The sequence below is a fragment of the Indicator indicator genome, chromosome 13, assembly GCF_027791375.1.
Source record: "Indicator indicator isolate 239-I01 chromosome 13, UM_Iind_1.1, whole genome shotgun sequence".
Lineage (NCBI taxonomy): Eukaryota > Metazoa > Chordata > Aves > Piciformes > Indicatoridae > Indicator > Indicator indicator.
The window spans coordinates 27590901-27732127 of NC_072022.1; the positions used below are offsets into that span (position 1 = coordinate 27590901).

Consider the following 141227-nt stretch of genomic DNA (forward strand, 5'->3'; position numbering starts at 1 on the left):
ACTGATTCTATGATTCTATGAAATGGTCTTTCTCTCCCATTTGCCACATGAGAGTTTACCTCCTGGAAGCTTTTATCTGATATTTAACATCTCTGAGCTAGGTCTTAAAAATAGTTGCTCTTATCAAAGAGTCTGTAACTCAGTGGGGTGACTAACACCATGGATTTGGGTTACTTTTGCTACTTGAAGAACTAATTAGTTATGGTATTGAGCCAAGTAGGTATCAGGCTGGGTAAACTGGCTGGGAACATGTGTTCAGGAAGGACAGGGAACTGCTTGAAAGAATCCTGCACAGAGCCACAAAAATGATGAAGGGAGTGGAACATCTTCCTTATGAGGAGAGACTGAGCTGGGGCTCCTCAGCTTGGAGAAGAGGACCCTGAGAGGTGACCTCATTCATGCTGATAAAGATGTGCAGGGTGAGTGCCAAGAGGATGGAGCCAGGCTCTGCTGTGTGATGCCCAATGCCAGCACAAGGGGCAGTGGTGGAAGTTCTATGAAAACAGGAGGAAGAATTTTTTCCCTATAAGGGTGACAGAAGACTGGAATAGGCTGCCAGGGGGGGTTGTGGAGTCTCCTTCCCTGGGGATATTCCAAACCCACCTGGATGTGTTCCTGTGTGATGTGCTCTAGGTGCTCCTGCTCTGGCAAGGGGTTGGACTGGATGAGCTTTTGAGGTCCCTTCCAGTCCCTAACATTCTGTGATTCTTCTCTTGGCTTAGACACAAGAACATGTTCTCTCCTTCCTTCTCTTTTCTGGCTTTTGTCACTGAATAAACCAAGAACATCATCCACTGCATCTGCTTCATCCACATGCAGTGGGGTAGCTCTCAGTGCTGGCCTGACAAGTGCCAGCTCAGCTCAGTGCTCAGCACAGAGGATGCCAGCAGTTTACTATCTCTCTCCTGATTTGCCCAGTTTTAGAAGAGAGAAAGAACACACAGAAACAAGAAGAGGAAGCACTTCACAGTATCACAGACACACCGTGACATTCACTTTTTGATGCTTGCATTCACTTTTCTGATGACACAAAGATTATTTTGTTTTTCCTCTTGCTTGCAGACTGCATTTTTAAATATTTTCAGCCACTTTATTTGTCTTTCATCTCCTGAGGAACTTCAAATAAGAGAATACAACAAAGCCCTTTGATACCACAGGAACCCAGAGATGTGCATTTCACAGCACAGAGCTCACTAGGATGGATCACAGGCTCCAAGGATGTTAGGGGTTGGAAAGGACCTCTGCAAATCATCCAGTCCAACCCCCCTGCCAGAGCAGGAGCACAGAATCTAGCACAGGTCACACAGGAACACATCCAGATGGGTCCTGAAAGTCTCCAAAGAAGGAAACTCCACAACCTCTGTGGAGCCAGGCAAAATATTCTGAGAGCTGCAGAGAAACATTCTTGCTTTATGTGTGTACCTTGAGCCACTCTTACCTTTTTTTTTTCCCTCTATACCCCACAGGAGCATAATTCAATGTCTAAAAACCCCTCCACACAAAAGCCACACCAGCCTGCAAAACTAAAACCCCAAAGCACATTGAGACCAGTCAGATGTGAACAGTGCTGTAACCACAACCCACAGAGCTCCTTCTAATCACGCAGAAGCCCACGGAGCACTGTCACTGACACTGTAAAATCAGACCCCTGAGAAGTCCCAGCCTGTGTGTGAGCTCAGATGGCTCTTTCCAGCTCCTCCAAGCCTGGCTGTAACCCAGCACTGCTGACAGCTGCTGCTCAGCTTGATGGATGATGAAAATGTCCAAGGGGCTGCCCCAGCACACTCAGGGCAGCTCAGGTTTTGTTTCCACAACCATCAAGTGAGCGCCGTGCTCACTTCCAGCTTCACGTACTTGTAAGGCCTTTACAAAGCCACTGGAACTCAGCTGAGTAAGTCCTCCTCCTCCTCCTCCTCCTTCTCCTCCTCCTCCTCTTCCTCCTCCTCCTCTAAGGAAGGTTCTGGCTTGTAAAAGCTCTTCCCAAGTAGGTAAGGTATGTGGGCTTGCAGCTGTAGACCCAGGCGTGTGAATGTGTTCACATCACCCTCACGCAGAGCCTTTGCAGAGCCACTTGAAAAGCCTTTGAACTCTGGGTTCAGGTTTCTGAAGCTGCCTGCTCCCCACAGCAGCTGTGCAGGGCAAGGTTTCTGCTTACTTTGGGTCCAGCACTGCCTTCTCTGGAAGAATGCTTTTTCCAAGGGCTTGATCACCTTCAGTTTGATTTTGGGGATAAAATTAGCCTGTGATTAATTTTTGGAAGCGAGTGAGAAGCGCTAATGGTTGTTTTGTCTAAAGGGACTTTGTTCCACAGATAAAAGCAGCACTCCCAGCCAAGTGTTCTGCTTCTGCAGAGCCCATGAGCTGCTCTGCTCCAGACACCAGGCCCTTGGCAAAGCCACACTTGGTCCAGCCACTTCTTTTTTTTTTCTCTCTTTTTTTCCCCCCCTTCTTTTTGATTCCAGTGCTCTCTTTTGGGATTCTGTTCTTGGCTCAGTGTCTCTACCCCCATCTTCCCTCCCCCCTCTCTTTTCAGTTTCATTAGAAATGTTGTATGAGTTCCCAGACTTCCCACTTCTTGCTCATTGTGGTATCCAGCTCAGTCTTTCTTTTCTCCCCTCCCATGCTCTGCTTTACATCCCCCCTCTCCTTTTTTTGTCTTCCTCATGTCAGCACCCATCAGTTCTAGAAGTTCAGCTGCCAGAACTACCATTTACAAACCGTGCAAGACATGGGCTTCACCAGTTGTGCTTCTGCAAAGCTTTGTTTTACTGAGACCTCTGCAAGCACCTTGTTCTCTCTGCCTGTTCTCCCATGCTTTGCTTCTGCAGCAGGAGGCACCTCCTGGTATCTGCTGCAGTGGGAGATGTAACAAAACATGAAAATAAACCCAGCTGCTCTGCTGTGGCTTTCACTGAGCACAGGCTGTCAGACACGAGATCTGTAAAGGACAGAGGGAGATCTCCTTTGTGTAGGAGAGGAGACAGCATTAGATTCGAGTTTAGGGAAGCCCTATAGCTGCATTTTGGCACAGACAACAAGAGAGCAAATCCCACTAATTAAAATGTATTTGAGCTAATTAGTGGGCTCAGAGGCAAATTAGGAACACTTGTAATAGCTTTGAAGAGGAAAGATAGTAAAAGAAGTGCCAGGTTTTGGAAATGTTTAGGACAGGAGCAGTCTTACACAAACAGCTATTGATTATTTGGATGATACACTCTGCACAGCACACTGCCCTGTGGAGGGGGCTGGGGAAATGGGAGCCTCTCTCCAAGAAGATTGGGGAATTCTATCAAACTCCCCCTTATTCAGGTCCAATCAGTCCTCCTGCAGCCAAATCATGGTCTGCTTGTAGTCAGGAACAGCCCCACAGCCTGTCAGGGAGCCAGGAGCTCACTGTTACACACACGTTGGGGCACAGTTTCCACTGGAGGAACCTCAGCCAAGAAGCCAAGCGAAGCGTGGGATCTGGATGTGTGGAGACTACAAATGGGAAACCTGAATTCAAGGAGGAAAGGCACACTTCAGAGTTTCAGCTCTTTAGAGAAAAAGAGATACAAGCTTCCATTTGCTGATTCTGTTGCCATGGCTTTCATAAAATCCCAGCATTTTAATGCAGCAAAGGGGAAATGTGTGGCAAAACTCTGGGTTCATCAGTTCTCTGCGTGTGTGAAACCAACCCAGGTTCAGCGTTTCTGAAAAGCAGCCCAGTTTAGGTAGGGCATTGAATAGAGCTGAGGGACAGCTAACCTGGGAGATGCAGCTCTGCAAATCTCCATTTCCACCTCCTCTGGGGAGCCTGCGAGTTCAGAATGAGCCTTTGGTGGTAGGTGGTGTGGCTGTTCAGCAGTGGGGACGTGGAGCTCATTTCACTGGGAGCTGCAGGGTAGACTGCCCAAGTCCAGGGACTCAGAGAGGCTGGAGAGCCCCAGCCTGAAAGGAGCTACAGAGCAGGTGACTCCTGCTCCAACTGCAGAGAATGGCAGCAGGACTCAGGAGCTCCCACCCAGGAGCTGTCATTAAGGAAGCAGAGCAGGAACACAGTGGTTCTCCAGTTATTTTTGCCTAATTTCTGTACGAGCATAATATTCATTCCTTAAAAAAAAAAAAAAAAAAAAAAAAAAAAAAAAAAAAAAGAAACCCCCAAACTTCCCAGAAGCAGCTTTTTGTAGACATGCCCACAGTCATGCTCCTCTTTTCCTCTTGTCACTTGTTCAGGCATTTTCCCTGCCACATGCAGACAAAGGAGAAGAATGAAGAGCAAGCACAGAGAAAATAGCATCCTTTAACTGCAGAGACATGTTTTTGCAGGCTCCCAAAGCTTTCTTTAGTTTCTAATAGCAACCACCAAATGTCCTCAGCTATGGCAAGCAAGGCTTCAATCCTTTTGTTAGCAAGTGTTTGAAGTACCTTGTCTTCCTGCTGAACTGTTTAAATAGCAACATCTTAAGAACTATAGGAAGCAGTTTAAAAGAGTTTGTCCTCATTTTTCACAGCCTTTTTCTTAACTGTTCTCCTATAGAAAGGATCTTTTTAGAAGTACTGAGATGAAATCCACTGTAGAATCCTAAAACTAGGAAAACAAGGTGTGTAAGTAAACTGGAGATGAGGGCAATGAGTTCACAGTTCCACAGTTCTCCTTCAAAATTCAGATTGGTCACACACTCACTGAACAAATATTGGAAGGCCTGATAACCTTCTCCAGAAATTACCTCCTTTAACAGCAGCTTGTGATGACCTCTGTCACTCCTGCTGTGGCAGGGGTTAAGTGAGACAGTAAGAGTCTCATTCCTTCTTGCATAGAATCATAGAATCACAGAATTGTCAGGGTTGGAAGGGACCTCAAGGCTCATCCAGTCCCATCCCCCCTGCCATGGGCAGGGACACCTCACACTACAGCAGGTTGCTCACAGCCACATCCAGCCTGGCTGCAAAAACCTCCAGGGATGAGGCTTCCACCACCTCCCTGGGCAACCTCTGCCAGTCTCTCACCACCCCATGGGGAAGAATTTCTTCCTAACATCTAATCTAAATCCCCCCTCCTCTAGCTTGGATCCCCTAGTCCCATCACTCTCTGACACCCTCAAAAGTCCCTCCCCAGCTTTCTTGTAGCTCCTTCAGATACTGGAAGGCCACAATCAGGTCTCCTTGGAGCCTTCTCCTCTCCAGACTGAACAAACCCAACTCTCTTTCTTCATAGGAGAGCTTCTCCAGCCCTCTGCTCATCCTCGTGGCTCTTCTCTGGACACCTTCCAGCACCTCCAGATGCTGCTTGTAATAGAGGCTCCAGAACTGGACACAATACTCCTGGTGGGGTCTCACCAGAGTGGAGTAGAGAGGGAGAATCACCTCCCTCACCCTGCTGGCTACTAGGAAAGCACCTCAGTGATTTTATACCGAGAGTTTGCTTTGCATGAGGTGTTAATAACTACACTTAAATTTATTCCTTCTCTTACATGATTATAGAGTCAGTTTTACTTTTCTTCTGATGGCAATTTTATTGTAAGGCTTTTATTTCTTTTTTTTTTTCACTGTGTATGAAACTGAACACAGAGGTGGCTGTTCAGAAACCAAAATTACTCTCATAATTGCATCCCAGTTACTAAGTGTGTGTAAGAAAATAATCTTGTAAAAGCTGATTAGCTCAGTTATTAATAATTAGGATTTATGAGTTAAGTAATACTCTGCAACTCTATCCAGTTCCTCAGCAGTTTCATAGGGAAAGCTGAGCAATAAATGGTAGAAATAAATCCTCTTTCTAGTTAATGTATGAGGCTGTGAAATCCCAAGTGACAACTGAGCTGGCATTCAGGTGATGCCTGTGGCTTCTCCGTGAGTGCTTTGGTTGGCTGCAGTTTCTTGGCTCATTTGTGAGATGTACAAATTTGTCAGTTTTAAGTTCATGAATTTCATTCTTAGTAAGATTTGATTTTTTTTTTTTTCTGGAATTCTTCTGGCAGAAGAATTAATCCATCTGAAGTTTATGTGCATGTATAACTGGTTGGCTCTTAGATCTTCTCCTGTTTCTGATTGTTTACTTCCTACTGATTGTTTACTTCTTACTAATCAGGCTTAGCATGAATAATACTTTTTTTTTTACATCAAAAAAAATACTAAAGCACTTTTTTTTCTTTCTTTCTTATTTATTTATTTTTTAATTCAGTGATAGATGAACTCTTGCAAGTCTGGAGAGAACAATTACAATTTTTTTTTTCCATGGACCTTCAGGTTCAGCCAGGAGCTTAAGTGGGTGCCTGGTTTTAACCAAGCAAGTTATTGTGTTGAGCCTGAGCTGGAAAATGTGCACAACAGGCATGTGTTGGTGCACCAGAGAGGATTACATCCCCTGCAAGGCTACCCTGGCTCTCTCTCCTCTGATTCCATACTCACGTTGGGGGGGTGATTGGTTAGAAGCCCTGCAGTACAATGTGCCACCAAGTCTGATGACAGCCCTTCTCTTTGGGACACTTCTCTAATGAAATTCCTTTCTTGTGGCAAACAGGATCATCACCTCAGCTTTCAAACTGCCTAAGTATCAGTTCAGGAAGATTTGGCATCTGCCAAGCAGAAACCCAGTCGGGTTTTTCCTTTGGCTGGACACTCTTGGGGAACTGAGCCTCCCCTGCTCCTACCATCCATAGTGACAGGAGCACTTCTCTGCATCCCTGGGCTTTTTCCACCCTGAGGACAGGGGCTCTCATTGCTCTCAGGACCAGCTTTGCAACCCCACAAAATCCTCTCCTACAACTTCCCAGTTGGACTCCAGCCCAAATTCACCCCCCAGAACCTCCTCCTACAACCCCCAAGCTGGTCTCCAGCCCCAGAGCAAACCCTCTAAGGCCTCCTAAAACGGAGGCAGGGCTCCACTAGTGAGGCCTCAGCCACCCTGTACTGCTTGGTGTGCTGCAGGCTCATTCTCCACAACAAAGCTTTTTGTGTTTCTCTCTTTCAGCTGAAGCCTGTGGAGAAATCATCTCTGCATCTTGCCGGGAAAGAAATCAAAGTTCCCTCCCAGAGCCAGGTGTGAGGAAACATCTGGAGCCTACTAAAGCTTTCCCTCTCCTCAGCTGCTCAGCTATTTCCTGAAGGTCACTGATATGTAAACGACCTCAAACGCTTCACTACCGTTTTGGGTGGCAGAGAAGTCGAGGGTGAAGGGCAGGATTAGCAGGAACAGTTCTGTGCTGCGTGGCTGCTTTCAAGTGCATTGCTGTCCCACCTCCAAACCTCCCAGGAGCATCTTCAGGTATTCCAGGTACTTCTGTTCTGCCAATCCAGATCAGATGCGTGTCACAGGGGCAGAAATCACACCCGGATTTGATCTTTGATGCATTTCAGGGGAGCCTGGCAAGTAATTGTGGTCTGTTTCAACACCACCAAAGCATTCTAAATGGTATTTTACATTCACAGCCAACGTGGCATTTAATAGTGGAGCTAAATAACTACCCAGGCTAAATGTTCTCTGCTCTGATTCAAATACAGGCATATTTTTTTTTTCCCCCCAACATAAGTGGAGACAATTTTTAACTGTGGAGAAGCAGGTAGTGAAGTAAGGGCGTGTTGTAATTACTACTGGGTGTAGTAGTTAGCAATTGTGTCTGTGTTAACTTCGGGGACTCTGCTCTGAGCCTCTCCCCTCCCGGCAGTGCCAGGGACTGTGGTGGGGGCATTTTTTTGAGGCACAAGATTTGCAGGGTGATGTAATTTGTCAGAATTGACGGTTTATGTCCTATTTTCCTAGCAAAAACCTGCTCCTTTCCCCCTAGCTCTTGGTAAGCAGGCAGCAAAGCAGCCCCAGCTGCCGCGTCCCCGGCTCTCGCTGAGCAGCAGGTGTTGGGACACAGCCTCAGGGGCGGCACAGGGCGAGGGCAGGGTCCTTGCCACGGACATCAACTCAAAGGTTTTTTTTCCCCTGTGTGGAAGGTTTCGTCCGTTCCTCCAGCGAAATCCCCAGGGTTGCCGTGGTTAGGAATCGCATGGACAGGAAAACTGCGCAGAGCGCCTGGAGGCTGGACCCGAGCTGGCCTGGATGTGACTCCTGCCCGCACTGCGCAAGAATTTTTGTCAGCACTGAGGTAAACAGATTCGAATTTTGCCGAGGTGTGACTTCAGTTGCTCTCGCCGAGCCCCCGGCTCCTCGCAGATAGCGCAGCTACCGCCAGCCGCGCCCGACCGGCTTCGCCTGGTTCCCGTTTCCCCGAAGCCGGGCGGACCGGGCGGGAACCGGGCCGCCCCTCCCCGACCAGCTCCCGCCTCTCCTTGCCCTGCCTTTCCCTTCCCGCCGCCCGCTACCTGGGGGCGGAGGGCAGGGGCGTGGCCCAGCGGCGGGGCCGGGCCGTGGCGGGGCAGCCCGGCGCAGCACCGCCGTGGCCGGTGGCGGAGCGCTGCGGAGAGGTTGCTCCTCCGCCTCAGCTGAGCCGCAGGTGGTGCGGGCAGGCGGCGGCCGTGCCCCACGGCCCTGGGGGCGCTGCCATGAGGTGAGGCCCGGGACGCTGCGGGCGGGACCGGTACGAACCGGGAACGGGCCCTCCCCTCGCCAGGCGGCCCAGCGCGGGCTCCTCGCAGGTAGCGGAGCCCCAGGCCGCGGGCGGGAAGCGCGGGCTGGGGGCGGGTGCGAGCCGTGAGTGTTTCTGCCGCCCCTCCTCTCCTTTTCCCTCCGCCGCCCGGCCCGCGCTCGCCCGGCGCCGGTGGGGCTGCCGCGGCCTGACGAACGTTTTGCTGATTGCTTCTCCCCTTTGGCGAACTGCAGGGAGCGGGCGGCGGCGGGGAGCGGCGTTGGGCCGGAGGCGCTGCCGGGACCCGAGGAGCGGGCGATGGATGGCGAGGCCTTGTTCTCCGACGAGAAGGCGGCGGCGCCGCGTTTGAAGAGGAGATCGACCCCCCGGCCCCAACCCCTCGCCTGGAGCAAAGCCCGGCCTCAGTCGTACCAGAGCCCCAACGGGGTGCTTTTCACCGACTTCCCCGTGGAGGACAGGTGCACCTTCACCGTGACTCAACCCGCCGGTACCGTCAGCACCTGCCCGCGCAGCGCAGCGCTGCGGAGGGGCCCTTCGTGTTTGAGCGCCGGCAAGGGATCCGTGTCCAACGGCGAGATGCGGCCTCCAACCCGTAACGCGATCTCTCCGGAGCGGCCCTCCCAGGTGCTCGCTGTGGTCTCGGACAGTTCTGTCGGGCTTACTGCCAACGGCACCGTTCCGTCAGCGGGAAGCCGACCGGGTCACCCCCTGAGGATCTGCAGCCAGTCCGCGCTCACCCCGCAGCAGGAGCAGATCGCTTTTGCAGCCAGCCCACAGCCTTCGCCTTACCCCGGGAACGGCGACGCGGCCGCGCTGCCCTCGCAATGCAGCAGGGTGGCCAAAACAGCGGAGAAAATGCCTCCGGCGACCCCCGCGAGGTCCCGGGCTGTGTCCCCAGAGGAAGGAGTAACCCCTTCGAGCCCGGGGTCCCCTCAGGAGGAGCCCCCGGAGCAGCAGCCCGTGGTGCTGAGCACTCACAGCCTCGCCGCTCTCAAAGTGGGCACGCAGCAGATCATTCCCAAGGGCTTGGCTTCTGAAATCAAGGTGACGAGCAAAGCCAGCGGCCGGAACGCGGAGACCAGCAAGAGGGTGCTGAAGGTTCGCAGCATGGTGGAGAGCCTCAGCCTGCCTTTAGTGGCCGATGCTGAGGAGGAGGTCGAGGGTGAACTGGACAGCCCAGGGACCCTGCGGCGTGGCCTGAGGTCGACATCTTACCGCAGAGCTGTGGTGAGCGGTGTGGACTTCGACAGCTCTTTGAACTTTAAGAAAAAAAACAGAATGTCCCAGCCCATCCTTAAAGCGGTTGTTGAAGACAAAGAGAAATTTTCCAGCCTGGGGAGGATAAAGGTAAGTTGTGCTGCTCGGTGACACTGTTTTGAATGGTGTAGCCTCGCAGGAGTGTGATTTGCACTTTCCCCTTTTTCTATAAATGCAGGTTTGGGGTATTTTTCTTTTTTCAGTTTGGTTTTTGCTCCCACAAAACTTTTCGTAGTTGAGTCTCGTAGCTCACCTATTAGTGGTGTTTTCAAAATACAGTGGTGGAGGCTTCAGGGACATGGTTCTATTGAAATCAGTGTTGATGGCAGTCCCACACTTGCATTTCCTGCTGGATTCCTCAGCACACCGAGGTTTGCTTTCACAATCGAATTAGTGTTTTAAAACCTGTTTCCCAGAAAGTAGTAAACAGAGAAAAAAAAAGCATCGACTTAAAGTCTGCCTGCTAGACAGACAGGGAGGAAGTTCACTTTTTCTGTCTTGCTCCTGAGATACTTTATACTGGTTTTAAAATCAAGATTTTTAAATTGATAGAGGCTACTTGGGGTATCTCTTTATAGCTTCATTCCGTTGCCTGCAAATGAGAGCAGAATGCCTGGTTTTAATTCTTGGCTGTAATGCCTTAGGAGCAGTAGATTTATATTGACTGTTAATGTATTTAAACTATAAAGACATACTGAAAATAATCTTCAACATCCCACGTTGTCATCCTGTATTTCTTTCTTTTTAAAGATGTTACTTAAAAGTATTGGTAGATTCCAGGGCGGAGGGGGAGTTGTCTAGCGTTATGTAATTAAGTACTCCAGGCTAAGGGCCAGTGCTGTAGTTATTAAATATTTATCAACTTCGTGACGCTTTTCAGCCAGAGTAAAAATCATGGGTTTGGAGGAGGCTTTTGTGGAAATGCTACAAGTGGTGAATTTGTGGAAGTACTACAAGTGGTGAAATAGGAATGGATCAAATAGCGACTTAGTGCTGAGTAGGAAGGTGGTTTGTTTCAGTTTGGTTTTGGTAAAGGACTTTTCAGTAGTTTGAAACAGGAGGACACGGCGAGGTCCTATCCTCAACACACAACTCTTCTTGCTAGTAGCACTTTTTTAAAACAGACTTCTCAGACCGTAAGACCTGCAGTGAAACAGCTGTTTGACTTCAAAGGTTTGTTATGGTCTCCAAACGCCAGTTTACGAAGTGCTTCATGTGGCTGTGCATTGCAGAGTGTGTGGAAAGAGGCAGCTGCTGGGTCGTGCATCTGGTAAAGCCCAGTGACAGTGGGGTGAGCTGAAAAATTCACTGAACTCTTGTAAAGCTGGCATGCTGGTCTTCTGAAAGATAGGGAAAATTAAGCATATTTTGGGCAAATACATATAAAGAGTGTGTGTGAGAGAGCAGCTTTCCCCTTTCTATGCTGAAACAGTTGTTTGCATGAGTACTTGCCCAGTGTCAGGAGTTTGTAGGTGAAGGCCTGTTAATTTGGTGCCTAAGCATCAAATAAAACAAATTCCTGCTACAGTTGGTTATTTTGTGTTCTGCTTTTAATGTGTGTTTATTTCTTTCTGTCAAAATTACCAGAAGAAAATGCTGAAGGGACAAGGGACATTTGATGGGGAAGGTAAGCCTTTTTCTGTGCAGACTTGATAATATGCTCAGTCATAAGAGAAATAATGTGCAGGTTCACTTTGTGTGCTTCCTCTGTCTGTAGGCAAAGACTAAATACCTTGGTTTTCACTAAAATGTGGAACAGGAGCTTTGGCGTTAGACATTCTGTTTTAAAGAATATATAATGGCAGGTTAAAAATGGGCTTGGTTTGAAGGGCTTCTTCGCAGCTCCAACTCCTGCGCCTCCTAAAAGATGAACTGGGTGATGTGTTTATCTCAGCCTAAACAGGTGAGGTGTGTTCCTCCAGCTGGGACTTGTTCCCTGTGACTCCTTCCAGGGGCAAGATGAGCTGTTGTGGACCAGCTCATGGGTTTGGGGTCATCACTTGCAGCAGACTCTGAGTTTTTGGGTCATGCAGTGATTCCTCTTTCCCTCATAAGGCAAGAACGCTGGGGTGAGTTCTTTGACTTTGTAATCCTTTGTTTTCTTGCTGCCTAGGCTTCAAGTTAAAGTGTCAGAAAAACACTGTCCTTGTATTTACTTTTTTGTGTGTTGCTCACTGATTCTGGGCTTGGCCAAGTTTGCTTCTTTTCCCAATATTTCAACAAGAAAAATTCTTCCCTGGCTATAAGTTCATAGAAGTTTCATTCTAATAACTGCTACTCTCCTGGCTTTTCTCTTAATGCCTCCTTATGGTCATCTCTGCTGCTGTTACCTTCCTTTAACTCTTGTTTCTATTTTCAGAACTTCCCACTGTTCTATTTTTATTGCCCCCAATCTCACTCTTATTTTTTTGTCTTTTCTCACACTGTCTCCTGGTGATGTTTTCTGGATTCTCTTCCAATGGCTTCCTTCTATCTTGGCTATCTTGGACTGATCCCAGCTAATGATTTTCTCTGTAATGCCTCTTGGAATTCAATTGCTGTACACAGTTTCCTGGCTTAGAAGTGTCTAAACTCTATGGACACATCCCAAGGATCAGATAGAAAGGGCCAGACCTGTTTGTGCTCTGTGGGAGTGGGACAGATGCACCCAGCCCAGGGAGGAACCTCAGGAACTGCAGCTGTATGAAGCAGCCAAACCCTTCACTACTTTCCCCTTTCTCGTGGAAGGGAAGACTGGATATAGAGCAAAGCCTGGCTCATCTCTAAAATACCTTTTAGGGTTTGCTTTCTTAACAGCTTTATCCCCCTGTAGGTTATTCTGCACTTGGATTTCTCTGTCCTGCCTGCTTCTGAAAGGGCTGTGTGGTCAGGGAAGCTGGGAGGTGGTGAGCACGCCTCAGTTCCTTTGCTGCTGGTGGTGCTGAATTCCTGCTGGCAGCACTGGAGCCTCTGAGGGGTGTTTTGTCTGAGGGTTCATAGGCCTCATGCTTGTTAAAACAAGCTTTGAAGATTCTGTCTGGAGGTTTTTAAGGCCCGGTTGGTGAGCAACCTGATCTAGTGTGAGGTGTCTCTGCCCATGGCAGGGGGGTTGGAACTGGACGATCCTTGAGGTCCCTTCCACCCCTGACAATTCTGTGATTCTAATTCTGTTCTCACATTTCTGAAATCTGGATAATTTCCTGAAGTGTGAAGATGATATTTAAAGCTGATGGAACCAAAGTTGGCATGGGTAGTGGGTTTCTGATGGGCTTGGAGGTGAAAAGAGCCAGAGCTTCACATCAGTGCCTGCTCTGCCGCCATGCGTGTCCTGTTTTGAAATCTTTGGCTTAATTACGAAGCACTGCACAGCAAACCAAGGGAGAAAAGATTGTTTTCTGTTTTTCCTTGACAAAGGCCACATCTGTTCTTTAATTCAGTCAGTGTGGATCTTCTGTGGTGGTACAGGGATCCATTGTTGCTGCACTGCACCATTGTCCACCCTAAGTAAGATGCTGTCTTTGTCTCTTGGCGTTCGTGAGCAGCACATGCACACTTGGGCTTCTCACATTGTTTAAATGCTAAGCAAACTTTGCAGCCATTAATGCCATACTGTTGTTGTTCATAGAAAATGCTGTGTTGTATCAGAACTATAAAGAAAAAGCACTGGACATAGATTCTGATGAAGAGTCTGAGCCCCGAGAGCAGAAGTCAGATGAAAAGGTTGTTTTCCACTATAAGCCTCTGAGATCAACATGGAGTCAGCTGTCAGTGGTGAGTGTCTGATTATTGTGCAGCCAAAGGCACAGCATCTAAGCAAGTCCTTGGCTAAAGGAGTTCTTGGCTAAAGGTTTGACTGTGTACAGCTAGAAGCTGGATATTGGGTAGATAGAAGTAGACATGGATATTAGAAAGGAAGTCTTGACAGTGAGAGTGGGGAGACACTGGAACAGGTTGCCCAGGGAGGTTGTGGATGCCCCCTGCCCTGTTCAAGGCCAGGTTGGATGGGACCTTGAGCAACCTGGGCTACTGAAAATCATCCCTGCCCAAGGCAGGGGGTTGGAACTAGATGATCTTGAAGGTCTCTTCTATCTCAAACCATTTTGTGAATCTTTTCCCTCCCAAAATGTAAGGTGTCTTAATATTTTTTTTTGATTGACAAGTTTGCAGCTATTCAGATAGTACTGCCCCAAATTAAGAAGTCTCAATTTAACTTCTGTTCAGGTTTTATGTAAGGCAGTTCCAACAGTGTGGAAAATGAGGCTTTGACTGGAGCTCATGATGGTTGTATTTGGAGAGCTGGGGCAAACTCATCTGGGCTTATTTAGCTGTGGGGTGCAGAGTTGGAGACACCTCATCATGGGCTTGAGGATGGCAATAACAAGGATATTGACTTGGCACTTTGCCATGTCTGCTTTCTGGAGGAGCTCAAGCTTTACCCTGTAGTTTTTTTGGCCAACAGACTACCTGTCTGGGCAGTTTCTCTGTGCCTTTAGCACAAATGACAGCACTAAGATTTTTCAGGATCACTTGGAAAATGAACCTTGTGATGTCCACATGTTGGAAATCTAAGGAGGGAGCAGTTTGCGTGCTTCTGTGTGTGTGTAAAATCCATGGGGGTTGTGCAGGAGGATTCAGCTGTGCCTGCTTTTGCAGCAGTAGTTGTGTGTATCTTGACAAGTGAAATGACAGGCATTATTGACTTCTGGGTTTGTTGCTGTCTTTAAGAACTGGACAGATTCTTCTGCTGATTAAGTGTGATGTTTTGATAGTCCTGGTTTTTAAATTGCATTCTTCTACAGGAGCTGTGAACAATTTTCTTTATTTTTTTTTTTAGGTCAAGAAGAATGGATTATCAGAAGCCATCAGCCAGGAGGAAAGAAAAAGACAGGAGGTACTTTTGAAGTAAAACACTCTTTCTTGCTGATGGTTCAGGGATGCACTGCATGCCTAATGGAGTGCTCTGTTTGTTGTAAGGACACAAGTTCATCACACTGCTTCCTGTCCTAGAGTGAAGTGTCTTCTCTCCCCAGGGAGAATAAATAAACAAAACCTGTCTGTGGCTGGTGTGCACGTGTCCCTGCCACAGTTCCTCTGCCAGCCTCCTTGCTGGAGGAGTGCTTCCTGCCATGCTGGCTCCAACAGATGCAGCAGTGAACCAGGGGAGGTGTAAAATTAACCTGGAGCTTGCACAGGGCAGGAGGTGTCACATGAATTTTTAAAGGCAACTAGGAACAAAGAAAGCTCTTTACAGAGCCCTTAGTTGTAACTAATGCTGTGAACAGTGGTGAACACTGCAGCACTGTGGTGTAGCTAACCTTTGCCTTTCACACTGAAGTAGGTTACAACACAGACAACAGCAGCAGTTACTCATGTAGTTATCTCTCCTCTCTGTCTTTTTTCCCCTTTGCTCCTTCTCTCCTCTCTGCTTTCCACTTTCTCTCTGCTCCTTTTGTCCACTGTATCTGCTTTACCCTCCTTCCTTACTTACAGGGGCTATATCAAAATGAATGAGAGGTGTTGAACAGAATAGCCTGACCTAGCCAGCTACATACCTGCACTTCTGGAGATATGTCCTTCCCTAGAAAAATCCAAGTGTTTGTCCATAGAAACACTGCAGCATTACCTGCCCTGTGGTACTTCCACTGCCTTCATTTCACTTCAGGACACACCTCAGTGACTACAGCCCAGTCAGACCTGTGAAGGTCACAGATGTGGGTGGCAGGCATCAAGTACAAATTCAGCTGTGACCTGCAGGAATATCTTTAGATATGAAATTGGAACATCTTGTATTGCATGCATGAGGTCTAGACAACAGTTTGGGGTTGTTTTTTTTTCATTTAATGTTCCATTTCTACACCCTCTTCTTCAACTTTTTGGGGGGAGGAGGCTGTGCAGCAGCTCTGCTCTCCTGTCTCCTGCTGGGAAGCTCAGACACAAGGCATTTACTTCAGTCATATCCTTTAGGAGCCTTTAGTCTGTGTTTCCTGGAGTCATATTTACATCCTTTCAAAGAGAACAAGTTCTTTGGATGCCTTTTAAATGTAAAACCTTGAATGCCACCAAAAAATGTTTTCAAGCCTGAGGGTTTTTTAATTTGAATATTAGAGGCTCATTCTTTCAGAAGGAACCTAAATAAATATTCTTAAGATGGAGTTGTACTACCAAGCCTTGCTTTTGCTCTATTTCTTTTAAATTACCTGCTATCAGTTGCTCCTTATACTTCAAATAGCTTTTCAGAAGCTGTTAGATTATTTTTGCCATCACAATACATTGTCTCTGCAGAAAAATAGATTTGTTTGTGTTCTCCCCTGATTAAATGTCAGTGTCATGCATTCCTGTGCATCCATCCTCCAGAACACATTGCTGAGGTGAATCTTGTCTAGAGCAAATGTGGGAGGTGGTTCAATCCCCATCCCTGGAGGTGTTTACAAGAGGCAGAGCTGTGGTGCTGAGGGCCATGGTTTAGCAGTGGACTCAGAGAATGGTTGGACTGCAGTGATCTTAAAGGTCCAACCAAAACTACTCAGTGATTCTATGTGTACCTGGTGCTGGCAGAGCAGGGTTCCTCTAGAGCACATACATCAGAGCAGCTGAGTGAACTCTTCCCAAGGCCTGACAGCTGTGAGACCCTCTGTCTTCTCTCCTCCTGTTTGTAGAGCCTCAGGCACTGGCCCTTCTAAATACACAGATCTGCACTGTTGCTTTTCAAGTACAGATTTCTCCCTTGAGAATGCTTGGAGAAGTTAGTGGTAGATTAACTAAGGCAATTAGAAATGCAAGCATTTACAGGAGTTGTATTGAGAACAAAGTTGTTTTACCTCTGCTGATGGTGTTAGTCTGTCTCAGCAGCAGATGACAAAGGAGGCTTGGTGGAGCTCCTGACAAAAGGGTTCATGAAGATATGTTTGTATGTCTATACATGGAGAAAACCCCATTAGATTAACAGCAAATAAAGCCTGGAGAGCTTTTGGAAGGGTGTCTAAAAGCTGACTAGGTTTCTACATGAGATGAAAACCCAGTGGACAAGTATCTAGATTTCAAAGTCCAGGTTTGCTTTGTACCTCAGCCAGCTGGTGTAAATAGTGCCTGCTCTTAAAATGGGAGGCTGATAAGACACAGAAGTTATTCATGGGAAGTGAGGGATGCACTGGATCCTGGTCACTCATCACTGAAGGAGACAGTGACTGCCACACCTCCTGTCTGCAGGCTTTGTTCCTGCTGCAGAGAGTTCAGCTTCTCTGTGCCTGCCCCTGGCTTGAGATTGTAGAAGTATCAGAGGGATCACTGCTGAGCTCTGGCCAAACCCTCAGTTTTTCAAAGGGTTTTGCTTTTCTGCAGGTGCTTGGGCAAGCAGAGTTCTGTTAGCCAAGAAAGTAATTGCTTTAAAAAGCAAAAGCAAACACTGGCTGTCACAGCAGTGTGGCAGATGAGAAGCTTCTATCAGGACCACAGAAACACGTGTTGGGCTTGGAGTTTAAATAAACCACAACCCCAAACCCACCTCTCAGGAGTATGAATGGGGTGTGATCACACTTGGTGTTTTGCCTTCAAACTCTGATTGCAATAGAGAAGTCTGAATATAGAGGGGTTTTAAAGTATTTTTATTTTCCTGGTGTCGAATCACTTAGAAATAAGTAAATGATGCAGCTCCCATGGAAATGAACATTTCATAATCTCCAGCTTACACCCAGTATGTTTGCACCTCTCCTCCCCATTTTCATGGCAAACTTAACAGCAGATTGGCCAATAGTAACTGTGTTTTCTTTTTCTCCTCTTCCACTTTGCAGGCCATATTTGAAGTGATTTCTTCTGAGCATTCTTATTTGCTGAGTTTGGAGATTCTGATCCGGATGTTTAAAAATTCCAGGGAGTTGAGCCTCACAATGACCAAAACAGAAAGCCACCACCTCTTCTCCAACATCACTGATGTCTATGAAGCCAGCAAGAAGTAAGTGTGGCACAGTGCATGTGTGCACTGAAGAAACACATCCATGTTGATACATCCAGCATTCATACCTCCTCTTACCATCCAGCAAGCTAAGTTTAGTCTGCCCTTATTAAACTGTTAAATTGAGCAAGAGTTTTGTACTTGCCCTGCAGGGCTGACTCTTGCCAGTGCTCACCTCAGTCAGGGAATTGGTGTTTACTTTCTGCAGTACTTGGTGTGCTGCCTGAGCCTGGTGTGGTCAATGTCAACAGCAGAGGGTTCCACTGCTTGAGACAGTGCTGTGCAACCACAGACTGGGATTTTTGGTACAGACACAGCTGCTGAGTTGGGCTTTTGGTGAGTTTCTTCAGTGCAAACAAGAAGATTGGACACAGTAAACCAGTGCCTAATGAAAGGGAAACCTTGGCAGATGTTTACAAATGCTGAAAAGCTCATGGTGATAGTTGCTGCCAGCATAGTTTGATGCCAACATGCATAGGTGTGTGCTTGCTGTGCTTTCAGGGCCACCAGTGCTGCAGGATGGTTGTTGAATTAGGCTTGGCTTTCTGACTCCTTCCTTTTCCTGCCCTGGCTAATAGCAGTATCAGCAGGTGAATCACTGTGACCTACAGAACTGAAAAATAACAATCTGCTGCTTTTCTTATACCTTGTTTGCAGTTGGACTCAAGCACCATGGCTAAAAGATGCAGCTGGCCTTGTTAGGATATTGATTGATCTAAACCATAGCACTGCACAGCTTTACACATACCTCATCTGAATTGTGAGCAGAATAATGATAGCTCATGTCCGAAATGGGGCTTGGTGGCTTGAGAAAGCATCTTGTCAAACTGGGAATATTTCTGGAGTCAGCCCTTTCCACCTGGACAGCTTTTTTTTTTTTTTTTTTGTTTGTTTGTTTGTTTGTTTGTTTGTTTGGTTCTTTCTCTCCTTTGTTTTCTTCTTGCAGAAATCAATGCTCTGAATTCTTTAGTGTTAAAGCCACGTTTACCATTGTGGAACTTCTCAAGTTTCATGTTCCCAGTTATGGTCATGGCCTTTCTTGGCTTCTGCTTCTCTGCATCCCCACACAGTCTGTGGAATTTTACATCTGCTGTGCAGCAGTTAGACTTTGTCTTCTGAAGTGGATGGAGTAACAAGACTTTGTTTTGTGGAACACACATGTGAAGGCCTAATGCATTGGGTCAAGTGCAGCCTGAATTTAGGAGCTGTGTAGGAGGTGTACATTTGGACTTGGTCAGTACACCTCTCTCCTCCATCCTCTTGTTCCTTTTGTTTTCTCTCCTTGTATGGTTGAGGTCTTTTGCCAGCAGTTGGATGTTGTCTGAATCCTTTTCTTTCTCCAAGGAATAGTGCTTGGCAAGGGTTTCTCCTCACAGGAAATGTGAACTCTAACAGTGAAGTATCAGGAGCCCAATTTTGCTAGATACATGCTGGTGTCCCAGAACCATCACATGTTAGAAGGCAATGCTATGTTTTTAGCTAGCTTGATAGAAGTGAAAGGTTTAATTAGGCTGCAGCCCTTGGCTTGTTACTGTAAGACACAGCTGACCACACAGGACAGCTGTGTGAGTAGGGTGGACTTGGCTTTCCCCTGTGTTCAGCAAACCTCCCAAAGCATTACAACCTCTTCTACATTTCTCACTTCAAATGCTGAAAGCAGAGATGGGGGTGGGGAGAGCAATGTTTTTAGGGGAATTCTTACAACCCTTTTGATTTAATAGTCCTCAGAGGAAGTGGGAGGGGAAAAAAACAGGCCAAGAAGAAGATGGAAAACTACCACACTAGCCTAAAATTATCATATTCTTTCTTGTCTGGAAAGTCTAATGGTTTAAGAGCTTGTGTTTTTTATAACTTGGAGTAAAAACAGCATTCAGAACTCCTTTTTAAGCTTAAATGAAAACATATTTTATTTCTTCAGTTATGCAATACTGTTGAGCTATAACAAAACTTGGTGCTGGCTTTCTGCAGCCTCATTTGTGTAAGCAGTGAAAGTGATTTTCAAAGGAAGGCTTCTTTCTGTCACTTCCCCTTTTCAAGGTCTTTCCAGGCAGCAAAATCCATCTTTTTGTTCTAAAACTCTACTAAAAATAGGCATCTGTCTGTGATGATGGATTTTAAGCAGCCTTTCCTTTTGAAAATACAAAATCTGAGTATCAGTGGGTTTGGGTGCTCAGACAAAAGCTTGGTGACCATGAACTGATAAAAATGCTATCTTCAGTCCAAACTGCTTAAAGCTCCTATCTAGGAACTTCGACTTAGAACATATTCAGTAGAAACTCTCCAGCTCACCAAGATAGGATCCTAAAGCATGACAAGGCCATTTCTGCTGGAACAAAGCTGCCTTTGTTAGCAGCAGAATGCAGACAGCAAAGCCATCTCTGCTTTTGGGAGCTCATTGGAATGCCTCTAACAAAGAGGAGTTGATGTGAATGATGTGTGTGTTTGTGCATGGAAACATCCTGTAAGGTGGCTCAGAAAGCTCAGCAGCCTTGTGTGGAGAGCTGGAGTTACTGAATGCCAGAGCACAAAATCACACACAGGCTGCAACCCGAGGCAGTGCTGCGTTGAGCTGTGAGCTGAGGGATGTCCTGGGGGCAGCTTGCTCAGAAACAAAAGCCTGTGTGGTCTGAGAATGCTGTGCAATCAATCTCACCAGGAAGAAAACCTCTCTCCAGTCTCCCCCATGCTGCAGAAGAGGTCACTTTCCCAAGAGCCTGGCTTGGGAAAGGGGAGTTACTGGAGGGAATGAGTGAAGTGTCTTGAAGAGTAATTGGTCTGACAGGTCAGATCACCAAATTTATAGGGGAGAGGAAAGCCTGAGTGTTTTGTTTCTCTCTGCCATTAAGGCCAGCAGAAGACAGAAAGCTTATAGAGTATCTCTCAGGTTAGCATTAGCAGGAAAAAAAAAAAACCCACAATGCAAAAATGTTTTGACAGGTTCTGACTGTGTTTTTAAAACTCTGTCTTGGTTTTGGTAGAGAGGCCAATGGGTTTGTGAGGTTGGTTAATATCTTCCCTGAGTATCCTCCTCTGTGTCTGTCTGAAGATGTGTGGAGAACCAGGTGAGCTTTCTCACAGCACTTTGTCAGCAGGGTTAATGTTCCACCTCTTCCCAGCATACTTTGAATGATGAAGCTTCATCTTTTTCCATGGGAAAAATACAGCCCTAGCCTTCTTTTAAGGAGTGTGTGCTGAATCAGTTACCTAGACTCTGGGGAATGCAGACCTCTGCTCAGTTTTGTTGAAAGATTAAAAAAGGGAAAAAAGCCACCCCAAAAGCTGCATACAACAAAGCAGCAATTAAAAGGTCAGTCCTGTGAGCAGCCCTTGGTGGTTCAAGTGAGCTGCAGTGCAGGAGAATTATTCAGGAGTTCTGGATCACTGTGGGCTTGGTCTGTACTCTCTATTTTTACCACAGTTATTCTCACTGACAGCTTTGGAGGAAAGCTGACTCCTGTGTTGAGGGCACCCAGCTCAGTGTGGCTCTGCTGATGGAGAGGTGGCACTGAGCTGTGATCTGGGTGACAACCTCTGAGCTCTTTCAGGGAAAATTGTCCAGTATGAACCTTTTGAAGCAGATAAGTAGATGAGTAAGGCTGAGGGATTATGTTGGATATGATGGACAGAGTAATGGGAAAAAACCCTCCCAAGTGATGTGGTGGAAGCAGGATGTGAGGCAGCTGCAGCTCTGCAGAAGCTGTTGTGCTGCCCTGACCCACAGCAGGTGCTGGGGGGCTCTCAGATAGAGAGTTCTGGAGGTGCTGCAGAGCACTGCTAAATTTACCACTTGGGGCTTTGCCTTTCTCCTAGCCTTGCTGCATGATCTGCCCTTACTGCCTACGGGACCTTTTCTGATTGTCAGGAGCTTCCAGGGATTATGGAGGACTTTTTCTCTTTGTTTTTCTTTAAATGGTAGTTGTCCACAGAACATGTTTATGGATGTACATCACCCTGCTGAGCTGGAACAGTGCATTTACCCTTGGGTTTCCTCATTGCTTCCTTGCAAACTCTTCCATAGCTTGTTCAGACATTACTGAACCAACCCTCTGTCTTTTAATATCTAGGATCTGCTTGTTTAGAGGCTTCTGGCAGCTGAAATAACTCTGCACTGTTTCTCTGCAAAGGCCCAGCAGCCTTGGTAAACATAGCTGGAGAATAATGGGCAGTTGGCACTGGCATCCCAGTGATTGTTCCTTTAGCATTCAGCTTCCTTATTGGAGACAAGATTAGATATGACTTCAATACCCAGGAACAGCAAATCTAAACAGAATCCTACCTCCCTCAGCCCGTGTTCTTGGGGGAGCAGGATTCAAGAGAAAGAATGCTTGATTCCAAGGAGTTTGAAAATGCTTATCCATGTATCTGAGCACTGTTACAACACAGAATGCAGTAAATACCTGCAGTTTCCTCTGCAGAAAGTGTTACTGAAGAAAACAGCTAGTTTTTCAGGAAACATAATAAGCCTTTGGCCATGAAGTATTCACTGAACCATACTGAAACCTTTCCCTCAAGAGATTTCCACCTTTAGGGTGTGCTTCCAGACTGGGTAAATAACTGAGTTGCTAAAGTTGGGAGAAGGATGTCACAGGAAGCTTAGTTGGGCAGTGGCTCTGCCATGGTGACTGGAGGATGGTGTGAGCCTCTTCTTCCCAGCGCTGCTGCCCTGCCCTCCAGGTTCCCAGAGCTTTCCTTTCCTGCAGCTCTGATGGGCCAGCTGCACTCATGGTGGTGACCAGAGCAGGGAAGCACTTTTCTGGCCAGTGCCTGTGGAGACGTTTCTCAGCCCCAAGTGAGATGGAGCTGTGGGGAGGTTACCAGTGGGGTGGGTTTAATGCTTACAAGATTTTCTGAGAACAGTCAGAGTTCTAATACAGCACTGGTTTGGAGTAGTGTGGAGAGATGAAGTGGGCTTCAGTACCTTCAGTCCATCCTGTGTGTAGTCCTCTTGAGTCTGTGCCTCAGTCCTCAGTTTCTGCTGTCCCTCTGAAGGAATGCCAGCTAATCATAAAGAAAGCTGAATCTCTTCACAGTTTGCTTGTCTCTGACTTGTGTGATCCCTGAGAAATTAAATATAGCTCCTGCTAGATTTCACAGCCCCTGCCTTCTCTTTGCCTTCACACCTGCTCAGGGGAGATCAACACCTCTTGGAGAGGCTGCCTGATAGGCTTCCATAAGGCTGCCTGCAGCAGGGTGTGAGTGGAGGGCATTTTTGCAGTTGAGGATCTGTTAGCAACGAATCCAGCCTGAGCCTGAAGCTCGGCAGTAAAACCAGATGGGACTGCAAGCTGGGCTAACCTTGCTTTACTTTGTCACTGACAGACTGTGCAGTGTCTTCAGGGAACACCAAGAGAATATCAGACTTGCAGTGTCTTTATGGATCTTTTTTTTTCCTCCAGCACAGAGTTCATGAAGCAAACAGTGAGTTGCATAAAACTTCAACAGTGCTGGTGTGTCCCAGGGCCATTTGCTGTGTCATTTAAATGCTGACCACACAGCCATGTGTCTGATTCTCTGCCTCCATGGTGTTCTGCCCAGCAGAGCATGAAATGTTGGTCACTGCAGTTGTGGTAGCTTACCTGCAAGGCCATGGTAGGAATTACTGAGTTGGAGAAGGAAACTGGCATCACCAGAACAATGGCATGAAGCTGCCATCTGCTATATTTCCTTGTACTGAAACCCATCTGCATGTTATGTAAACATCCTCTGTTTAAAACAACCAAACAACAAAGCAACAGAATAATGCCCCAGCAGCACTGGTAGCTGCCTTCCTGGAGCCTCTGGCTCTCCTGTGACCTAGCTCCTGCATTGGGAGTTGCTTAGGTGCATGGTTGTGTTTTAAGGACAGAAGTACTTAAATTGTAAAGCCTTCCAGCCATCACCCCAAAACTATTTATCCAGTAGGTGTTTGTGTGCTTCCCTGCAGAGCATCACTGATACCATCATCTGAAACTTGGTGCCCACACAGATCCTCTCAAGCAGTCCTGCTTTGGGCCTTGAAGGGTTTGTTCTAGGAGCAGCTTAGGAATCTTCCACCAATATCCAGGTGCATGGTTGCTGCAGGAGGTGCTGCCTCTTTCTTTGGTGGCAAAGGGGTGGTTGAGCAGCTCTTGGAACTTGCAGCTTTGCTGTCCTTGGGCAGAGGCTGCTGAGGAAGGGAGAAGCAGCCTGTCTTAGCTGAGGCTGTGACGTGTCTCCAAGAGAACTGCCTTTGCCTGGCAGAAAAAAGAAAAATGTGTAGCTTTGAAAAGGCCCCAGGTTGTTAGTGAGTGCAGAAGTCTCTGTTTAGCAGGGCTGTCAGGGTGGGAGGATGTATGTCTGTTCCCTGGCTCCTCTCAGGCATCACTGGGTCAGGCTGCTTTGTTTAAGTGAAGCTTTATACCTCGAGTTCATGAGCTGAGAGCTTTCCCTGCAGCTGGGTGAGTCAGGCTGCCTTGTTCCACGTTCCCTGGCTAGCAGTGGGGTTGGTCTGGGCAGTGTCACACCTGGGGATCTGCCTGCTGAGAGTGGGCTTGGGTGGCCTACGTGGTCCTGCTGTGACTTGTGCTGGGCATGTGGTTGTCCCAGCCTGAAGATCTTGAATGCTGTTGTTTATGGGTTATATGAAAAGCAGCTTCATGTGCAGCAGCATCAAACCCTGCAGCTTTCTCCCTGCCTGTAGCTTCATGTTGCTGCCCTGGATAACTTCTTCTGCAGGTGTGTAGGGATGAGGCTGAGGTGGCCATGCTGGCACAAAGCAGCCCACCAGCACTTGGAGCTGTGCTGTCACCTCCCATCACTGCATCCTGCCCCTTGGCTTTCTGTGCCAGGTAGCTGCTGCTCTGCTCCTGGGCTGTAAAGCAGTGTGATGGGGATCAGTCAGCTTGCACTTTGGACTTGCTTTCCTTTCCTCTGGTGGTTGCCACCTTGGCACGGGTGCCCTTCTGGGAAGGGTTCATGGGGAGTGTTTGTGCTGCCTCTGGGAGGTGTGTGCTGTGCTGGTACCTGCTGGGCTGTGAGGGGCAGCAGGGCAGGAGCCTGTGGAGGAGTTTTACCATTCAAAAGGAAATGACAAATGCCAGGCTCCCTCTGGAGAGGACCCTGGACACTCAGTCACTGTTTGTGGATGGTGCTGGAAAATTCCCTGGCTGATCCACTGCCCTCAAGACTAAGCAATGCTTAACGCATGTTGTTGTGTGGTTTGTGTTTTTGTAGTAACACAAATTTCTTCTCAAAGGTCAGGATTGATCCGTTCCCCTGTGTCCAGGGACAGCAGCAGTGTCTGGCAGTGCTGAGGCCTGGGGGTTTTGGAGCTGGGGGCTGCAGATGCTATGCCAGGCTTGCAGAGAGCAGCAATGTTCCATGCCTGGCTGTTCTGTCCTCCACTGTCTGTCCTGGGCCTGTGCCTGAGTTTGGCTGCTCCAGCAAGTGTGTTCCATGGGAATGGCCTCAGACCTGTTGCCAGAAAGCTGCATGCAATGCTTTACAAATGCATTGTTTGTGACACCAGAGACCACTTTGTCTGTGCCAAATGAGTGTGTAGGTAACTTGTCAGACTCAGGCAGAGGCACTCTGCTGCTTCTCACTGCTATAAAAAGCATTCAGCATGGGAAAGGGTTGAAAGTGAAGGCTCCCTTTGTGATGTCTTCATAATTTAGCAAAGGGATTTACATCCCTGGTGCCCCAGAGTGCTCTTGTCAGTGGCATTGGCTGGGGGAGCTGAGAGGTGGTGTTGTGAGCTGGGCAGCATTGAGCTGGGTGCTACGAGCAGTTGCTCGCTGTCTCAGGAATCTCTCTGTACAGAGCAGGCTGGCAGGGCTGCCCTGGCCTTGCTGCAGGGCTGGATCTCTGCCAGAGGCTGTAAAGAGAGGAAAAGGCAAGTGGCTTCCCAACAGCCCAGTTAATTGTGAGTAGGCCTGCTGAGAGGCCTTCCAGTTTGCTGCAGTGAAGGAACAGGCTGGTAGCTCTGTCTCTTGTGGTGTTTGGTTGTGGAATGTGGAAATGGTTTTTCCATCTTTTACTATTTTAAGTTACTCTTTACCCTCAAAAAAAGTAGTAATTGTGTTGCAGATGATAAGCTTCCCTTCCTGATGAGAAGGTTCATACTTGGAGAGGCTAATCACAAACTTTATTATGTTAACCTGAAATAAATTGATGCCTGTTTCCCCCTTGCCTTATCTATAAGAGGAGGAAGTTAGTGTGGATTTTCTGCTGTCACTGGATAGTGATACCACCAGCAATATCACCAGGAGGCTTAATCTGCATCATAATCTTCTTCCTGCAAGGTATGTAGGTCAGTATCACATCAAAAAAACATGAAGCGGGACTAAAAATGAGCTTTGAAAGAAGGAATCTCTAAGCCAGGCTGCAGTTCACTGCCACCCAGAGAATGGCTTTGCTGGTGACAAGACTGGTGTTCACAGTGGCAAGAGGAACAGTAGCACTGTCCTGAGTGGCTAGCAGTGGAGAGGTGCCTGAACCTGCAAGGAGATACAAAATGAGTAGGCAAAAAGTCAGCTAAATATTTGAGAGCCTTGACAAGAGCCTTGACTGCAAGCAGCAGTGGCACCACCCCAGCTGGCCCTGTCGCCAGCCCTGTCATGCTGGGTTGTGTGCTCTGTCATTCTGCACACAATAAAATGACCTCAGAGTAACTTTATCAGGGGTTCTTTCCCTCTTTAGCTCTCTTGGGTGCTGATCACCTGGTTTTGGTGGCTTCAGGTGTTCCACACTTAGTGCAGTGTCAGACCTTCCACCCAGTCTGCTCTTTGCTGACCTCACTCTCTGCAGTGAGCTGTCACTTGGCTTCCATAGTGATGCTTGATGTCATTCACCTACTTGGACTTTCTGACCTCTCTGTTTACTCCTGCTACGTGCTGTTTGCTCCAGGATCATAAGCAGTTATCTTACAGAAGCAATTTTCTAACTCTAATTTGGCCTGAATAATTAGAATCTCTTACTTGCCAAATTAGACTTTTTTTAAATCCAGTGCAATCTAATTTTGGAATATGCAGGTAATGAGATAAGTCCTGCTTGGTTAATCTTTATCTAGGGCTGAAGGGAAGGGAAATGCTCACCAAAATGAGTCCTGGCCTCTGTTTAAGTAGCACTCAGAGAATCACAGAATGCATCAGGTTGGGAAGGACCCTCAAAGATCATCTTGTCCAGCCCCCTTGCTGTGAGCAGGGACATCACCAACTAGATCAGGCTGTGGATGAGAGTTTTGAGTTGTCAGTGAGACATGGCCCAGGCCCTGTAAGGTGAATTGTGTGGAAGAGTTCAGTACCATTCTGCAGGTACCACTGAGCAGCTGTGTTTGTGCAGCTGAATTAACTGGAGGTTGTGAGAAGGTTGTGGGTGTCAGTCACTGGTTAAAGCAGGGCCACTGAGAAGGGAAAAGGGGCTTAAGAAAACTGCCCCAGCTAGTGTTAGGAGGTTGTTGGTAATGGGGAAGATCATCCTGTTCCTGAGCTGCCTAAAGACATGGGAAGACCCTTAGCAAAGCCTCACAACCTTAAGGAGGAAACATGGAGCCAGGACAGACTGCTGGAGGGATCTCTGGTGTTTGTAGCTCTTGTGCCATGAAAAGGAACAAGCAGGAAATGAGTGAAACCTGCATTTCTGTCACACAGCCTGTGGGGAGGGTGTGAGGGCATTGCAGACTGGACCTCTCTGAAACAAGATAAGGAGAATCAAGTGCTGTCATGGATCTAACCTTAACCAGCAAGGCCTGGACTTGGCAGAAACAAGTGCCTCACATAAATCCTTCTGGTGCTAAGCAAGAAAGGCAGCCACACAGTGCAATCAGTGCATCCACTCAGTGCTGATATTCTGACAGAATCTGGCCTAAACCTGGCAGTTAGAGGTTTGTGTGATGCCTGGCTCAGTGCTTGTGTGTAGTAATTAGCAGATGGGATGCAAAAGGAGCGATAACCTCTGAGTCCAGCTTGGGTGCCTGCTTTGCTTACAAGTCTGTGTTGTGGGGCTGGGAGCTGGATGTGCTGCTTCTCTCAGCACCTCTTTTTCCTGTTTAAATAGCCAAGGTTTTTCCTGTTCTTACAATGGCTCTGGCTGATGATGTCATTGATGAAGCCCCCAGATAAGTTCTGGAAGTGGAAGTTGCAGCCCAGTGTGTCCCAAGTCCTTGTCAGGGAGCCATAAGCTACAGCAGGAAGAGTTGCTGCATTTCCTGCTTCCCTCAGCACAGCAAATTGGCAGTGTGCTGAAGAGCTCTCCCAGCTGTAAACATGGCTCAGTGGGCTGGGGTGGTTCATGAGAAACTGTAGCTGGGGCCTTGGAGACTCTTTTTATTCATTTTCTTTCCTTCTTAGACTCCAATGAAATTTCAGGGCACTGTAACTCGAGTGCTTGTCTGTGAGTTGTGTGAGATCTCCAAGCATGCTCCTGTGCTCCACCAGGCAATGCTGCTCTGGAGACTGAAAACCCAAACAAGGAGAGCATGATGCAGTCAGGGACAACTTGAACTACTTTGTACTCTGGAAAGGGGTGGCTGGAGGACAGGAAAATGGTGCAAGACTTTGCTATCTGAAGGGGCAAGGCTGTTGGATACTGCAGGGCCACTGACAGGGAAGGAAAAGTGATCACTGGAGGAGACAGTGGTGTCCTGTTTGTTGTTACCTGATAATCCTGACCAGCAGCACCTACTTCAGTCTGCAGTGAATGTCTCAACTCTAAGTAACAAAACCCAAACCCTTCAACCCTTGATTCTTCTGCCTGTGCAACTGACTGAGAGCCAGGCCACCACTCCATTCAGGCAGCTGCTTCTAAGCACCCCTCAAATATGTCTTCACTTCAGTGAGTCCATGTTGTTAAACACTTGTATGATCAACTCCTGCTCATCCTGGCCTCTTCTGACCTCTCTGAGGTTTGCAAAACAAGCTGTTGAGAGTGGTGGTGTGGAGGGTTGCAGGTTCTGAAGAGCCAGTGTTAGCAGTGACCAAGAAGCTCTTCCCCATGAGGGTGGTGAGACACTGGCACAGGTTGCCCAGGGAGGTGGTGGAAGCCTCATCCCTGGAGGTTTTTGCAGCCAGGCTGGAGGTGGCTGTGAGCAACCTGCTGTAGTGTGAGGTGTCCCTGCCCATGGCAGGGGGGTTGGAACTGGCTGAGCCTTGAGGTCCCTTCCAATCCTGACAGTTCTGTGATCCTGTGAAATAAAGGGCTGAAAGAAAGTGAAACTTTTCAAGCTGTTTGAGCTTGATGAGAGCTCATGTTCCAGGCATTGCCCTGCTTTGTGCTCTAGGAGGGTTCTTTTTTTAGCTGGGTTGCTCAGGGGAGCTGAGGATTGTTGCAGTGAATCAGGTTGCATACAGGCTGCAGACCAGGCTGGAAGGTGAAAGGTTTGCAGCAGCCTCTGAATGTTTCAAAGAATCCCTGCTACCAGTGTAGGTGATTCTGATGCCCTGTGATAGCTGAGCTGTGTCAGCTCCTGCACCCAGCAGTCAGAGGCTTGTAATGAGCCTTGCAGAAACAAAGGCTTCTGTTTGCTGGTGGTTAGCAGTGCCAGAAGCAGCAGAAATCTCTGAGACTGAAGGGAGCTGCATGTGGAGCCAGAGGATGGGCAGTGGGGAAGCTCTCAGAAGAGGCATGTAGGGGAAGGATTCAGCTGAGGATTTGGGGTTCTGTTGGCCTGTTCACCACTCCCAGTCTGTGCTTGGTGTTGGGGGTGGGCTGAAGCTCTGTGAGCACCTCCTCAGCTCATTCTGCTTTGCTCTCAGCAGAGCAGCTTGGCACAGCTATTTCAGTGTTCATTTCTGGCACTCTGCACCTTTGTTACAAGAGGAAATGAGTTAATGTGTGCTTGAAATTGGTCTGTTTCTCTTCCACCCTGTTTCTGGGCATTCCAGCCGAACCAGATCAGCAATGCTGCTTTGGCTGCTGACAGCTGGAGAATGGGAAGCGGCTTTGCCAGGGCTGCCTGTGCAGAGCTCTGCCAGGTGACACCAGCACCCTTTGGCTTGTGTCTGTGAAGATTCCCCTGGCTGCTCTGCCAGAGGAAAGATGAGCTCACCCTGTCACAAACCATCCCAGCTGGCACTGGTTTAGAAAGGCAGGGGTGTGTCAGGTGAAGGCAGAATCATAGAATTGTTAGGGCTGGAAGGGACCTTAAGGCTCATCCTCGTGGCCTTTCTCTGGACACTTTCCAGTACCTCCAGATCCTTCTTGTAATGGAGGCTCCAGACCTGGGTGTGGTGTGGTCTCAGCAGAGCGGAGTAGAGAGGGAGAATCCCCTCCCTGGCCCTGCTGGCTGCGCTTCTCTTGCTGCAGCCCAGGATGTGCTTGGCTTTCCGGGCTGCAAGTGCACAGAACCCTGCCCTTGGTTTGCAAATTGAGTAACTCAGTTGTCTTTTCACAGGTTCTTCACAGAGCTGGAGGCCCGGCATCAGAACAGCATCTTCATCGACGACATCAGTGACATTGTGGAGAAGCATTCCTCCTCCACCTTCGACCCCTACGTCAAGTACTGCACCAACGAAGTCTACCAGCAGCGAACGCTGCAGAAGTTGCTGTAAGAGCTCACCTGGGAACAGGTGGTTGCAAAACCACCTCCTTGTAGTGGGAGTCAGTAGGAGGCTGTGGGGTTTGCTGCAGGGCCTCCTGTGGCTTCCACCCAAGCATGTAGCTACATGCTTGGGCTTCTTTAGTGCACAGGATCACAGAATCACAGAAGGAAAAGGCCTTCAAGATCAGCTAGTCCAACACATCACCCAAACCCATCTAATCAAACCATAGCACTGAGCTCCTCAGCCAGTCTGATTTTAAACACTGCCAGGGACAATGACTGCACCACCTCCCTGGGCAGCACATTCCAATGGCCAACCTCTCTTTCTGTGAAGAATTTCTTCCTGACATCCAGGCTGAACCTCCCCTGGTGCAGCTTGAGACTGTGTCCTCTCCTTCTGTCACTGGCTGCCTGGGAGAAGAGACCAACCCCCACCTGGCTACAACCTCCCTTCAGGCAGTTGTAGACTGCAATAAGGTCTCCTCTGAGCCTCCTCTTCTCCAGGCTAAACAACTTCCTTCTGAAGTAACCCAGAGTGAAGGTGTGCCTGGCTGCACAGTCCTTGTGGCCACATTGCAGGCACCTTCCCAGGGCAGTGCAGTTCAGTCCACCTCAGACCTTCTCTCCTCCTGTCAGAGGAGCCTGTGCTCTGCTGGGGAGAAGAAGAGGTTTCTGCATGGCAGCACTGCTCTTGCATAGCTAAGTAACTGAAGCTGGAGGCTTAGCTGATGGGACTCCTTCAGGTCACAGGTTCCTGGCAATAAAATCATGGTGATTTGAAATGTAGCAGCTTTAGTGAAAGGTGCCATGGAAGCCTCTCCTCTTGTGCCCCCCAGAGCCACAAACCCTGCGTTCAAGGAGGCGCTGTCGCGGATCGAGGCCCACGAGGACTGCCGGAGCTTGCCGATGATCTCCTTCCTCATCCTGCCCATGCAGAGGGTGACTCGCCTGCCCCTGCTGATGGATGTGAGCACAGCTGGCCTGCTGCCTTCCCTTCCTGCTCTTCACTCAGTCTTCACCTTCTTGCACACTCAACTCCTAGTTCATTCCTGTCTGTTCATCTCTCACTCGTAGCAGGTTGAGGGCTGCAGATCCTGGTCTCTGGATTATAAAGGACTGTAGCATTTGTTCCCTGGCTGTGACAGGGGCTTCCTGCTCCCTCCTTCAGCAGTCAGATACTGAGACACTGGAAGAAAAATTGGGCAGGAAAGGGTCAAAATGGTTGTGACATCAGGGGGGCAGCCCTTACTGTGACACAGTGCTCTGAAGAGGTGATTTTGTGTTCCCTCATTTGGCCCAGTTCACAGCTGTGACTGCATCTCTTTGGTTTCAATGAACAGACCTGTAAAATTCTATTTTTTTTATTTTTTTTTTAAGCCTGGGGTTCTCAGGTAACTGACATTTGCTTTGTTCCAGACTATTTGCCAGAAGACTCCTAAGGATTCATCAAAATACGAGAACTGCAAGCGAGCTCTGAAAGAAGTGAGCAAGGTGTGGGCCTCAAAGCTCAGCTGCTGCACAGCTTCCTCTGCTTTTGGTTTCTTTCCCACTGGGTGCTTCTGACACTTCCATGTCCACACTGGGAAGTGGCTGCTTTTGGGTTTTGTTTAGTCACTTGGGAATCGATTCTCCTGTTTCTCACTCACAGTGTTCGCTGTGGACTTGGGCACATTCACTGTGCTTGCTGCCAGCTGTTCCACATGCCACATGGCCACAAGCCCAACACTGCCCAGCAGCAGAGACTAAGCCTTGAATCTTCTAAGCACACCTAGAGGTCTAGGGATGGGCTGGGGTTTGCCTCCAGGATCTCAGTTTCAGGACCTGTAGTGTCAGGCTGCTGTAAAATGTGAGGTGTTTAAAACCCTTTTTCTGCATGTTGAGTCTAGACACTGCCTTAGGCCTTGCACATGCTTGGCTGCTTTAAGGCAAAACCAGAGGGTTTTGTGCATAAAAAGTGCAGAGGGGGAGAGCACAGAAGGATTAAAACCTCTTGGTGGTTTTATTGAAGAGAGGCCACTAGAAGATGTTTTTATCTTAAATTACTGTTTGTTAGATCCCTAAACTCAGGTTCTGCTGCCAGCACAGGTCGGGGTCCCTGGCATTAGGTGCTGTGGGTCAAGAGGACAAAAGGCCTGGTGGAAGCTGGCAGATCCAGCAGGATGCTGTGAGGTTCAGGGGGATGCATTTTCAGGCCTTCTCCTCTTTGCTCATGGCAGCTTTGGGTTGGGTATTGGGAAAAATTTCTTTCCTGCAAGAGTGGTCAGGGATTGGCACAGGCTGTCCAGGGAGGTGGTAGAGTCCCCATCCCTGGAGGTGTTCAAGAAACCTGTGGCCATGGCACTTGGGGTAGATGGTTTAGTGGCCATGGTGGTGTTGGTTGCTGATTGTATTTGCTGATTTCAGAGGTCTCTTCCAACCAAAACAATTCTGTGATTCTCTGATGTGCTCCCATCCACACCTCGGTGAAGCTGTCAAAGGCTTTGGCATAGCCTCCCAAAGGGCAGCCCAGTGAGAGTGCTCCTGGGATGCTGCTTCCTTAACTGCCCAGGCTGCTGGGAGGGAGCTGGGTGTGCAGGGTGGGCACAGCACACATGGCACCACTGGATCAGTCTGAGGGTGGTTTGTGCAGAACTGCATTTTACAAAGGACCAGCAGCTGGTCTTGTGAGGCTAGAGTGCATCCAGCCTGCTCCATCAACCTCTCCTCTCCAGCTGGTGCGGCTCTGCAACGAAGGTGCCCGGAAGATGGAAAGGACAGAGATGATGTACACCATCAACTCCCAGCTGGAGTTCAAGATCAAGGTATGACCCTTGGTGCCCTCACTTAGCCACTGCTCCTTGGTGAGAAGAGGGGTTTAGTACCACAGGTAGTAAGGAGAGGTTCATGCAGTTAAAGGCAGACTGAGGCAATGAAGTGGGAACAATTTGCTGTCTGCTTTCCCTTGCTGCTTCAGTCAATCTTCAGCTGCTTTCACACTCAATTCCTAGTTGGTTCCAGTCACTTCATACCTTACTTTGCCAGGTAGAGGGCTGTAGGTCCTGGTCTGTGGCTTATGAAGGACCACAGGATGTTTTTCAGCTTGTTTAAGTATTTGTCTTTTCCAACTGTGAACCAAACCTGCCAACAAGGACACAGTGTGCTTACAACAATAACAGAGCACTTAGCAAGTGACCTCCTTGTGTTTGCTAACTGTGGTGATGAGTCTCTAGCCTTGGGGTAGTCTGAGGCCCTTGGGGAGCTTCATTCACAACATTCACACCTCCAGAAGCAGCCAGCAGTGTTCGGTCTCTCCCTTTCCCTGTGGGAAGGGGATGCCCACTCCTGATGCCACAGCAGGAGGCCCTGTGTAGTTGTTCCCTGTGCATGCTGTTGACCAGCAGCTCTCGGTGGTTCCACATCAACTTTGGTTTTCTTTTTTTTTTTTTTTTTTTTAATGCAAGTTTTTCCCTTTCTGCAACTTAACTCTGCTCCTTGAGTGGTGTTGACCTGCTGTGTGGTTTGAGAGCCTGCCAGCTGGCCTGTGAAGTGCTGCTCTGGCCCTGTGTCAGTGCATTCTGAAGCCCTGACAGGCTGCTCAGTGTACACGAGCTGGAGTAGCCAGTGAGGAGAATGGGATGGACTCCCTCCCTGGGAGTACAGAGCAGGGAGGAGGAATTTGTAGTTCATCCTCAAACAGAAATTCTCCAAGTGGTTTTTGTCTGTGAACCAGTCACCGTGGTGCTGTAATTCTGGGGTATAACAGCATGAAATTAGGTAAAGTATTTCTGTTCTTGCTCAGCCTTAGTGTTTGGGGTTTTTGTTAGGTGACTTTGTTAGGTGGAGCTGTGCAGTGTTTCATGGCAGCACAGGAGATGCTCAGTTCTGAACCCTTTTGTACATGACTGAGCTGTAGAATTGCATTTTTAATATTCAGGAGGGTTTGTTCTTACATTTGTAATCTCTAGCACCAGAAAAATGGTGGTTTGGTTTTTTTTCCTGCAAATGTGCTTTTGTGTTTGGGGAACAGATCTGTGACTCGTGTGCTGGAGCATCCAGCCCAAAGTCTTCTGGTTTGTCAGGTCAGGAAGAGTGCAATGATGCAGCTGTCAGGGCAATGTGGGGCAGCCTTCCCCTGCCCTGGACAGGAGGCACAGGGCTCTGTGGTGCTGCTGGGGGCAGGAACAGCACCTTTGGAAGATCTGTTCTGTGGTGCTGCTGTGTCAGAGGCTCTGTGAAACCCCACTTGGGGCTCAGACAAGGGGGTGGCAGCAGGGAAAATGAGGAGTCCATGTTTTGTTCTGCCAACAGCAGATCCCAGAGCTCAGGATGTGGTTTTGGTGTGGGACTGAGGCAGGCATGGGCAGGCTGGAGCTGGCTATGGCAGGGGCAGCTGGGGCTGGAAGGAAGGAAGGAGACAGCCCATGCAGAATGGAGGTGACAGCTGCCAAACTGCATGAGGAACTCCTGCTTACAGGCATGTGAGAGGTGCTGTGAACGAGGGCAAAAGGCAGTTTTCTTCATTAGCCAATCCTGCAAGACCCAGAATGAATCTGGACAGCAGCAAAGAATTCAGGGAACTTTGAGAAGTGTCTGCAGGCTGCTGCTTGTGTGACTTGAACTTGATACGCTCTGTTCTGAGCTCGTGCTCCTGGTCTCCAAGTTCCTCAAGTGTTTCTAGCACACTCTTACCTGATGTTTAAAACCCTCTCCTTCGGAGGCTCAAGATGCTGCCTGCTTGCTTTATAGCCTTTTCCCCTGGTTTCCTCTTCCCGGTGGCTGGTGAAAAGGGGTGAGCTGACAGCGTATGTGGAGGAGCCTGGCCTCTTCTCCAAAAGAACTTCCAAGCAGCAGCTCTACTTCTTCCTCTTCAATGATGTCCTCATCATCACCAAGAAGAAGAGGTAAGAGCTTCACCAACACAAAATTGCCTTGACCAGCTGGCTTGTCACTGCCTTTTCACATTATGCCTCACCCAAAAGCTCTGGCTGTGGAACAGCAAACCTGGTCCCATCCACAGCACTTGATCAGTGTTTTGTAGCCACTTGCTTGTTGGGAAGAGGAGATAGAGAAGCAAGTGTCCCTGGTACACCTACAGCACAAAGGAGGAGGAACTAGGGAATAAATATGAAGTCCAGGAAACATTTTTGAAGCCATTGATAGCTTTATTAAGCTGTGCTAGAGCAAGTGGAGAAGTGAAGTGAGTTTGCAGTGCTGCTCTCTCAGTGACAAGGATTTTGTTACACAGGATTTGGTTCTGGCAAACAGGATTGAAATTCCAAACTGTCAAACAAATTAAAGTCCATCCTTAATGCCTGAGCAAAGGGAGAAGCTTTGGGGAGGGTAAAGCAGCAGTGACTGTCATTGCCCTCCATGCTTCCCACAGGGAGGCTGTTCTGAGGATGCTGCATGGGAGATGACTTCCAGCAGTCTCCACTGTGGTTTACCTCCCCAGCACTGGAATGGAAGTTCCATGCCCTGCTGTTACTAAGGGAGAACACTTGACAGATAAGCCTTATTCCTGAGGCTAAAAGCTGTTAGGAAGAACAATTATTTTGCCTCTAGATGGGCCAGTTAAACCAAACACCAGCTGTTTTTAAAGACACCCTGCTGGGAAACCTCCAATCCACAGTTTAAATTTGAAGGAGTGATGTCTGATATCAAACCTGGGAAGAAAGTGCTGATATTTAAGCAGAGGGAAAGCCAAATTAAAATGGAGGGGGGAAAAAATACTGAAGCAAAGGGGTTTCAGCGAAGAGGAGAAGAAATAACAGGCTCCTCCCCAGCTACCTGGCTGAGGTGAAGATGTTCCTGAGATGCCATGTTAGCTGAAGTGCCTCTCTGAGGATCCCTGGCTCCACCCTGGCAGCACAGAGTACCACACCCCATTTAACCCTTCCTCTCCTCCTGGGACTGCTGCCACATCTCTGCCTTGGTGGCTGAGCAAAGGCTGCTGGGCCACCAGTGAAGAGTCTGTTCTCTGTGTGGTTGTGCTGTGATGGGCTTCTGTGTGATGGCTGCTTGTCCAGCTCATCAATCAGATTTGGAGATGATTTGCTGTGAAAGCTTAGAGGCTTTTCAACTCTAACAGCTTGCAGCTGTTGGGATGGGAATGTCCTAACTGGGCCCAGCAGCCAGAACTCAGGAGTCAGTCACTGTTCCAAGACCTCCTGAACAAACATCTAACTGGCAAAGAACCTGAATGGCCACCAGCCTCCCAGACACTGGATGTGAAGCAGGGACTCTGCCCAAGTGTTCATCATGCTTGAGCTCTTGCTCTTTCTCCCAGCCAGTGTTCCCATGGCCACCACAGCAGTGGACAGAAATACTGGTTGCTAGTTGAAACTCAGTGTTTGTGTTTGTTTTCACTTAGCAGTTGTTTCAGAAGATTCTTAATGTGACACAAACCACCCCTCCTCCTGCATGTCTTTGTCAGGTTCCTCTTAGCATCCTGGGGTTGTGTGTGTGGGAATCAAGATCCAGCTTTCTGAAACACTAGAGATTGTCTCAGCTTCTCAGTGTGCTCATGCACAATTCCTTTAATTAGCCCCAAACCTCTATTAAGCCATGTTCTCTCTGCTTCAGGACCCATGAAGCCATTGGTGTCATTGGTCTGGAGCTCTAGAAGAGTCTGCTGTGGCCAGCTCACTTCTTATGTGATTTTTGGTTTTATTTTTTAAATTCTATACTGTAAGGATCATGGACACCACAGCCTCATCAAATCATAGAGTCCTAGAATGGCTTAGGTTGGGAGGGACCTCAGAGGTCATCTACTCCATAGAATCACAGAATTGTTAGGATTGGAAGGGACCTCAAGGCTCATCCAGTCCCAACCCCCCTGCCATGGGCAGGGACACCTCACACTACAGCAGGTTGCTCACAGCCACCTCCAGCCTGGCTGCAAAAACCTCCAGGGATGAGGCTTCCACCACCTCCCTGGGCAACCTGTGCCAGTCTCTCACCACCCTCATGGGGAGGAATTTCTTCCTCGCATCCAATCTGAATCTCCCCATTTCTAGTTTTGCTCCATTCCCCCTAGTCCTATCACTCCCTGACACCCTCAAAAGTCCCTCCCCAGCTTTCTTGGAGCCCCCTTCAGATACTGGAAGGTCACAAGAAGGTCTCCTGGGAGCCTTCTCTTCTTGACTGAACAACCCCAACTCTCTGTTCTCATAGGAGAGGTGTTCCAGCCCTCTGCTCATCCTCCCTGCCATGGGCAGGGACACCTCTCAACTGCTCAAGGCCTCATCCAGCTTGGCCCTGAACACTGCCAGGGAGGAGATATCCACAGCCTCCCTGGGTAGCCTGTTTCAGAGTCTCACCACCCTCATGCTGTGAGACCTTCTTCCTAAGATCCAGTCTAAACCTACTCTCCTTCAGCTTCAAACCATTTCTCCTTGTCCTGTTTTTAGACACCCTCTTGAGAAGTCCCTCTGCAGCCTTCTTGTAGGATCGCTTCAGGTACTGGAAGGCAGCTCTGAGGTCCCCTAGGAGTTTTCCCTTCTCTAGGCTGAACAACCCCAGCTCCCTCAGCCTGTCCTCAAAGCAGAGATGCTGCAGCCTGAGTTAATCAGAACTGTGTGCAGGGGCTTTAAAGATCCCTGAAGCAGCTGGAGCTGTGCTGCTGGAAGGTTTGATGTGTTTGTGCCTGTGTCAGTGGTACCTGAGCAGGGAGCTGTGGTTCCAGCCCTGAGACTGGACAACACCAGGAAGGTGTTGGGAGGAATTTTGGTACTGGTTGGGGACCTTGAGAAAAACAAACAAGGAAGAAAAATGTTTAAGTACTTAAAATTGACAGGCAAAAAAGCAAAGGCATAGCCCACACAGCTGGAGTAAAAGCTTTGTTTTTACAATGTGCTCTGCAAAGCCCTTGGCACTTAACTTCAACAGAGAAATTCTTGCACTGCTGTGAGTCACAGAAAGCAGCAAGAGCTGGGAGTTGAGTCACTGTGGCTTAGCCTTTCCTTCTGAAGGATTAAACATGAGAGTTTGGAGCATTCTCTTAGCTCCTGAGGTGTCTGCAGGTGTATTTGACAGCCCAGGGAATGAGTAGAACATATCCCCACAGACAGGCAGTTCTGAGCTCTCTGCTTTCCTCTCATACCTGAGCAGTCAGCAAGGAGGAGCATGATTCACCCTGCAGGTGTCTGGGGTCGCAGCAGCAGCTCAGTGCTTGGCTTGCTGTGGATCTCTGGCAGCAAAATTAATCCTCTGAAGTATTTTTTGTCAATTATTTTAATGAGCCACAGTAAGCTGAGGCTGTAGTGCTGCTGTTCAGTGCTGGAGACTGAGATCTGCACTGCTTTTAGTTTCAGGTAGAGTCTGTGTAGGTGGACCTTGAGCTTGAAGGACCCCAAAATGTGACAAAGGCAGGGATGTGTGGGCTGGGAGGCAGAACTGGCTTTATGCCTATTTAAGTGGCTCTTGCCTACCTCTCCTTGTTGTACCAGTGTAGGACAAAACAGCTGAAGAAGTTTGCAAGCTTGCAGGCCGTGCTGAGGTCTCCTGGTGACCTGGCAGATGCAGCTAAGGCAGTCTGGGAAGCACACTTGCAAGCTGCCATGGAAACAGCTTCTTGAGCTGCTTCTCTTGTGATCAATTGCTGATAAGTACTTAAGTGATTTTTTTAGCTGGATTTCATGACTTGAAGCATTTGGAATTGCAGTTATTTGCCCCTTGAGCCTTGGTACAAGTAGGTAGCAAAATCAAGAGCGAGGCTAAGGGGTTGGGCTCAGGCTCAGGGCAGAGCTCTGGGTAGGATGCATGGCATGTCTGAAGCTGAAGCCTGTGCTATAAGTACATGGCAGGGATGGAAGAGGGGCTGAGGTGCCAGCTCCCTGCTGTGGCAGTGGCACAGGCCTTCTCCAGACCTGCTGCTTCTGCTCTGCCTGTCTCACCTGGCAGGAGATGCTGATGAGCTGAGGTGGTTCTGCATTCGGAAATGCAAGGCTGCTGCTGAGGGAAGTGTGTTTGTGTCTTCAAGCCCTGCTGCTCTTAAATCTAACAGCTCTGTGTTCTGATTGGTGATGGTGATATTATGACCACCCCTCCACTTAACACTTCAACCATAAGCAAAGCTTCTGATTTGAATCCTTTCCTAGAACTCTTTTGAGTCACTTAGAGTTCAGTACATGTAGCAGTATTTACTCCTAGAGCTGTTGTATTTATTTACAGAGGACTTTTTAAGAGGTAAGTGGCACAGTGGATTCTGCAAGAGTCCTGATCTAGCTGGGGATGTCCCTGCTTACTGCAGGGGGATTGCACAAGATAACCTCTAAAGGTCCTTTCCAACATGATGCATTTTATGATTCTGTTATTCTAGAAAAGCCTTTGCCTAGAGTTCACAGGTGACTGAGGTTGTTTTGGGCACAAGAAAAGGGGACTGTTAGTTTTTTTTTTTTTCTCCTGTAGCAGTCTAAAATTAAGAGTCTGTTGTTCACTTGAAGCTCCAGAAGAAGACAGTGCAGTTCTGTACCACTGCTGTGCCTGGTCTCTAGTGTAGGGGGTTAAGTTGAGCTCACACTATCTCAAGACCACCAAAGTCATTTAACTGTGCCACTAAACAAAGTTGTACAGCGTTTAAAACCTCTGTCTTGGCAAATGGATGGTTTCAAACCCAAATGAACAGAAAAGCTCAGAATCTGAGGTGCTGGAAGAATCGTGGTGTAGTCTTTAGTTAACAGTGGATTGTGTGTCTGAGTTTGCTCGCTGCTGTACCTCCTGAACCACTAACTGCTGGGTTTTTTCCTCTCCTCTTTGCTCTGGAGTGAAGAGAGTTACAACGTGACGGACTACTCCCTGAGGGAGCAGTTGGTGGTGCAGCAGTGTGACAGTGAGGACCTGACCTCCTCTCCTGTGAAGAACACCTCAACCATGCTGTACTTGCGGCAGAGCTCCACTGCTCACCTCTTCCGACTGGCGGTGCTCAGCAACCACGCCGGGGAGCGCGTGGAGCTGCTGCTGGGGACAGAGACTCAGTGAGTACAGGGTGACTGCTGCTGCCACCTTTCACCCTAGCCCTGCCCAGGGCAGTGCAGAGAGCCCAGCCTCTGTCTGGCACGGTTAAGTCTCAGTGAAGCAACCCTCTGCCTGCAGTGGGTCCTGCTCAGTCACAGCCAAGTGCTGACAATGCCACCTGTGAGCTGCTGGTTCTGCACTGTCTCCAGCTTTGATCAGTGTTGCTGATCTCTAACAAGTGGCACAGGAGGGGAGTATGCAGCTGTTTAATGCCCTCTAGACAGCAGAGTAACTCACTGGAATGCAGTAGTGTCTCTAAACCCAGTGCAGTTTATCTAATGGAATGTCCTCAAGAGAGGACTCAGCAGTGGCAGTGTCCTATTGGTGTCATTCCCTGAGGTCACACTTGTAGGAGTGGTGGAGGAGTAGATGTGCTGCAACCCTGTCAGCTGCAGAACCCATTGTTAGGTGCTGTAGTTTTCAGGACAAGAATTCGCCACTCCTCTGCCTTGGAGACTGTGGCAGATCCTCAGCCAGGGTCTTCTGAATTTCTTCTGGTTGTTACTGGGGAGGCAAACAAGAGCAGCAGGGCAGAATTCAGTCGTTTGGATTTCATGGGGTTTAGGGGAGTTGTGAAAGGAAATGCCATTTAATTTATTTTCAGTTTAAATGGCTTTGTAGTTTAAAAAAAAGGAAAAATCACAGTTGTGCTGCATAACACAACTGTTAGTAAACTACACATCCTAAGGATTGCACATTGCACTGTGTAAGGGTCCTGCTGTTTAATGTCAACTGCAAATATCACCGAAGTCCCACAGTCATCTCTGGGCTTGGTTTAAATGCTTGTCTAGCAAGCCCCAGAGCCAGAAGCCAAACACAGATTTTCTGCCCTGCTGAGCTCTTCAGGTAGTTTATAATCATGGTATTATCTTTCATGTTCTATTGTAATAGTACAGCTGTAAGAGATATGTAATGATGTTCATAATTATTTAATAACCCCAAACACAGTTATGAGCTGGAGGAGACAGGCCCAGGGGTGTCCTGGGGCACGATGGTGTCAGTGCAGGGTGGCCTGGTGCAGCCATGTGGTAGTGACTGTTGTGGTTGGGTGGTGCAGCAATGGGACCAGTGCTGGGTTAAGTGAGTTCAGCAGTGCCCAGGGAGGAGGTGCTGGGGTAGAGTTGGGCCTTGTTGGCCTGGCACAGCTCTGGAGTGTTCTCCTTTAGGAAGCAGCAACAAGCAGTGTCTTGTTCTTGGGGGGCACATACCCAAGAGTCATGCCTGCTCTGTGCTGCTATTGGTACCCCCCAGCCTCAAGAGTGGATGCTGGCATCTGCATGAGTGGAGCTGGCGGTGGGACAGGGGAGATCAAACAGTGCTCCAGACATGGCCTGGAAAAACTGACAGCCTGGGGTTTGCTCTCAACACTTAGAATAACCCTGAAAGGAGCTACAGAGCATGAAGGAGGCCTGGTAAAGCTCTCATTGTAAAGCCAGCAGATGATTCAGGCTTGTTTGGGAACAGGGTAGCAAATGCAGTATGTTTGCAGTTGTCTGGGCTGCTCATGAAGGGACATTTTGTTCTGCAGATGTATTCTTGATCTGCTAGACACTGGAACAGCACCAGCAGGCTGGCACTGTGGGTCAGGGGTAAATATGCTGAGAAGAATGGCTTTAGTTAAAAACTACCTGCGTTGTAAAGTAGCACTCTAGGTACAGAAAAAGTTCACTCTGAGGAGGCTGCACCTTTTGCACAAGTGTTCTTGCTGACACAAAGCTTTCTAGCAGTTTGATCATCTTTGGTTACTTCATGTGCTGCATGCGTGGGTCCCAGTATCTCTGCTGGGTCAGGAACTGTCAGAAGGGCACAAGATAAGATACACAGCACATGGACTATGGATCAGCATGTGCTGAAACTGGGAGACAGCCTGGCAGCAGCCCTGAGAGAACACTCCCAGCAATCCTGCTGGATTAATGACTCCTGCTGCATTTATACATCAGATGGGGGCTTGGGGGTTTGTGTGTGTTTGGTTGGTTTGTTTGGTTTGGTTTTTTTTTTGTTTGTTGTTGTGTGGTTTTTTTTTTTTGTTTTTTTTTTTTTAGCTAAATAAGAAGTATTGGTCACAGACTTTAAGGAAGCAGTTCACCTGCATTACTTATTTAAAGGTATATGAGACATCATGCCTGGTGTCTCTCATGCTTGTAAGCTTTTTTTCCTTAATCCAGTTTGCTTAAAATAGTGTTTGTTTGAGTAGCAGATTACTAGCAGGAGTGTGACACCTTCTGGCCAGATTGGAGAGGAGGGAAAAGTAGATTTGGCTTCTTTCTGTAGCCAGTAAGAAAGAGGCAAAATGAAACACAGCCTCTTGGCCAAGGGAGCAGTTGGAGAGCATGAGCTGGGACCCAGAGCTGTCTTTGCTGCTTGCAGGAGTGACCGAGCTCGCTGGATCACAGCACTTGGCCAAGACAGAGATGGACAGACGACAGACAGGACCAGTAAGTGAGAGATTCTGGGCAGCTTTGCCAGGGCAGCAGAAATGCATTGCCCCTTAGAGGGGATGGGAGCAAGGGTGGCCTGTGGGACAGTGTAAGTAGATGTACCAAAAGCTGCTCTGTACTACCCTGTCTAATTCAGCTTGTCTTTGCACAGCTCTGACACAGGTAGAGATCACCCGGACCTACACAGCCAAGCAGTCTGATGAACTCTCTCTGCAGGTTGCTGATGTTGTCTTGGTTTATCAGAAAGTCACTGATGGTGAGTGAGTTTTGCTGTCAGGAGCCATCTGTCCCTTCTTCAGGGGAATCCTGCTAGAAAGATCCTGTTCCTGCTAGCATTGGCCCTACAATGGATGGAGGCTCAGCTTCCAGCAGTCTCTGCTGAGGCAACAGCTGGTCAAAGTAACTCAGGACCCGGCCTGATTTCTAGAGATCATAGCAGCAGAAAGGATGTGCTGGCCAAGAGATGAGGAATGGTCACAAACAGCTTGAATGCTGCCTCAATGAGTGAGCGAGCAGCAGGTTTGCCTGAGAGACAGGTTGGTAGTGGTGTCACGTGCTGTGCTGACTACCTGGTAGCTCCAGGGGTCTAGCCCAGGGCCTCTGCTAAGTTTGCACCCTGAGAACAGCAGCAGGTGATTCTGACAACTCACTGCTCACTCCTAACTTACTGTTGTTACATAGACAACCAGATTGTACTGCATTGCTTTCTCTGTATTGCCATTAGTCTTTAGATTATGTCAAACTCCATTTGAGTTACAATATTTATATTTATGACATGTATTTCATACAGTATTTATTTTTACAGACTATTTTGTCCTTAGACTGCTGTATAAAAATAATCTGCCAGCCCTCCTTTAATCTGGTGCTTTGTGTAGCATAGAGTAGTGCTGAATGCTGTTCCCCTTTGTTCCCGTGCAGGGTGGTACGAGGGGGAACGGCTGCGGGACGGGGAGAGAGGTTGGTTCCCCAGGGAGTGTGCCAAGGAGATCACCTGCCGTGCCACGCTGGACAAGAACATGGAGAGGATGGGACGCCTGCTGGGACTGGAAACCAACGTCTAGAGCGGCTCTGGGGCTGTAGCACACTACAGGATTTGCACTAGCTGCTGGCAGCAGCAGCCCCACAGCTGTCAATAGAAGCCATGGGGCACTAATGCAGAAATGTAGGTAATGAAGCACTGCTTTGGACGCTTTGTCCCCTTTTTTGGTTTGTGTTGCAAGAGCTCTGAACTGAAACCTGGCTCAGGCAGTCATAGATTTCAGCTAGGAGGAGTTTTTCAGGCACTGGAGATCAGCCACACATATGACCTCCATTTCAGTTTCAGCTGTAGTTCCTCCTTGCTTGCCTCTGTGTATTCCTTCTCTCTCTGATTTTGAGCCTTCTGCCTTTCTACCAGCAGCAGAACTCAGTGGAGACTGAAGACCAGAGGCCTCACCCAGTCCTTTGAGCTGTAGGTGAACAGCAGCATTGCTTAGGAAACTCCAGTGTTACACCTCTGTACCAGAGTAGATTAATGTGACACAACCAGGAGGTGTCCCAATCTGTGCATAAGCTGAGCTAGAAAACCCAGTTCTAGAATGCCCTGTGATTCACACAGGACTCTACCTCTGCAGCACGAGGCCCAGCTCTCCCAGGTTCTGAGGGATGTTGACAAAGCTGCCCCAGGCTGCAAGAATAATCCAGGAGTGCTCAGACTGCAGTACCTATACTGCAGGTACTGCTAGCCCCTTGCTTTCAGAGCTCACTTTGGTGCTGCCTCACACCTGCTTGTCTCTGCTTTAGAAGAGACTCCTCACAGGTGCACTACACCCAACACCCACACAACTTTGGCATCCACAGATTGGCTTTGGAATTTCACACCAACCACCACCATTGCTTGTGGTGTGAAGGAAATGCACTCACAAAGTAAATGCCCCTGCATCCTCTCTGTACATAGGTGTGAGTTTGTATTATAGACCTCCTCACCTTCTCCAGGACCAGCTGACAGCTCAGCAGGTAAAATGCAGACTCCATGCTCAGTAAGAGTGAGGGGAGAGCTTCCTCTTGTTGCATTCCCTGTCCTTTTACAAGGGGCTCTGTCTTGTTGGACACCAGTTTGTGACTGAAGTGGATGTTTATGAAGATGCATCTGTAACAAAGTACAAGAGGAAGGTAATCATTCTGTGCAAGAGCCTTCCCTTGGCAGCCTGACTGTGGTTCTACAGCCATGTAAATTAATTTATAAGTAGACTGATAAAATAATGAGAAACTGTAAATTGGACAAAAGACTTATTTAACATTGTTAAAATATTAGCAGTATTTTTACTAATTTTATTATATACAGGCAGATGTTTAGTAGCTGAATGTATAAATCCAGACATTTTATTCAGATTTTTTAATACCCTGTATATATTTTTCATGCCTAGTTTTTCCAAAAATGCTGTAATGTTTTGTAAAGACTTTTTTTTTCCTATTGTTGGACACAGTTCTTCAGGAATTAAATACTTCTGTGATTTTATAGGACAACAATCAATAAACCACTTTTAAATTCTTACTAAAAAGAGCCCATCCAGCAGTAACTGTTCTCTAACTGATAGGATTCTAAGTTTCCTGTTGTCAAAAGCAGCAGTGCCATAGCTTCTGCTGTCCTAGAGCCACTTTACCTGTACACCCTTGAACCCATACCTAAAGTGGAAGCTCAGGAGAGCATCTTCTCTGCAACTCTGCTGGTGACAGAAAAATGGGAAATGGCCAAGAACCGAAGGCTCCTCACCTGCCTTCCCTGTTGATAGAGCATGGCTGCAGTGGGAATGGGCCTACAGCCAGAGTAAAAGCATGTTATGAAGGGCAGTGTCCAAGTGGCTCTTAAACACTGGCCACCTCATGGCATTAACCCTCTCTCCAGGGGCCTCTGCCAGTCTCTGGCCACCCTCTCAATAAAGAATGGCTCTTCATGGCCAGTCTGAACCACCCCTGACAGACACAGCATCTTGTCCCTGCATGCCAGGAGAAGAGCTCAGCACCTCTCTCCACAGCTTTGGAAGATGCAGAGAACATGAGGTCACCCCTCAACCCACTCCTCTCTGCACCAGACAAACCCCAACTCCTCAGCTCCTTCTCACAGCACCTGCCTGCCACCCTTCACCAGCTGCCAAGACCCTGGAATCCAGTCCATGTGCACACTGCAGAAAATAATGCAAACAAATAACCAAGAGAGAAGGCTGAGACAAGGCCCTGTTTAGAGCCCTGGTGAAAGGCAACTGTTGGATCCAACTCTTGTGCTAATGATAGCTGAATGAGACATTAAATTAGTCACAATAAATGCTGCAAAACTATTGCAGTTATTTACAATGCACACCTTACCTGCAGTTAGTCTACATTTAGCAGCTAAACACTCATTCTTTGGTATATTTGCCCCACCTGCACAATGCCTGAGCAAAGGAGACTGAAAAAGGTAGCTTCTGGTGAGCAGCAGCTCCTGAAGAGCAGTGGGTCTCGTGGAGTAGCTGCTGCCATGACTGTTTTCTAAGCTATACCACTCCAGTCTGCACCACACAGTAAGACACTGCATCACCTCCTGCTCAGTGCAGCACCAGCATGGCCCTGGCAGGCACAGCACAGCTCACTGGCATCACCTCTCCAACTCTGCCATTCTAGTCTAAATTGCAGCACAGCTCAAACAGGTCTTAAAGCTCTAAACTGCTTGTCCTGCTCTGCTGTCTTCTATTAAAGTTTGTATAAACACATGTGCGTAAGCTAAGGGTTTGTGTGCTGCCTTTTTTTCCCCTGCCAGCAACTCAACTTTTTTCAGCCAAAAAAAAAAAAAGTGATCTTTTTACTGACTTGCTCTAAGATAAGCACTTCCATTGCAAAGGGAATGAACTAAAGCCACATTCATTACTTTCAGCCATGTGCACACACTCACCTCCCCAAGGAGGAGGACATGACACTAATTAAACAGTCCAGCAGAGCTGGAATGCAGCTGCAAGTTTGTTAACAGTGAAATCCACTTTCATTTGTGCAGGGCCTGGGCTCTGCACCCCTTTCTTACATCACTTCTCTAATCAGGATTTAAGCAAGCTGACAAAAACAAGAGGCCCTCAGTTCCCTCAGTTTCATTTTACATGATGCAATTCAATCCATATTCTGTAAGGTGGGCAGAAAAGCAGTGCTACAATGCAGCATTGTCCTCCACCTCCATCTCAAAGAGCACTTCTGTTCTCATTGCACAAATCTCATTTGCTAAAAAAGAAAAAAAAGTAAAAAGCAGCCCCACTTTAGCCCACCTCAGCCTCATGAAACAGTTCCTGTGCAGCATCAAACATGAACATACCTTAAACTATAGAATATATACAGGGAAACAAGTTCGTGTGAAGATCCTGTTCCTCAACACAGTCAAGTAGACAACACAGGACTGCTAGAAACAAACCTAGAGTAAATTCTTAATATTTGAGGAAATCTGAGGTCCTTTTTACTGGAAACTACAGAGAGAGTGCTGCTCTTACTTAGTTCCACTGTAGTCTGCACATGACTTTTCAACAGCTGCATTGTAACAACATCAAACTGGAGATAACACCAAGGTCAGGATGAATTCATTACCATCACTGATTTCTGTTTAATTCCATAACCAGGACTTCCAGAAGATGCTAGAAACTCCTAACAGGCAGAAACAGCCCTCATTAAGTTCACTATGAACTGGAAAGACAAGTAACTATGGCTAGCCCTGTAACAAGGCATGGATAAACCCTCTACATCAGCAGTACCTCACAGACTGTTTAATAACCAGATGCCATGGCTTAACCCTGCTGTGCAGCTCAGCCCCACACAGCCAGTGGGATGGGGAAGAGAATGGAAGGGAAACAAGGAGAGGTTGAGCTAAAGACAGTTCAATTGAGAAAGCAAAAGCCATGTGTGCCAGCAAAGCTAAACAAGGAATCCCTTCACTTCCACCAGAAAGCAATTCACAAAATCACAGAATATCTCCAAGAGAGCTGGGCTCCATCCTGCCTAAGTCACCTGAGAAGACAAACACCACAACTCTTAATTATTCCCCCTTCCTCCTTTGTCTCCCAGCTTTCATTGCTGAGCAGGGTCTATGGCTGCTGTGGGTTATCTCTTTGGCCAGGTCAGCTGGGGACAGCTGTGTCCCCTCGCAACTGCTTGTGCACCCCAAAGACCACTGGTTGGTGGGACAGCAGGAGAAAGGCCTGGATACTGCACAGGCCCAGCTCAGCAATGCCTGAAACATTCCTGTGCTACCAACACTGCTTCATCACAAATCCAAACACAGCATCACACACAGCTACTATGAGGAAAAGGGACTCTGTCCCAGCCCAAACCAGCACACCAAGCACTGGGAAAAAGGTTACTTTTCAAACTCTGAACACTGGTTTCTGATATGTTTCTGCTTTAAAGTATGTTAAGCTACATGCTTTAAGAGCATTCATGAACCCACGATCACCTCAGTCTGTATTTCTTCTGGTGGTGGTCCTGACACCACAGTCTGGCACTGATCCTCCCCAGTTTGGGGGGTCTGAGGGAACTGCTGTCTCCAATTTGTTTAACCAATGCTGCTGTTCTTACACCCAGGCTCTGCTGTTGCTACCACTTCATTTTGCCCTGCAGATAGAAATTGAGCCATCATTTAAGTACTGCAAAAACCAAGAACAACAAAGCTGGTACTGCAGCCCCCCCAAAAGGGTTCAAAGTCAGTGCAGAGTCCAACCACCTGTTTTATTGTGCACAAACAGGTGTTAGGCAGTCAATTGCAAATCCAGCCCCCAGGAGCTCAAGCAGCAGCTTATACACAGCACAAACAGATGATATACAACTGGTTAGATGATTTTACATCACATAAATATTTGTACATATGCTCCCATCAATTACTCCATTCATTATACTACTACCCAATTCATTACACTAAGATCATCCTACATTCTGCTCCTCAAGGTATTACCTACAAAGGTTGACAGAATTTTACTGTCTTTAGATACTGCTTTTAATTACTGTTTCTTGTTTCTGATAATTGTAACCTGTGAGGTAATTCAATCCTTTAGTCTTAAGGCTTTATCTTTGATTCAGATCAGTTCATTATATACTTAATTCAGCCTCCATCCTGTAGACACTAAGGATTGGTACCACTTGCCTGCCTTTATTTTCCCTGTATCTTTTTAATCTGACCTGGCCATTAACACCTTTTTTCCTCCCTCAAGAACACACAAATCTGTGCTGTTTAGCAGCAATTTACCTGCCAGCAGCCACAGCCATGCCTCAGCCCCCTGCACAGCATCCCCTTCAGTCCTGGGTGCCATCTTGCTTCCCCCTACCCTGGTCATACCTACCTTCATTTCCAAGACACATGGCCTAACACACAGCACTGCAGCCAAATCCATCAATTTCCACACAAATAACATTAATTCCCTCTTCTCCCCCTCCATTCCCTCTCCCCCCATTCCTCTCCCTTTTGATTGAGCCCTCGCAGTTGCACCTCGAGTTCTCACCTCCCTCAGGCGTCAGGTCCCTTCTCCGGCGGCTGCTCCCCGTCAGACGGTCGGTCCCGGCCGCTTCACTCTCTTACCCAAACCCCGAACTCCCAGTGGGTCCCGCTGGGTCCTCGCAGCCCCGTTTATTTCCCTGCACAACCGTAGGCAGCTCCAGGGAAGACCGGGCTAGGGGCCGCCGTTCCCCGGGGCCGCCGGTGGTTTTGTTTTCCCCTCACAAACACCAACTGAAGCTCCTGAGGCTAAAATAAACTGATTAGGGTGGGGAGGGTGGCTGAAGGACTTATTATTTGCAGCTGTGCTGTAGAAATAAGGAGCTTGGCATCCTCGAGGCCAATGGAAAGCAATGGTCACAAAGTTTGCCTCATTTCTGTATGCAAGTTTCACCCTCAAGGTGTTTTTTTCCAACCTAAATGATTTCTTTCTTCAGGATAAGGCTCAATCCTCCCAAGCCTGGTGGTGGTTAAGATCATTTTGCAAAGCACAATGAAAAAAAAATTATCAAGAAGAGGTTACATTTTGCAGGGAAACCATGCAAAGTTTGTTCCTCGAGGATAAAGCTGGAAATAAGCAAAGCTGCAAAGCACCAGCACTTTTCCAGTGCCTACCTAAACATCCATCCTCAGTTTACAGCTCCATCCTCTTAGTTGTAGGGAACAAAGTTCAACCCCAAATCCAGCCCCCAGGGTTAAAGAACACAGACCTTTGATCAAAACCAGTATTTTCCTCAAACCAGTCATTCTACTTGAAATCCCAAACATCATTCTTATGGAGTTGGGAAGCAGTCAAAACAATTCAAAAAAACTGTTATGAACTAAGAACAGATGAAATAACATTTTAAAAGAAAAGACTTTTAATGTAGTATTATAACCCATACACAGATTGGGGTGTTTTGAAAGAAAGAAAATGGTTAGAATGCAATGAAACCTCAACGTGTATTCCACCATGACTCTGCCTAACCATCTTCTCTGTAGTCTGAAAGTTAGAACTGAAGACAGATGGGCACAGGAAAAAAAAGAAAGATAAACTTAATGGGATAAAAAGGGTAGGAGAAGAGAGCATTTCTGAAGGCTGTTTCCTCCCACAGTACAAATTTTAACAAGTGTTTTCAAGTTGAGTTTAATTAAGCCCTAATTACCCTCTGTGGAAGTGTTGGTGAGAAGCTGGAATAACGCAGTTGCTGTAATTGCTCACCACCCCCAATTAAAAAAAAGGTGAACAGTTTAAGTATTATTAAGCAGTATTTTAGCAGGGTTTTTATTTACTGTGCATTTCTGTTACCTGATGGGTAAAAAAAACCCCAAAAGCTACAGCAGGACAAGAACCATACATCAACTAACACTGCTAGCATTGCATCTCTGGGATTTCAAGAGCTACACAGAATACCATGCATATACAGACAATACACCCAACTATCTTGAAATAACTGCTCTTCAGGAGGAGGGGATTAGCAACTTACCCTAAAAAAAGTTTTTCCTCTAGCTAAATAAATGCTATAAAAAAAAAATTAAGAGGAAAAGAGAGAGGTGAGTAACTTGGCTGTATGGATACAGATGGAAGTGTGTCAACTGTAGCGTTCACTCTGGAATCGTGGGGCGAAGTTCCGGACGCTTTCATTCTCCTGGGTTGTGATTAAGTCTATAATAGCTGTCAGTACTGCTGTATCCCTAGATTTAGTATCATTCCAGTCCACAGGATGTGGGTTTTCTATTTTTTCCTGTAGGAGATCATCAAGTTCTTGTCTTAAATCCTGCAGCGGATTTTGGAAGGAAGGTGAAAAAGAGACAAGGAATTAGACAACCACATTAGTAAGTTCAAAGCCCTCAGGCCCTCTGCTCTCCTCTCTACACCTGCTGTTCTCCTGCCAATTCATTTCAATACTGCTATCTTCAGGGTCATAGAATCATAGAATGGCCCTAGATTGGAAGGGACCTTAGGAGATCATCTAGTCCAGCCTCCCTGCCATGGGCAGTGACACCACTCAAGTAGATTCAGCTGCTCAAAGACTCATCCAACCTGGCCTTCAACACCTCCAGAGAGGAGTCATCCACAACCTTCCAGTCTAAACCTACTCTTCCTCAGCTTAAAACCATTCCCCCTTGTCCTGTCTCTAGACATGAAAAGTCCCCCTCCAGCCTTCCTGCAGGTTCCCTTCAAGTACTGGAAGGCAGCTCTAAGGTCCTAGCAGTTTTACCTCTTCTGGCAGATGACCATTTCTGGATGCAGTAGCCTTTAATAGCCTATACATCCATTGGTTGTTTCAGGATTAAAACTGAATAATGGTCTATTCAGCTCCTCCTTGGAGCTGGAACTTCTTACTGCCAGCTCAAGAGCCTCATCTTCACGTTTCCATATCCATGGTTATATTTCATGGACCCATCAAGCCCTCCCACAGCTTTTGCTGTGGAACTAGAGATGAAGCTCCTCATAAGACATGTTTAAATCCAAGCTATGATTCTTCTCTGAAGCTTCTAATTTTTCATTATCCCCAAGCATTTGTCAGCAGAGGCTGCCCTGGTTGAACAAAAACATCACTCCCATATTGCTGATGCCTCAGCAGGCACACAGCCTCAGTCTCCTTAGGCAATCTGTTGACAAACCAAATCTGAGTGTCTGCTCCAAAGCCCCAACATAAGGAGGTCCCCTACTGCTCACTTCTGTCCAGTCTGCCCTGTGATGCAGACTGTTCAGAATGTTCTTTTCACTCCTAGGTTGTGACTTGCACTCATCCACACACTTCCAGGAGATCTTGCTTCCTTTGTGCACTTGAACTACTACTGGGAGCATTTAAAACATTATCTCCCTGCAGTGACAAACCAGCAGGTACACAGTGCTACCAAACGCAGGTTATCTCCAAGAACAATCAATCAGTGTCACACCATTATTGTTAAGCAGTCACCTTAACTAGGTGTGCTATCCTTGCTGGAGACTGGAAGACAATCCACTCATCCACGGCGATGGTGTCCTGATCTTTATCCTTCTGAATGGAGATATCTCCCCCAAAGAACAAGAGACAGTATGGAGAGACCTCTGTACAATCATACAAGTAAATCTGCAAGAAGACAAAGCTGCCCAGTTACCCTTCAGAACACCTTAAGTGACATCAGTAGCCCTTAAGGAACCTCCTAACAGAATTCCAGAAGATTATTATTCAATCGTGCATGAAGATGTAAGACACGAAGCAACCCAGCTGGAAAAGTTACATGAAATCAGATTGAACAGGAACAAAAATGGTCCCAGATAAGAGTCCTCCATACAAAATGATGAAATCAAACCAAGCATTCCATAACAATCAGAGAACAAAAAAATAAACCTTTGCACATTCAGAAGAAGTTAGACTGGATTGAAATGAAGTAAAATTACACCTGGTATGGCTTGAACCTTAAAGAAAATCCTACACTTTGCACTCCCTCAGAAAAAAAACCACCACAAACTTCAGAAGATAGTCATTTGTGGGACAATACCACCAGTATCACAAAGAACATCATCTGATGATATGTAAAAGGAATGACCCAAGACAGGAAGGCTTCAAAACAAAAAGATTCTTAACCTCCCCTTTGAACCTTGATGCAACCCTACCAAAGAGCTGCAGCAAATAAGTGACACCAACAGAAAGCCTTCACTTACACTGCTAGTTCTCATCTTCAGGTGGTACACCAGCCAGTTATAATGGAACTCTGTTTCTTCCACATTCACTGATTTGGGATGAATATTAACTGTCCCATCTGTCTTGGTGCAAACTTTCACCCTTAATAGAAAAAAAAAAGTAAGTATAATAAACATGGCAGGGGTTTTATTTTAGGGTTCAAATCAGATCTTGACAATTTAGCACAGTCATGTCCCAAGGTAAGAACTCCTCCAATCCTCTACTAGCACCATCAACTCTGAAAGGACAGTCAAAGAAACTTGAACTCCTTTCCCAAAGGATTACAGCTGAACCTACAGGATGGCTTTTGCAGGCAGCACCTCTCTGCAGGTAAGAAGTCTGGTATTTTTGTCACAGGTGGTATTCTTCTTCCAGATGAAGGACTCCAGGTTAGTGACATTGGTTACCTAAGCAAAGTATCAAGCCATTTCTTGCCTAGTGCATCATAAAATTGAGCACACAGCCAGCTCCACCATGCAGCAGAGACACTAACTTAGAGCAGGTTTGCAGACTCAGAATCATGGAATGGGTTGGAAAAGGCCTCTAAGACCATCAAGTCCAACCTTCAACCTAAGACCGCAGTGGTCATTAAACCATGCCCTCAGGTGCCATGTCCACACGTGTCTTGAACACCTCCAGGGATGGGGACTTCACCACCTCCCTAAGCAACCTATTCCAAATGTCTGAGGTCATCCAGTTCCAACCTCTCTGCCATGCCACTAGCCCAGGATGCTGAAAGCCTTATCCAACCTGGTCTTAAACACTTCCAGGGATACAGCATCCACAACTTCCCTGAGCAACCCATTCCTCTGTCTCACCACCCTCATAGTAAAGATCTTGAGGTCCCCAGGGAGCCCCCCAGTCACAGCACTGGGGTGCACTAGTGCACACTGGACTCAGTTGAAGAGGGAATATCTACTAACAGTGTCAGCTGTGGAGAGGTGGACCTCACACAATTTGAAGTATAATTCTGTAAGAACTCCCTTCATAGAAATCACTTTGTTTTCATTACAATGGTTGCTTCTAGCTTGCTGTTTCAACATTACACACAAAAAAGTTGATCCAAATGTTTATTAGCCCTTCCCTTTGCCTTACATCACTTCTGTGTTCTGTTGAGTGGACTTTTGCTGTGAGGAACAGTTAATGAGAAGAAACAGCCTGAGAATATCAGTAGTGCCAAATCAATAGACCAGAATTTCTGGGCTCTATCTTGCCAAATGATAAGATAGGAGAGAGTTTCAACTGCTGCTGTAGATCCAAGATGATGGTAGGTCTCCTTTAGCAGCAGTCTTATTGACAGAACATTATCCATGGCATAAGGGCACCAAAATTATTTCACAGGCTAGCAGGGATCCAAATGTTAACCTAATATCAACAATCCCATGCTCTTCATCTCCCCTTCTTAAATGGAACAACCCACAGCCATGACTTGAACTACAAAGACTTATTCATGCACCTAAGCCACTGCTGAATTATCTAATGAGGAAAACATCTCCAGTGCAAACCAACATCAAACCAAACCCTTACATTTTCCTCTTCTTGCTGAAGCTTGGCCGGATCTTTGCAACTTTTGGATACAAGCCAGCACAGATGACTGCCTTGAGCAGCTTCTCATTATCTGTAGAAGACAGCAGAGGAAATAATGTAATGCTGCAAACAGACTTCAGCTATCTCACAAATCTCATTTCCTTCCACTTTACCTGAGTTGGTATTGGATTTAGGATCCTTGGGATCTCTGCTACTCACAAATCCAGCTGCAAGGAGATGCTCAGCAAACTGTCCCTTCATGTTATGCAGCATCTAGGAAATAAAATGGTCCCAGAATGATGCTGTGCTAAAAAGGTTGCTTGCTCCCTCCTCTTCCCACAGGCATGCTCCCCTCTCTCAGTCAGGATTTACCTGCAGTGTATTTGCAGACAGGAAATATTCCCAGCAATAGTCCTTCTCTGTTCTGAAACCACGACGTCGAGTCTCCTCCCAGCCCTGAAAATGAAAACCACAGTTGAGAGATGCCTGTGAGTGAACTAAAAGATTGAAAGACAGCAAAAACTGAAGGTCAGACAATCAATTTACATTTTCCTCTACAAGAGAGAAAGCAAACCCTTTGATCTGTTCATGGAAATGCAGCACAGAGCAGAAACCCACAACTTTATACAACTGGAATCAAGAACTTCTTTCTTCTATGGTATGGTGAGGAGTGAAATCTGGCTAAGCTGGCCAGAGCTTCACTTCTAGGTATTAGTCCTGGGTAAAAACTGCATTCCACCCATCTGCCCTATGACGAAAGACTGAGAGCCCTGGGGCTGTTTAGTCTTTAGAAGACTGAGAGGGGACCTGATCAATGTCTATGAATATCTGAGGGGTGGGGGTCAAGTGGAGGAGGCCAGGCTCATTTCAGTGGTGTGCAGTAGTAAGAAACAATGGACACAAACTTGAACACAGAAGGCTCCACCTCAATATGAGGAGAAACTTCATTATTGCGAGGATGGTGGAGCAATAGAACAGGCTGTCTACAGGCTGTGGAGTCTCCTCTGGAGCCTTTCAAAACCTGCCTGGATCCATTCCTGTGCAGACTATCTTGGGGACCCTGCTTTGGCAGGGGGTTGGACTCAAATCTCTGGAGGTCCCTTCCAACTTCTAATGTTCTATGATTCTATGATTTATTTCCTTCTCACCCCAACACTACACAGCTACATCTCCAACACTTAAGTCAGCCTCAGCATCTTGTAGCAGCAGGAGAACAAGAATTGATGACTTCAGGGAGGTAATTATAACATTATGTTTCATTTCTTTCACAGACATATCCACAAGAATTTAAGTCATTGAGCCCAAAGAAAAGACTTCTCACCACTAGAGGGGTGAAAATTAAGAGTATGTTTCTGTAGAAGTCAAGAAATACTCCAGAGCATAAACTCCTCAGTTAAAACCCTGATTAAAAACCTAAGAATAAAGCATATTACTGAAATTCTAGAGGAGAACCCTCAACACTGAGTCATGCCTACCGTGAAGGCATTCACCACAGTGAGATGGTCGCTCTTGGTGTTCTTGGACAGCTCCTTCCTTCTTGCATCTGCTACTTTCTCTTTGCCCTAAGAATAAAGAAAACCCATAAAATATTCATGACTAGCACGACAGTTTTCTGTTCCTAATGAAGATCCATATCTACAGCAACACTTGGCATGCAACAATCATGAAAATTAAAGCTACTGCCAACAGTCAGTAGGCAAAAGGCAATACTTCATGGTGTGGGAAGGCAAGCTTTTACTAGTAAAAATGCAATTAACAGGACAATGAAGTGCTTTGGGACTACAACATCTCACTACGTCCTGATATCCTTCTCAGATTCTTAACACTTGATCTGTAATTCTCTTAAGAAACTTTACCAGAGGAATGACAAAAGGGTCCTTAAAGCTGAGGCTGGCTGCAATTGTAAGCACTGGATCCAAGCAGCAGAATAAAGCTCCAAAGAGGATCATTTTCCCAATGTGTGGTTCAACTGGCAGTCGTGCTAAATGGACACCCAGTGGAGTCAGTTCTTCCTGTCTGTCCAAAGCATTCTGTCAGAAGAAGAAAACAGGAAAAAAAAAAAAAAGAATAAACAGCATTTGGAATGGGGAGGATTTCCTTGAAATAGCCTCTGAGTACACCTAGAGGACAAAGGAAAGCTGGGGACACAGCTAGCTGTAGTAAGGCCTGACAGGAAAGTGAGTAAGCAAGTTGTGAAGCAAGCTCTGTTAGATCCAAGAAAAGGGCAACCAGCTTTAGTTGTGTTTCAAGCTGTTTACTAGGGCTCAGTGTCCCTCTGGACAAAAGTATGGACGGTTATTAACGCTTGGGTACCTTTCTGTTCTGATCAAACTACAAATACTATCAGAGCAAGCAGCGAGTGGTACAAATGTGTCCCTAATCTCCCCTTCCCCAGCATCCAAAGAGACAATGACAAGACCCTTCTCCCATAAGTCTTATCTGCCCACAGAAAAAGAGTCTCAAAGTCTTCATTAACCTGCTTGGGATAGGAAGGCTCAGTGGATGCAGACAGGTGTTAGACAAGCAGTGAGTTAAATATCTGTAGGGTAGGCTACAGGGGTATCATAGAATGGTTTGGGTTGGAAAGGACCTTTAGAAGTCATGCAGTCCAACCTCCCTGTGTTTTTAAGTCATTTAGAAAGCTCCTCAGGAACTATGCAGCCTATGAACATCATGCATTATGTGGAATTATTTCCTCTGTTCAGTGAGGATAGATAAGCTCTACACAATGCAGTAAGTAAGGGGCTGCAAATGTCCAGACCTGTACAATCAGAACTGTCTGAAACACACCACAGTAATGTGCTTCTAAAGAGATTTGTCCTTGCAGTGCATTAAGAAGGACTTTACCAGCTCCATTAGGTGATTTATGGCCAAGAGGACAGCATCACGAGATGGTGGGTCCATGAGTTTGCTCAGAAAAGAAGCAATTCCACCAAGCTTTAGAATCTGAAAGAAAAAAAGGAAGCAAAACCAAACCCTAGAGCAGCTGGAGAATGATAGCTACCTAAAATTAGTAAGCAGTGACCAGACTAATTAAAGAAAGGGTGAATAATTCACAGCCTGAGTTCAAATGTCACATGTTTATTTTTATCCTTAGTTCTTAATTAGCATTAGTGATGAAACCTGAAACATAAGGATCTGTTCTCGTTCAGCATTCACACACATGCTGCTACTTATGCCATTCAATGCAAACTGACAAAAAGGCAACTCCTATCACTTCTAAAGCTACTTTTTACTAGAATTCCTTTAAAGCATCATTTCCCTTCCTTTACTTACTGACAGCCTCACTGGTTAAATGGTAGTTGGGGGAGAAGAGGGAAAGCAGAGTCCCCATTTCTGTTGATAGACTTCAGCTTTTATTTACAACAGACAATTCCCTTCTAGGTTTGATGCCTCTAGAGACAAGCATGCACTTTGCAAAAGGTGCTGCAGCTATCAGCTAAATCCATTGTACTTCTGCTGTCACAGAATTCTGACCTGAAGACAACCCTAAGCTCAGAGCTGCATTAACTTAAATCCCTCAATCTCTTATTCCAATGGGAAATAAACAGCAAACTGGAAGATTCCTGTGTTTACCTTGATTTGTAAGCAGAGTTCTTCCAAAGGTGTCCTCAGGATCTCTGGTAGCTGATAGTCATCTAGAAGGCTGGCACGGAGTCCATTGTAAAGATGGTAGCAGTGGCCTGGCTGAACTCTGCAATTATTTCAGTCAACAATTATTTTGGTTGGGTTTTTTATTTTCCTATGACACTGTGACATTATGGCTGTGTTGGTTTCTGAATAGCTTTCCCAAGCTCCTCAAGGACTCAGAGATGAAGTCTGTAGAAGTCATTTCAGCTTTCTGAACGGACTCATCAAAAAGGCATGCAGAACACAGCAAACTCCTGTGAACTGCTCAAAAGCAGCAATGGAGAGACCAGGGAAGGTCTGAACAAGGAAGAAAACATTCCACAAGGTGTTTTGAGAAGTGAGAGAAATTTAAGATAATTTGGTACATGGCTAACTGGTGTTAAAGTGTAGGCTGCTGTCACTTTAACATGGTGTGGCCTCACAGGTCAGGTGGGAAGGCAAAGACTACCAAGAGAAACGTAACAAAATGCAGGACTTCTTATGGGAAGGAGGAAACTCAGGAGTTAATGCAGCACCGGTCAAGCCAGTTTACTAACAAGACACAGAAATCATTCTTTCCCCAAGAACAAGAGAGAGTTGTGCAGGCATCTACTGCTGGACATGTAACCAAATCCTATCTGCAGCACACCTGTGCCCAAGGGCTGATGGAAACCCAGCCCAGACTCTGCCCCATCACTCTTACCTTCCTGCTCGGCCTTTCCTCTGCTTGGCATTAGCTTTACTAACCCACTCTGCTGCCATGGTGCTGATGTTGTTCTGGGTGTCAAAGTGAGTCTCCTTTATTTTCCCACCGTCTACAACGAACACCACATCGTCTATGGTGATGCTGTTTAAATGAGAGAGGAAAGCAGAGCAGCTCCTCAGCTTTGCAAACTTCAGCTCAGGTTTGAGAGCCTCCTTCCCTCCCCCCCAAACTGTGAGACAACAACAAAAAGGATCAGTGTTTGGAGTTTCATTAAGAGTTATGTTTCCAAGCAGCTCAAGAAAGAGCTTGATTTATTCTCCTAGGCTTGGCAGAAGTCCCCACATGGAGTTACGAAGCCTGCAGAGGGGACAGGCAGCTCAAATTTATCAGGTACAAAGGAGAGTCATTGTAGTAACATCCAGGCTTTAATTGTTTAAAACAATTAATGGAAAGCTGCTGTTTAGTCTATGAACATGTCTCAAGATAGAGCTAGAGGTGAATGGTACAAACATGTATTTCTGGCAACATATTTGATGATTTCTTTTGTTACATGGATGACATTTCTGCTCTGAGTACTCAAGCTCTTTACCTGGTCTCTGCAATGTTGGTAGCAATCACAATTTTTCTTACTCCTGGAGGGGTCTTCTTAAAAACCTGTAATTACCCATGGCCCATTTACACATTTGGCAAAATCAAACACAGGCTTAATTAGATTTTTTTTTTTTAGTAGTAGTTGTGAAATATGACAATAAAAGAAGAGCATACCTGAGTCTGGTTAACAGTGGGCATCAGTGAATGTAAAGGAATGATAATAAACCTATCTGAAAAATCAAAAATCAATAAGAGAGGTGGTGTAAGCACAGAGTCATTTGGCAGGAAAATAAATTAAAAAAATCAGCTATGCAGAAGAGAGGAAATATTGCTGCAAGCCATCTACTATGTCTTGTTTTCAATTCACAGGTTATGAAGCACAGTGGCTGACTCTAAAATTAAAAGGTATAAGCATTTGGTTGCATTATGCTACAAGTTTAAGAAAATAGATGAAATGATGTATAGTCATTTATATTTCATTCTTTAGTTCTAAACTCATTAAATAATTGCTCAAGCTTAATAAACTGACATCCCCCCCTCCTCTTCACAAACTGGGAACCCCCCCTTCCTCCTCACAAACTGGACTCCCCCCCTGCCTCCTCCTCCTCCTCCATCTTCCAATCAAATGAAAAATCTTTATCCATGCAATGTCCACAACATGAACTGTAAAGACAACCATCTGAACTGTCAAGAGCACACAGAGATGAAAATCTGAGTTATGCAAACAAGACAAATTAAAATGGATCAGACAGGCACAGTTCCTGTTAACAAAGGTTCTGGGAATAAACAGGATTTAAAGAGAACTATCAGCAAAGCAGGAGACAAGAGGCTGCTGGAGAACCAAGAGAGGAAGTGAACACAGGATGAAGAAAGTTTAGTTTTGAGTGGAAGTTATCATAGTTACAAGAAAGGACAAAAGGAGAAAGATGCAGATCTGAGATTCTTTTTCAGATTTTCCTCAGTATAGGAGTGAACAATTAGGCCCTGTCATTAGCAGATGAATGATACACCATGGAAATGCAGAAAACACTGAACACTGCAATCTGAGAGATAAGAAAAAATAATCAATCCAGTGCAGTACCAGCAGTCAAGTGCAAAAATGAAAGAGTTCATCACTAACTCTACTGCTGGAACTGTAAAATTGTATTGTTACCTGATTTAAACATGACCTGTGACATCAAGAGATCATGCAGAGTGCTGATGTTGTCCCAGCCTGGCAGGAACACTAGAATTGCTCCATCCTACATAGAAAAAAAAAAAAAAAAAAAAAAGAGGAGGGAGTGCCTTCAGAGCATCTAAGCCAGGTTTAGATCACTCAGGCAGGAAAACCACTGAAGAAACTGCACAGTGTGGATGTGAGGCAGCAAACATGAACTCTACTGCTCTTGCTCTCCCCCCCTCCCACTGCTGGGGAATTCAGAAAGGATATTTCATTGTGCACTGAAGAGGTTTTCAGGCAGTTTTCTACAGCTGTTTCACAAGAGGAGCTTTTGCTCTAGACTACAAAAGAAATACTACCTTTGACAAACAAACACCTTGGCACAGAAACAACTAAGAGCCAACAATTAATTTGGATGCTTATTTAGAAGCTTAGCCAAAAGAGAAATGCAGCAATTGGATTCAAAATGGTTGTTTTTGATCCAACTTTCAGGTATCTATCCTGTTTTCAATAGGACAATCCCTACTGTCAGTGAAAACTCAGGCTCTTTTTTATCCCTTGCTCAGGAGGGACCATAAATAAGCACAGCAAAGGCAGCTGTAACTTTCTCAAGTTCTTGTGCACAGCTCATGGTCAAGAAAAGGCTGAGGTGTGTGCTCCCCTGTCAGCATGGGCTCTACCCCATCATTTCAACAAACACTAAGTAGCCACATTCTAAAACCAGGGCTGAAGCAGCCATTAGATATTTAAAGCTGTGATTGCTTTGCAGCAGGACAGAAATGATTCCTCTTCACATCTGTGATAACCCAAACTATCACCTCTGGCACTGCCAACAGCCACTGACCACAACTCAGCCCCAGCATTGAAATGTGCAGGTAGCAGACAGAAGGGTACCTCTTCTTCCAGAACAATGTGTCTGATCAGTGCTGCTATAAGGTCAAGGTCCACCTTGTCATCATCCATCATCTCCAAGGCATCTATGGTACCTTGTGAATACCTACCAGCAAGGAAAGCACACATAGGTAACTTATCACCACACAAGGTCACACACAGAGGTTTCTGCTGTAAGGCTCTGCAATCACACACCTCTGTCACCCACTCCTGATCAATTTGTTTCTTTGTCTGTTAAGTTCCTGTACCTCCAGTATGCTCCTAAGGCTGCTCAGTGTGATTATCGCCAGCCTGGAACAGTAAGCTAAGAATTGCTACGTTAAGGTTCAACTGCATTTGAAGCACCTTGCTTTTCTCCTTGCTTGCCTTTCTCCTGATGGATTCAACAATCCCAGGACCTCTACAATCCAAAATCATCCCTTAATTCTCTCCCTCACAGGGAGCACAAGAGGTATCTCATCTATTCAGCCCTTTGATTTCAGGAAAGCTAACACTATGGAAAGAAAAGACAGGGAGGGAAAGGGAAGGAGGAGTACAAAGGGACTGAGCAGAGAACAAGACAAACTAGACACATACAGCATTGAGGATTTTGCCCTTAGAAAAGGGAGATGAAACCAAGCCCTCTGAATTCATTGTTGCTACCAAGCTGGACATACAGACAGTCCCACAAATGCAGAGCACAAGAGACAGAAGAACAGGAAGATGCTGCTCCTGAAATAATCAGCCAGGCTATCCAATTCATCAGCTTACGCAGACAAGCAAAGTACTCAATGCTGGCCAGCAAAACCATGTTTCAAGTGTCCAATCCCTACTAGATGCACAAAATTTAGCTTGGTTTTAAGCCACCCTAGAGGAATATTCAAATGGCCTGAAGAAAAGGTTGTGGTGAGGGTTTTTTGTCATGCTGGGTTTGTGGGGTAGTTTGCTTGCTTTCAAACCAGCACATTTTTTATTATGTTGATTCTGAGGCTAAAATACTGTGAGATCTCTCTCAAAGCAGACTGAGAAAGGGCAGAACTCATCAGAAGAGAGTTAATGACCAAAGCTCAAGACTTCACTGTCTTTGTGGTCTGAAGCTTCACTGTCTGCAGCTTCAAGTCTTCACTGTGCTGAAGACTTCCATGGACAACACCAACATCAACAGCAAGTGACTGGCAGCTCTCTCACATGCAAAGGAAGCAAACTAAAGCACTTCCACACCTGCCAGCCAACTGCACAGCCAGTTGAACCATGACTGCTCTCCACAGTGGCAACTCTCATGAATAAAAGCAGAGCTATGGAACACAGCACTCATTTCTGTGTCTGATAAGAAAACTCAATGCAAAAAAAACCCCAAAGAGTAACGAGCACAACCTTCCCCGCAGCTGCCTCAGGTATTCTGGCCATTGTTCCCTGTAGATCTCCTCCTTTTCTTCTTTCTCTGGCCTGCTCACATGGCCCTGCATGAAGCCTTTCTTCCAGCGGGGCCGACGGTCTGTGCTTTCTGGAGTATACCTTCACAGTTAAATCACAAGCATAAAGACAGACCTTCACAGTTAAATCACAAATGTAACCATCCCAGTAAGACTTTCACATTGTTTTTTCTGAAAGAGATCGTATAAACCCAGGCCTCCTCTCGACTCAAAACACCTAGAAAAGAAATCTCAACAAATAGAAAGAATAGCCTGGAAGTTCACCATGCCAACATCTCCAGGTAACCAGGTTTTCATTAGTTTTCATCAGTGCAAAAGCTACTTGAGAGGCCTAGCAGCTCTGTCACATGAGGAAAGGCTGAGAGCTGGGTTAGTTCAGCCTTGAGAGAAGGCTTAGGGGAGATCTTATCACCATGGACCAGTACATAAAGGGGGATGGAGACTCCCTTTTTACAAGAAGTCCCATGGAGAAGACAAGGGGTGATGGGGACAAGTTACTGCTGGGGACATTCCCAGTGCACTCCAAAAGAAAATGTTTCCCCATGAGTCAGTTAGAGATTGGAATCATCTCCCAGGGGAAGTGGTAGAGTCCCCTACATTGGTCAGTTTTAAGACTCAGCATGACAGGGTGCTGGGTCAGCTCATGTTACTTTACTGTTACCTACAAAGGTTGGACCAGGTGATCCTTGGGGTCCCTTCCAGCCTGGCATTCTGTGATACTAAAGTTGCCTTGAAAGGTTTTCTGTTAGCTTATTTATTGTTGAAAACATACTAAGCAAAAACCTCAAAACCCCATCTATAATACTGCTCTGAAAACACACTCACCTCAGCTTCTCAATGACATCTTCAAGAAGGTATTCCACCACAGGGAAAGTGAACCCAGGTATGTGGATCATTGGACAATGATCTGTTGAGGAAGGCATAGCTCAGTTTATTTAAACAGCTAATGAAACATTGTGCTGAGGCAATACAGGCAATAAATGCTCTTCACTAGTTTTGCAACACACTTGCCAAGCCACAGAACCACAGAATTGTTTGGGTTGGAAGAGACCTCTAAGATCATCCAGTCCAACCATCAACCCAACAACACCATGGCCACTAAACCGTGTCCCAAAGTGCCATGCCCACAGGCTTCTTGACCATAGGGTTTAGTTTGAAATTCTCATGGGAGAGACCAAACTCAGTTCCAAATAAAGCTGTTAAAAAAAAGCAGAGCTAGCAATCAGCTTGTTGTTCTTCAGCCTGTTCAGCTGGTTCCAGCTACAGGATTATAGAATCATAGAATGGTCCAGGCTGGAAGGGACCTCCAAAGTTCATCCAGTCTGACCTCCCCAGAGTCAGCAGGGACATCCCCAACTAGATCAGGTTGCCCAGGGCCTTGTTGAGCCCCTCATCTTGTATCTCCAGGGAAGGGACCCCAAAAACCTCCCTGGGCAACCTGTTCCAATGTTCCACCACCCTCATGGTACAGAACTTGTTCCTCACATCCAATCTAAATCTGCTCTGCTCTAGTTTGAAGCCATTGTCCCTGGTCTTGTCATGGCAGGCCTTTGTAAATAGGATTATGCTGGAAGACTGAACACTAAAGGCTTCAATCCGGCTGCCCACTCACACTAACGACTTCTATAACATGGGAAGCATCAGTAATCATCTAAGATGAAAACACTCTGGAGATCCTGCTTCCACAATACATCTGAACAGCAATTCCACAAGAAATTTATGCTCAGGATGAGATAAAACTGAGGGAGAACAAGCACCTCCAGTAGCTGGCCCCCATTAGTAAAACTGAAGTGATGACCTCTTTGGATAGAAATCGATCTAAAAATAGGAGAAGTGCATTACAGTGCCTCAATGACTCAAGAAGAGCAGTGAGAGGAAGCAGGTCACCTACCAAAATACTCTGAGAACTTCTCTGCATTTAAAGTAGCACTCATCAGGATCACTTTTAGATCCAAGCGGACGTTCAGAAGGTCTTTAATGATGCTCATTAAAACATCTGACTGCAGGTTTCTTTCATGGATTTCATCAAGGACTACATGACTAATGCTGGACAAGTGCCTAAAACAGAAGAGCAGGAAGGTAAATGTTTGTTTTTAACAAAATTAAAGAAAAGAGAGCTCAGGCTGTTAGAAACAGCTCAGCACTGGAGTCATTTCATAATTGTATTCAGTTTATTAGAGAGGAAAACTTACTTGTCCGACTGGAGCCACTGCAGGACAATTCCTGTGGTACAGTATAAAATTGAACCTTGTTTCCTTGGCAACCGACTGAAAGAGACACATCAAGAATTCCTCAGTTCTCTTCTGCCCTTTACAAAGCACTTTAAAAGCTTCCAATGAAGACACAGTCACTCCAGATGTGATGAAGTGCACCTCACTCTCCAGCCTCTCACTTACAGCTCGTTTGGAGGAATGAGGACTCAGGCCAGAGGTGCAGCCTTTTCTTGATGGGAGATGAATTATTTGTGATCTGATGGGCCCTGGCTCCCCAGACATCATTTCCCCACCATTTCCACATTGGCCTGCTGACCCCAGGTTCTTGCAGCTATCTAAGCTCAGATGACAGCTAACAGACAGCAGTGTAACATCCTTGACTGAATAGCAAAGACCACACAAATGAGATTCTACAGACTCAAATTAACCTGCTGAAAGGAATAAGCTGTCTCCTCTCACTGGCAGAGCTTCTCCTCAATGATAACTGAGGTTCCATTATTTGCTGGCAACATTGCAAATCTCTTTTCCAAATGGCAGATGACCCCAAATGCAAAGGTTTTTGCTCTGTGGCACTAGACCTACAACCTCCTGTCACTGCAGCTAACTTCATTACCTGATCCCAAGTGGGGTCACTCAATACCAAAGCATAGCAAGTACATAGTTTTCCCCAGAAATATTCCTTGAAATTCATGGATTAGAGATATAAATTTTATCTGTCTATAGAAGAACCTTTTGGAAGAGCACAAGAGTACACAAGAGTGCAGCTAGTACAGGCTGCATAAAACACAGCAAGCTCAAACTTTTTGCTGTATTTCAGAAACCTTATTCACTGTATCAGGTCTCCACAGGAATTCCCTTTGGAGAAAAATCCCAGAATGAAAGCAGACGTCTAAGTTCAGAACTACTTTTCAGGATATTCTTGAATAAGGACTGCCAGGGGAATGCTCTTACCTCTGCAGGCGAATTTGGTACCCTGTACTCTTGCCATTGCCACATGCTTCTGCCCTTTCAGCAGCAACTCTTTCAGCCACCTTAGAAAAAAATAAATAAAATCAAAATAGTGCATTAAAAAAGATTTTTTTTTTTCAAAGCAATCCCACAAGGCTGCTCTTTAGCTACTATCAGCAGGAAATGCCTCGCACCAAGATGTTATGGAAACCACAAAGAAACACTCTGGTAATCCTATTTTCCTCCCCCACTGAGGACAGTGCTTCCCATCAGCAACCCAAGATCAGGTTTGCAACCCAGACATATTTTAAAAGGATAATAACCACTTAGGCATTAGCAACACACTCACATTTACAGCAGAGTGAGCTTTTCCTCATGGGAAGCAAGGTTCTGGAATCACTCAACACTTAACGATCAAGAAGAATTATTGCTGTGCACACAAAAGCCAAATTCTTGCTCATTAATGTACCTCTAAAAGGCCTGACACAGGAGTGTCAGTGGTGTTTGCTTTCATTGACACTTGCACTGCCCAAATCCATTAAAATCACAGATATGAGATTAAATTCAGGGAAGGATGAGGCTTGCAGTGCCAGTACTCAAAGACCAAAACGTATGAAATTAGTGTACATTAACATGATTGTTATTTGCAATAGCATCCAAGGTGACTGAAAACACACAAAAAGCCACCTTCACTGTCCACTGCAGGCTGAAGGCTTATCTTGAGCTTTACATTTAGTATGAGCAGTAAGAGAGGTCATCAGGAATTTTTCCAGATCTTCACTTCCAGTAATGAAGCAGATTGTACACTCAGATCAGAAGCTTGCCCAGGGATCCTAGCCCCAGTAAGAAATGTGTTTTCCTTCAAGATTACAAGTAAAGCACTAATGTTTCCTCTCATTTATTGGGGAAACAAATCATGGCAAGAAGTAAATTACTCTGGGTCGGGTCAATCCCAGGCACAAATCCAGGCTGGGTGCAGAGTGGGTTGACAGTAGCCCTGAAGAAAGAGGCTTGGGGGTGTTGGTTGCTGAAAAGCTCCCAGGAGCCAGCATTGCCCTCATGCAGCCCAGAAGACAGCTGTGTGCTGAGCTGCAGCCAGAGGAGTGTGGGCATCAGGGCAGGAGAGGGGATTCTGTCCCTTGACTCTGCTCTGCTCAGACCTCACCTCCAAACCTGCATCCAGTTCTGATGTCCCCATCAGAAGAAGGGCACAGAGCTGTTGGAGTGAGCTCAGAGGAGGCCACAGAGATGATTCAACAGCTGGCATACATCTGCTATGAGGACAGGCTGAGGGAGCTGGGGGTGTTCAGACTGGAAAGGATAAGACTCCAAGGAGACCTTAGAGCTGCCTTCCAATACCTGAAGGGATCCTACACGAAGACTGCAAAGGGACTTTTCATGAGGGTGTCTGAGACAGGACAAGGGGGAGTGGTTTGAAGCTGAGGGAGAGCAGGGTTAGACTGGACCTTAGGAAGAAGTTTTTCAGAACAAGGGTGGTGAGACTGTGGAATAGGTTGCCCAGGGAGGTTTAGGATGCCCCCTCCCTGGAGGTGTTCAAGGCTGAGTTGGATGAGTCCTTGAGCAGCTGAGTCTAGCTGAGAGGGGTCCCTGCCCACGGTGGGGAGATTGGAGTAGATGATCTCTGAGGTCCTTTCCAACCTAAGCCATTCTATGATTTTGTTTGTCAACTTACTGAGATAGCACTGATCCTTCTGGGCTGAGTACAGACAATCCTGCAGGTAGAACCTTTCCCCCTCTCAATGTAGTCATCCAAGATGAACTGTGTCACTTGGGTTGTCTTTCCACAGCCAGTTTCCCCACTTATCACAGTCACTCGATTATTGTTTATCAGGTTGACAAGTTCCTGTTTCCATAGAGAAAGCATTTATTGTATTACTGCTCAAAACAGATTGAAGAAAGGTTTTGTCAGCTCTGGGACTGTGTGGTGAGCTTAGGAGCAAGTGTCATGGCAACTAAAGAAACAGACACTCATCTGTTTCTTGTCATACCAAAGAGTTCAGTTTAAACCTGTAGCAGATGCTACACATTTGCACTTCACATGCCTAAGGTTTAGGGCATATCAAATCTGAATACTACTTTGAAACTTCAGATCCTGGATGAAAACAACATAAAATAACTAAAATGAAGGCATGAATTAATTTTTAACGTTTTTCTCCCTACCATTTGCTTTCTGTGTGTCTTTAGAGACACCAATTAATAATAACCCATACCATCACTGATGTTATATTTGGTCTGGGGAACTAATGGCAGTAAGAGGGAGCAGCATGGCTGTGATTAAAAAGATTTAATTGGCATTGGCATTATATTTACTTTTATGCTGGGCAAATGTTCAAATTTTTATGTACAAGGAAGCATGATTTATGTAGTGGTTAATTACTCTACACAAAATCCAAATAACCAGGAATGTTCTAGAAACTTAACTGGCAGAGAAAAAAAAAAATCTATGCTTAAAAAAAAAAAAAGAAAGAAATTTATTTTACATTCAATCTCATTTTCATGAATAATGCTGCCCCTGCTGATAGAACCAGAGAGCCCAGCCCCATAGTGACTTCTGCACATCATAGATCAATGAGCCTGAGCTGCTTTAGTAAAAGATACCAAACCCAGTGTTGCAGCTTCCTAAAAGGCAACAAAGGTTTCCAGCTAGTCCCAGTTACACCAGGGTTTCCTCCCAGTGTTACACCAGAAATGCACATTCTTTCCAATTAAACATACATTTACCTGCCTCATCCTGTAGGAAGGGAGCTTCTCCCGGAATCTCTGAGGAAAAGGAAAACAACAGCACATATCTTCAGATACTCTTGCAACACTTGGAAGTAATTTAGCAGTTTCATCTATGGCCTAGGCTTAAACTGAGAAATAACACAACAAACATTCACCTAATATTTTTCCAAACAAGTCTGATTTCACATGTGCTATGTTTAGCAAAGCTGTTTCAAACCAACACACATAAAGTCACAAGACTAAGGCCAAAGGGAGAGCCATCTGCTCATGGCAAGGCTGTGTGAGCTGACAACTCTCTGGCTACTAAAACGATACAAATGTCACTTTGAAGACACAGTTCCTTCAGAGCTCAGCATTGTGCTTTCAGATTTAGTCATAAATGAAGGTTTAGAATCCATTAAAAATCAAAGAGAACCACCCCTTCCCCCCCCAGGCAACTCAACAATGCATGAGCTTAACATTTTGGATTTTATGCCATCAAGCAATTGTCCCTTCAAGTCTGGTTGTGAATCACTGTGCTAGGGATGGACAACATGCAAATGCTGATTTTGTTTTAGCAGACAATTTCTTGGTAAGTAAATGGTAAGGAGTTACATTTTCAGGTTAGTTTAATTAAATAAAACCCACACAAAATAAAACAACACTGTGAAGAGCTTTCTACTAGACACATGTAAAAGTACCTGCATTTCAATGTATTTAGGATCAGATCTCTTATTTCTTAGGTCCTCCTTAAGTTGCTCATCTAAGTCAGCATCCTGCTCATTCTTCTCAAAGAGATACTCCACATCCCGATCAAGAGATGTCTTTTCCAGGATGGGTCTCTGTCTGACAGGAGCTTTTTCAGCCTCTGGTTTTGCCTTTGCAGGCTGTTCTAGAGTAGGTCTGAAGTAAAAACAGAGAATAGAAACTTCAAAGACTATTCAGGAAGCGCTTGCCCACTGTGAATGAGCCAACAAGGCAAAGCTTCGGTCTGTTTTTGAGGCATCACACCCGGGAGTTACTTGGCCATCAGCTGATAAGGACATGGCACATGCCACTAAAATAGGAAAACTCAGCAGCTATCCAAGATTTTGCCTCCATCTCTACAAGTGTGATGTGGCTCTTTTGTATCAAAACAAAGCTAACAAAGCAGCAAAACACCTCCAGAGACTGCTGCTTAGCCCACTGCCTGATCACTGTCCTGTGACTGAATCGTGCACCCAGAGATCCAAACACCTCATCTCGATGGGCTCAGAGCAGCTCACCTGGCTGACCATTTCACTGCTGGTGTTTAAAATCCTCTAAGAGTTAACAACAGCTCCTATTTAACTGAGGCTCAGAAAACATTCCAAGATTGGACAGTAACTGAAAAGATGGAAGTAAAATGCCACTCTGGAAAGGTGATTCCAGAGATGGGGGGAGCTGAAAAGTTCCACAGATCTACTCTCACAGGGCCTGGAGATCAATTACAGGATTTTATGATTTTAAGTAAAAATTTAACACCCCAAACTCAGGAGTAACCTGGAGGAGAGCTTGACAGCACCAGTTACAACTGTTTCAGTGCGACAGCTCACACAGTTTCTGTGTTGCTGGGTTTTACTCCCCCACTGCTGTGTTGGGTGATCTCTTCTCCCAAAATAACAAGTGACAGGATGAAAGGAAATGGCCTTAAGTTGCCCCAGAGGAGATTTAGGGCACTTCCAAGCCTGGAAGTGTTCAAGACCAGCTTGGCTGGGGTCTTCAGCAACCTGCTCTAGCAGGAGGTGTCCCTGTCCATGTCAGAGGGTTTGGAACTATATGACTAGACTTTTTAGGATATCAGGTAGTGACAGGACTAGGGGGAATGGAACAAAGCTGGAAGTGGGTAGATTCAGGCTGGACAGAAGGAAGAAGTTCTTCCCCAAGAGAGTGGTGAGACACTAAAACAGGGTGCCCAGGTAGGTGGTTGAGGCCACATCCCTGGAAGTGTTTAAGGTCAGGCTGGATGAGGCTTTAGCCAGCCTGATCTAGTGTGAGGTGTCCCTGCCCATGGCAGGGGGGTTGGACCTGGATGATCCTTGTGGTCCCTTCCAACCCTGACTAATTCTATGATTCTATGATCTTTGAGGTCTCTCCCAACCCAAACCAGTCTGTGATTCTGTAGAGAGTATATTTGTTAACCTCACTTACTAAACATAAATATTTTCAGTTTGTGGGAAGTTTGTTCAATTCCAAGTAAAAAAAAAAAAAAACAACAAAAAAACCCAAAACGTTGTAATGGCATCTCTTTACCCATCTTCATCCCCCGACCACCAGGACATGGCTTCTTGCTCCTTCTCATTTTTAGTTTGGACATTATTCAGGAGCTGCATGATTTGCTCTTCCCTGCGCTCATCCATCCGCACAACAGCTCTCTAGGGAAAGAAAAGTGCCATTTCCATCAGCCTTTATCCAGTGTCTCTACAGGTATTACATTAACAACACCTCAATACCAAACCAGTGAGACCGTTGGGCATGACTCGGGATTTTTAGGTCGCTGCTGAGGAGCGATTGCAGCATGCTGAGGGCAGCACATCTTTTCCATCATGTCACACAAGCACTTAGCAACGTGCACGCGTCCGGGCCAAGGACAGCTCTACTGTCAAGAGACAGCGGCAGAAAGGAGCAGGCCGGTCCCGGCCCCCAGCCGCTATCGGGAGTCAGGCCTGTCGAGACAGCTTGCCCTTCACACCGCAGCCCTGCCGCTGCCGCGCCCTCGCCCACCCACGGCCAGGCTCTCTGCTTGAAAACATCGATCAGGCAGGCGGCTGTCCGCGCCCGCCCAGCCCGCCGTAGCCTCCCCTTGCAAGCTCTTTGGGGAAGCAGGACGGAGTTGGGAGCCCCGAGGCTGCCCCTGCCCCGCGGCCGCCCCTCACCTGCTGCCGGTCCGCCTCCTTGCTCTTCTGGCCCTGCTTCCGCGCGTACCACAGCCCGATCTCGCGGCCCTTCAGGTGGCTGGGATGACGTCCACGGCCCCCGCCGCGGCCTCCGTGTCCCCCCGCCGAGGAGGAGCCGCCGGCGGCCGCGGAGGAGGCGCCGCCATCCCCACCGCGGCCCCGACCCCAATCGCGGCGATGCTCGTAGCTCATGGCCGCCGGCAACCGGTTCCCCGCCGCCCGCCTTTTCCGCTGCCTCAGTTCCGCCGCACGCCCCGCCCCTAGCAACAGGTGCGAGGGTTCGAGTCCCGGGGGTTCGAGTCCCCGGGTTCGAGTCCCACCGGTTCGAATCCCACCCGGACCTCCCCCGCCGCGTTCCGCGCACCTGCGCGGCGCCGAGCCCCGGGGTGTTCTCCCCTGGGGAGAACCACAACGTCCATTAAATAATGCGTTAGAGAAACCGAAATGTGCCGCTGAGGCTCATCTCCGTGATCAGATCTTCTGGTTTCAAGCACGGATCTGATTCCCCTGTCCGAGGTTGCACGAAAGATTCTAAAGGAAATGGTCAGTCTTGGGGTGCCCGCCCCTTCTACACCCGAATTCTGTGCGCCTCTGGCTTCCTTCTGAATGAAAAATAGATATTTACATAGCTACCAGTTCTGGCTCTGCTGCTGCTGTACACGGAATACTTAGTTCAAGTTTTCTGTAGTGCTAAATAAAACCTTTCAAATGAGATACAATTATTCACGGAATTATTACCCTTTCAGCAGTTAATTCATGTTCTTTTTGTTTCCCTGAATGCCATTGTGCAGCTCTAAATGCTTCTCCAGTCTCATTTTTTTTTTCTTCTGCCTTTTCTTTTTTTTTCAATATGACTTGCATTCATTTCAAAATTACCAACGTTCAGGCCTCTGAAACACAACCTCACACACTGATTCTCCAACCTCTTTTAGGTGAAAAGCTGCTTCTGTCAAAGGAAACCATTGTCCAGATGCTCAAGCCAGGGATTTGTTATTTTCTTTTCCCTTTCCCCTCAGCCAGAGCCAACCTGTGGCGAAACAGCACAGCACCACGGCAGGTGGTGCTCATGAGGGGTTGTCCAGCAAATATCTTGGGGGCTTTTTGTAGCTAGAGCCAGTTTCAGGTAGGTGGAATCTCAGCAAAATTCAGATTTCAATTTGAATAAAGAGACAAGTAAGGGACAGAGAGCAAGAGAGATACTGGAAGAGGATCTCGGATTACAGCTCTCAGTTCAGTGAGTAAATCCTGCCCCTGCCCACTAGCAGCACTGCAAGCAGCAGCACTGCAAGCAGCAGCACTGAGTCAGGGTTGGTTGTGTAAAGACTGAAGGGCTTCAAAATGAGTTTGTTTGATGGAGTGTACAACATAGAGGAGTACACAGACATGGGTACTGTAATTCTTACAGCAGCTGTTGCTGGAGTCTAGCAAAGCAGAATTTACTCTGCTCTGAGCCATCTAAATCTGCAAAATTAATTAAGAGAGAGGAACAGAACACTCAGACACTCCCCTTGGAAATCATTACAGTGATACATACCAGGAGGTGAAATCGTGTCCTAGAATCTATCCATCAGCCCCAGATCTATAAAGGTAAAATAACAGATAAGTAACATTTATTACTTCTACTGAAATTACTGTGTTTGCAGTAATATGCTGCTGTAAACTAGCTCTGCTATCAAGATGAGTACAGAAAATGTACATTTCAGCCCCTGGCTCTATCTTTTATTGTCAACAAGAGCAAGCTTTGAGGCAGTTGGGATTCCTGGCCCTGACCCTTTGCATTAATAGATTTTTTTTCTCACCTGTAACTCTGTTAAAATTACAGTGTGTGTTGGGAAGCCCTGCCCCACTGGATAGACTCTTACCAAAGATCATCTCACCGATTATTTCCCAGTTTCTTGTTTGCTATCCTCTGCATTATTCAACAAGCCACATCCTGAGAGCAGGGGGAGCCGAGGTGCTGAGTCAAGGCACATTTTCTGAGGGATGTTTTCCAGTCCTTTGCTTTGGTGTCTGAGCAGAGACGAGGACTCTTTCAAGTCCCCTTCAAACGGTCACTGACAAACACTTTGCCCTCAGGCTGTCACTAGAATACATTCAAAGGTCAGATGGGGAAAACAGCAGGAAGAAAAAAACGTTGCTTAAAAATCCTGTTATTAAAAAGGTGTTTAAATAATGAAGTCCAAGTGATAAATGAAGACCTCTAACACTTGTGTGAATAAACAAAACCAGGAACGTGCTTCTCAAACAGCAAGTTTCCTGCTGGGTTGTGCAAGAAGCTGATATCTACTCAATAATTACAACCTGGGGTTTCAGATACTTTGAATTGTTTGATGTGAGGCATTTAGAGCAAAAAAGTAATCAGACACTTGTACATTCTTGATTTTACAGATTCATTAACTGAAATCTGCCTCATTACAGCAGCAAGACAACATCTGGCAGTTAGGGCAAGTTCTGGGTCACAGCTATGCAGCATTTTTGTGTCTCCAAATTTTAACCCTCTGAAAAGATGTCCATCAGAGAGCACCACACCAGCAGGTCCAAATCTCTCCCAGGCAAGCAGGACACCAGGACAAGCTGCAGTTGGGATGGAGTGCACCCTCCATCACGACTCTGCTGCCTTTACCTGGGTTGAGCATGTAAAAGATCCTTTGTGTTCTTTGACAGGACATAAAAGCAAGATCTGGAGGCAGCAGAATGTCTGCTCCAGGTGTAGGGATAGAGAATTATTCAATAGACTCACCACTGCTGGTTCCTTCTGCTGTAGCTCCTTGTTAGACCTGCAGTGTAACAGCATCTTGGTGGAACTAAGCCTTGGGGCAATCTTTTGAGCCCTTGTGTTCACCTTGGAAAGGCACCCAGGGAAAGCACCACTTGCAGAGTGATCCATCTCCAGCACAGCCATAGCTTGGAGCTAAGCTGCTCCAGCACTGCATCACTGTCTCACCCACACAGCCCCCCAGCACCGTGCCAGGGCTGATGGATCCTGGTGAATCACAGAATGGTAGGAGTTGGAAGGGACCTCTGGAGATCATCCAGTCCAACCCCCCTGCCAGAGCAGAGTCGCCTAGAGAAGGTCACACAGGAACACGTTGAGGCAGGTTTTGAATGGCTCCAGTGATGGAGACTCCACCACCTCTCTGGGCAGCCTGCTCCAGGGCTCTGTCACCCTTCAATTAAAGAAGTTTCTCCTCATGCTTAGATGGAACTTCTGATGTTCCAGTTTGTGCCTCTTACCCTTTGTCTTGAGGGAAGCCGTCTGCTGGCTTGCATGCCTCCAGAGCAAGTGCTGAGGGCAGTATTTGGCCCTTTTGCTCTGCCTGTCCACAACACACAAAGGAATCCTAAACTGGTGCTGATTTTCCCTTGCATGTCCCTTCAGACTCCTCAATGTTTATGGCATCACACAGACCCCTGGAGATGCAATCTGTTCCTTGAAGAAGCAGTGCAATTCACAATCAAACTGCTGGAACTCCTGAGAGTGTTTAAATCTGTTTAACTGAAGTGAATGACAAACCCTCATTAAAGAGCTCTCACTCAACATGCACCAGCAGGTCAAGCACCTGCAGCATATTTGATGTAAGGCTTAAGGACTTCATTCACTGTTTTTGCCTTGCCTTGGCTGAACTTGACACAACTTAGAGTATTCACTGCCTTTAGGCTGGCTTTAGACTCAATTCTACATTCCTTATATGTCAGTAGAGAGGCACTCCTGAGGGTGATAGAAGCTGGGAGCCAACTCTGGTAGCCAGGCCACGCTCTTGAGGTTGATGTCTAAGCTCAGTCTCCAAGTTTGGCCACCACTTTCTCATCTCCTAGAGAGTCACAAATCATTTTTAACTCCCAGCTCCTGACTCAGCTCTAAAGCAGGAGGGTCCATCCAAAGAGGAGTGGTAGCAGGTTATCTATGACAGAAAAAACTGCAGCCACCTCTTGCTGTGAGCCAGTGGGACTCCTGGAGCTATCTGTAAGCTACACTCTCCTGGTTGTGCTGAGGAAAGTATCAGCTTCATGTGGGCTTTGGGGAGGAAGATGATATTATTGCAACCCTGTTCCTTGAGGAGGAAGATGATATTGCAACCCTGTGCCTTGCTTAGGGACAATAGGACATGAGGAATAATTCCATAATTCTGATGTCACAGCTCTTCAAACTCTTTCATTAATAGAGATAGAGGTCTGGATGGAGTGGCAAATGTTCTGTAAGGTTGGCAAACTTCTTAATTGGTAAAAAGATCATGGAGGGTAAAAAAGAAGGGAGGGGAGGGACTCTTCAGAGTGACTGGCATCAAATGAACCAACGTTTGTCACATTTGATCACAGAAATGTCACACTCAGGAGGTTCTCAATGCTGCACTTACAGACTGTGCATGCTTACATTTCACCACCCATACTCCAGGTGTGACTATGAGTCGTGTATGGAGCAGTAGCAAATTAAACCACTCAACATATCTCTTAATCCTCTGCTTAGTCATCTAAAGGAGCTAGGCTTGGGCTACATTGTTTTTTCAGCTCCACGCTTCAAGTCTGGCACATCACTAAGAGCAGAACTGCAAGTCACCCAAAACTGTTGCAACTTCACACCAGTGGAGCTGCTCCCTGGTTTTCCAGAGGCTCCCACAGACCACCCAGTGCCCACAAGCAACCAAAGCTGGGTTTTGAAGACTTTATTTAGGATTCCTTTCAGGCACACCTGTTCCTCAAACACACAGAGGTAGAAATCACTTGAAATTCACTAGGCAAAGCTGTAAAGCACTCCAGTGTTTGTTACCCCATCCATGTAGCATTCAAAGTTTTGATCTGTTTCACAGGGTACCCAAACAAAGTGAATCTTTGTGTCAGGCAAAACGCTAGGGAAGCTTGAGTCAAGAGGAGCAGTGCCTGCCAGAGCAGGGTGAATGTCTTAGGACAAAGGCCTTTTAATTGCTGTTGCCATCTTCTTCCCGCTGTCTGTAGGCTTTGTTCAGCACTTGGATTTCCTCCTGATAGCCAACCCCTTCCACCTGCTGCTTTTGGCTGTTCTGCCGATGGGCTTCCACGGTGTCTGGGATGGAGATGTTGATGTCGCTGTTGGGGTTGTTGGAGGGGATGAAGAGGGAGTAGGAGGCAGATTCCCCCAGGTCGCAGGACACAAACCTGTTCTCCTTGCGGGAATACCGTAGGGATGGAGACCTGACCTGGGTGGAGGACTGGCTGATGTTGCTGATGATTGACACCGTGTCCAGGGCCTCTTCATTGTCACAGATCTCCAGGACCTCCAGGTGGATTTTCACGCTGGTGTCAGCAAAGGTGTGAGGAGACTCCGCGGGGTCTGGCTCGTGCCCCACGCTTTTGGATCGATAGACTTCAATCTTCTTGGAGGTGGGAGTGATTTTGTGCCCTTCAGTGCTTACCTCGTAGGTGGAGAGGGAGAGGGTTTTCCCCGTGGGCGCCTGGAGAGACACAGTGCCCTGGAAGGCACACAGAGGGATAGCCAAGGTGCCGTCCGATCGCTGGAGAGAGGAGGAACAGCTGTAACCTAATGCTCATTTCTGAAGCAGAATCCATCAGCAAGCAGCCACTTAGGACAGTTTGTTAATGTGGGTTTTGCTTGGAAGAGACCTTGAATATCACCAAGTCCAACCTTCACCCCAGCACTGCCAGGTCACCACTAAACCATGTCCCACCACAGCCTTGAAACCCCTCCAGGGATGGGGACTGCCCTGGGCAGCCTGGACCAGGCCTTCACAGCCCTTTTGGGGAAGAAATTGCTCCTCAAGTCCAACTTAAACCTCCCCTCGGGTGACTTGAGGCCATTTCCTCTTGTCCTGTCGCTTGTTCCCTGGGAGAAGAAACCAACCCCCACCTGACTCCAGCCTCCTGTCAGGGTGTTGTAGAGCCAGAAGGTCTCCCCTCAGCCTCCTCTTCTCCAGGCTGAACACCTCCAGTTCCCTCAGCTGCTCCTTACCAGCCCTGTCCTCCAGACCCTTCCCCAGTTTCATTGGACCTGCTCCAGCCCCTCAATGTCCTTCCTGTAGTGAGGGGCCCAAAACTGAACCCAGCATTCAAGGTGTGGCGACCAGTGCACAGTACAGGGGGGGGGAAATTAAATTATCATTGTAGACTTTTCCTTGCAGAGTGTTAAAAACCTGCTATTTATGACTTTAAAGTGCAGAAAGAAGTGGTTTGTAATTGCACACTTGAGTACAAAAAGTGAAGTCCCAGGTGACTGTGACTCAGCTTATGGACACACGAGCTTGATGAGAACAGCCTATACTGAATGCTCCACCACCAGACAGCAAACACCAGCAGGCACCTTCCAAAGGCTCCTCTGAAAGTGTTTTCACCCTGCTTCAGTCAGCTGAAGATACTGACCTCCTAAAGGATACAGTGACCAAAAGGAGAAGAAGGATACCAGAGGACTGTTAGAAACCAGGACTCTGTGCTGACAACATCTCCCTCCCTTTGTTAAGTCTTAACTAAATTAGCTGCCTGAAGTTAGATGACTCAGCTACCAAGCTGAATGTTCCCAGACAACTTGGCAGATTGTATTCAAGGAACTGGTTTCTGGTGCATTTTGTTTTTCTAGTGGAAATCATGATGATTGATTGATTGATTCATTGATCCAATGGGATCAGCAGGGAATCTAGAGCAAGGATTTACAGCACCACCCCTATGATGACCAGAGGGCACATCCAGAACCTCCTGGCCAAACGCATTCCACAGCAGTTCCAGAAGCCAACCCAGGACAGCTTTTCTAGACCAAAGCTGAATTTATCAGTAGAGAAATTGTCCCACACTTGAAGGCAGAGCAGGGAATTCATCTCCCGCTCTGCAGTATGAAAGGTCATGCTCAAATCAGGAGCTGTTAGCACTTGCAACAAAAATGTTGTTTCAGAGGCTGCAGATGAATAAAGGAATCAGACAAAGGAATCACTGCCAGTGCCTGCCTGGGGAGCCAAGGACATGGCTTGCTGCTGCATGGCCTGTGCAGCTGACTCAGTGGCAGGTTGTTATCTGTTCCCTTCCACACTGCTGCGGGACGGATCCTGACTCCCTCTCATGCTATCCAGACCCTCACTTGTAACTGTGGAAGCTGGCCATGCAGTGACTCATGCTGGACAGAACAAAAGCCATGGCAGAAGGAGACAGAGAGCAAAGAAACCCCAGACTCAGGTTCTGGAAAGTCTCACAGAAAAGTGCTGTTAGCCCCCAAAAGGGAAAACTGTGTGCCTGGCTTTCTGGATAGCCAGGTAAAACTGAATTCCTTTGGGTGCAAGCTGCTATTAATGAGAGCAGAGTGTGACCTTGGTACCACTATTAAAGTTCTGGGTGTGCTCCTTATGACACACCCATGGCAATAAACAGGAATCCACCAGCAAACCAGACTTGCACTGGCACATCCTGTGGACAGGGATTTTCCCTTTCACTCCCATGGTTACCTCCAGGTCAGTGTTGTGATTTTAAGCCTTGCAAGTGCCATTTAATTCTACAGTGGGAAGGGGAAGCAATCTGAGTAAGGTGAAACAGTGGCCTGCAGTCCATCCACCCAGGTCCCTGCATCCCTCCTCTGCAGCAATTTAGCAGAGCATCCAGAGGAACAAGAGCTGTGGAAGGGGAAGGGTTAGGCTTCACTTCTGTTTCAGTGAAAACAGAGAGAGGTTCCACCTCAGCATGAAGAGGAACTTCTTCACTGTGAGCGTCACAGAGCACTGAAACAGGCTCGCCAGAGGGGTTGTGGAGTCTCCTTCTCTGGAGACATTCAAGACCCCTCTGGATGTGTTCCTCTGTGACCTGTGCTGGATTCTATGGTCCTGCTCTGGCAGGGGGGTTGGACTTGATCTCCAGAGGACCATTCCAACCCCTAACATCTGTGATCCCCTGTGCTGTCTCTGAACATCTACCCTCTCACTCTCCACAGCCTGGGCCCAAGGTGCTTCTTGGAAGGGGGTATCACCACACTGCTCTGCCCACACCCTTTGCATTTAGCAGAACCCCCCAGATTCCACAAGAAACACCCCCTGTGACCCCCCCCCCCCAACCAGTTTATGCCAGGCCTTCTCTTTCCAAAGCACTTCTGCACCAATGCTTTCAAGAAGATACAGAAAACCTAGAGGAAACCTGCAGCCCCTTGTTTCCTGGCTCAGCTTCAGAAAGCCAAGGTCTGGATGCTATCTGTGCAACACCTGCAGGAACCACAGAATCACAGAATCAAACAGCTTGGAAGAGACCTCCAAGATCATCAAGTCCAACTCATCACCCAACCCTAATTAATCAACTAGACCATGGCACTAAGTGCCTCATCCAGGCTTTTCTTAAACACCTCCAGGCATGAAGGGCTTTGTGAGCTAAAGCAAGTCCCTGTTTCTTCAACCAAAGAGCCATTCTGCAGCTTTTGTTGCTCAGCAGCTTTGGGGTGTTGGGTACACATAAAATCCTCCTTACTCCTAAATGAATACAGAAATGTTGCTGCAACTCCAGGGTTGGGTGTCTGACCAGAGCCACACAGGAAGTGTAGCACTCTCACAGACACCCCCAGCTGTCCCCAGCCTTTCTAACTCTCATCCATCCCATTCCACTTTGGAATCCATGGCAACCACACAGGACAAGGAAGCCTTGCTGCCAACCACTCTGATCCTGTGAAGAATTGTCTTTCTCAGACCTTGCTTACCCTCACCTAGGAGAGGTGAAGGAAGGATCAGACACTTACCTGCTGGAACACAGTGAATTGAAAGCTGCTCTGGTTCTCAGAGCCACCCAGAGTCCCTTTCTCTGTGTTCACACAGGAGGGTGGTGCCATGGTTTAGATAGTCATGAGGTTTAGGGTGACAGGTTGGACTCGATGATCTTTGAGGTCTCTTCCAGCCTTCTTGATTCTATGATTCTATGATTCTATGATTCTATGATTCCCTGTGCACATGCACATAGAGACACCAGACAGTTACCTTTGTACAACTGATTTCACAGAATCACAGAACTGTTTCAGTAGGAAGAGACCTCTAAGATCATTGAGTCCAACCAGCAACCCAACCCCACCATGGCCATCAAACCCTGTCCCCAAGTGCCACGGCCACAGGTTTCTGGAACACCTCCAGGGATGGGGACTCCACCACCTCCCTGGGCAGCCTGTGCCAATCCCTGACCACTCTGGCAGCAAAGAAATTTTTCCCAATCTCCGACCTAAACCTTCCCTAGCACAATTTCAGGTCATTTCCTCTCCTTCTATCACATGAGACTAGGGAGAAGAGACCAATCCCCACCTCAATGCAACCTCCTTCTATCTGTAGAGAGCCAGAAGGTCTCCCCTCAGCCTCCTCCAGGATGAACATCCCCAGCTCCCTCAGCTGCTCCTCCCCAGCCCTGTTCTCCAGACCCCTCTTCAGCTGTCTTGCCCTTCTCTGGACCTGCTCCAGCCCCTCAATGACCTTTGGGAGTGCGAGGGCCAAAACTGAACCCAGTACTCAAGGTGTAGCCTCACCAGTGCCCAGTACAGGAGCACAATCACTTCCCTGCTCCTGCTGGCCACACCACTGCTGATCCACCTGGGCACCCACTGGCTTATATTCAGCTCCTATCAACCAGCACCTCCAGGTCTTTTGCTGCTGGACAGTTTCCAACCACTCTGCCCCAAGCCTGGAGCATTCCTGGGGTTGTTGTGACCCAAGTGCAGGACCTGGCACTTTGTGAAATGTCTTAGTTTCTGGCAGGATTGTAAGGTTTCAGTTTGGAAGTGCTCAGATATTTCAATTACAAACATCATGGCATGCCCCAAACCAAAGCACTCTGTGAGGCAGCCTTGCTCTCTTTATTCTGAGGCAGCTTTAACACCACAGAATGCCTGCTGGGTTTCCTACAAGCTGCAGGCCAGCACAGAGCCAGAGCCAGATCCCTATCCCTCTGGGTCTGCCTTCTGCAGGTTTGCCTCAGAGGTTCTCAAGAGATACCCACACACATTTCATCCCTGGGGAATGCAGCAGCATCTCCAGCACTGGGGGGTTTGCTCCAGCCCCTAGAGCAGGCCCTTCCTTGCTCTGTCTGACTTTTGGTGGAATGTTTCCTTCCCTCATGCCCCACCACAGGGCACACCCCCTGTGCAGCTCCTGCTGGGATGGCTGGAGGTTGTGGTGTCTGCCAGAATCTGGGACAGGGATCTCACTGGAGGACTCCATGTCCCAGCACATGCATTTTTTAACAGGCAAAGACAAAGATTTACAATGAAATAAATCACAAATGTGCTTGTTGCTCAAGGAGTGCTGCTGCACTCTCAACAGAGACACCTCTGCATAATTGATGCAGCAAATCCTTTCATTGTAAATTAGATTATCGACTTCCCAGATGTCACAGAAGACAGAAGCAGCTGTTGTTGCTATGAGGCAAACCTTCCTCATCATCACTGCAGTTTAAGACTGGGCCACCCTGTCCTGTTCCAGCTGCTTTAGCAGACTTTGAGCTGGATTCACTGGAAGGGGCATATTAGGGAAGCTTCATCCCCTGCAGAGAGCATAACCAGGCCCATGGGAGCTGGGCAGAAAGGTTTCCACTTGGAAATGCTCAAAGCAGTGAGAAAGAGCTCACCAAGAGCCCTTGCAGTTTATGAATGATCCTACCAAGGCCATTTCTAGAAACTCTGCAGCCTTCCTTGCCTGGAAAATTAGGGTTTGATCCCAATGGCTTTTTGGAGGGAGAAGGGGAAGGTATTTTTTCAGAACTTGTGGCTTCATTTCTCCTTGCAAACTGGCAGAAACCAAATCAAAACACCCTTTTCTCTCTGGATTGCCATGAGGTAGTTATAGGTAGGTGAAATGTGAATGAAGGGGTATTAGGCTGAACCTACAGGCACAGAAAATTCCGATTTCATCACCAGCCAAAGCAGAGCTTCTCTGTCTGCATGCTGCTAAATGCCTCCCAAGGCTGCAGAGCACTGCCCCTGCTTCCCCTGAGTGTCTGCAGGAGCTGGGGAGCCATTTGCAGAGCTGAGAGCTTACAAAGAAGTCAGGAATGTGCAGCTGCAATCAGCTTTGAACCCTGCTCCTGATGCATTTACAGCTGATGTTCAGAATCATAGAATCAAAGAATGGTTTGGGTTGGAAGTGACCTCCAAAGGTGAACTAGTCCAAGCCCCCTGCAGTGAGCAGGGACATCCCCAACCAGATCAGGTTGCTCAGAGCCTTGTGGAGCCTCACCTTGAATATCTCCAGGGCTGTGGCCTCAACCAGCTCCCTGGGCAACCTGTTCCAGTGTTCCATCATGCCAAGGCCAAGAACTTGTTCCTAACATCCAGTCTAAGTCTCCTCTCATTTCAAACCATTGCTCCTCAGCCTGTCCCTGCAGGCCTTTGCAAACAGTCCCTCTGCAGCCTTCTTTTAGCCTTTCAGGTCCTGGGAGGCTGCTCTTAGGTCTGCCCTGAGCCTTCTCTCCTCCAGGCTGAACAAGCCCAGATGCCTCAGCCTGTCCCCATAGGAGAGGTGCTTCAGCCCCCCTGACCCAAAAGATGCCAAACTCTGTTCCACAAGTGATCAGGAATTTCTTCTGCTCAAGGAAGTCCAGGAAATTCTTTCAGGCTAACAATATTTCATGCACCAAACCCTTCTGCAGATTTTTTTTTTTTTTCATTTTATATGAACAGCAACTGGATTCATGCTGTAACAAGGATCTTGAACTCATGGTGCCAGTTCTCCAGTGCTTAGCACCTGCAGAGACCATCATCCAGTCTGGATAAGCAGTTCCCAGGATTTCCTGGTAATTTTTTGCTTCAGGGAGCAGATGACTGCACAGCAGGGAAAAGAAAGCATGAACAGCTCCATTCTCCAAACACAGTTATCAATTAATATTCCATCTCCTGAGAAGAGAGCTGACTGCTCCAGAAGCAGGCCCTTAGCCAGGCCAGGCTTGTTAGCAGCTGAAATCACAGATAACCTCTTCACAGCTCCATGACCTGAGCTGTGGTTCACCTCACTCACAGCTCAGTTTGATTCTAAAGACAAGAAATTGCTGCTGCAGTGTGGTAAACGTCATTAAAATGGCTTTAAAAAGGTCAGCTGGGGGAAGAAAGGAGATGCTGGAGAGCCTGAATTTTTACATGATCCAGGGGAAAAGGAAAATCTGTTTGGAGGATACTGCAGTGCACCCATGTTAGGAGCTACCCTCCCAGCCTGTGAATTCAGACACTGAGACTCTGAACTAGCTGCCCAGAGATGGCTGTCTGGGGCCACCAGAGGTGCCAGAGAGGATTCAGCATATCCTCAAAAAACTTCCAAATGTAGCAGAGGGCTTATAGGAGACCTCCTGAGGCAGCAGCTGGAGGCTACATGGGGCATCCTAAGGTTTCTCACCTGGTTCCAGATGCCTGCGTCTGGGCAAGAGACTTGAGCAGAAGATAATCAGAGAGTCACAGAATTGTTGGGGTTGGAAAAGACCTCTCATTGAATCCAACCATCAGCCTAACACCACTGTGACCATCAAACCCTGTCCCCAAGTGCCATGGCCACACATTGCTTGAACACTCCACCACCTCCCTGGGCAGCCTGTTCCAATCCTGACCACTCTTGCAGCAAAGAAATTTTTCCTAATCTCCAACCTAAACCTCCCCTGGCACAATTTCAGGCCATTTCCTCTCCTTCTATCACCCGAGACTAGGGAGGAGACCTACCCCCATCTCACTCCAAACTTTCAGGGAGCTGTAAAGATCAATGAGATTTCCCCTCAGCCTCCTTTTCTCCAGATTAAACACCCCCAGCTCCCTCAGCTGCTCCTCCCCAGCCCTGTTCTCCAGACCCTTCCCCAGCTTTGTTGCCCTTCTCTGGACATGCTCCAGCACCTCAGTGACTTTCTTGCAGTGAGAGGCTCTCACAACTCCTAACTTCCAAATGCCCTGCCATAAACCAGAGAGGTGTAACATCTGTGTTACAGAGAAGCAGAGCTCAGCCCAGGGCATGGATCTTGCCTCTTGTAGGAGAGCTGTGGTGTGAGGTCCCAGAGCGGAGAGCGATTCTCCAAAGGCTGTGGAACAACCTGGTGGCAGAGCTGGGAACAGGCAGCAGGTCTTGCTGTGTTCCAGTCCAACAGCAGTCCCCTGGGCCCTGCTGCCTTCCCAAACAGAAATATCAGCAATCTAAAGAAAGCTCTAATGAGTTTGCATTCCTAATTACTGTGGTGGAATACAGCTCTAGCTGAAAAGGTCTGTTTTTAGCATGTTTCCAGTAAGGATCCTGACTTTTCCTTCCAGTGACAATGTGTCTTCTGTCTCTTTTAAAACAGAGGCTTAGTCTTCCACTTCCCTGAAAATAAAAATTAGCTGCAGCAAAATTAATTACTGCAATGGTTTGCCCTTTGAGAGGTTGACTGCAGTAAATTTAGAGCTAATAGGGTATGACAAGAATAGAGAAGCTCACTTCAGATGACCTGAAAACTAGGATCTGTCATTGGCCTGCCAGACATGGACAGACCTGGAGTGGGAGTGAAGGAGCAAGAGGAAGTGCAAGAGAAGCAGCTAAGAGAAGAATCACAAAAATCACAGAATGGGAGGGCTTGGGAGGGACCTCTGGTGATGATCAAGTCCAGCTCCCTGCCAAAGAAGGTTCACCTAGAGAAGGTCACACAGGAAAATGTCCAGGTGGCTTTTGAATGTCTGCAGCACCTGGACAGCAGAGGTGCTGTCCTCAGCTGTCTGGGGCTGAAGTCATTGGGCTCCACAGAAAGCCCTTTAATGTTCCACAAATAAACCTCTGGCCCCTTCAGTGCCCTCTGCACTCTGGGACAGCAGCTCACAAGGCTCCTGGCTCTCAAGTCACTCAGATGGCTCCAGGGTTGTCCTTACTGCTGGGCTTGATGGGCATCACCTGCCACGAGCTTCACTTTGCTGCCTGTGTTCACTGCTGTCCTCCAGAAGTCTCTGCACCTATTTATGCTAAAACCATGACAGTCTATATTTTCCTGCAGAGATTTGCTGTCTCAGATTTGTTACATTTAGTCTTTTGGAGGGAAAGGCTGATGTAACAAGATCAGTGTGATACTGGGGTCATGGTCAGTGTGGTATTGATTTTGTTTGTGCCTTTGGTCTCTCAGGAAACGCACATTGATACCAAGCTGTGGCAGCTCTTTGCAGGACTGCCTCTGTAAGAGCCTCTGACACTCAGTGCCTGTGGTCAGCTCCACAAACCTTCCTTATCCTCCTCACTTCTCCACAGCCCAGCTTCTTCTTTCTTTTCCCCATTTCCATGGATGCTGGTATCCAGCATTCAGAAAAACCTCTTTAAGTGGCAGATCTGAGCCTGACTGAAGCAGCAGCCTCAGGGAGCAAGCTGCTTCACATGGGGGTGCCAGCAGGAAGGCAGCACTCTAGGAGCTCCCTTACATTCACCCTTGTCCTCCTGGGGAAGGTTTCTGCTCTCAGTATTGCTCCTGGTCATGTAATTGAAGCCAGCCACAGTTTGACTGCGAGCAGAGCCAGTGAGCACTGCAAGGACCACACCACTTTGTCCTCCTGGGAGCAAAGTTAGGAGGTGATGCTGAAAGGCTACATCCCCTGCAGGAAGAACCCAGGCAGAACACCACAAACTGCCTGGGTACAGCTGTGTAGGCCTGAGGAAAGCAGAGACAACCTGCAAGCCCATTGGTAACTCAGCTTCTGCTCTGCCTGGTGTTTACTGAAGTGTTTATGATGTTAAGGAGAAAGATGCTGTGTACTGACCATGGCTAAACCACCTCCCAGCTGCAGACATGCAGGGCTGGCTCCTTCCAGGTGTAAGCATTTACACAGCCTCCCCCTACTGCTCTTTGCAGGGCATATAGATAGTTGTGTACAGAGAGCCTCTTGAAAGAGTTCATTTGAGGCAACCCAGAGATGAGGTATCAAGCTGAAGGAGAAATAATCAGAAAGCCTCTAACATACACCAAGCCTGGGAGATTTCTGTGGCCTGAAGGCACTCAAGGCAGGAAAAAAAAATAGATGACACATTTACACTCAGTCTCTTTAGGCAAGGGAGGTGGACTGGGATTTCAGAAGCTGTTAGAGGGATCTTTCAAAGCTGCAGCTGTGCAGGAGTTGGAAATGACAAGGGCCATTTTTCTCTCCCTCTCAATTACAGCTGGTCTGTATAGGTATTAAATAAACCCCACTGCCTCCTTCTCCTTCGGTGCCACTTTTATTCCTGAGAAATCACTTTGATGGAGAAACTCTTCACTCACAGGGCAGAGGATGAGAAGCCAAGCAGCTACAACATCATTACTATCACTCCAAGGCAGTGCCACAGCTTCAACAGCCAATCAAGGCCATCACAGATATTGTCTGGCATACTGCTCTTCAAAAAGCTAAATCAAAGTCACCACTTCCTTGCTGGCTGTTTATTTAAAGCCTGAACATAACAGGAAAAAAATTATTCCTGCTTTCACAACACAAATTAAAATGGGCAGCCTTCTGCAGGCGTCACTTGTTGCTCAAAGGGGTTACAAAAAGAGGCTTAAGATACTTCCTATCCCTTGTTTCCCTGAATCTCATTAGGAAAGTGAGCAGTGAGGCCAGCTGGCATGTGCCACTCCTCCTGGTGTCAGTCCTGCTGACAGTGCCCTTCCTGGGAGCACTGAGCTGGCTGCTGGCATCAAACATACCAATCCCAGCAGTATTTCATGCAGACTGTGACAAAGCCCCCCCCAAACCTCGTGGGATATTCACCTGACTGCAAGCTGGATGCTTAGACTTGGGGTGCTGGGATCAGAGCACCACAGACCAATTTCAGTCAAATGTGGTTGGATTTTCTTTGCCATTCTGATGAAGTTTGAGTGGCTGACAGTAACCAACCCACTCCAGCCAGCCTCAGTTTCTTGCCTGAGCTAAGAGGTCAGTCTGCTGGGCAGAGCTGTACCTCCTAACACTGTTCCAGCATCACACCTCTGCTTGCCATCAGCCTGTACTCTCACCCCTGGGACAGCCTGTGAAGAAGCTGTCCAGGAGCTATACCTCTCCAGGACTGTGTCTTGAGCTAGGAGATCCTTACACCTTCATCCCACTGTGCAAATCAGGTAACTTTAAAATCAGCCAAGACAAAGTCATATTCACAAAGATCCAGCTGCAGATGCTGAATTTCAGACCCCAGAGTCCTCACTGCTGGCCAGTTGCCCTTCAGCTGAAATCAGAGAATCACAGAATGGTCTGGGATGGAAGGGACCTCCAAAGCTCATCCAGTCCAACCCCCCTGCACTCAGCAGGGACATCCCCAACTAGATCAGGTTGCCCAGAGCCCTGTTGAGCCGCACCTTGAATATCTCCAGGGATGGGGCCCCAGTCACCTCCTCAGACAACCTGTTCCAGTGTTCCACTGCCCTCATGGTAAAGCACTTGTTCCTAACATCCAATCTCAATCTGCTCTTGTCCAGTTTCTTTTGCCAAGGTGGCTGACCAGGTTTTCGCTTTCACACTTCAGCTCTTCAGAGTGCAGCTGAATGCTTTGGATGCACCAGAACACCAGACACTGTCTGCAGCTGCACCTGACCCAACACAGAGGCAAGCAATTCCATCCAGCAAGATGACCACAACCACCTACCACCTCTGAGCAGATGCTGCTGGAGCTGCAGAGCTGTGAGCAAAGGGGACAGGCTGGTTTTGTAGGGCAGAAACACAACAGGGCACACCTCCAGAGCACACTGTGTGGTTCAGCCTCTTGGCTTCCATTAGTGCTAATGGGAAAAACACAGCCATGGCCCTGCCCTCAGCATGCAGCCCTGGGAGGATATTTTTTTTGCCTGTAAACACAGCCATTTGGTACACAGCCTTGCACTGCACTCAGCATTCCCACCTCTGCCTTCCTTTCAGCAGCACAGCCCCTGCCATGTGCTAGCTCTGCAGCCAGGCAAGATTTATGGCAGCTTGATTTTTTTTTGCACTCGCTGTTCCCCAGGTGGAAAGAGAGGCAAACCCACAGCTTTTAGGTGAATACATTTACTGGGAAGTGCTAAAGAAAGAACAAAATGGACCTGCCATGGTTGGAAGGGGCTTGGGTGACATTTTTCACCTCTTCACAAGTAGGAAGCTGAGTCAGTCCAAGTCTTATCACATGCAAACCAGAATTAAAGAAATATTATGTCCTTGCTAATGCTTTACACTTCTGATGCCATGTGGCACCTTCCACTTGCTTCTCAGTCACAGAGAGCCATGCTGTGATGTCCCCCTCCAGCTGCCAGCAGGTTTTGTTCTGCTGAAGTGATTGTGCTGCCACTTGCAGTACTCCTACAGCAGAGCCATATTCAGGCTCTGGCTAGGGAAAGAAAAGAGGACATAAAGAGAGGCCACACAAGAGCCAAAGAGACTGTTGCATGTCTCCAGGACTGTGACACAGGATGAATAAAGCATTTCCAAGAGGAGTTCCATGGATGGAGTTGCTCAGTAGCCTGAGAGAGCAGCAGAAACTTCCCTCTCCCCCCTGGCACCTCCTCTGGTACATATCCTCTCTCCTGAGGCACAGAGAGGATCTGACAGCTCCCATCTCCACACCAGCTCTGGCTGCCCTTCAGCCCCAGCACTGAACTCCTGACAGGGAAACTCTCCAAGTCTGCCTCAGGCTCAGCTTCATCTGCTCAGACATCTCTTCCTACTCCACCCAACAGACTGCCAGCCAGTACAACAGAAAAAGTAACAAGCAACCACTGCATCTCTGCTGGCCTTTTGTGACCTTGGTGTTGGGCTGCTTCCAAAAAGCAAAGAAAAAACAGTCTCTAACCAGGCAGCTGGCAGCAGGATGGTCAGCAGCAGCACTCTGCAGGGGGAGAGGAGCTGCCTGTGGAACTCAACCCTCAGCTCCTGATGTAACCCAACTTTCTTCAGCCCTCAGTGGGAGCAGCAGTGTCTATGACCAGGCAGGGGAGCAGCTCATTTCCATCAGATTAGGTCAATTCTTTTTGATTGTAAAAAGGTGCAGAGAACTTTGCTGCTGCTGCAGGCAGAGCTGGTAACAGGTGTACTGCAAGGTGGTCAGAAGGGCAAACACAGTCTGCACCTATGGATGCTGAAGGAAATGAAAACAAGAGAATGGTTTCATACCCTGCTCTTGTGGTCCATTTTTTTGTCTGGTCTGTTAAAAGCTTGGAGAGCAGCCACTGTCCAGTCACTCCAACAGGCTAACAGCACAAGACTGGCTGAGGAAGTGGAATAAATTAGTAGCCACTTAAGAAAATAATTAATTAATGCTATGTAGCTAATTAGAGACTCCTCAAAGAAGAAGGCTAGAAAAAGAAGGTGATTTTTTCTTGACTTGCATTGCAGCAGCTCTCTCTCTGCCCACTTTTCAACAAGCAGAAGGACTGAGATGATGTTTTTCTCAGGCTCTCAGGCTGAGCACCTCCTTTGCCATGCTGAAATGCAGCATGTAAGGGACACACTTAGCAGATGTGGCTGCTGTGCCTCCTGTCCTCTAAGCTCTGCTCACTGAAAGGAAGGCTGGAAGCACTCTGCTAAGAACACCTCCATTTCTTTCTGTGATGGAGCATTTGTAGTCCGAACATGCTGGAGATGAGGCAGCTTTGTCCTGCTGGGATAATCATCCATTGCTTCATAAGGTTTGCTACCTTCTCCCCAGCTGCCTACTTGACTGACAAATTAAGTATAAACAGCATAAAGAACATAAATGCTAAGCAAAGACTCTTTATTTACCAAAGGTGAGATATGGTGAGTGATGAAGAGGAAGTGACTTTTCTCAGATGCCTGGGGACTCCCAGACAGAATAAATAAACAAGGTGGCTTGCAACTTACTTCATGGGTGGCCCAAACTGATCTTTCACCCAACACATGTTTGAAAAATGCATTTCAGTTATTTTTTTGCTGGAGTTTTCATGCTTGCTGGAGTTTTCTGTTCTGCCCTTTTCCAGCAGCAAAACAAATGTCAGCACTGTGAAGCTGTGGAAGCTCCTGCTGAATGTCACAAACAGCCCAGATCTGCAGCTCACAAGCCTTTAACTTTCAGACCACAGGAGCCTGGCAGCTGCACACTGGGTTATCACTCGGAAAATGCCAGGAGGGGATGAATTAGAAATCCTTGCAATGCAAGCAGGGAAGATGCAGGTCAAAAAGTGACTTCTAGAACCCTAAGGCAAATGAATCCATCCACATGTGGTCAGTGTCAGCAGCTTCACAAAGATATGGTGGTGCCTGGTAGTCACAGCCTGACAGTGTGAGAAGGCAGCCACAGGAGGTGGGAAAAGGCATTTTTTTTAATCGTTTTTTTTTTTTTAAACTTCAGACATCATCTGGAAACTACAGCAAGAAGAACCATTATTCAGAAGGAACCTAGTGATACACTGACTTAAAGAAGCATGCTGTACGTGGCACACAAGGGGTTAGCAAGAAGTGGGAGATTAAAATCAGCCTGAGCCATCATTTACTCTTGGCCACAGAGCAGTTTCTCACTGCACACTGCACCAGAGCCAGCATTTGCTTTCTCATGCAAGGGAAGATCAGTCAAATTTGAAACAGCAAACAAATTCCTACTTGACACAAAGGATAAACTCATGTTTGTCAGAGGGAGAGAGGATTCCCTCCTTTAGAGAGAAAATACATCTCACCTGGCTTACCTCTCATATGTCAAAGGTTGACAGCAAGTTGATATGCCTGGAAGTCAGCCCTGCTTGGAGCAGGAGGTTATGTTAGGTGACTTGCAGAGGTCCTTTCCAACCTAAAGCCTTCTGCACCCCTTGTTTTGTGGGCTTCATAGAAGCTCTGACCTCACTCCCACCCAATGTAACACCAAATGTCTGCTGAATCCCACAGAACACAGCCAGACCCTCAGAGCTCAGCCAGCCAGACTGCCTTTGGCTTCTGACTTCATTGTGCCCCGAATTCCTGCCTTCTGCATCACCTCAGGGCCGTAACAATGTGTGTCATAGCAGAACCAGAACTCTCCAAGCAGCAGAAATCAGTGACCCTGTGCTTCTTGATATGTCACTTTCAGCATGACAAGGAACAGGCCAACAAGCACCCTGACCTTGGAATAGACCAAGGGCTGGAACCCCTCTGCTGTGAGGCCAGGCTGAGAGAGTTTGGGTGGTTCAGCCTGGAGAAAATAAGGCTCTGGGGAGAAGATCTGGTGGCCTTTTGGGACTTAAAGTCACAAAGCTGAGGTGGACCTTTGAGCAGAGCTTATTGTGACAGGACAAGGTGTGATGGTTTTAACTAAAAGAGGGAGATTCAGACCTGAGAGAAGAAAGAAATGTGGTGAGACCCTGGTCCAGGTTGCCCAGAAGGGGTCGGTAGTTGCCCCATCCCTGGAAGCATTCCAGGTCAGGTTGTTTGGGACTGTAAGCAACCTCCTCCAGTTGAAGATGTCCCTGCTGACTGGACTGTATGAGCTTGAAAAGTCCCTTCCCACCCAAAGCAGTGTGTGATTCTATAATTAAGAAGACAAGTGATAAATTATTGCAGGATAGGAATCTGCAAATCACAGAATCACAGAATGGTGAGGGACCTCTGGAAATCAAGTCTAACCCCCCTGCCAAGGCAGAGTCACCTAGGGCAGGTCACACAGGAACACATCCAGATGGGTCTTGAAAGTCTCCAGAGAAGAAGTTGTGGAATTGTGGAAACATACACAATGCTAAGTATGATTTTTGGTCAAAGACACTACACCACCACTACGACCAGGAGTAATTCCAATGTCAGCAAAACCTGCTCTCATATTCTGCTGAGGGAATTGTTCTATCAGGGAAAAAAAGGGAAAAAAATGGCAAATCCGTCCTTTACCTGCCGCGGGGTCCTCTCGGATTTGCTCCTGCACCACTCCCAGTCGGTGAGCTGGGGCTGGGGGCTCTCTTCATGGGACAGACGCCTCTCGGCCCCCTCCCCGCGGCCGTTCTGGCTCCGCTCCGGGGGCTCCTGGGCGGCGGGGCCGCTGTCCAGTGCCGTGGTGCTGAAGTCGTCAGGGCCGCCCTGGGAGCTGTCCTCCGCCGCCCTGGTGCCGGGAGCGGGCACGGAGCAGCTCCCTCGCCGAGCTTCCTGGGAGTTGTTGCAGCCGCAGCTCAACAGGTTGTGACGGGAGGCAGATCCACCATCGCCGTGGCGGTGGTGGTTTTCCTGGGAGATCTTGTAGATGCCATAGCCTCGCTGGAAAGACAGGTTGAATTCGAACGCCCTGCGTTTGGCTGAGCAGAGAGGGAATGAATGTTGTATGAAGAGTCAAACCCAAGAAGAAATAAGGAGTGACAGTGGAAAAGGCATTCTAAACCATGGAATGAATTATTCAACTGCTACTAGAAACAGACAATCTTTTAGCCATAGAAAGAATGAACTGTTGAGAAAAAAGCATCCCCACAGTAAGCTATTATACTGCCTTTTCCTCCCCCTTTTTTTTCCTCCCCTCCCCCCCCCCCCCTTCTATTTTACTCTAAATTTGTGTAGGAGTTCCTCAGCATGAACACACTGAGATACAGACCCCTCCCACGGAGCATGCCCTTCATTCTTCACTCACTCTTGCCACTCTGATTCCTGGTGAGTAGTTTGTGTACAAACCACAGCTCCTCCTCTTCTCACACTGAGCACAGCATTTCCCCCATGACATTAATCATGCTCAGCAGGTTTCGTGGGGCTGATTAGCAGAAGTCAGCGGTTGGAAGGTACATCTTTCCCAGGACAGGATAGGAGGGCAAAACTAGGACTGAGTGCCTCAGACTCTGCAGAAAGACCTGGCTGTGACCTGGGAGAAAATCAGCCAAGATTCTGTGCCTCACCATCCCCACCCAGCTGCCTCACATGACTGTGTTGCCATGTATTGCTCTGATGAATGCCTCTGTGGTTCAGAGGGACAGTTTCAAGAAGGATAGAATACTGTCACTGTCACTAACCCCCTCTCCTCTTTACAACACAACATGCTCCTGCTGTGTGCCACCTCCCACACTTACTTTTGAGCTCTTCTGAGGACATCACATAGGAATTCCTCCTGCAGTTAATGATGCAGCCACAGGGCAGGTGAAGCCAGTGCTCAGACAGGACAAACACCGGGGTGACCGTGGCAGCCAGCAGAGTCAGCAGGAAGCTGAGTGTCTCGAAGGAGAGGCTTGGGACACCTGTGATGTGCTGGATGACCATTTGGATCTGAAAGGTTTGAAGTGTAAATCACTGCAGGCACATGAGAGACTTCCAGGAACAAAGAGGGCATCTCACCAGGAGTATGGCACGAGGAAAAGATACAGGTGGTCATTCTTGTGTGCTCAGCCTCACAGTTTAGTTGCTAACAGAGTGGAGAAAATACACTGCCAGAGCCTCCTCGTTCTGTGTTTCTCAGACCCCCCTCACTTCAGCACAACATTATTCAAACAAGCACCTCCCAAGCCAAGCAACTCAAAGAGCCTGCTGGCTCTGTGCCTCCTGCATGGTGCCAGGGAAGCCAACCTGAGGGGGGTGCAGGAGAGAACCTGCCCTGCCCTGGGCTGTGCTGCAGATGCTCTGTAATGCTCCTTCTCATGACAGCAGCTCAGGGAACAGGTCTGCACCCACCCCAGGTCTGCTGCCCCAGAGCCACATCCTCTCCTCAGCAGACTCCTACCTGATTACACATGGATGTACCTCCTCCCAGACATACTGGTGCCTGCACGTGGCCAGCACTGCCTCCTTTCCTCCCAATGTCACAGAGCTTACAAACAGGCAGCAAAGCTCCTTTTTTTCCCTAACAAACTCCTCTTTTTTAACCAGGCTGGCAAAAGACACAACTCCAGCCACAAGGAGAGGCAGAAAACACAGTCCCCAGGTGCTTACAACTGCCTGCCAGAGTTGGTAACACAGAAGGGTGGACCTGGCCATCACTGCACTCAAGTGACGTGCTGCCAGAGTAAGATCCTACTGAGCTGGGCTCTGGCAAAGCTGCTGACAGTTCAGCTCATGTCATGACACAGACCTGCTGCAAAGGACTTTGCTGGCACAAGCAGCACTACAAGGCACAAGTGCTACAGCTGCTGTTCATGCCCCAAAGCACAGCACCCCAGCTGACCCCCCCATTCACCAGCAGGAAGTAAAGCAAGCTGACACTTTACCATCATTGGGAGCCAGAGAATTACTTTTGTCAAGGCAAGAATCAGTGAGAAGCGTTTCTGGGCAAAGCCCACGGAGAGGCTCCTGCTCTGCATGCTCCTCAGGCAGCAAGGCTCCAGTGCCCTACTCTCAGCCACACCTTGCCCACAGACTGCCTCAGAGCCTGGACATGGGCTTGGGAACTGCCTCAGTGTCTGCTCCACAGGGTCGAGCAGTGACAGAGATGGGGTAGCAGAGCTGCAGCCTGCAGGAGTCCCTGGGGTGATGCAGCCTCGAGAGATTTCCTGGTACTCAAGGTGCAGCAGCTGTTGCTCATCTGAGCACAAGAGCTGGTAAGTCAGAGGAACAGAGAGCACTGTGAGGAGGCAGAAGCACAGTGAGTAGACAATAAATAAAAACAAGATGTAGGAACTGGCACAGTTGGTGAAGCAGCCCCAGGAGGTGGGGATGTAGCTGCCCCAGCCACAGAGAGGCAAAATGCAGATCAGCAAACTGAGAATCCAGATGGTAAGGATGGCCTGGACCATGCTCACCCCTCGCTTGGAAGCACTGCAGCTCCTTTTCTCAGGTTTGTTGATGGTGTAGAAGTTGTAAGAAACTATAAGAGACCCTTTCAGGTTGCTGGAAATGCCCTGGAATAAATATATCAGGGCTGAGGTGGTGCAGAGAGGCTGGGGGAGGACATCACTTGACCACTGAGTGAGCATGAAAATAATGACTGGCACGATGCTGATCAAGTCATCTATGGACAGCGAGGTGACGATCATCGACAGCGTGCTTTTGGTCTGCATCCTCAGCAGGCAAAAGAGGGAATAGATGCTGCCCAGGAGTGCTGTGGATGCCATGATCAAAGTCAGGCAGAACAGGAAGACATTCAAAGTTCCCTGCTCACCAGGCTTGTCCATGCTGCTGGGATTTTCAGCAAGGAAGCTCGTCCCATTCCGTGACAAATTCCCGGGCGTTACCGGCATTGTCCTTGGCAATTCTTTTCCCACAGCCTTCTCACTGACTCTGCAAGTTTTGCCCGGCTGGAACCAGAACTGTTAGCTCCACATCACAAGTTTCTTTGTTTTCCTAGACTCTCTTCTGCGGTGCCTGAGGAAGAAACAGTCAGGTGGAAGCACCCTTGATGACCAGAACAAGTCATGCTCTCGAAAAATCAGGCAACAATGAAGTCTCAAAGGTGCAGACAAAACGCAGCTCTCCACGCTCCTGCCGGAGCTGGCTCTGGTGGTAAGCCCACGGCGCTCACGCTGACATCCACCAGGCACGCAGGTGTTCAGCTGGACCCAGGCAGGACATCAGGAGCGTTCAGGCTTTAGTAGCTCAGCGAGAAACATAGTAGGAAGGAGAGGCTGTTGGATTCACGCTGCGCTGTTCGGAGCTGCAGGAGGGAGGAGCCAGAGGCAAGCAGGGGAGCAGAGCAGGGGAGTGAGTGTCTCCTCAGACCGAGATGGATCAGAAGACTGAAGCAGTGTCCCTGCTAAGCCACTCCTCCGATGCTGACACTGGAATCCAATGCAAACACCCAGCTCTGATGTCAGCCGCAAATGTCACTCCCGTAAATCCCAGGACTGCTCCAGGCTGTGCGCCACGACCTCCCTTCCCACTTTCCTCCCTTCCCAATTCTGTGCTCCCAGCTCAGCCAAGGGGAAAGCCGCAAGAGCCTTTTGTGAGGATGGAAGGAGGCGGGCGGGGGGAATCTGCTCTGCCTTTGTGTTGCTGTTCCCACCACACGTGTGTCTGTGTAGGTGCACCCACGGGCGCATGGATGATCAGTCAGAGCCAACCCTTCACCAGTGACAGGTAACTGCTGTGCCAGCCAGGAGCTCCCTGCCCAGGTGGGACCTCAGCTCACCATGTGGCTTTACCAAACTTTCATTCCCTGCATGATTCAAACCTGAGCTGCACCAAGTGCTGACTGCTCTGGCTGAACACAGGGACAGGCACAGCCCTTCACTGGCACCTCCTGGGTGTTCTCTCTTGGGCAAGGGCAGTGCTGGAGAAGATGGTAAACTGGCAACACTCCATGGGCAGAGAGGTTCAGTGCAATCATAGGATCACAGAATGGGTTCAATTGGAAGAGACCTTTAAGGTCAAGTCCAATCCTTAACCCAGCACTGTCAGGTCACCACCAAACCATGACCCTCAGCACCACATCTACACAGCTTTCAAACCCCTTCAGGGATGGGGACTCCACCATCTGCCATAAGCAGCCTGAGCCAGGCCTCAACAACCCTTTTAGGGCAGAAATTGTTCCTCATGTCCAGTCTAAACCTAGTGCAACTTGAGGCTATTTCCTCTTGTCCTATCCCCTCCTTGTTCCCTGGGGGAAGAGACCAACCCCCACCTGGCTCCAACCTTTCAAGGAGCTGCAGAGAGACAGAAGGGAGGAGCCATTGCAATCAATCTTGGAGGATCCTGCCTCTCTTTTCTTTTTGGCCCCACTGAGTTCACACACAGGATGTGGATGCAGGACAGGTGTTCTCTGATGAAGGGCAATATTGTAAAGCTGCTGCAGTCACCTGCTAGTCTGAGTAACATTACAAATCCACTCTGTTAGTAGTCCATGTTACTAACAACCTGAGCCTTGCTCAGTTCCACCCACTTTGAGATGCATGAGCTGTGTCAAGCCAACAGCTGAACTGCTTGGGTGGTTTCCCTCCTGCCAGGGCAGGGAACAGTGATAGTCAGAAGTGCTGGAGCCCCAGACAGGACAGGCAGTGGGAACAGGTCAAGGGAGGGGATTCTCACCCTCTACTCCACTCTGGTGAGACCCACCTGGAACACTGCATCCAGTTCTGGAGGCCTTTAAAGGAAGGATCTGGATGTGCTGGAACGTGTCCAGGGAAGGGCCACGAGGATGAGCAGAGGGCTGGAGCTCCTCTCCTATGAAAACATATTGAGAGAGTTGGGGTTGTGCAGTCTGGAGAGGAGAAGGCTCCAAGGAGACCTTCTTGTGGCCTTCCAGGATCTGAAGGGGGCTACAAGAAAGCTGGAGAGGGACTTTTGAGGGTGTCAGGGAGTGACAGGACTGGGGGGAATGGAGCAAAACTAGAAATGGGGAGATTCATATTGGATGTTGGGAAGAAAATCTTCCCCATGAGGGTGGTGAGAGACTGGCACAGGTTGCCCAGGGAGGTGGTGGAAGCCTCATCCCTGGAGGTTTTTGGAGCCAGGCTGGAGGTGGCTGTGAGCAACCTGCTGTAGTGTGAGGTGTCCCTGCCCATGGCAGGGGGTTGGGACTGGCTGATCCTTGAGGTCCCTTCCAACCCTGACAATTCAGTGATTCTAACACAGATCTGCACCTGTGTGTGACAACAGCCTGCAGCACAAGGATGTGAGCTGTGTGCAATGACCACTCAGCTGAGTAACTCCTCTTTGCAAAAGAGAGGAGAATCCACATTGCCTTCCACACAAGGCACAGTCCTGGATGTGGACCATCCATCTGGCCTTTAACTGTAGTGGATCTGACCTGGCTTTTGTGATTTATCTGTCCTGCTGGCCTATTGATTGTTAATCTGCTGTGCCAGCTGAAGGCCAGGGCTCATTTCCTTCTATTTACAAATCACAGTCACCTCTGCCCCTGCAAGTCAACTTTAAATTAAGGACAATGTTCTAAATCTTAAGATTAACAGTGTGAGCCTGGTCAGAAGTACAGTTAAGGGATGACAAGAGAAAGAAACATCCTTCACCCTTGTTTGGACCTTTCTTTTGCAGCCTGGCTCCCTCAGGAAGCACATGGCCACGCTGCCTGGGTGTGGGGCTGTGTGTGTGCACGTCTCCCTCTTCCACTCCCCACCCCTCAATTCTCTGTGACAAAATGATTGTTTTCATCTCCATCTGATGATGTCAAAGCTATTAAGTTCCCACAAGTTTTATGGAAATGAGCAGCTATGCAGAGGAGAGAGATCACAGCAGGCTGCAGCAGAGTTCACTCCTCACTGGAAACCAGTGAACAGAAAGCAGAGGCTCTATAAACACCACAGCCAGCGAGCTCCAGCTGAAATTCCAATTCACCTGGAAGCTAAACTGCAGGAAAGCAGCTCCATGCCTTCTGCCATCTCTGAGTGCTCCCTGGATATAGAATCATGGAATTGTTAAGGTTGGAAGGGACCTCAAGGATCAGCCAGTTCCAACCCTCCTGCCATGGGCAGGGACACCTCACACTACAGCAGGTTGCTCACAGCCACCTCCAGCCTGGCTCCAAAACCCTCCAGGGATGAGGCTTCCACCACCTCCCTGGGCAACCTGTGCCAGTCTCTCACCACCCTCATGGGGAAGAATTTCTTCCTAACATCCAATCTGAATCTCCCCATTTCTAGTTTTGCTCCATTCCCCCCAGTCCTATCACTCCCTGACACCCTAAAAATCCCTCCCCAGCTTTCTTGTAGCCCCCTTCAGATAGTGGAAGGCCACAAGAAGGTCTCCTTGGAGCCTTCTCTTCTCCAGACTGAAGAGCCCCAACTCTCTCAATATGTCACCAGCTTCTTTCTTCCTGAAATTCCTTGTTCCCATTGCCTGTGTCATCTTATCTGCTCTTGCCACATTACTGCTGGGTGTTTAGAAACCATTTTAACAATGGTTGGGAATTTTGTTTTCCCTGCTTTGGAATGTTTTTCTTCTGCACCCCTAAGCCACTGTCCCATGGCCCTAACAGCAGGCATCAACCACACATTTTCTGGATGTTCTTCTTCCACCTTGGTAGGAGCAGCCCACTCTGTGCCTTCTGGTTGCATCTGGAATGAAATGCTCCTCAATGCCTCAAAACAGAAGGTCACTTTTATTTGCCACCCTCCCATTCCAGGCAGGTGTCCTATTGCTTCAGTTTATCTTCCTACTGAATGCATTCTGCCACAGGTACTGCACCTTGCACGTGTTGCCATGACTTATAGCATGGTGAAGCCTTCCTTCCTCTGGTTATTTCATAGTTATCAACAGGAGGTCTTAGGAGCCATGAATTCAAACATCTTCCCCTATTTATCTTTCTTGAACACCACTGATCAATTCTGATCCAACACAGAAAGAAAGATCAGTTTCACCTTAAAAGCTAAAGAGAGAATTTGGGGGTAGCAAGACACAAGCAGTTCTACAAGGAGAAGAATGAGTTCCCACCCAGCTCTGCTCCAGGTGCTTGCACAACCAGGAAGGTCTAAGCTCTGAAACTTCTCCTGTGGCTGGGGAAGATGACCCTGAATCAGATTCTCTGATCTCTTCCAAAGGCTGAGCTTATACTGCAATCTTTCAGAGCTTACTAGGAAATATTTCTTTGCTGCAAGAGTAGTCAGACATTGGAACAGGCTGCCCAGGGAGGTGGTGGAGTCCCCATGCCTGGAGGTGTTCAAGAAACCTGTGGCCATGGCACTTGGGGGCATGGTTTGATGGCCATGGTGGTGTTAGGTCAATGGTTGGACTTGATGATCTTAGAGGCCTTTTCCAACACAGACAGTTCTATGATTCTATGATCTTTGCAATTATGATTGCACTCCCAAATGCCCTGAAATTCATGACCAGACTCAACTAGGTCTGGGGGTGGCAAGGACAGTAGAGCTGGGCAGCATCATCACAACCCTCTGCTCTCAGATGTTCTAAAGAACCAGTGAGAGAATGGCATGACACAGCACTGCCAAAAAACCACAGGTCCTTATCCTGCAGAAACCTGCAGAAACCCCTTGGTCTGGGCTGTGTGAAGGCAGGGATGAATTTGTAGATTCAGATCCTTACTATTCCCTTTCTTCTCTGTCTTTGGCCTCCTGAGTTATGGGAAGTTGTCATCACAAGTACTGTCCTTCACAACTCAGGAGTATATTCCTTATCCTGGGGTGACTCCTCTTTGCTGAGGAATGATCAGCAAGAGAAAATGCATTGGGCGTGGAAATCTCTCTGGCCTCATTTCAAACAGCACTGCACAATGATGTCTTCACAGGAAGAGTCAGCACTGCTCAACAGCCTAGCAAAGGATTGCTGGGAGCCAGCCTGCATGGAACAGCTCAGAGCTGCTTATGGAGAGAATCAAATATTCACCATTCATAAATCCAGCCAGCAAAGAGGGGATTAAAACTTCACCCTTGCACTGAGCTAAGCTTTGCCTTATGTATGGTTTTGCTCTGTGTTGGCACTCAAGAAAGACAAGATTACTAGAGCAGGACCTCTGTTCAGAAGGTGAAGTCACCTCTGTTCCCAGCAGAAATGGCTGTGTAGAATTCCACAAATGTCTTTGTCATTCATTCCTCAACAGCATGTCAAAGAAAAGCTTTTCTCTTCTAGAACTTTTGTCTTAACAGACTTCTGAAGAGATGTCTAACTAAATGATCATTTTGGGGCTGTTGGACTCAGACAGCACTTTCAGACCCAAGACAGATTATTTCATCTCCTTATTTGTCTCAGATGAATTAAATCAATGGTGGCTTCTAATAAAAGCCAGATGCACTCCTGCTTGATCCCTTTCCCCTGCAGCTGTATTGCTGTGCTGCAGGCACAGGGTGCTTACTCATTTGGAGCAATTAGAGTCATGGCCAGCAGAAGCCATCCCATTAAACCTGAAAACATGGCTTAGCTTCCCTGCTCAGCACACCTAGAGCCATGGCCAGCAGGAGCCATTCCCTTAAACCTGAAAACATGGCTTAGCTTCCCTGCTCATCATGAGCTGGGTGGTGCTGGCCCCACCTCAAGTGAAATGGAGCTGTGCTGTGCAGATGCTCCTTTGGGAACCAAGGGTTGTTCTTCCTCCCAGCAGCATGTCACAGACTCTCCCTCCCCTTCCACCTAGCACTAATCTACCTCCTCACAGCTCCCTAAGTTCAGGTTGTTGCTCACATGCTGTGAACTGAGACTCCTGGAGAGTAAGGGACAAGTGGAGCTGAGAGTGAGTAAGCCCCATGTGCCCCTGGGGTGAGGTGTGATCGTGGGCTGAGCCTGTCCCCGTGGCTTTCAGAAGGCCATGAGCAGCACATCAATGGGCAAGGAAAGCAGTGCCAGCACTTCAGTCAGGCTGGCAAGAAACCAGGTGGCTGAGAGATGTCTGCACAGTCTGCACACCACCAGAGATGACTCTTGGCTGCCACTCAGGAGAGGTCCAAAGTGAGATCAACCAGAAGAAAAACAAGAAATTATAAAATACTGCCTCCATGATGGCAGTGCTGAAAGGGAAGAGGTACTAAGTACACACAAGAAGGAGAAAGGCACAATTCCAATCAGGAAGGTGTTAATCCTCTAGTGGATGGCAAGGCAGAGAGGTGGCAGCAACACCTGCAGCTACCCAAGTGGAGAGCAGCTCAGCTTTAGAGAGTACAGAGAGTAAGACATACTCTAGGTATGGTGTAATTGTTCTCCTGAGACAAGACACTTCAGGATGCCCCTTTTATTGAGCAGCCACTGGCTTTCTGAATTGAGAGGAGACAGACAGCTAGCAGGGAGGCAATTCTTCAGCACAGCTCCTCACAGGAGTTGGTTGCTTTCTAATAGAGAGCACAGCAGGCTCTGGATGTAATTCATGGAACAGTGTGATATGAATGCTTTTAATTTTGCTGTGCAGCTCTGCTAGCAGTGGCACACCCATAGTGCAGCCCTATTAGTGTGATCATCCCTCAGCAAAGCAGCAAATGTACCATTGTGCTCAGTAATCACCCCTGCTTCAGACACTGACAAATGGATGGGGCATACTCAGAAGGCAAATGCTGTGCCATGCAGCAGGAGCTGCAGAGAAGGCAAATGCTGTGCCGTGCAGCAGGAGCTGCAGAGAAGGCAAATGCTGTGCCATGCAGCAGCAGCTGCAGAGAAGGCGAATGCTGTGCCATGCAGCAGCAGCTGGAGAGAATGCAAATGCTGTGCCATGCAGCAGCAGCTGGAGAGAAGGCAAATGCTGTGCCATGCAGCAGCAGCTGGAGAGAAGGCAAATGCTGTGCCATGCAGCAGCAGCTGCAGAGAAGGCGAATGCTGTGCCATGCAGCAGGAGCTGCAGAGAATGCAAATGCTGTGCCATGCAGCAGCAGCTGCAGAGAAGGCAAATGCTGTGCCATGCAGCAGCAGCTGCAGAGAAGGCAAATGCTGTGCCATGCAGCAGGAGCTGCAGAGAATGCAAATGCTGTGCCATGCAGCAGGAGCTGCAGAGAATGTAAATGCTGTGCCATGCAGCAGCAGCTGCAGAGAAGGCAAATGCTGTGCCATGCAGCAGGAGCTGCAGAGAATGCAAATGCTGTGCCGTGCAGCAGCAGCTGCAGAGAAGGCAAATGCTGTGCCATGCAGCAGCAGCTGCAGAGAAGGCAAATGCTGTGCCATGCAGCAGGAGCTGCAGAGAATGTAAATGCTGTGCCATGCAGCAGCAGCTGCAGAGAAGGCAAATGCTGTGCCATGCAGCAGCAGCTGGAGAGAAGGCAAATGCTGTGCCATGCAGCAGCAGCTGCAGAGAAGGCAAATGCTGTGCCATGCAGCAGGAGCTGGAGAGAAGGCGAATGCTGTGCCATGCAGCAGGAGCTGGAGAGAAGGCAAATGCTGTGCCATGCAGCAGGAGCTGGAGAGAAGGCAAATGCTGTGCCGTGCAGCAGGAGCTGGAGAGAAGGCAAATGCTGTGCCATGCAGCAGGAGCTGGAGAGAAGGCGAATGCTGTGCCATGCAGCAGGAGCTGCAGAGAATGCAAATGCTGTGCCATGCAGCAGGAGCTGCAGAGAAGGCAAATGCTGTGCCATGCAGCAGCAGCTGCAGAGAAGGCAAATGCTGTGCCATGCAGCAGGAGCTGGAGAGAAGGCAAATGCTGTGCCATGCAGCAGGAGCTGGAGAGAAGGCAAATGCTGTGCCGTGCAGCAGGAGCTGGAGAGAAGGCAAATGCTGTGCCATGCAGCAGGAGCTGGAGAGAAGGCGAATGCTGTGCCATGCAGCAGCAGCTGCAGAGAAGGCAAATGCTGTGCCATGCAGCAGCAGCTGCAGAGAAGGCAAATGCTGTGCCATGCAGCAGCAGCTGCAGAGAATGTAAATGCTGTGCAATGCAGCAGGAGCTGCAGAGAATGTAAATGCTGTGCCATGCAGCAGCAGCTGCAGACAAGGCAAATGCTGTGCCGTGCAGCAGGAGCTGGAGAGAAGGCAAATGCTGTGCCGTGCAGCAGGAGCTGGAGAGAAGGCAAATGCTGTGCCATGCAGCAGCAGCTGGAGAGAAGGCAAATGCTGTGCCATGCAGCAGCAGCTGCAGAGAAGGCAAATGCTGTGCCATGCAGCAGCAGCTGCAGAGAATGTAAATGCTGTGCAATGCAGCAGGAGCTGCAGAGAATGTAAATGCTGTGCCATGCAGCAGCAGCTGCAGAGAAGGCAAATGCTGTGCCGTGCAGCAGGAGCTGCAGAGAAGGCAAATGCTGTGCCATGCAGCAGGAGCTGGAGAGAAGGCAAATGCTGTGCCATGCAGCAGCAGCTGCAGAGAAGGCAAATGCTGTGCCATGCAGCAGCAGCTGGAGAGAAGGCAAATGCTGTGCCATGCAGCAGCAGCTGCAGAGAAGGCAAATGCTGTGCCATGCAGCAGGAGCTGGGCAGCAGTAATTCCACTCTCACACTGCCCTGAGAGAGTTAAGTGGAGACTCCAAACGCTGGGAAGAAACAATTGCCTCTTTCTGAAGGGAGAGGAAACAAAAACCCAGGAAGAAGGCATATGCCTGTGAGTGACCCAGCTGTGACCCCATCTGGGAGCAGCAGGAAAATCAGCTGTAGATGGAGAACTTTCTCCAATAGTAATGAAATTAATGACCACAAGAGCAATTTGTGATGCTGTTTGCACAGTTCCCTGCCTGCTGTAGAGCCTCACCAGCTCTTAGCCCTTCATTTCTCCTTCCATCATTACTTCCTCACCATCTTCTCTCTCACTCACCTTCCAGGAAGGCTTGAATGGACGCAGCAGGAAATTCAACCTCAGAAGTTAGGATGAAATTGAGTTTTAATGAGTTTGGAACTAAATCCTGCCTGTAGAGGACTCAGAGCTTGTCTTTGCAGGTTGTGACTGCTTTTACCTGTCTCACTGACCAGCTCCTTTGCAGAGATCCTGCCATTCACCCAATGTTTCTGCAAGGAAGTCAGTGTTTTAAGCGTTGCTTTACCCTGCAACCTCAAGTATCTGTGTCCCAAAAATGTGGGCAAGGCCTAGGCCACAGCTTACTGCGCATAAACCCAAAGAAAACACCTATTTTCTTTGCTTAAAAAAAAAAAAAAAAGAATCCTGTCTATCCTTATGTTACAGAGACTTCAAGGGAAGGGCTGACTTTTGTGCAGCAGACTTCTCCCAAAGAAGCAGAGCAGCTCCTTTCCCAGAGGAGAAGCCTGAGGAGAAGCCCAAGGAGAGGAGCAGCTCTGCAGGACACCTTCCCCCAGCCTGAATGAGAAAGAAGAGGCCACAGGCACATTTCTTATGCTCACCCATTAGGGAAGGCTGCTGTGGCTTAGAGTGCAGTGATGTTCCTGGGACAGGAAAACTTCTATTCTCACTGGAGTTGTTGGAGAAAGTTTGGAAAAACAGGGAAAAGAGAGATGGGACTGAGGGAGGGGGAAGTAAAGGTGAAAGAAAGAAGGAAAGAAGGAAAGAGAGAAGGAGAGAGAGAGAGAAAGAGAGACAGAAAGAAAGAGAGAAAGACAGAAAGTGAGAAAGAAAGAATGAAAGAAAGAAAAGAGAGAAAGAGAGAAAGAAGGAAGAAAAGAAAGAAAGAGAGAGAAAGAAAGAGAGAGAAAGAGAGAGAGAGAAAGAGAGAAGGAAGGAAGGAAGGAAGGAGAAAGAGAGAAAGAAAATAAAAAATAAAGCTGAGAACCCCCACAACTGCTATTGTGAAAGAAATAGAGAAGATAAAGCAAATTTGGTGGACTTCAGATATTCTATGAGACTGCTGAAAAACCCCCAGCAGAACCCACCAGTTTCTTTTGCACTAAACCAATGTGGAAAATAATAAATTTGAGAAGCTATGAAAAGTGCCATGGGCTGAGAACTCATGTGCTGAGAACTCTCACCACTGCTTTCTGTGCTGTCTGCCCTCCTGAGTCCCTAAAAATCACACTTCAGAACACAACCAGATCCTCTAACTGCTTCCCCAGAAGATAACCAACTTTGTGGTTTTGAAGTGGTTTTAGAGTGCTGAATAAAGAAAGGGCTGCTAATTAATTCTGAGTGACAGCAAAAAAGCTCTGTTAGCTTTGCTGATGTCCAGGCTGACTGAGTCTGCAGTGGGAAGGCTGGGAAAGGGAGCAAAAGAAGATGCTGGAATACAAAATGAAATCTTTCTTCCTATGGAAGAATGTTTGGGGTTTTTAATGGCAAAGTGTGACCTCCTCAAAAGGATTCAAAGGGCCTTGTCCAGCCTCATCTTCAATATCTCCAAGGATGGGACCTCAGCCACCACCTTGGGCAACCTCTTCCAGTGTTCCACCACCCTCACATTAAAGAACTTCTTCCTAACATCCAATCTAAATCTGCTCTTCCTAGTTTGAAGCCATTGTCCCTTGTCCTGTCCCTGCAGGCCTTTGCAAACCGTCTCTCTCCAGCCTTCTTGTAGCCTCCTTCAGGTACTGGCAGGCTGCTCTGAGGTCTCCCTGGAGCCTTCTCCAGGCTGAACACCCCCAGTTCCTTCAGCCTATCCTTGTAGCAGAGGTGCTCCAACCCCCTGATCGTTTTCATGGCCCTCCTCTGCACCCTCTCCGTCAGGTCCATGTCCAGAGAAGGGCCATGAGGATGAGCAGAGGGCTGGAGCACCTCTCCTATGAGGACAGACTGAGAGAGTTGGGGTTGTGCAGTCTGGAGAAGAGAAGGCTCTGAGGAGACCTTCTTGTGGCCTTCCAGGATCTGAAGGGGGCTACAAGAAAGCTGGGGAGGGACTTTTGAGGGTGTCAGGGAGTGATAGGACTGGGGGGAATGCAATAAAGCTGGAAGTGGGGAGATTTAGACTGGCTGTGAGGAAGAAGTTCTTCCTCATGAGAGTGGTGAGAGTCTGGAATGGGTTGTCCAGGGACATGGTTGAGGCCCCATCCCTGGAGGTGTTTAAGGCCAGGCTGGATGCCTTGTTCAGTGTGAAATACTTTTGTTTATAAAAGTGAGAAAGCTAATAAATGAAAACAAAGTAAACCTCTGGAGATTCCACCTTCTTTGCCCTAATTTCTTCTTTTTTCTTTTTTTTTTTTGGCTCAGTTCAGCACATGCTGAACAGGGTGGGGGGGAAATCGTCTCTCAGCTTAGCTGCAACATGAGGCAGGAAAGCTCAGCAGGTTTTTAAAACTCCACCTTTGCTACCAAACTACAGACACTGCAGTTCCAAGAAAAACAAGACAACAAAGGTCTAACTATTTCCTAGAATTTTTAGCACACCTAGAATGAAGCTTTCTTCTTTGATCCTGCAGCTGGATCTTTCCCATTAGTATTTAGAGTTGCTAAATTTTTTAATTTATTTAAAATTGCTAATTTACAGAAGGAAAAAACCCATCAGATTAGGAACATGTGGAATAATAAAAGATCCAGCAAGAAGGGAAGTGCAGAGCCACTGGGTACCAAGCAATTTCTTAATGATCTAGGCAAGCAAAAGAGCTCATGAATATTTTAATGAGATTGTGAATGAATATCTCCCAGACAAGATAAAATTACATCTAGAATACAGCCCTTCAAATGCAGTGACAGGTCCAGCCTCTCTGATTTGCAATTTCTGAGGCTCCAAAGTGCTAAAGAGACTGCAGGCTCCAGGCTTAGAGCCAGCCTAGAGTGAACATGGTGTGTCAGCAAGATACTTGAGAGAGACACTAAGGAACCTTGCCAGAAACATCTTCCTTAACAGGTTAGGTGGGAAGCAAGCAGCAGACCTCTTAGGGATGAAGGTTTCAAAGAAGACCAAATGCTTGAGGAGAAGGTTAGATCACATTCAAACACTGCATCACTTCAAACACAGCTCATTGCTGGTGGGATAAGGAGAGGAGGCTCAGTACCTAAGAGCAGGCAGTCATCACTGGCCTTCATTTGTAACTCTGCCTGTTCTCCTGAGGCCACCAGCAGAGCTGCCAATGCTTGTCAGAGCAGCCAGGGCAAGCCATCTACCAGGCATCCAAGGAGGTCTTTTATTTCCTCCTACACTTTAGCCAGGTAAATGAACATGCACCAGAAAACAAGAGTGTGGCCATCAGTATCAGCAGGAGCAATCAGTGCCACATTCAGCCCAAAAGAGCCCTGAGCCACCCAGGTTCCCAAGGCTGATCTTCACTCAGTCATGCCACAGACACACTTCCTGGTGTCACAGAAAGAGGCTTTGTACACCCAGTGACCTCAGTTGTCACCATCTCTCATTTCTTCCTTTGTGTTAAATCATCCTCAAGAGTTTTCAGATGTCAGACCTAATCTCTGGAGAACTGTTCATTGCTGTTTAAAGTCTTTTCCATCCCTTGTTCACTCATCTTCTGTGATTCATGCCAAGACTTCTCAGCTTAACAGCCCAGTTTATGGCAGCAGTCTCAACTTCAGCATGTCCCTCCCAGATAGGGAGGTTGTGGATGTCCTCTCCCTCAAAGCATTCAAGGCCAGGTTGGATGAGGCCTTGAGCATCCTGATCTGGTGGAAGGTGTCCCTGTCCATGGCAGGGGGCTGGAACTAGATCATCTTTAAGTTTTCTTCCAACCCAAACCATTCTGTGTTTTTGAAATGTGTGTCTTAGGTGTGTGCCCACAGATTCTGTTGCTTCCTTTTATATCTGACACAAAATGCAGTAAGTTCCTCCAGGTGGAGAGAGAGAGAACATCTTCTGCCCCAAGCAATCTCAGTGCCCAGTCTGGCCTCACATGAGCATCACCTGGTTGGCAAAGAGGGGCCCAAGTGTTTGTGCTCTGCAAACAGCAGAGAGGCACCAACCCACTCTGTTAGTAAAGGGGTAGCACAGTATCATATCAGGGTGGGTTCAGCTGAGCATCATGCTGACATTTCAGTCCTTAATGAACACCAAAAATCTCTTCAAGGGTTGTTTTACATAAACTCTATTTGATTAAATAATTTCCCAGCAGCCTGTGATTTAGATCAGTCCAAATATCAATAACAGGGGAGGGGAAGCCCTTTTGCTCAAACCCACAGTCACTTCAATGCAATTATTGATGCATTTGGGTTATCCTAATTAATTTAAGTAAGAAAACATCCAAGATAAAAGTCGCAATATTGACTTTAGGGCAGTGGGGACCTGGGAAAAATCTGCTGTGAATACATGGGGTTTCAAAGGGATACAGCTACCTAAAAAGCCCCTTTGGGCCAGGCAGATTCCCACAGATTGATTTGCAGTCAATTATGCCTCCAGTGTGGAGCTTTGGCTGACATGTTACAAATATCCCAGCCCCAGGGTTAGTAGTGCCATGCAAGAAGTTGCTTCAAGCCTCCTCTTGGATGCTGAGAGCAGATGGCTCCTCTCACACACATTTCACTGCTTGCTGAGATCATTCTGAAGGTTCCTCTGACTCAGCTGTCCATGTGCAAACCCTCCTTCAGATCTCATGAGGAGAAACAATGCCTTTCACTGTCTGCTCAGAGTCTGTCTCTTCAGTAAGTACACAGAGGGGGTTTGGGGATGGAAACAGAACCACAAGGCACTGTAATTAACATCAGAACTGACTCAAGGTCAGGCTCATTACCTCTTTCTTAACTGAATTTTAATGGGAATGATTAGTGAACTATTTACTACCTTTACTGAAAGACACAGGAGATGACATATCCCTCCCCAGGAATCACAGACTGGTTCTGCTTGGAAGGGACCTCTGGAGCCCATCTGGTCCAAGGTCCCTGCTCAAGCAGGGTCACCCAGAGCTTCATGCTTAGGACTGTGTCCAGATGGCTTCTGAGTATCTCCAGATGGAGACTCCATCACCACACTGGGCAGCCTGAGCCACTGTTTGGTTGACATCACAGTGAGGAAGTGTTCTGGGATGTTTGGAGGGTGCCTCCCGTGTGTCATTGTGTGCCCATCACCTCTAGTCCTGTCGCTGGGCACCACTGGAGAAGCCTGGATCCATCCTCTCTGCACCCTCCCTGCAGGCATTTATACACATGGGTAGGATCTCCCTGAGCCTTCTCTGCTCCAGCTCTCCCCAGTGTGTCCATGTCCCAGCACTGGACTGAGCACTCAGGAGCCATGAGCAGAGGAGCAGGATCTCCTCCCTTGGCCTGCTGCGATGCTCAAGTGCAGCCCAGGACACATGTGGCAGGCAGAAAACAAAGATGGAGGGTTTGGAGGTTTGGGGGATTTTACCCCTTACAAGCCCAACTGGAGCAGCCCTTACAACTCCCTCAGGTCTTTCCCTAGTCAGATAGCTCATTCCCAACTTTCCTGTGGTTCTTCTGGTCTAGAAGGTGTTAGGCCTGCTGAAGGTAAGGTCACAGAAGTAGTTCCTGGAGGTAGGAAGAGCTTGATGCAAGCACTACAGTGCCCAAGGAAACACACCAACCACTATCAATTCCTCTTACAACTATTTGCGGTTAAAACCTTCCCTGTTTGAAGTCAAATCTGGCAAGATGCAGAGTAAAATATGCATGGATGTGTTTCCAGTGATGAGAATGAGGATCCTCTCTCCTCATGCCCTGACTGGCAGCCAGTGCCAGCTTCTCCATTTCTGCTAGCAATATAAACAGTCTTCAAACTGGGTTGAAAAGGTTGGGAAATCAGCTGTTTTCCCAGCCCACCTGAAAAAGCTGCTGTCAGCTACCTGTCTGGATTAAACATAGCCTGAGAAGACAGGATCTAAGCAGGGCGGAGAAAAAGAAAGAGAACACTTTATGACATAAGGAGAGACACCTTTAGAAGACAGGGAAACAGGAAGAAGAAAAAATCCTACTCTCAGTTTATATGCTAAGAAACTTTTTTCCTTCCACTTTCTCACTTTCCTCTTTACTGCAAACTCTCCATTACTCAATTCTAAAAAATGTTTGCTCTCCCTCCTCCATTTCATTTTCTCACACATCTCATTCTCTCTCTTTTTTATTTTATTCTTTTAAATTTGTTTGTTTGTTTGTTTCTGTTTCCTTCACCTTTTCTGTTCTTTCTTTCTCTCTCTCTCTCTATTCTGTTTAACTTTCCTCTCTCCCCATTTTCCACATTCCAATCCACCACATCCCCTATTTTCATGGCACCGAACAAGCTTATCATGATCTGAACACCCTGATCTGCACAGAGCCCCTGCACTTAGCTGTGGTCAGTACCTGCTAACAATCCTCTTCAATTAAACCAAGTGACCACAAACTATTCCAATGCTCCAATCCAGCACCATGCACTGCACAGCATTCCAGAAAGAGAAACTGGGCAAAATACTGCAAGAGGTTGCCCAGGGATGTGGTTGAGGCCCTATCCCTGGAGATATTAAAGATCAGGCTTGATGTGGCCTTGGGCAGCCTGATGTAGTTAGAAGTGACCCTGCTGACCTGGGGGGGGGGGGGAGGGGTTTGGATAAGATAACCTCTGAGGGTCCCTTCCAACCTGATGTGATCTGTGGGTCTGTGAAAATGGTTTTAAGCCTCACTCTGTGACCCTGAACTCAGGGCTTATGCTGCCATTCTGTTAAATAAACAAGGTTACTGGTTCCAGTCCAGACTAGGGGGCTGAGACTTTCCCTGCATGTGCTCTGGGGAGGTGCAGTGCAGTTCTCTCCTCCTAATGAAATGAAACTGTGTGACAGCCATACCAGAAATGAACCATGCCCCCAAAAGGAAGCATATTTTCCTAATGCTCATCCTTGTTTAAAGATAAGAAAAGGCTTGATCTAGGAAACATGATTTGCTAATGTGGGTAAAGAGGAAGAAGATTCAGGGTAGTCAGGTTTCATACAAGCATGATGGAGTGAAGAGGATAAAGCCAGAAAAAGGCAAGCTTACTGCAGAAACTGATGACTGCAGATCTGAAGCTCTCTCAGACATCTCTGATTTAGAGGGCTATGGGGATGCCAAATTGGCAGAAGGATGTGAATACTTCATTAGTTACACCCAAGAAAATTTCTGTAGTCTTTTTTCATGACAATGCTCTAATGCAGAACTTGAAACTGAAGCAGAGGAGTGTCTTGAACAGCCATGGGGGCTCCTGCTCTGCACTGCAGTGAATCCCAAGACCTAAGTGCCTTTGTTACCTTCCTCTTGCCATTGGGCAAGGGCTGGAGCCATGCATAGTGCCCAGCCTCAGGCAGCTGCTCTGTGCTCCACTGCAGAATCACAGAATGGTCTAGGTTGGAAGGGACCTCCAAAGGTCATCCAGTCCAACCTCCTCTGCAGGGACATCCTCAACTAGATCAGGCTGTCCAGGGCCCTGTTGAGCCTCACCTTGAATATCTCCAGGGATGGGGCCCCAACCACCTCCCTGGGCAACCTGTTGCAGCATTCCATCCCTCTCATAGTAAAGAACCTGTTCCTAATATCCAATCTAATAGGAGAGGTGTACCAGCAAGCAGGCTTGGAAGTGCTGCACTCCTCTCATCTCCACCAGTCAGCCATTTCTTTGTGAGAAAGGTAAATTAATGAGAGGGAAATCCTCTTTAATCACATCAACAGGACATCAGCACAAACATCAAAGAAATGGGAAGTGACAACCTAAGTGTCAGCTGCAACTTAGAGCTTTCCCTCTTTTCTTCAAACCCCATGAAGTGCCAAAGATGAAAAAAAGACCCTCTGTCAGCAGTGTGGGTGACAACTGGAAGAATACTTTCAAGGATTTGAGGGCAGATGAGAGAAACACAACTGCAATCCTTCACTGACTGCTGAAGCAAGAGCCACAGCTGAAGGCTTTGAAGAGGCAGAGGGAGATGAAAGAGCCCCCAGTGAATATCCACATTCTGAGACAGGAATGGCTGATTTCAGGCTCCTGGCAGGTGCCATAAGCAGGTTCCCCTCACTGGTACACCCTGCCCTAGGTCTGACATCTCTTGCTTCAAGCAGCAGAGGGGTGATGTCTCAGCCTGTTTGGAGAATCAAAGAGCACCTTCCCTATGGGAGAGGAAAGGCTGTAAAATAGGAGCTGGTAAAGGAAGCTTTGCGCAAATCCATTCACATAACAGAACAAGAACCTGAGCAAGAGAGACACAGGAGATGAGAGCAAAGAAACTCACAGCTGCATGACAATAAGGACAAGCAGTTGATGAGTATAACCTCTGGTTTCACTTCAGAGTTTTGAGCAGAATCCTTTTACCTTCCTCATTTATTATAATACAGCCCAGGGAGAAAGCACACCAGACCGTCTCCCTGCAGCATGCTAACAAAGTTTAACCAGCCTCTCACAGGATTCCACATTCCAATCCACACCCAGCCTTTGGTAACTCAGCTTGCAATCTCAGGGACTTGCTTCCAGAAAGATTTTGTTGAGGTTTTGTTTTCAGAGAAAAACAGCAGAATCACATGAAAGTAATTTAATTGGCAGTTTAATTTGTTGGAGTCAAAATGTGAAGCCAGGCATCCTGAGGGCTACTCAATGCCAGCATGAGGGTTTGGCTGATATGTGATTGCCAGGCATACACTTAGACTTAGCACTGCTGGTTTCTGTCCCATCTTCTCTCTTCAGCAGTATAAAAAGTAGACAAAGCTCCTTCTAGTGGCTTGGTAGAAACCCAAAATTTTCTGTAGGCTAACAGATAGGAGGGACTTGGCTTTGTGTCAATTCACTTACAGAAGAAATTTGGGTTGCCCCATTTCAAGTGTTCCCCATCCATCAGGTACTATTTCAGACTTCATGGTATGGAGAGAGTTGATGAATTTATTAACCACTATTAAAAACCATTAAGCTCATGTAGGCAAGAGTCAAGAACTGCAAGCTTGCCTTTGGGTTTACTGCATTTTGTGCCCCTTTCAGGCAATCTGATGGAGTGGCTGGGAAACAGGCATCCTCTTGTCTCTGACAGCTAATTTAGGATGAAACAATGAGTCCTGGTGCTTGACCCTGTAAGTGCAGGTTTCTGGACACCAGGAGCAGGGCACAGTCTCCCACTGTTTGGATGCAGAGAAATAGCAGCAGACCTGCCATGAAACAGAAGTGGAGCCTGAAAAAGAACTCACTTGGGAAAACAACAGCAACAGCAGCATCAACTCCAAATGTTCAGCTGCTCTACAGCTGACAAAGTTTCCTCCTGTACTTAATGTAAAGGTCCCTTGCTGCCTTTCTAAGGTTTCCCACTAGAGAAGGCCAAGTGTTTGCTTTAGGTTAACTCTGCTCACACACAGCTACTGCAAAGTTCAGTGGAGAGTCTATGCCAAAGCACGATTTGCCACAGAGTCACAGAATGGTAGGGGTTGGAAGGGACCTCTGGAGATCATTGAGTCCAACCTCCCTGACCAAAGCAGGGTCACCTAGAGAAGGTCACACAGGAACACATCCAGGCAGGTTTTGAATGTCTCCAGAGATGGAGACTCCACCACCTCTCTGGGAAATCTGTGGCAGGGCTCCAGCACCCTTAAATGAAAGAAGTTCCTCCTCATATTCATATGGAACTTCTGATGTTCCACATTGTACCCATTGCCCCTTGTCCTGTCCCTGGGCACCACTGAACAAAGCCTGGTGTCATCCTCCTGCCACTCACCCTTGAAGTATTGATCAACATCGATGAGATCCCCCTCAGGCTGCTCTGCTCCACACTCCCCAGCCCCAATTCTCTCAGCCTTTCCTCCTCACAGAGATGTTTCAGTCCTCTCAGCATCTTTGGAGCCCTTTGCTGTACCCCCTCCAGCAAGTCCTTGCACTTCTTGAACTGGGGAGCCCAGAACTGGCCACAGTACTCCTGATGTGGCCTCACCAGGGCAGAGTAGAGGGGGAGAAAAACCCTAATTACTCTGTGTAACACAGGAGACAGAGCTTTGCTTTCTCTCCTTTCCCTTTACCTGTCTCCCAGAGCTCTCTCATCCCTGGAAATCAGTGTGGGCTTAGGAACTGAAAGTGCAAACAAGGCCTTGGTTCAAAGGCATACCACCAAACTGCACAGAACTGGTTTAGCTGTTGAATAATGATAGGGGAAAAGCCACCAAAAATGCAAAATGTTTTATTTCACTTGACTAAATCCAGATCAATTAAACCATATGGATGACATAATCCTTAGTTTGTGCAGCAACAGCCTGGGTTGTGATAAGGCAGCTAAGGAGAGCAGAAAGTGTGCAGCAGCTTCTCTCCCAGGGTGCCCTTATGAAATATACATGTGCTGCCATGTGATTAGGATGCAGTTCCTCATTTTGATTAAAATGCTGCTTCCTTTATGTTTACTGAGCTTAAAAACAGCCTCATTTGTATGCTTAGAGAGTATTTATTTGCTGTCTTTTTTTTTTTTTACTTTATTTTTTACTTTATTTTTTTTATCAGGACTAAATTTAATTTCCCTCCTATGTATGCAAAAATGAATGCAAATATGAAAATTTCTTTAGCTTATAATTATTATCCTGAGAGAAAAACTAGGAAACTATTAGCTGAAAGCCCAAAATCATGACTACTGCGAATAACAGTAACTTCAGGAGCCTGAAATGATGTCTGGGATCCACTGCAGTGAGAACTGAACACGCACACACACACATGAAGAATGAGAGAAACTAAGGCATGGAGTAATGGGGAGATTTGAATGGAGAAGGAGGAGGAGAAGGAGGAGAGAAGGAGAAGGAGAAGGAGAAGGAGAAGGAGAAGGAGAAGGAGAAGGAGAAGGAGAAGGAGAAGGAGAAGGAGAAGGAGAAGGAGAAGGAGAAGGAGAAGGAGAAGGAGAAGGAGAAGGAGAAGGAGAAGGAGAAGGAGAAGGAGAAGGAGAAGGAGAAGGAGAAGGAGGAGAGGAGAGAGCAGTCATAAATGATAATTCTCTTGGCCATGTGACTGGCCCCAGAGCAAGTGATATTTAAGTGAACATTAAAGCAAGAACCTTACTTCAGTGGCCAGCATGACCCTTGGGGATGCATGGAACTCATGACTGTGCTGATACACAACCAGCTGGCTCTTAGAGAGTGGACAAGTGACCATGGGCAGGTGGCTGGTGTGACTGCTTGCTGCTTTAACCTGAGTAGCAAAAGTTCTGCAACACCATCACCACACCACCCCCCTCCCCACATTTACAATTGGTGTTTAGCACTGTCTCTGCCTACAGGTGTGGCACTGAAGAGTAAACCCCAAACTTTCCTCCTCTCTCTGCATCTCTCCCTGCCCCAGCACCTCAACTGAGCAGCTCCAGAGGGTGGTGACACCTGCTCAGTGATTACAATGGCAAGCCAGCTCCTGCTCACAGCTGACTGTGCACTTACAGCCTTGCTCATGGAATGCCAGGCTCCAGATGCACTCCAGCACAAGGTTATTTTTCTGTGTAACTCTTAGCACCAAATACCAGCAGTCAGCACTACACAGCTGTGTAGAACTGCAGGTGTGCTCCAAGAATCAGGGCCCCTCATTTCAGGCAGGGTAATGACTGCTGGGAGGCAACCAGGCCAGGAAATCCCACCTAGAAATCTTTGTATTCCCAAATGAAAATGAAGTCCATATATAAGCCCAGAAGAAGCTCCTGGCAGCCTCTCAACACATGAGGACTGTCTCCAGCCCAGCTGGGAGATGCTGGCTTCAGCCCAAAGGGAGCAGTGACCGACCCTGGGGTGGCACAGGAGGGTGCAGCAGCCAGGCTGCGTGTTGAGCTGAGCCTCTCAGTGTTACTTTGCTCTTTATATCACAGTGCTCATGGCAGCAGCCTAGATTCTAAACACACACCTTTAAATCTGGGCAGGAATACACACAAAGACAGCCAGTTCCCAGCATAATTAGCTCTGCAAAGTCCCAAAGCTCCTTTGTTAGTCATACTCCGAGGATGCTCCTGTGGTCTGCACGCCTGTCAGAGCACACAAAGCCTCAGCTCTGGCAAAGCACAGTCCCAGGCCTTGTTTTCCCTTTTAAACCTGCAATGCTTTCTGCTCTCTCCAGAAGGTACCTCTCCCATGGCACCAGAGCAGGGACACACAGAAGGTTACACACTGCCAGCTCCACCACACACTGCTGCCAAGCATCACTCCTGCAGAGCATCACTCCGTGTTCCACTGACCCTCATTACCTAACACAGGCAGTGTGTCAAGTGGAGAAGCTGACAGGAATGACAGAATGCTGGGGGCCAGAAGGGACCTCTGGAGATCATTGAGTCCAAGCCCCCTGCCAGAGCAGGGTCACCCAGGGCAGGTCACACAGGAACACACCCAGATGGGGCTTGAAAGACTCCAGAGAAGGAGACTCCACAACTTCTCTGGGCAGACTGCTCCAGGCCTCCAGCACCCTCACACCAAATAAGTTTCTCCTCATGCTGAGGGAATGAGGGAGGAGGAAAGGGGAAAACATCCCTGCCACTTGTGAGACTTGTCTGCTCTGAGATCCATTACCTAAGCCCAGGTAAGGCTCTGTATGAAGATCACTGTGGTGTACAAACCGAATTCCCAGATTCTAGTTTATTATGCAGTTCCCCAGCAGGGAACCTGTCTGTTATGAATTTATCAAACACATTGGTTACTAATTAATAGACTTGCCTAGGAAACTCTTTACTGTATTCATGCTCCTCACAAAAGACTTCTACAGAAAAAGTGGGAGCAGAAGTGACTCACTTGCAGATCTTCACTATGAGACCAAACTGCTAATGGATTCATTTCCATCACCACCACCCTGCATCTGTTGTGCCAGGAAACTCAAACTGGCATAAACATTCTGGCATGACATCAAATCCCAAAGCAAGCACACCTCTCACCTCACTGAGATATGCACAGCTGCTGAAGCGTGCTACCAAAAGTGGCTGTTTCTGATGGTGTCACCAAAAAATGGGGCATTGAAGGAAAAAAAAAAAAACCCAAAACATTAAAAGCTAAACCTAGAGCTGGTGATACTGGAATAAGAAGACAAGAAGACACAGGAAGGGGCAGGAGTTCCATATTGGAACATTTTGTTATGTAAGGAATAATAAACTGCACCAGTGGGGGTTAGGAGGCCATCTGCTAAAGAGCAGCCCTGTGGAGAAGGACCTGGGAGGTCTCCATGGGACAGCAATGTGCCCTGGTGGCCAAGAAGGGCAATGGGATTCTGGGGTGCATTCAGAGGAGAGTGTCCAGCAGATCCAGGGAGGTTCTCCTCCCTCTCTACTCTGCCCTGCTGAGACCTCACCTGGAATATTGCATCCAGTTCTGGGTTCAAGGGCTCTGGTGGAGAGAATCCAAGGGAGAGCTACAAGGATGCTGAAGGGACTGGAGCACTGCCTGAGGAGGAGAGGCTGAGAGCCCTGGGGCTGGTTAGTCTGGAGAAGAGAAGGCTGAGAGGGGATTTAATCAATGTTTATCAATATCTGAGGGCTGGGGGTCAAGAGGGAGGGGACAGGCTCTGCTCAGTTGCACCCAGGGATAGGACAAGGGGCAGTGGATAGAAACTACAGCACAGGAGGTTCCACCTCCACATGAGGAGGAACTTCTTCACTGGGGAGGGTCCCAGAGCACTGGAACAGGCTCCCCAGAGAGGTTGTGGAGTCTCCTTCTCTGGAGACTGTCAAGCCCCATCTGGATGTGTTCCTGTGTGACCTGTGCTGGATTCTCTGGTCCTGCTCTGGCAGGGGGGTTGGACTGGATGATGTCTGGAGGTCCCTTCCAACCCCTAACATCCTGTGAGCCTGTGATAAAGGAAAGCTTGTAGGAGAAGAGAACTGTGGACAATACCCAGGGACAGCTCTTGTATGGTTAAGAATTTTCTCTTTTTAAAATGTTCCAAACTAAATTATTTTTTTGGGGGGGGGTGCAAGGCAGATGGTTTTCTAAACTACTTGTTTTTTATGGCAGGGAGTTTCTGCAAATAACTCTCTCTAAGAAAATACTTCTGAATAAATAAAGACTGTCTTATAAAACCAGAAAATCACACACATTAAACCAAGAGTTCCAGTTATCCAAACCAGCTTCTTTCACTCTCCAGTTCTCTGAGTAGCTGTATGCGTTATGTGATGGTTTTAAGACTGTCTTTTTAGTTTTTCTTCACAAAGTTTCAGCAGAGAAAGTGAAAGAATGGAAATAAGTCACTATTGGGTGTAAGAAAGCGAAATAATGATTATTCTAAACACTTCCACTGGAGAGATAGAAATGTTTAAGAATCTCTACTCAAAACAAGGTTGGGGAGTTAGGCAGTCTCAGCTTGCTGGGCTTCTGTCTGGCTGCTGTTTCTTCTTTTCTGGCTGAAGATAACACACTGACCTTGACAGCTCAGTCTAACAGCCTCTCTGCTTCTTGACTCTCTGCCTTCTGCCAGGGGGGCCTGGGGGGAGTCCTTCTGGCTGGGGGGGGAGGTCCCTTGGGGAAAGGCCCCTTGGGGAAGAAGCACAGCCCCTCAAGGGGAGGGGGAAGGCAGGGGGCTTGGCTGTGTTTTTCTGTTGACTGTGCATATTTGTAAATGCTGTGACTAGTGTCTATTTGTACAGATTCATTGCATTGCATCAGAGATTGTCATTTTGTCTGTAAATACAGCTTTCATTTACTGCCAGACAGAGCTAGCCTGGTCATTGTCAATGTGGGAGGGGGATTTCAGCTCTCACACTGTTACACGTTGAAACTCTAAACATCTCTTACAGTTCTCACACACACACACTCATCACCATTTTTGGGAATAGCATCCTGGAGCATGCCCAGACAAGGGCAACAAAGCTGTTGAAGGGTCTGGAGAACAGGGCTGGTGAGGAGCAGCTGAAGGACCTGGGGGGTGTTCAGCCTGGAGAAGAGGAGGCTGAAGGGAGATCTCATTGCTCTCTACAGCTCCCTGAAAGGAGACTGGAGTGAGGTGGGGGTTGGTCTCTTCTCTTTAGTATCAGGTGAGAGAACCAGAGGAAATGGTCTGAAATTGTGCCAGGGGAGGGTTAGGTTTTAGAGGAGGAAAAATTTGTTTCCTGCCAGAGTGGTCAGGGATTGGCACAGGCTGCCCAGGGAGGTGGTGGAGTCCCCATCCCTGGAGGTGCTCAAGAAACCTGTGGCCATGGCACTTGGGGACAGGGTTTGATGACCATGGTGGGGTTGGGTTGAAGGTTGGACTGGATGATCTTAGAGGTCTCTTCCAACCAAAACAATTCTATGATGATCTTAGGGGGGTTTTCCAATCCAAACAATTATATGGTTCTTTATTGATTGATTTGAACATTTAAGTGAGTATGACTTTTGCTCCTGTCCTGCTGGAGAACAATCAGCCTACTAATCTGAATGAAATGTTGCTTCTCTATCTAACTAATAAAGCTCAATCCTCCCCATCCAAGCTCCATCAGGGTTCCATGGAATGAAGACAGAGGAGCTGTGGCAGCACCACAGCTTAATGCTTTGCTGTTCAAGGCAAGAGATCACACCATGTTCTCACTCATTCTGATTTCACTTCATGAATTTTTAATCTTTCCAAACCACTTGAAAATGCAGAAAGAAAATGTTAAAATTCAACATTTAGCAATTAGTCTTCCTTGCAAATTGCTGCTTTTAAATATTTTAGATCATTCACTTTGGATTATTTTTATGGAAGAAAGAAAACCAAACCACAAAGCAGCCACTCTGAAATCTGTGGACTGGAAACAGAGCTGTGAGGAAATTTTGTTGCTGTGTAGCACACAACATTTTCCTTATCTTCAAGAACCATAGAACCAGAGAATGGAAGGAGTTGGAAGGCACTTCTGGAGATCATCAAGGCAAGGTCACAGAGATCAGGTTGCACAGGAACATGTCCAGGAGGGTTTTGAAAGTTCCCAGTGAAGGAGACTCCACAGTCTCTCTGGGCAGTCTGCTCCAGGGCTCTGTCACCCCCCAAGCAAAGAAGTTTCTCCTTAAATTCCAGTGAAGCCTCCTGTGTTCTGTTTTGTAGCTGTTCACAATAGCATCACAAGGAGCTCTGAGGCACACTGCCTCCAGCCTCTCCTCAGCTTATACTGAAAACACTTCCCTATTTCACACCATCAGGAGTGTGGAGCCCATCCTGCTGAGTGCATGCTCTGCATGAGGCAATTTGACAGCCAAGCACATTGCCCCTTGCAACTCCCTGAGAGGAGGCTGCAGTGAGGTGGGGTTGGTCTCTTCTCCCTAGCATCAGCTGAGAGAACCACAGGAAATGGCCAGAAATTGTGCCAGGGGAGGGTGAGGTTGGAGATGAGGAAAAATTACTTTGCTGCAAGATTGGATTGGAATAGGCTGCCTGAGGAGGTGATGGAGTCCCCATCTCTGGAGATGCTCAAGAAATGTGTGGACATGGAAATTTGGGACCTGGTTTAATGGCCCTGGTGGTCTTGGATGGATGGTTGGACTGGATGATGTTAGAGGTCTCTTCCAACCAAAACAATTACATGATTCTGTGAAAAATGTAGGCAAGTCTACAGTGAACCCCAGCTAGGAAGCCGCCTGCAGGGCACTCAGCATGCCTGTGATGCAGATTTTTAATCAAATGTCCAGATTTTGACAGCCTAACATCAAAATCAAAGCCAGCCTGGTGGCACAGATTAAATACAACTCCAGCTTGCTCAGTGATGTGTAGGTTGGTTTGCTGGATTCCAGCACTGCCCTGTGCTGGGGAAGCACATCTAGCTCCCCACCCCTCAAGGACTGCATACTGGACAAGTCAGGAGTTCAGTCAGAACTCTGCATGCACACAAATCTCAGTGCTTTGTTTCATCTAATGCCTTTCTTCTTCTCACAAACTATTCTTCAATAAAAGAGCACAGAGAGCCCAGTGCTGCAGCTTGGCAAGCTGGGACTAATTCTGGGGTCTTCAGTCAGACCAAAGAGCTTGAAGGAACTCAGGCTTAAATTAATTTTTCAGCAATGGCTCAAAAACTTCTACAGCCTTCTGAGAAGAGCCTCTGAGAAGCATTCACAGAATCAAGTAGAAATAGAGAGTTGCTTAGATTCTACCTTAGGCACAAACCCAGAGGAATTCCCTGTTGGGAGTTCTTGCAGAACTAGACCAGGGCAAAACACAGCCACAGTCTGGCCCAACTGCTGAGTAGTGCAGTATAAATTCTGTGTTCAGCCACTTAGGTACAGTGTTTGGTCCCTTCCTTGGCAGAACAACCTAATGAGGGACAAAATTAATGGATGATGTAGCTCAAGCCATGCCACTGGAGTTTGTGCTGCCCACAGCTCACTCACTATAATTGCTGCTGATTTCTGGTGTAAAAACAGATGGCAACACACTCCTAAAAGAGTGAAGTAGTGCTGTGGAAGGTGCTGGCAGCATCTGATGGGGTGATGAAAAGCCTTTACCACCCCAAATAAATTCACAGAATCACAGAACAATGGGGGCTGGAAGGGACCTCTCATCCAGTCCAAACCCCTGCTAAACCAGGGCACCCACAGCTGCTTGCCCAGCATCACAATGGCCAGGGGGGGCTGGAATCCCTCCAGAGAAGGAAACTCCACAACTTCTCTAGGCAGCCTGCTCCAGGGCTCCAGCATCTTCACAGAGGAAAGAACACAAATGTGTTGGGATGGGATCCTTTCTATTGCCTGATTACTGCATACATTTCCTAGCCAGGAGTTATGGGATAAAATCATCCCATGCTCTCCTTCTTTCCCTGCCCACAATAGGAAGAAGCAGAATTCTCAGAGTACCCAAAACAGATTTACCAATTCTCATTTCAGAAGCTTTATGGTTTTAAAGTCAAAGTGTTAATCCTGTTGATAATAAGCTTGCACTACCTTAAACCAAACAAGTCAGTAAGAAAACAGGGCAAGCTTTACTGCACTCTTGGTGAAACATTCAGCTTAGTTTCCATGACCAGAAGAGCAGCAGCTAACTGTGGTGCCTGTCAGCTGTTCTCTACAAGTGCAGTAATGCAGTCACAATAAATACTGGTCTGCATAAATATTGTGAAGATGTTTAAGAAAAAGAAGAAAGAAGCCAAAGAAAAATAAAGAAGAAATAAATTAATAAAAATAAAAACAAGAAACAAAAGGAGCAAAGAAGAGAGAGAGTAACTAAGCCAAATTCCAGGACCAAGACTATCCTAATCCAAAAGAATAAAAGCTGGTGTCTTTTCAAAGAGCATGACAGATGTTATCTCAGAGTAACTCTAAGCTGCAGGCTAAGTGAGAGTTACAAACAAGAGAAGGATCATCTCCAGTGACAATGGACTAACACTTCTCTCCAACCTTAGGGCATAAAGAAAACTCTTTGCGTGCTAGAATGGTGATGGATCCATCCTGTCTCTTGAAGGAAGGGTGCATGCATCAGCATGCAGAAGGGTTTGACATCGGAGAGGTTCACACTGTTCCTTGGACAGCAGATCTCTTCAGATCTGCACATTGGGAGAAAAGTGCAGACATGCAGGTCAAATGCAGCTTGCTCTCCTTCCCTGTATCTGCTCTGGGTATACAGCTGCTAAATTCAGTTATCCCAACACTGCTTCCTCCAGGAAACTAAATGCCAGCTTCCCATCAGCATCACCACAACAATGCCTTAGTGGTGCACTTGCCAGAGCAGGTTAATGGTTGTACTCAGTGATCTCAAAGGTCTTTCCCAACCTAAAGGATTCAATCATTATTTAATCCTATTTCTGAGCCATTAGTTTCATAGAATCATAGAACTGTCAGGGCAGGAAGTGGCCTCAAGAATCATCCATCTCCAACCTCCTGCCATGGGCAGGGACACCTCACACTACAGCAGGTTGCTCACAGCCACATCCAGCCTGGCATTAAACACCTCCAGAGATGAGGTTTCCACCACCTCCCTGGGCAACCTGTGCCAGTGTCTCACCACCCTCATGGGGAAGAATTTCTTCCTAACATCCAGTCTGAATCTATTCATTTCTAGTTTTGCTCTAATTTCAGCAAGAACAAACTAGAATCATGCTGTGCAGAATTCTGTCTCCTTTGAATCCAAATTCAGAAGTTGTGGTTCATCTGGAGGGATAAAACAGGAATTTGGGTCCTTGAGGTTGAGAGAAAGGAGGTGCCTGTGTGTTCAGCAGAACAGCTAAGGGGAGCTGAGCCAGCAGTGGCCTCCAGCGTTCAGCAAGGCTAGAACAAGGCACAGAGCAGCCACAGCAGCTAAGGCTGAGGGCTCACCAGTCCTCCTGCCTTGTAACAGAGGGAAAAGAAGAGAAAAGAGAGACACAGACATCATGGTAGTGGATAACTGAAGCCACAGTTTCTGTAAAGAACCTCTTAGAAAAAGAGAAAGGATCAAAAGCAGAACTCCTTGTAAAAGTAAAGTGATGAAAACGTTCCAGGCTCAGGTCACTGATAAGCACCAAGCACTTCCTCTCACCTCTGACAAGCCACCCCCTGCCTGCTGCACTCAGGGGAGACCTCCCAGCACCTCAACCACCAGGAAACTTTTTCCCTGTCAGGGACAAGGCCACAGCAGCTGACAGGAGTATTTGTGGTCTTCTCCTGAAGTGGAACTCATTTAAAAGCCTCAGCACTGACCAATCTCAAAGTTAGCACTCAGAGGAAGCTGACTGTTCTGTCTCAGGATGTCCTGAAGTAATTTTCATCACTTGTTCTCCACTTGGAGTGAAAGTCTCTATTTTGTTGGGATTTCAAATGTGGTTGTTCAGGGAGAATCAGAGAAGAATTTCCTATGCGTGAGAGGAAGAAGAAAATCAAAGCTGTCTGGTGTCTCTTATGACACCCTTGAAAAATTTTAACTCTGACTATTTGTTTCTTTTTGGGATGGGTTCAAGGATGCAAAGTTCAGAGCTCTCTTCTCAGCTTCACTTGTGCACAGTTTCCCGGACTTCAGACATCAGAGCTGATTGCATGCTCTGAAAAGAAAGCTCAGTATCTGTCTCAGCAAAGGTTAAAACAGGGCAATTAGAGAGCCATTAATCTTCATCACAGGCAGTCATCACCCTGCCAAAACGCTGGGGATCATGTGGGGGTTAGGGAGATAGAAGCAGGTTTTACCTCTGCTTTGTTCAGCCATCATCCACCCAGTGGAGTTTCTCTTGATAATACTGAGCAGTTTAGTTCTATTTTTATCTCCACAAAGGTACGATAATGTCCCTCAAAGCAAAGTGAGAACATCAAAACAACTTCTACAGCCAAAGTTCAGCCACTGGAATCAAGGAACCCCATCAAAAGCTCCTCAGCAGATGCAGTAATGCCAGAAAATGGCTTTTAGACTTGCTGCTATCTTGCATTGCTAATGCACACAACAATCAATTAGCAACCTGTATCCTGTCAAGAGATAAACTGGTGTTAAAAGATTCCAGGGAAGTGGAGCAAAGATGCCTGAAGGCAGGAAACCTTTCTGAGATATTCTGGGACTAATTATAACAGAATTTGGAAGAGGCAATGAGATTCTTCATGAGGGAAATCCTCACTCCTTATATTACCTGCATCTACTTAGGAAGTGAAGAAGAAAAGGGATAAAAAAATGACTCTCACCCTGCACTGCCTAAGGTGTGGATGGGAAGATACAGAAACCCCTCTCCCAGCACTGCTGTAGAAAGCAGCACATGTGGTTGGCAAAAGTTGGCTGGAGAAATGGTGACAGTACTGGCAGCAGAGCCACAGGCCCTCTCTCCAGCTTAGCTGAGTAACTAATTAGCTAACACATTCATTAGCCTGACACAGCAGCTAGGTTTTCCCTCTCATTGCTTAACAAATCAGATTAGTGGAATGGATCAGGTGTGCTCATTTTCAGCCTAATTTACACTCACTGTTCGTTTTCATCCCATTAAAGTCAACAGAACCACTTAAGTGCCTCCTTTGGAACCAGCACCAGTTATCAGTGTGGTTAATGTCAAGTGGTTTGAGTGATTTCACCACCTACTTCACACAATGCAATAAAAAAGGCATTTACTTCTTATGTTTGGCTTCACACAATGCAATAAAATCGACGTTTTGCCACAGCAGGAGGTGGAATGCCTTCCACTCTCTCCTGTGTGTATTTTCCAGAGTGGGTGCTCCAGGATCACATTTTTGCTGCAGCTTTTCCTGCTGTTGAACAGTGGATAATCAAGTGGCAGCTCACCAAAGGTGAGGGAGGTGGTTGCCCTGCGAGGTGGTTGAGTGACCAACCCTGGATGTGTTTCAAGGTGGTTTGGATGTGGTGCTTGGGGCTAAGGTTTAGGGGTGACCCTTATAAAGTAGGGTTCTGGGTTGGACTTGGTGATCCTGAGGGTCTCTTCCAACCTGAATGTTTCTGTGATTCTGTGAAAGGACAGCAGCAATCACAGCAAGGACTAAAGATGCTTTAAAGGTTCAGAAAGAAATACACATAGTAGGAAAAAAAAATGGTTGTGTTGGAAGGAGCTGGGCTGAGATCTGAACAGTCCTTGTGGGTCTCAGTCAACCCTTCTTTGCAGGTAGAATGCCACCAGAATTCCTGGCAGGATGCAGAGAAAGGGTCTGACAGCAGAATACTTTTTCTCTTGTACCACCAGCAGCCAGAATTCGTGCTATGCTGGTGCTGAAAACAAGGCAGGAAGCATCATCTTCATCAGAGAGATAAGGTGTGTAAGTGCTGGTCACAACATCATAGAATGGCTTAGGTAGGAAGGGACCTCAGAGATCATCCAGTTCCAACCTCCCTGCCATGGGCAGGGACATCTACTAGCCCAAGCTGCTCAAGGACTCATCTAATCTGGCCTTGAACAACCCAAGGGAGGAGGCACCCCCAACCTCCCTGGGCAACCTGTTCCAGTGTCTCACCACTCTCATACTGAAGATCTTTTTCCTAAGAGCCAGTCTGAACCTCCTCTCCCACCAGCTTCAATCCATCCCCCCTTGTCCTATTGCTAGACACCCTGATGAGAGGTCCCTTTCCAGGATTCCTGTAGAGTGAGTTCTGTGCACATCTGTGGGATCCTAAGTGGCAGCCGTTTGGCTTTTCCACTGCACTTGGAGGGCACTGAGGAGACCTTCTTGTGGCCTTCCAGGATCTGAAGGGGGCCTACAAGAAAGCTGGGGAGGGACTTTTTAGGCTGCAAGGTAATGATAGGACTGGGGGGAATGGAGCAAAACTAGAAATGGGCTGATTCAGATTGGATGTGAGGAAGAAATTCTTCCCCAGGAGGGTGGTGAGAGACTGGCACAGGTTGCCCAGGGAGGTGGTGGAAGCCTCATCCCTGGAGGTTTTTGCAGCCAGGCTGGAGGTGGCTGTGAGCAACCTGCTGTAGTGTGAGGTGTCTCTGCCCATGGCAGGGGGGGGTGGAACTGGTTGATCCTTGTGGTCCCTTCCAACCGTGACAATTCCGTGATTCTATGATGGATGTCTCTTAGCACTAGAGGGAGCCTCCTGCTCACCTTGATGCACCGACGGCTAGAGGCAAACGCTCGGCAGGCAAACTGCGATGCTCTTTGCACAAGCTGTGAGTGCCACAGCCCGCTTCACACGCTCCGCCAGCAATGGGGTTAATTGCGGGGCCAAGGAGAAAGTTTATGTTCACTGACTGTGAAAGGAGGCTTTAGGAGGGCAAAAGCTGTGGGGCTTTCACAGCTCTCATGTCTCTCCTGCTTAGTTTAGCTTACTTTAGCAGTGAGCAATGTACCGTGGCTGTCTGTCCTTACGTGTTAGAGATTATTCAAGGTCTAGTAGGAGGTGTCTCTGCTCAGGGCAGGGAGTTTGTATCTAGAAGATCTTTCAAGGTGCCTTCCAACCCAAACCATTCTGTGATTCTTGCACGTGCAGTGAATCATCACAGAATGGCAAAACACAAAGAAACTGCCCAGTTATTCATTGCTAAACACTCAGAACTACCTCTTCCTCATCATCCTCACTTTCTGCAGCTCACACTTTTGGGTTAGACTTCTCCCTTCCGTTGTACACAAAGCTCAAACTCAGAGCCTCTCCATCTCTTTTGCAGCAAGAAGTCCAAGCAGGGAAGGGTGATTGAGTGTTCTACAGACAGCACTGAGGTGCAGTGGTGGTTTCCATCACTGCACTCAGGACAAGAACCAGAACAAATACAGAGGGAAATGTAGCAAGGCTCTCAGCTGCTGCTTTGTTAAAGGTGCTTGAAGAAGTTGCAGCTTCCTTGCCCACGGAGGTGCTGCTGTGACCTCCAAACATACAACTGAGCAACAAAAGAAAGAACTCCTGTACTCATTTCTCAACCTGTAGCCTGCGACCTGGCACCAGATGCTCTAATGTGGGTTTCTCTGGAGGTCAGAGTCACTTTGTCATCACCATACAGGATCTTCTCCACACTCTGTGTGTGGAGCATCTTCACTGATGCACTGGTGACAGTCAGACAGTCACTGAGCTTTACCCTCAGCTCTCACTCCTGGACTTGAATTTTCAATGCAACAAAAAACACAGACTCCTGCAAGGTTGGTATCGATCCAATTCCTTTGAGTCTCACTCAAGAAAGTTAGGTAGCAGGGAACACCAACATGGAATGGATTAGGGATCACAATGCTTGTTTTGGCTGCTGAGCAGTCTGACCCTAGCCACTTCTACATGCCATCCTAACAAGGATGAGTAGCTGCTTATACCCTTCCCTTCAGTGACTTCACCAGTAAAACTGGGACACAGCATGTTTTCTGCACCCACATCATCTGCTCAGGTTCCAGCTCACCCCAAGAAATCAAGAGGAAAGGCTGAGTTACTTCCTATGCCCTAACACCTTGGAGGTGAGGTTATGATACATTCATTGTGACATATTTCCTTGGACTGCAGGTTGTCTTGAGTAACAGATCTGTGATGTTCTCTTTTACCCTCTTTCCTAAACAGAGCAGCAGACATGGTGGTAAAATGCTGTGGAACCTCCTAACTCAGGTTATGATAGATTCATAGAATGGTTTGGTTTGGAAAGGACCTTGAAGATCGTCTAGTTCCACTTCCCACCAGCCCAGGTTGCTCAAGGCCTCATCCAGCCTGGCCTCAAACACCTCCACGGAGGCAGCATCCACAGCTTCCCTGGGCAACCTGTTCCAGTGTCTCATCACCCTCTCTGTAAAGAATATCCTCTTAATCTCTAGTCTAAATCTGCCCCCCTCAAGCTTCAGTCCATCCCCCTTTGTCCTATCACTACAAGCCCTGGTAAAAAATCCCTCTCCAGCTTTCCTGTAGCCCCCTTCAGGTACTGGGAGTCTGCTCTAAGGTCTCCTAGAGCCTTCTCTTCTCCAGGCTGCACAATCCCAGCTCTCCCAGCCTGTCCCCATAGCAGAGGTTCTCTAGCCCTCTGATCATCTTTATGGCCTCCTCTAGCCCTACTTCAACAGCTCCAGGTCCTTCTTGTGCTGGGGGCACCAGAACTGGATGCAGTGCTCCAGGTGGGATCTCAGCAAAGCAGAGCAGTAGTTTTGTTTGCATCCCAACACATAACTCCTAGAAGATTGAGCCTGGTGCTTGGCCCCTCTACCCTGAGGTCAGTGAACCACTTTGTGCCTCCCTAATCCTGCCAACCTAATGCAAACACACTTGAGGGTTCTGTGGAGTTAAAACCTTGGTTTGGTTTGGTTTGGCTTTTTTCCTCAGTTCTGCTGCCGCCACAGAATTGGTTTGAGTGGGTTTGCAGGGCTGTGAGAGAAGAATGTGGCTAGAGGCATGGTTTCTTTTGTTTCCTTGTGGCATTCACACTGCTCATCCCACAGCAAGAGCAGAACAAAACCAATTTGTCAAGCCAATTCTTAGCAAATCATCTGCCAAATCCGAGCTGCAGGCGTTGTGCAAGTTGTGGGGGCAGTGGGGAGTTCAGCAATCTAAACAAGGGTTTGTTTCAAACGCACTCCTCTTCATTTCAAGAGAACAATGCCAGCAAGGACCTCTTCTCTTTCCCCATCACCAAAGGCTCTGACAAAAGAAGCAGCTTCTCAGTGCCTGGGGGGGCTCAGCAGGAGGTCAGAGGTGCCATGGGGATGTATGTCTCAAATCGTGGTGCACCTGAGAGGGTTGTGAGACCACTTATGTCTTTCAGTTCCTAAACCAAATACAACTGCCACAACTTGTAGCTGGACTCTCTCCTCCTGGGGAGGAGGGAGCCAGAACAGAGGGTGTTTTGTGACAAAATCAAGTATAAATGAGACCTGAAATAAGCCTGGATAGTACAGAAAGTCTGTCCAAAAACATTTTCTGTTTTGTGTTTTTTTTTTCCCTCATGGTGTGTTTTCCCTCTTCTGGATAAGCAGATGGGAAAGGTAACTTTCTGAACCTCTTCTCAGCAACACACTGATCTTTGTCTGATGGAGTCTCTCCTACCTTTTGGCAAGAGAGTCACTGTTCTCCAGTCTGTTTCCTTCTCATTTTGACAGAGAAGTTCCACATGCTACAGGCATCAACTGGAAGCCTGAGCTGAACCTCTTGTAAGAGTGGGAAGAAGAATGAAGGATGGTATCTGGAGAATGATACCTTTTAAACCTGGGTTTGCGTATTTATTGGCGTTAAAGGTTCTCAGGAACCTCACAGAGCTCCCTCCAGCTGCCTTTGTGCTCTTGGGAGTCCCTAGGTGGAATAAACACAACACTCCAGACACCTCTGCTCCCACTTCCTGTAGGATTAACACATGGGGTACGTAAATGCTTGGATACAGGTTGAATCTGGACTCACAACTCTTGCTCTTAGAAGCTGGTATGTTTTTAGTTTGGCAGGTTGCTGATGGAGGCAAATAAATAGGTATTAATAGCAAGGAAGAACAGAGGGGGGTTGGCTTGGATGCTCTCAGGCTTCCAACTCAGAGATTAAGTCTTGTCTGACAGGTTAAATCTACTGACAAGATCTCTATCAAAGTATTTTTAACAGCTCTTTGACTCATGTCACCTTCTCCTCACCAAAAGAGGACAGGCTGGCACATTAACATTCCTCCTAACTACAATATCAGTTGCTGATTACAGAAGCTGAAAGACACAACAGCCACATGGAAGTTCGAGGCAGGTCAAGCCCCTTGGCTCTCCACACCCCCTGCAATGGAGCAGAGCTTTTCTGTGATTCCAGCACAGGTGGGAGGGAGGGCTTCTGACTAGGGCTTGCAGTGATGTGACAAAGGGCACTGGCTTTCAGCTGGAAGAGGGGAGATTGAGAATGGAGATCAGGAAGAAATTCTTTACAGTGAGGGTGGGGAGACACTGGAACAGGTTGCCCAGGGAGGCTGTGGGTGTCCCCTCCTTGGAAGTGTTCAACCTGGGCTGGTGGGAGGTGTCCCTGCCCATGGCAGGGGGTTGGAACTGGATGATCTTCAAGATCCCTTTCAATCCAAACCAGGCTGTGGTTCTATGAGTTACTGACAACCCTGCTTGTGCCTTCATGTTCCTTCCTGTACATCACACCTAAGGCTGCTGAACATCTTTGATCCTGAGCAACACCAACACTGAGAGAATTTTCTGGCAGCAGTAGGTCTGAATTAAGTACTTTGTCATACGGAAGCAGTCTGGACATTCTTGCAGCCTATCAGTCATGTAGGTAAAGACTGACAACCTCTGAGGCCTCCCATTCCCTTACACACTGCAGTTTCCTACTGCATGGAAGGAATTGAATGCTGTTGGAAAGGATTCAGCATGAGCAGCAACACAGAGACAAGCTGCTGTGGCCAGCAGATCAAGAGAGGGGATTCTGCTCCTTCTGCTCTGGTGAGACCTCACCTGGAGTACTGTGTCCAGCTCTGGAGTCCTCAATGCAAGAAGGACATGGACCTGATGGAGTAGGTCCAGAGGAGGCCATGAAGATGCTCAGAGGGCTGGAGAACCTCCCCTGTGGGAACAGGCTGGGAGAGTTGGGCTTGTTCAGCCTGGAGAAGAAAAGGCTCCAGGGAGACCTGAGAGCTGCATTTCAATACTAGAAGGGGACCTACAGGAAGGCTGAGGAAGAACTGTTTAGAAGGGTTTGTGGTGATAGGATGAGGGGCAGTGGTTTGAAACTGGATCAGGGGAAATTTAGGTTGGACATCAGGAAGAAGTTCTTTACAGTGAGGGTGGGGAGACTCTGGAACAGGTTGCTCAGAGATGTAGTTGAGGCCCCATCCCTGGAGACGTTCAAGGTCAAACCTGATGTGACCCTGTGCATCTTGCTCTAGTTGGAGATGCCCCTGCTGACTTCAGGGGGGTTTGGACAAAGATGACTTTGAGAGTCCCTTCCAACCCTGTGCATTCTGTGATTCTGTCCTAACAAGGAGGGGAAACCACTCTTCTTTTTAAAGTATTTCCTGGCTTCTGGAGAGGTGAAGCACTTGCCACTCTGATTCAGTCAGCATTTTCTTGTCTAATCTCCATTTGATGAGTATACACAGGCTTGCTTAATGAGCCAGACTGTTTATTATTTTTCACAAGGAATCCTGCAGTCTCTCATCTACATTTAGGCCACTATGTTACTTTTTTTACCCTTTGTTATGGAAACAAGCAATTGTTTCTAAGAAAACCTTGGAAATTTCAGCACATGCCTGATGCAGGCCATGGAAGAATGCTAAGCACTGGAAAGGACTTGCAGAGGTTTAAAAAGATGATGAAAGACTCAAGCCTCTGCATCTTTGATTTCAAATGATAGGTTAAGTCATGATGAATATCCTAAGCAATGATATTCTCTTTTAAGTTAGTTAAGTCTAACTTAAATACCAAATCTAGGAGATGGTTTCATTGGATCAAGGTTGATGTATATCAAAAACAACTCCTGGAACTGTTCCCAAAGGCCTGCAGTGACAGGACCAAGGGGCAATGGTTTGAAATGAGAGCAGAGCAGGTTTAGATTGGATGTGAGGAACAAGTTCTGCAGCAGGAGGGTTCTGGAACACTGCAACAGGTTGCCCAGGGAGGTGGCTGAGGCCCCATCCCTGGAGATATTCCAGATCAGGCTGGCCAAGGCTCTGAGCAAGCTGCTCTAGTGGAGGATGTCCCTGATGACTGCAGGGGGGTTGGACTGGATAAGCTTTGGAGGTCCCTTCCAACCCAACCCATTCTATGATTCTATGGAACTTTCATTTCAACCATGTGTTCTATTAGAAATACCTAAAATTCACCCAGACTCTTAGCAATTCTTCCTCATCTGCCCTAATCAAGTTATCTAAAATCTTTGTGGACCCCCAGAGGTTCACAGATGGTCTGTGGAGTTGTTCTTGTCAAGCATGTTTCAGTCTTCAGGCAGTGTTTGCTGTAAAGAAGACAATCTCTAAGAGCTTTCAGGAGTTTTCTGGAACACTTAAGATCTCCCTGCTTGTCTAAAGTCCTTCTCTCCTAATTAATGACAATAAAATTTGCTGTTGCAGGAGAAGCTGCAGTGCACAGGATGGACTCACTGTGTACAGATGGAAGCAGCTGGAGCTGAGAACACCAACAGGAGGACTCAGTGCTCATAAGCATAAATCCTGAGAGAAGAAATAAATAGCAGAGGCAGCACATGGGGGAGAGAAGGCTACGTGCCCATCATTTCAGGCAGCAGCCAACTTCTTTCACTCCTTCCCTTTAAGATCATGAACCACTGCAACTTAACAGCATACTGCCACCAGGCAGGGGAAAAGAAAGAGCAGAAAAGTGTCACTTCAGGAGAGAAGGCTGTAGAGAAAACCCTTTCCCATTCAGGAGAAGAGGGACTGTTGCATGAAGGCTGCAGAGAGCTTCTGATCTCTGGAATTATAGAAAGTACAGAATCACAGCATCACAGAATGTTAGGGGTTGGAGGGACCTCAAAAGCTCATCCAGTCCAAGCCCCTGCCAGAGCAGAATCACCTAGAGCAGATCACACAGGAACACATCCAGGTGGGTTTGGAATATCTCTGGAGAAGGAGACTCCACAACCTCTCTGGGAAGCCTGCTCCAGGGTTCTGTCACCCTCACAGTGAAAAAAGTTTTCCCTTCTGTTCCCCTGGCACCTCCTCTGCTCCAGCTTGCCCCCATTGACCCTTGTCCTGTCCTTGGACATCCCTGAGCAGAGCCTGGCTCCAGCCCTTCATGTCTTTGTCAACATGGATGAGGGTACCCCTCAGGCTCCTCTTCTCTGAGCTAAAGAGCCCCAGCTCCCTGAGCCTGGCCTCACAGAGAAATTTTCCACTCCCTTAACAATTTTTGTGTCTCTGGGCTGGACTCTCTCAAGCAGTTTCCTGAAGTCCTTCTTAAACTGAGTGGCACAGAACTGGACACACTATTCCAGATGCAGTCTCACCAGGGCAGAGTAGAGGCAGAGCAGAACCTCAACCACAGCCCTTCTAATGCACTCCAGGATGCCACTGGCCTTCTTGGCCACAAGGGCACATTGTCCACCTTGACCCCCAGGTCCCTTCCCCCCTCACTGCTCTCCGACAGCTCAGTCCCCAGCCTTTACTGGTCCATGGGATTGTTCTTGCCCAGATGCAAGACTCTACCCTTGCCCTTGTATCTCATTCAATTTCTCTCTGCCTAGCTCTCCAGCCTGTCCAGGTCTCACCGAATGGCAGCTCAGCCTCCAGGTGTGCCAGGCACTCCTCCCAGATTGGTGCCATCAGCAAACTTGCTGACAGTGCCCTCTGTGCCCTCATCCAGGTGGTTGATGAATGTATTGAACAGTACTGGTCCCAGTACCCACCCCTGAGGGACCCTACTGGATCTAAATGGCATGGGGAGGCAAAACATAAATGGAAAGGAGAATGGAGTAAGAAGGATCAAGCAGGTGGGATGCAGGAGCTGTGAGGGGAGGGAAAGATGAACACAAACAGCTGGAGAGACCATCATGGGAAATGGAGGAGACGAAAAGCAGTTAACAGATGGATGGCAAGAGGGGAGGTTAAGAGGTGGCTGCAACATGTACCTAGTGAAGGGATGAAAGGATTTACCTCTCTCTTTGACCTCTCCCAGCCAGATTCTACCTATCTTTCATCTGAGATTCAAGCCCTAATGTGTGAGGATTACAAGGAATGTCAGATGAGTGGTCAGTAATCCCTGAAACACCTTCCCACTGTCTCAGTGCCTCAGGAGTTCCATGGGCTTGCCCAGCCTGGTTTAAACAGAGCACTGTGGTGCCAGCACACACTGCAGCCTGAGTAATTGTGCTGGCAGATTACCACTGCCTTCCTCTCCCCCAGTCCTGTGAGAGCCTGACTGAATCAGACACAGACAAGGACTGAATCACAACCTCAGGACCTAGTTCACTGCAGACTTTAAGAGGAGAAGTAGCATCCCTGAGTTCACTGCTGGAGTTCCAAAAGATCTGGAAGTAACCATCAATGTTTTCAGTGGGAGGCCAGAGACTGACTCACTCCAGCAGGTCCAAACTAGAAAAACTGTGGTGACTGCAGCGTGCCTGGAGCCTCTTCCCCTAATAACTGAAACACAGCACCTTCAAATTCAGGGTGAATTGCAAAGAGTCCCCAGTCTCCCCAGTCTCCCCAAGGTCTACACTGTACCCATGTATGCTCTCATCTGTTGGAATCCCTGGGATATTCTCAATCATATGACTTCTAATCTCAGATTTGACAGCTCTGGAAAGCTCCCTCTGAAAGCAAGAGCCCAGGTAGCACACTACAAAGAATCTTTGGAGTTCTAGAACTCTGTCTTTTCAGGACTTCCCACCAGCTCAGCTGAGGAGCTGCCCTCAGGTTCTAGTTGTCTTTCACAGCAGAGAATTCACTCTGACTGCCCTTTCCCTGTAACTCTCCAGGCAGCCCAAGCACTATGTGGCACATTCAGATGTGCAGCTTCCATCTGCAGCACCAGTAGTGAACATTTATAGTCCTGTGTCTTTCCCATCACTGGATATCAAACCTTTCAGACATGGCTTCATTCCTGACTGTAAGTCAGAGAAAGCTTTCTAATCCTCACCAACAGATCAGGAAGCAGCTTCTCAGAGTGGTGAGAGCAAGCAGAAACTACAAGCTTGCAAGCAAGGCCTGGATGCAATGCTGTGGAAGTACTGTGGCTGCTCTGCAGTGGTGCCCCACTGCCAGCACCATCCACAGATCCTGGGGGCAGCAGTTTGGGGCAGCTGGATGTGCAGTGCTGTACAGCAGGCAAGCAAGACAATTGCTGGAAAGCTCCCTTATCTTCCCCCAGCCACCAGCATCTTGGCTACCTGAGGTTACTTTCCAGCAGGGAATAGGAACAGTGCTAGTCAACCTTGCTCTGTTTTGAGTTTACAAGACAGGAAAAATGCTGGTGGCAATTGGGTGTTTCCTCATAGTCTCATCAGCTTCAAACAGGGACAGACACAAAGCCTAGGAGACCTTAGCTGCAGCCCAGACTACACTGCAGAGACATCTTATCTCACAGCTATTCTTTGGTGGGATTCCAGCTAAGCACACCAAGTCTACCCCACCTACAAATCTCTGCAGCCTCACACTCTCACACATCCTCCTGATTCCCTTTCTGTGCAGACAGTGACTTAAAAGGAAAGCCTCAGGCTCCCTGCTGCACAGCCAAGGTCAGAGTTACACCATGTCCTTCTATCTGCACCTGGCAGCTTTGCAGGAACCAGAGCCAAGGAGCTAGTGCAGACAGCTCCAGCAGCAGCCAGCCATGCTGTGAGTGTCTCCACCCAGGGGGCTGAGCTAGGAGAAGGCACCTCGAGCTGCAACTTGACACGTTTATGGGTGGCCCAAGTGAGTCCTGACTTTGATTAAATATTCCATGCTGCTGCAAAGTAATTCCACTTCAAAGCAGGGTTTCTTCAAGAATGTGCACATGTGTGGGAGCTGGAGTGGAGGAGAACACACGTGGATTTGAAAACAGGATGACTTGACTTTACTTTTAATTCCAGCTCCTCACATCTTGCCAAAAATCACTGCCCCTAAGCAGCTGTTTCAGAGCACAGAGAGAAAGGAGCTGGCACTTACAACCAAGCAATGTTGACAGTGCAAACTGCCAGTGTCATGGGCATGACCCTGGTTGGCAGCTGCAGGGGATGCTCACAGCCCTTCTGTGGAAGCAGAGGCTACTCAAGTTTTCACTCAAACATTCACCAAAAGAATTTCAGCTCATTTTGACCTCAGCCTGTGTGAGGAAGCTTTGAGTAAAAGCTAAATAAGGGCTTAAGGGCTGGGGACGGAGATTACACACAGACTCACAGCTCCAGCAGAGGCATGTTGGCTGAACTGAGAGAGAAACACTCACCAAAGCTCTTTGCCATGTGAAGGGAATTCCAGTCCCTGGTGCTGTGGAGTCAGCCTTTCATTGGCATCCAATTCTCTCCACTGTGGTCTAGAAGGGAGGAAACAAGAAGTGAAAGTTTGAGAATCACAGATTTGCAGTGAGCTCTGCTAGTGCAAGAGCTTCTCCATCAACCCTTCTCTTACATATTTCTCATAATAATAAGGGGTTGCACAGACTCACATCTGTATAGTTACAGAGGTAATTTGCACCCACTTAGAGCTCCATTTGAATAGGCACAAAAATAGCCTGGAAACAGGAATCTGGCCCATTCCTTCCAACCATTACTAGCAATGTAACTGGAACAGCTACTGAAGCTTCCCTGATAACATGAAAATCAGGCAGCAATGTGCCTTTGAACACTGTGTGGCAATGTCTATTGCTAGCAGAGATAAGAATATGGTTGCTGCAAAAACCCTGCTCACCCTTTCATACTGCTGCTGTCCTCTTCAGCTGGCCCTTGCAGAGGGATGGGATGATTTTACAGGGAGGGTGGGGAGACACTGGAACAGGTTACCCAGGGAGGTTGTGGCTGCCTCCTCCATGGAGGTGTTCAAGACCAAGTTGGATGAGGCCTTGAGAAAACTGGGCTGGTGGGAGGTGTCCCTGCCCATAGCAAGGGGGTTGGAACTTCAAGGTTCCTTCCAATCCAAACCATTCTATGATTGTATGATTGTATGATTGCATGATTGTATGATTCTATGATTCTGTGATTCTATGATTCTATGATTCTATGACTGGGAGAAAGCAAAAACTCCCAGGATTGTTCCTCAACACCTCCAGACTCCTGTTCCATGAGCTGTCCATTTCAGTGATGCCTGATGATAGAACCTGCACCTCTGCTGTCATTACTTCACAGGATGTAGTTGGGTTGATGGTTGCACTTGAGGATCTTAAAAGTCTTTTCCAACCTTAATGATTCTAGAGTTCATCTTGCTGAAGCCAGGCCCCTAACCACAAGGCATGAGGGATGCAGGAACACAGATTTCAAAAGCCAGGGAACTGAGCAGCAGCCTCCAGCACAAGTAGGTCACTTCTGTGTGTCAGCCCTAAGTGGGTTACTGGATCACTGAGATGGCACTGATGCCTTGCACTTCTGCACTGCTTCCAGAGAATGGCCTGGAATCTGAATTTCTGGAATCATCCAGGGGAAAATGCACCTCACCTGTAGCAGGTATTCTGGCAAGACTCTGCTAGCCATGTTTGTTTTCCTGACATGCTGGTGGGATAACTGCACACAGGAAACCTGATGACAGAATTTTCCTTTAAAAGCAGAGCCACAGCCTGGGATCTCTGCTGTCTCCTGGAGGAAACAGTTATCATCAGCTTGCAGCATTTCAGCTCTCTGTAAACTTGCAGCTAAACTGACTTTTTTTTATATCAATTTCCATCTCCAGAGCAACATCTCAGCCCATTACATTTTAGAATCATAGAATCATTTACGTTGGAAAAGCCCTTCATGATCATAGAGTCCATTAATCCTCCTCCACTAACCATGGCCCCAAGCACCACCTCTACACATTTTCCACACTTAACAGGAGGATTTCTTCCTTGTTTAATACTTTTGGTGAGAATATATTAGAAGGAATTTATTGATTTTTTTTTTCTAGATAAGAAACATTTAATCACAGAATTAGAGAGAGCTGTAAATCTCTGTGGTGTCATACAGCAGCTTTGCAGTACTTGCATCTATTTACATAAGGATTTTTCTGGGGAAAGCCAGAAAGAATCTGTATTATGTTAACACCCAAACCAAGCCTTCAGATTTCATTTTCCTCTTTTTCTGTAAGGTATTGGAAAAAAAAACCAAAACCGTTGCAAAACTGAACCAACAACCTCTGCTCATGGCTACCAGCAAGAGCATCAGGACATGGTGGGTGTCAGTGCTGGCTTTATTTAGCATGCAAATAAATCACCTTCATTAACACCTGGAAAATGAACAAGTTAAATGCCATGGTGACAATAGATCTTTTCTCCAGGGATTCCTCCACACCCCTTGAATAACACTAGAACAGTGGGAATGGGAGTGTTGCTCCCTCTGTAAAATTCACTCTGTGACAGCTAACTGTGGAAGGCAAGCAAAGGAGGTATCCTGAGGTTGTCTGAAAGGATTCAAGGGAGCAGGGAAAATGCAGAGGTTTGAAGGCAAGCCACATGGATCAGCCCTCTCTACAGTTAGAGCTGTCACAGCCCACAAGACAGCTACAGCTTAAATTCATTTCAGCTTGATTTCATCCTTGTGTGACAATCTATCAAATCCAACAGTCAGCACCACAATTGTACCAGACCTTCCCCTAACACTGTCTCAAATGCTTTTAAAAGAAAAGGCATGGAAGGAACACTTTCCACAATCTTTGATCAGTATTTTCAGTCAGAGGACAACAGCTCACAAAGTAAATTATAGACTCCTAGAATGGCTCAGGTTGGAAGGGACCTCAGAGCTCATCTACTCCAACCCCCTGCCATGGGCAGGGACCCCTCCCAATTAGACTCAGCTGCTCAAGGCTTCATCCAACCTGGCCTTGCACACCCCCAGGGAGGAGGCATCCACAACCTCCCTGGGCAACCTCTTCCAGAGTCTCACCATCCTCATACTGCAGAACTTCTTCCTCAGCTCCAGTCTAACCCTGCTCTGCCTCAGCTTCCAACCATTCCCCCTTGTCCTGTCTCAGACACCCTCATGATAAGTCCCTCTGCAGCCTTCCTGTAGGATCCCTTCAGGTATTGGAAGGCAGCTCTAAGGTCCCCCTGGAGCCTTCTCTTCTCCAGACTGAACACCCCCAGCTCCCTCAGCCTGTCCTCATAGCAGAGTTGCTGCAGTCCTTGGATCATCTTTGTGGCCCTCCTCTGGACTCAGCCCAGCAGCTCTGTGTCCTTCCTGTGGTGAGGACACCAGAACTGGATGTGGCATGGGTGAGTACTGGGGAAATCACATTGACAGGAGCTGAATTACAGCACTCTAATTTTACTCCCATCTTTTCCTATGCCCTGAAATGTCATGTTTTGCTCTCCTTAGCACCCCCTTTCAGACATGCCTGTGTTTTTTGATGTTCTGCTGAGAGAAGCCCTCTCTTCAGGGCATGCCTGTAAAGCACTGAGCAAGTAGCTGTGAAGATAGTAAGAGTGCTTACTGTGCTCCAGTGAAAGATAATTTGCTGCTCTCTGCCAAACTATCTGTGCTTCAAGAGTGCCATCAACACATCCTACATGAACAGGAAGGCAGCAAAGAAAGGAATGTCAGAGCTAAGTGTTTGCATGTAGGCTGCTGTTTGTCTAGAAAGCAGAAGTGCAGCCCTGTCCTCACCCCAAAGCAGTGCTTAAGAGCATGATAAAGCAAGAGCAAAGCCTCACAGGCATCCAGCAGTAAATAAATTAAGACCTCAAATTAAAGATTTAAGCAACATCTGTGCTGCAGGAGAATGCAGGCAGTGGTTAATCACATTTCTGCGGTAACTGCTCTGGCAGTTGTGTCACAGCCCAGCCCCCTGAGCCCATTGGGCTGTTTGCTGAGCCTGCTGTGCCTGGCAGGACCAGCAGCACTGGGAGTGAGGAGCAGCCACGTGTGCCCTTTGACTGCTCATGGTTCAGCTTCATGGCTCTGTGAACACAGCTGTGATCATAAATAGTGTTGCATAGAGGCTTGTTGGTTCAGTGGTGCTCCCACAACCTCACTTCAGGAGGTATCTGTTCACAGAGAGGCCACACAACTTCCACACCAACCTTTCTGTTACCAGTACCTAAAGTAGCTTGGTTACACCCATGTTCCATGAAGTCACAGCACAGGTACCCCTGGATCACATACAGACCCCCCTGCAACACATACAGACACCCCTGGATCACATACAGGTATCCCTGGATCACATACAGATGCACAAAGCAAGGAAAAGCAAGAAAATCACAAAACTGTCAGAGTTGTAAGGGACCCCAAGGATCATCTAATTCCAACCCCCCTGCCATGGGCAGCAACACCCTCCACTAGACCAGGTTGCTCAGAGTCACATCCAGCCTGGCCTTAAGATGCCTCCCTCAGCACTCCTGATCAAGAGCCTTTGCCTCAAGGATCCATGGATGTAGTCCATGTCCTGGCAGAAGACCTCCTCCTGGGAAGAGTTCCTAGCTCAGCTGGTTCCTTGTGGGAAGGTCTGAGCCTCCCCACACGAAGCTATTCAAGGCATCCTAAGCAATTTCCTCTGTTGACAGTGAGCAGATCTTTATTACTCCTCAGCAAAGGGCTGGTGCTGTTTGGCCAAGAGGTTGCCCTCACAAAGTGCTTCACCCTGGGCACCTCTGGCAGAAATAACAGGACACGTGCCTTCTGCCAGGCACCCCAGCTTGGAGGAAATCTGCAGTGCTGGCAAGTGCTGAACATCTTCGAGGAACCTGATGTTACCTGAGGTCAAACTCATGGCAGAAGGCACAGGTTCCTCCTTAATCTCCTGCCTATTTGCGCGAATAAATCATTCCTAGGCACTTTCTTCAGCTTCAAGCTGTCAGTCATGATACAATAGCAGCGTGTCAAATTAATCACCACCTTTCTTGGCAGCTGCTTCTTTTGGGGCTTCCACAACCACCAGCCCTTTTCCTACTCTTCCAGTCTCACCCCTCCCTAGGATGTGTGGCTTCACTTGCTTCCAGCTGACATTACATTCTGAAGTGGCAGTGAGTTGAGAAGGGGGAAGAGAGAGAAGGGGGAAGAAAGAGAAGGGGGAAGAAAGAGAAGGGAGAAGAGAGAGAAGGGGGAAGAGAGAAAAGGGAGAGGAGAGAAGGGGGAAAAGAGAGAGGAGGGAAGAGAGAGAAGGGGAAGAGAGAGAAGGGGAAGAGAGAGAAGGGGAAGAGAGAGAAGGGGGAAGAGAGAGAAGGGGGAAGAGAAAAGGGAGAAGAGAGAAGGGGGAAGAGAGAGAGCGGGGAA

General features: G+C 47.6%; 3 protein-coding genes across 3 annotated transcripts; 1 reads left to right on the forward strand and 2 right to left on the reverse strand.

Annotated features, from left to right (window-relative positions):
- Window positions 1-7973: 7973 nt before the first annotated feature.
- ARHGEF26 (Rho guanine nucleotide exchange factor 26) lies at window positions 7974-43685 on the forward strand. The gene is made up of 16 exons (XM_054385769.1): window positions 7974-8072; window positions 8145-8617; window positions 8747-9860; window positions 11361-11397; window positions 13375-13520; window positions 14584-14640; window positions 17537-17697; window positions 30047-30199; window positions 31030-31159; window positions 31610-31684; window positions 32905-32994; window positions 34919-35073; window positions 39937-40146; window positions 42554-42621; window positions 42776-42880; window positions 43543-43685. Exons 1-16 carry the CDS (start codon window positions 7974-7976, stop codon window positions 43683-43685), a joined length of 3216 nt encoding a protein of 1071 aa, XP_054241744.1.
- Window positions 43686-50639: 6954 nt separating this feature from the next.
- On the reverse strand, window positions 50640-71636 carry DHX36 (DEAH-box helicase 36). The gene is made up of 25 exons (XM_054385832.1): window positions 71424-71636; window positions 70801-70922; window positions 69231-69432; window positions 68548-68586; window positions 67499-67669; window positions 65809-65888; window positions 64837-64911; window positions 64536-64702; window positions 63470-63551; window positions 62586-62726; window positions 61236-61338; window positions 60336-60423; window positions 59357-59412; window positions 59181-59245; window positions 58589-58732; window positions 57853-57970; window positions 57124-57222; window positions 56133-56306; window positions 55752-55838; window positions 54649-54732; window positions 54450-54549; window positions 54277-54367; window positions 52731-52851; window positions 52003-52155; window positions 50640-50853 (listed from the first exon to the last, which is right to left on the reverse strand). The coding sequence occupies exons 1-25, from the start codon at window positions 71634-71636 to the stop codon at window positions 50668-50670; spliced, it is 2961 nt and encodes a 986-aa protein (XP_054241807.1). The 3' UTR covers window positions 50640-50667.
- Window positions 71637-76357: 4721 nt separating this feature from the next.
- GPR149 (G protein-coupled receptor 149) lies at window positions 76358-95396 on the reverse strand. Its single transcript, XM_054386269.1, has 4 exons — window positions 94422-95396; window positions 93294-93486; window positions 92140-92537; window positions 76358-76930 (listed from the first exon to the last, which is right to left on the reverse strand). Exons 1-4 carry the CDS (start codon window positions 95388-95390, stop codon window positions 76358-76360), a joined length of 2133 nt encoding a protein of 710 aa, XP_054242244.1. The 5' UTR covers window positions 95391-95396.
- Between the last annotated feature and the right edge of the window lie 45831 nt (window positions 95397-141227).

What these genes read in the sequence shown, in the direction of transcription:
- ARHGEF26 (XM_054385769.1), top strand. Translation starts at nt 7,974, where the DNA reads ATGGACAGGAAAACTGCGCAGAGCGCCTGGAGGCTGGACCCGAGCTGG. An exon ending in GAATTTTTGTCAGCACTGAG is followed by an intron (nt 8,073 to 8,144) that starts GTAAACAGATTC and finishes CCTCGCAGATAG; the next exon opens with CGCAGCTACCGCCAGCCGCG. An exon ending in CGAACGCTGCAGAAGTTGCT is followed by an intron (nt 30,200 to 31,029) that starts GTAAGAGCTCAC and finishes TGTGCCCCCCAG; the next exon opens with AGCCACAAACCCTGCGTTCA.
- DHX36 (XM_054385832.1), bottom strand. Translation starts at nt 71,636, where the DNA reads ATGAGCTACGAGCATCGCCGCGATTGGGGTCGGGGCCGCGGTGGGGAT. An exon ending in TGGTCGGGGGATGAAGATGG is followed by an intron (nt 69,433 to 70,800) that starts GTAAAGAGATGC and finishes TTTTTACTTCAG; the next exon opens with ACCTACTCTAGAACAGCCTG. An exon ending in CAGTGGCTCCAGTCGGACAA is followed by an intron (nt 64,703 to 64,836) that starts GTAAGTTTTCCT and finishes CTTCTGTTTTAG; the next exon opens with GCACTTGTCCAGCATTAGTC.
- GPR149 (XM_054386269.1), bottom strand. Translation starts at nt 95,390, where the DNA reads ATGCCGGTAACGCCCGGGAATTTGTCACGGAATGGGACGAGCTTCCTT. An exon ending in TTCTCTGGCTCCCAATGATG is followed by an intron (nt 93,487 to 94,421) that starts GTAAAGTGTCAG and finishes CAAACCTTTCAG; the next exon opens with ATCCAAATGGTCATCCAGCA. An exon ending in CCGAGAGGACCCCGCGGCAG is followed by an intron (nt 76,931 to 92,139) that starts GTAAAGGACGGA and finishes TCCTCTCTCCAG; the next exon opens with CGATCGGACGGCACCTTGGC.